The sequence below is a fragment of the Manis pentadactyla genome, chromosome 8 (assembly GCF_030020395.1).
Source record: "Manis pentadactyla isolate mManPen7 chromosome 8, mManPen7.hap1, whole genome shotgun sequence".
Lineage (NCBI taxonomy): Eukaryota > Metazoa > Chordata > Mammalia > Pholidota > Manidae > Manis > Manis pentadactyla.
The window spans coordinates 93,441,320-93,585,498 of record NC_080026.1 but is presented as its reverse complement, the minus strand read 5'-3'; the positions used below and the strand labels follow the sequence as shown (position 1 = coordinate 93,585,498).

The following is a 144,179-nucleotide window of genomic DNA, read 5'->3' as shown; positions in this document are numbered from 1 at the left end:
ATTTAGCCCATCCCCATTTCTCCAAGATTAGGAAAGATGGCTCATTTCTCTTGTGCTGTGTGACCTTGGGCAAGTCAGTAACCTCCTCTGGGCTTCTGTTTCCACTAGTTGAGCAAAAGGGTCAGAAAGTTATTGAAGGCTCTGGAACTCAGCCTATGACCTTGCTCAGCCAGAAGAACCCTCTTCTGGGAATACCATTGTCCTATTATAATCATGCCCAAAGAGTAGAGCAAGGTAAGTTGGGCCTGTGGAAGGAGAGGGGAAACCAGGCTATGACCTGGAGGGCTGGGGGAAGTGGAGGAGTCAGCCTGTTCCCCACCTTCCAGCCCAAACCTGCTACTAATGAGGCCTGTCTTTGGAGTAATTAGCCATAATCACAGCACAGAGCATTAGGCGGATATGGCCTTGGTGAGGCAGCAGCTCCCAGGATGCAGGAGCCAACAGCTTTGAACACTGCATTAAGGCGAGGATGCGTCCTAATGTCACTTAATTACCCCAGACGGCCTTAGATGTAATCGAGCCTAGATGGGCTGGCGGGAGTGGGTGCAGACATCCAAAGGGGGCTGATGCATTTATAATGATGCCACTTTGTGAGACAAATCTGGCCTCGGTGGGCTGAAGATGAGGAGGACAAAGTGGGGGTGGGAGAGAAGGCTGTGGTAGCGTCCAGACAAGGGCCCTCTCATGCACCAAACTCTCCATCCTGGCCCTAGATTAGCTGGATGTCTCCATGTATCTGCCTGATGCAGAAGGAAATTGGGAGGAGGGGAGGGGTCTTTACTTCCCATCCTTCATCTAAGAAGCTATAGGGGTCAAGGTTTTCCTCTTTGTTCTTCCATTTCATTTCCTGACAGTGGTGAACGGTGGATGAAGGAGGAAGCACTGGCAGGGGGCTGAAGACAGAGCCCTGGAAGGGCATCACTGGCCATCCAGGTAGAGTCGGAGGCGGGCTGGTGCCCTTGAGAATGCTGTAGGCAAGTTTGGAGGAAGCCCCTGGGGTGAGAGAAAGAGCTCTGAGATATAAATCTGGACAGTGAGTTTCAGCACAGACTCTCAAGATAGTATTCCTGCCAGTGACAGCTCCCCTCCAGAGGCCAGGGACCAGTGATGCAGGGACCTGTGTCCTCATAAATCTCTTGAAGTCAGCAACTACGTCTGCCTTACTCACCTTCGTATTCTCAGCCCCTAGCATAGTGCTTGGCCATGTAGGCACTCAAAAAATATTTACTGACATGAATAAGTGAATGAATGCCACTAACCCACTTGCCCCCTTGGGCTAGTCATTTCTCCTGCCAGACATCAGTGTCCTCATCTAAGACATGGAGCTGATTCCCAGCTCGCCTCCCAAGGCTGTGGTGGCACCTGTCAGGTGAGCTAATGGCCACAAGAGCACTTTGAATGGTCAGCACCCCCTAACAGAGGTAAAGGGGGCAACCACACCCGGGGCCTGCCCTCTCCCCAGCCTCCTCAGCCAGATCCCACAGAATCACCCCAGGCCAGAATGACCACCTCCACCAGTGGGAAGTGAAGATCTCAGCAGCCAGGACTGGGGTGAAACTTCTCTGCACTTAGAGAGGCCAAGGACTCACTCGCCCTTTTCTCCCTCAGTCCCCCTCTCCCTTTTGGGCCTGACTTGCTCCCCACACTCCAGCAAGGCCTCTGGCATTGCTAGAAGTACTTCCAATAATATCAGGAACAGCTGCCATGGAAGAGAAAGGTCTTGGAAATTTCCCTTGAATAATAATGGAGGTGGGGGTATCAACTATGTGACATGGTGATGGAACACCACTCAGTGGGGGCCTCCTGCAGAGGCTAGTTCAAATTGACAAGTAAAATAGGCTACTATAAAAGGCATTTGGGCTGCCGGTTCCCAGAGAATATCAGATAGAGACAAGAGAAGCTTGGAAGATGGCCCACACTCATGGGGCACGAGCTAAGGCCCAGAGGTTGGGAAAAGTAAGCAGATGGCTTGGGCTGCAAAGCGAGCACGTAGAGAAGGGACAGACAGATCATCACAGCCTCAGATGTTAGGCAAGAAGGTGGGACTGTACCATCCCCCTACTACCACAAACAAGGACAGTGATACGGTCATGCGTTCTGAGGTCTCTCTTTCTCTTATCCCTCTCCTGGACCCCCCAGGGGCCTTTTCAGGAATCTCTGCCCCTAGCTGGTTGTGTGGCCTTGGTGAATTCGCTACCCTTCTCGGGGCTTGTATCCCTCCATTCGGATAATGAGTAGGCTGAATTATATTGCTGCTATATCCCTTCTAACTTTGGCATTCATCAGCTTCTCAGACAAAGGGGGCAATGGGAGGCACTGGCTTTCTCCGGGGTCCCATTCCTGCACCCCAGAGCCTTCATGCCCCATCCCTGGAGACTAGCAGTCACTGTGACCCACAGTGATATTGAGGGACATGCTGTTCTCTACCCTGCCCAATGGGCCATGTGCCAACACCTGCCTTCTCTCCACGAGCCATCTGTCACTGTCTCAGCGTGTCGGTAGGAAGACAGCTTCATTAGCTCCCCCTGAGCCATCCGTCCCCTGGTGCAAAAATGAATGAAGCCCTCCCAACCCCATCAGCCTGGGAGGGCCCAGAGCTCTAAGGCAATTCCTAAAGGGCCATCCTGCCATCTCTTCTCCCTTACACTTCTCCCACCTGAGGACATAGGTCTTCTCCACAAGGCATTCTCAGGATGTATCCTGAGAGTTCCCTCGCCACCTGTCGCTGTGCCTGGAGTCCTATCATTAGAGGGGCCACTGGGGTGCTTCCCCCCCACAACTGTATTACTATGCAACACCTCTGGCATAAGGAGGGAGAGCATGGGACTGGGGCCAAGAGTCCAAGGTGGCTGTCTCTGCTATGTGACCCAGGACAACTGGCTTCCTCTTCTTGAGCCTCAGCTGTGCCAACTTTAAATGAAGGAGTTGATGTAGAATCCAGATCATCTCCAAGCCCTTTGATCTCTGACACCATGAGATTCCATGGGGGAGCTCTGGGGTCCGAGAGGATGCCAGTGTCCCTGGGGGAAAGGAAGTGATCTGTAACCCACTCCCTCTGTAGGAACTGATCCCACCAAGCACATAGCCCAGGTCTGTGAGATATAATCACATCAGTTCATGAACACGGCTCTTGCCCTCTAAACTACTTCTTGAAAAATGGCACCCATTTTGGAAGTTCCAACCCTTCCAAGCAGTGGGCAGAGTTGAAGCCAAGCCCTGCCTCAGTGTCTGGGCTGCCAGACCAGGAAGTAGAGCAGTTTCTTCCCAAGGATGCTGCTAGACCTCCAGGAAATGATTCTGCCTAAGCTGCTAAGATGGGGAAGGGATTCCTAATGCCCACCTCTGGGCCATCTTGAGTTCCCCATGGGTTTAATGGAGAAGACAGTCACTCTTTTCCCACTTGCTTTTTCACCCCAACAGATGGAAGTCCCTTGGTTTTCAGAGGGCAGAGGAAGAGGCAATTCACCCGTATTGAAACAGGGTATGAGTAAATTCCACCATCCCCAGGAATAAAATCACACTGGCCCCTTCAAGATTGAGCTAGAGAGAGAGAACCTCTCTGTGCAGCAGGCTAGGTTCTAGTAGGGTAGGAGGATGGGATGCTCCCTGAGAGGCACCCCAAACTGAAGCTGAGGCAGTCATGACAACTGTACCATGAGGGTGTTGGATCAGCTCCCAAAGGCTATGAGCTAGTAGGGAGATGGTGGCTTGTGTACATGATCTGGCATCTCCTGACCACTCCAAAGGGAAATAAGGCGGGCCCCGTGTCTATATGAGTGTGACCTTGCCCACTGATTCCTACACAGAGTGGGATCCCAGAAGAATTCCATCTCAGAGAGGGGGCCACAAACCTCTGCTAACCTCCCCCTTGGAGAAAGTCGTCTTTCGCTGACTATCTTGAAAGAGTAACAATGGTTTTATTAAACAGCTTGATGGGTCAAAATACCCCAAGTTCTCACCCATGCCCCATACATTGTCACAAGAAATTCTGGTGAGCCAATGATCGCTAACTCAGAGAATGACCCCTGCCCTGCAGAACCGCGTAAGACATAGGCCCGCTCTCAAGATTCTGGCTCAGGGAGCTGGAATTATATGAGTGTAAGTCCACTGTTGCTCAATGAGGGGCCAGATGGTCAGTTCTCTGAGAGATTAGGAATTTAGAGAGCCAGAGGAGTCAGACAGTGGGGTTAGCAAAGCTTCAGGGGCAAAAACAGAGTGTGTCTGGGACTGGAGAGAAGGTTCTTCTGGCTGGAATCAGGATAATGTGAGGAAGTGGAGACAGATCAGAGAGGGCCTTCAGGGCCTGCTTAAGGAATTCAGAACCTGATCCTATAAGCAGAGGGAATCTATTAAAGACTTCCATGGCAAAAAGGGCTGGAACTTGGAGGGCCCTAACAGAGCATATAGTCTCATCCTTCATGTTACAGCTGGGAGGCCTGAGACCCAAGAGGTGTCAAAGAACATGCGTAGAGGCATCCAGGGTCTTTAGGACCAGGGCAGGGCATAGTAAATTTCAGCTGCTCTTCATTCCATGCTGGAAGCAATTGTGTTAAATGCCAAGGAAGAGAAAGTTGCCACGCCAGCCCTGGGATCTCTGACCCCTCTGGGGCCAGTAGATGCTTTCAGCAATACACAGATTGTGGTCAGCTCCCAGGCATGCAGCGCCCCCCTTGGAGCAGGGGGGTTGTGTCGCAGGGAGACCGGGGCGTAGTGACTTTCAGGACAACACAGAATATGGACAGTTTTCACTCCACTCCAGTTTCCCAGTAGGTTTGCAGTTGCTTTCAGAACCACAGAAACCACGAACAGCTCCTGGACAAACCGTGTCCCAGCTAGCAGGCTCCAGGGAGGGGGTGAGGGAGCAGCGAGGAAAGGGGCTGGTCTGTTGACTTCTATTATCAGGGGGTCCAGATGTAAAATGAATGCCTATGATATTTATCCCTGTCATTGCTAATAATAAATGGCCTGATTTGTCAAGCGGGGATAGATTCAAAGATGTCAATTAGGAAGAGAAAAAAGCTGAGCTGTACTGTATTTATCTGCTTGCAGATGCATGGTGGAGGGAAAGACTTCAGAGCAGGGGGCCTCCGTGCCCCTGCTCCCACCTTCCTTCCACCTGCCCTCCCCTGCCTCACCTCCTTCTTCTCCCTCTCTCTCTTGCCCCTCATGTTTGTCCCCATATCTTACTACACATGTGTCTCTCTTTCCTTTTTTTCCTCTTCTCTCTTCTCTCTTTCTCCACTCAGTTCTTACCCCTCCCTCTCCTAGCCCACTGGATGATCCGTCTCGCACTCTCACTCCTTAGCTGGCCAGCACCTTCTCTCTGCGTCCCCCACTACACTCCTGAATCTCCTCTCCCAGCTCCCCACCCCCCACCCCCCACCCCCGCCTAAACCTCTGACCACTATGACTCTTACTTCCCCAAACTGGCCCCCTTTGTGATTTTAGTTCACGAAGCATATTCTGGATTCAGAACTTTAAGCGGCTGTAAGCCACTGAAGGAAACCTTTAAAAAAAAAACCCACAAATCTGAAGGCTTTTACTTAAACTACAAACTGAGCCAATCTTTTAGAGGTTTTTGCTTTGAAAAATAAAACAAAATAAGATTCTAGAAAATAGTTTGACTGGGTCCCCAAATAGATTAAATAGATTAAAATTGAAAGTAGCACTTGAACCTAAGCAGAAACTTCTCAATACTGCCTTTCCCGGCCCTTAACCAATCATGTCTGAGACCTGGGGTCCCAGTTCAGGACTTTCTTGGGTGGCTGAGAGGTTCTAAACAGCCCCAAGAATCTTCCTTCTATATCCTAAATTTCTCCTATCAAGAAGCCACAAATAAATGCCCGCAGGGCAAAAACCAGCCCTACAAGGTCAGCTATACTCTAAGTGAGGTAGAGGAAGGATGTGGGGATTTGTTCATGTTGAACAACACTAAGATAGCTCTGTAAGGGTGGTAGTGCACCAGCCAGGTGTTCTCCACTTGCTGGCATTGTGGAAATTGCTCGTACCTCTAGAGAATGCACCCATCCAGACATCCCAAGCTGGAGTATGTGCTCTTTACTGTCCGCCCCACTAGGGCCATGACTTTCCCTCTCTGAGCAACAGTGAAAATGGTTCTCTGGAAATGGGTCCAGAGCCGTGGCATCAGTGGAGACCTCTCTCCCTAGGCCTTCAGCCCTAGCCCCACAACCTCCCACTGTGATTTCACACTGCAGAATACCAAGATTGACCACTGAGATGGGGCTGGGGCTGGGTTTACTCTGGCTGGGGTCAGGGGCTAGGGTGGGTTAGTCTATGGTAGGGATAAGAGGAAGTCATGTGGCCTCCAGCAGACCACTGGTGTTGCCAGACTGACCAAAGCCAGCTCCTGGGCCTCACCAACTCGGTGTGGACAGGAGGCCTCTCAGCCACATCCTGAGATGTCCCTGTTTCCACAAGGAAATGAGGAAACCTAGCACAAGTGGTTATAACACTTCTCAGGTGACCCACTCCACATCCTGGTTTAATAAGTGCCTCTGCCTTCTGCTCACCTGCAGGAGCCAGCTGAGAGCATCCCCCACTGGTGTCCATGGACAAGAACTTCAGGCCACCCTTCTAGGGACCAGGGATCTTGGGTATCTTTCTTCTTCCCAGGCTGCCAGTCCCAGAGGCCCAGCTGAGCCATCCTTGGCATTTCATGATGACACCCATGGCTTCTCCAGTGGCCGTGACTACTTTAAACACTCTGGAAGAGCTCTGGGGTCAGGAGTCAAGTCACCGGGCTCCAGTCCCAGCTCTCTGCCACTGGTCAAGTCTTTGGATGGTGATTTGTAGGTTTCAGAGAAGTTCCATATTCATGATCCCTTTTATCCTCATGATCTTATTTGACACTCAAGCAGCTAAAAGAGACAGAAATGATGTGGTTTTGTCCGCACATTCCAGATAAGGAATCTGACATTCATTCTGGAGCCTGAATTAGAATCCAGACTCCTTGGCCAGTGTTCCTGCCTCTGCTCCACATCTTCAAAGTCTGTTTCAGGGACAGTCTGAGGATGATAAAATAATGACAAGGTAATGTCTGTAGCTGATCTTTGAGTTCTTGGGGAGACAGGTGTCATGGACAAAGAAGTGATTGTCACAGTCAGTACCTATGTGAACAGATATACAGTCACTTGCTCAATTTGAGCTCACACAGTCCAGAAATGCTATAGTAGTCTGTTCTTTAACTCCCAAGAACACAGCATGCTGTTGAAAATTGCTCTGAGTTGGTAAGTTGTTTTCTGCAAGCCTGTAACTTGCCCTTCTCTTCTTTATGTATATTAGAATAATACTAAGGATAATAAACACTTATTGGGCACATAATGTATTCCAAGCACTGGGCAAAATACATCCCATGCATTATTTTGCTTATTGATTACAATAATCCTATAGTATAGGCACTTTAATCTTCCTTCCTTGGAGAAGACTGAAGTTCAAGAGTATTAAGGCAGTTGCCCAAATTCACAGCTTATAAGCGGCAATAAGCACTTGAACTCAGATCTGTATTTTTCCAAAGTAGGAGTTTAGGACCAAGTTTTTCCCTTCCTCCTGTCTTGAGATCCAGCCTCCAGGCTAAGGCCCTGGCCAAGGTGGACCTGGAGGTGGTTTTTCCATTAGCAACCAACCCCCAGGGTCTGTTCAACCAGGTGGTTGATGGCTGAGGCTTAGTGGAAACTGACTGTCCCCTCTTGTGGGGAGCTCTCTCTGCTCTGCACCGTACAGACGCCCTTGGTGCTCCACAGCCCCTCACCCCTACCACTTCAGAGCACTGGCTCATCTGCCAGCTGCCATCATCTGCATGTCTTTGCCGGAAGGATCCTCTCTGACAGCTGTGGTCCTCTTTGCTAACTGTGCAGGGAAGACCAGTAATGGCAGGGAATTAACGCCTTCTGGGAGCAGCCTTCAACAGACAACTGTTGGGAGTTGGTAGGTAAACACCGCAGGCCCGCCCATTCCTGAGCGGCCTGACTGTGGAGTGTGTTCTGTCCCAGCTCTCAGAGCTCCCCAGCAGAGCTGGGCCCCACTTACCCGCTGTAGTACCTGGCTCGATAATGGCTCTCCCGCCTTTCTTTCTCTACTAGTGTTCCTGCACTTAAATACGTGTCTCGGGATCGGCTTCTGGAGGAATCCAAACTAACCCCCTTCCTGTCCATTCTCACTAGAATCCTCAGTACCCAGAGAAGGAAAGTGGTGGGGTGATCTGATCAGGGTGGAGGTGCCAGCTTCCTGCTCAAATCCCCCAGTGGCTCCTCAGTGCCCTCCAGATGTCCCTGTGTGCTCTGGACCCTGCCCACCTCACTTGTGGGTGCCACCCTCCCACTAGGCTTCAACCATAGTAGTTGCACACTTTCAGGACTCGGCCCAAACTCCCCCTACCTGGCAGGCCCACCTCACAGCCCCACCACTCTACCCAGTGAACATCTACTCATGTTTCAAGACTTTGCTAAAGGGTTACTTCCTCTAGAGGAGTCATCCATGACCACACCCTCAGGAAAGTGATCCCGTCATCCAGGGAGCCCCCAGCACCCCTGAACCTGCCTCTATCCCAGCCCCCATGACCATCACAGGACTTACCTGCCTGTGGGCCACCTCTCTCCCAAATGCTGAGCTCCTCAAGGGCAGGGCCAGTCTCACTCCTCTTTAGTTATCAGGCCAGTCCCCTAGTAAACATATGTTGAATGAGTAACAGTGTGTCTGTGAGAAGAGAAGAGAAAGGGCAGGGAGAAGCCCTTGGGCATGGTGCCCGGCCCTCACAGTGCAGGCTGAGTGTGGTTCCATGATGGTCTCAGAACCTGTCCCTGTCGTATTCCATAGCCCAGCCCCTGGGCCCAGTGAGTCACATGGGGTGCTGTTCCCCTCCCCCCTCAGCTTTGGCTGTTTTGGTTGGTCCAAACTAACATCTAAACGTGGGTACCCTCTGTATCCACCCATCCCAGGTGGTCAATGGAGATGGTCGGCTATTCTGGAAAGAGCACCAACCTAGATTTAAGCCCACCTGGGATTTTAAGTAAGTTACTTAGCCTCTGTTTTCCCATCTGAACCTGTTTTCCCAACTATGATAAGGAGAGAATACAAGTATCTCCTTCCAGAGGTGCTATAAGCATTCAAGATAATAACCACGAAAGGGCCCGGTGCATCTCCTGGAATGTGGGAGCAGCTCTCTGTAAGGAGATGTAGAACTCATGGGCATCAGAAGGGACTTCAGCCAATTTTAGCTCAGTCATTCCAATTCACAGATGCGCCAGCTAAAGCCCAGAGAGTGGTCATCCTCTCAAGGTCACAGGGCCTATCAAGGACAGATCTGGGGTCTGAGCTCCTTGGCTGTGCTCCTTCCATTGCTATCAACTGGCTTCCTTGCTGCCATTGTTTAGCTAAAATAGTTAAAATCTTCTTTTCCCATCTGTCCTCATGGGGGGTCGTTGTGCAGTTTTTTGAAGATTCCCCAACTGCAGCAAGCCTTCTCCACACCAGGATGCCCCAGCTGCACAGACACCCCCACCTTCATCAGGAAAGATCTACCCACTTTCCAGCTGTGGACCCCTGGGGCTGCAAGGCTGAGGGAGCTGAGAGGGCTGGGGGGTTTCTTTCCCACTGCTTCCTCCCAAGACTTCAAGGTCTTTCCACAGGAAGACCAGACCTGGAGACTGGCGGGGGAACAGGATGACCCCTTATTCACTCTGCAAATGTCTGCTGGCCTCCTACGATGCCCCAGGCTCTGTGTTAAGCTTTGGGGATCCAGAGCTAACCTGATCACTACCTGTGCCCCAAGATGCTTAGGGTTGGATAAGGAGAGCAAGTAAACAAAGAAGGACTTCCTTATAGGAGAGCAGTGGGGGCGTGACTCCCTCCAGGGCCCACAGTCTGCTCATCATCTTGGTGTGAGTCTCATCTCCACCAACAAACCTGAACACCACAGCTCCCCCCAGAGAATGTCCGCCACAGGATCGACTTGCAAAGGGGCGTCCACTCATGGAGAAGCAAGTAGGGAACAGTCCTCTCTCCTCCCTCCTGTCCCCTACAGCCCCAGCTCCTGCCCCTTCCCCCATCCATGTCCTATTAATAACTTGTGATTCCGTTAGCTTTTGCTGTCACCAGCTCCGACAACTCAGAAGCCCCCGAGAGCTGTCTGCAAAGACACATAAATGAGAACTCTTAATTAACACCTTCCTTAACTAAATAAATTAATTTTATGTGGTCATGATGTCAGCAATGTGACTTGCTGATGACTGAGGTGGCTTGGACTGACTTGGCAAGGGCTGCAGGGCAGAGGTGTCGCTTGTTAACCTCAGCTGGATGTCAGTGGGTAGAAGGGCCTTGGGCGTGAGTGCCGGGGGAAGGTATCCCAGACGGGACACCCAGGACCCAGTGGCACTCAGGCCACTGTGCACCAAGCAGGAAGTCAGAAAACTCCCCAGCTTCGTCTTTTTGTCTCTACTCCCTGGGTGGCCTTGGGTGAGCTTCTTAGCCTTTCTGGGCCTCTGTTTTCCTCATCTATAAAAGGGCTTCAACTCCTGTCGTGCCTATCTCTGAGGACTATGGAGGAGATGTAAAGACGCTGATAGGAAGGGGTTTTATGGGCTATACACAGTGCTGTGCACATGTGAGAAGTGATGACACTCCCCTTCAGTTGCTGGGGAGTCTGGGCTAGCTGGGGGCACATCTCCTGCCCTTTCCCCCAGGCACATACATGGGGAGCAATGGCCCTGAGGCAGCCCTGAGGCTCCCTGGGCCCCTGGGGGACAAGGAGGACATCTCCAAGACCAACGCCCTCAGAAAGCCTCCGGTATTCATGCACTCGGCTGCACTGGTGCTTAGCACAGGTGAGGCCAGGAGAGCAGAGCTGCTCCCTATACCTCCCATCAGAGAGAAAGTCTGCCCTGGCCCCAGCCTGACCCTGCCTCGACCTGAGGGGACCTCTGATCCAGCCCTGGGTTGAAGTCCTGAAGTCAGTCTCTGGCTCTGACCTCAAGCCTGACCCTGTCTGAGTCCCAGCTCTGCCCTGACCAAGCTCTTTACTAGGGACCCAGCATGAGCCCCCAGATACTGCTGGAGCAGCCCCACTCCAACCCCTATCCAAACCCCCCAGAACAGCCTGCTCAGGCCCCCCTCAGTCCCATGCCAGGCCCTGACAGCCTCCTCCGCAGCCCCCGCAGGACTCTGCTGTGCTCTACTCCATGCCAGCCCTGCCCTGGGGGAGGCAGAGAGGCCCCAGTACCCCTGGCTTCACACAGCAGGCACCTTGCACAGAAGACAGCACCCTCCTGCCCACTCTATTACCCCAACACTTACATGTCATTAGTCATTCTCCCTCATTTGACACCATTCCCAGGCATCAGAGCACAGAGACATTGAGAATTCACCAAGAGCCACACAGCACAGCTGTTGCTAAGCAAGGACTGAGAGGATCGCCTACCCCCACAGGCTGGCAAAGCGAGGACACACCTTGAAAGGAGCAGGTGGGGGCAAGCTGACCTCAGGGAACCGCTCCATCCACTGTAATGGGCACGGGGGGCACGGGAGGCCCCAGCATCTCTCTGTCTATCTGTGATGCTAGGGAAGATATCTTTGTTGGTGGCTATGGGAACACAGAATATTGCATCAGCAATCATGTCCATATGGGGAGAGGACGGACAATGATGTCATCGTGTCTCCAAGGACAGGGGCTGACCCACAGTGACCCCACCCAGAGCCCACATCTCTCCAGCCATGAAGGAGCAAATGAGGCCAGGAGAGCAGAGCTGTTCCCAGCGGGTCCCTCCAGAGAGAGAATCTGCCCTGGCCCCAGCCTGACCCTGCCCCAACCTGAGGGGGCCCAGCCGTGGGTTGAGGTCCTGAAGGCAGTCTCAGGCTCTGACTGAAGGAGCAACGAGCAGAAGCTGGGGTGGAGCTGCAGAACCGCCACCAGTCCCTTCCAGGGGCTGGGGCTCTGACCCGAGGCAGGCTGTCAGAGAGGCTGAGGCTAGAAGCCCAGGGCTGGGTCAGCCTGGCTCACACGTCAGCTGATGTAGAACCTTACTCTCTTGGCTATGCTAAGATCCCCATCTTAGTCCAGTTGTGATGAGCAGCCATGTGACACTGGACAAGTCATCTAACCTCGTGCACTTCAGTGTCCCCATCTAAGAAAAGGGGCTAATAGTGCCCTTCTCACAAGGTTTAGTGACATTAGAGACTCATCGTGCATGGCTCAGGGCTGGGGACATAGTGGCGCCTGGCCATTGCGAGTTCCCCCATCTTTCCACCCACCTCTGCCACAAAGCCAGCCCCAAAGCCCCAGAGATCCAGCCCCCAGGGTAGTGCCCTGGGGGTGCCTGACGTCCTATGCCCGAAACCCCTTCACAGCTTCTCTTCACGCAGTCCTTGACCTCGGCTCATATGCGTCAAGGCACAGGGTGCCCACCCTACCCAAGGCAGTCATTGTGAGACAGCTGTCCGAGGGAGCTTCCTGCTGACTTGGAATGCCTCCCTGGGACATCCACATGTCCCAGATAGCCTGTCACAACTCCACCTGCGGCCACAACCAGGGTCCCAGCCTGAGTCCAGCCTTCTCGAGCTTTCAGTCAGGGCGCCTTGGGGAAAGTGAGCTGAGGACCAAGTCTCCAGGCCGTCCCGCCCTTCCCGCCGCCCTGATTGCTTCCTGCTCTCCCCAGCCTGCCTGATGCCCTGAGGCCACCAATGCCTCCATTCACATGGAACTGGAAACTTAGGGCTCTGATGAGTGTTCCTTCTCCTGTGCCTTCATATTTTTGAAGCTGCGACTGGTGACCTAATTCATCCAAATAAATGACTTCGTAAGGGTGGCATTAGAGGCCTCTCAGTAGGAGAGAGATTTAAGGATAAGATTCTTAATGCCCTCCAATTACACCCTGTGGACTTCCAAGCCTCCCTTCAGGGTAAGATCTTTCCTACACAGAGCCCTGGGCACGCGTTGGAACTTGAGGCCCGCTCTTCAGCAGGAGGGCTTAGCCAAAGCAGCTGGTATAGCTGCAGCTTTAAGAGAAACTCCTCCACCAGGAGAAGGGAGGAGGGAGGGGATTGATTTGGGGATCCTCCTGGAGACTGGGATCAGAAATCAATCTGGCAATTAACAGGCAAGGTGTGAAGTGGCTACTGGATTTCAGGCTCCCGGACACCCCCCAGGTTCAGCTCCTTTCCTAGAGGAGAGGCTCTGCTGCCTCTGTGGCACCTGTGCCCCTGCTCCTGGGGTCCTGGTGACAGCTCCCAAGGAGTCAGGTGGCTGTACCCGTGTGGGGCCCCAGGTGGCAGGGCTAGGTGAAGGAGCAGGAGGGCTCCCTCCAGGCCTGCAGCATAGCAACTGGGGCCGCCTGGGCTCCTGGCCATCACCCCAGGCAGATAAAAGGCAGCTTTGAAGGGCCCCAGCACCTCCACCTCCGCATCCCAGGTAAGGAGGAGGATGTAGCAGGGGCTTCCAGGGACTCGGAATTTCCTGACAGCCAGCACAGTGGAGCAAAGAGACTGTCCTTTATTCTCCGCCTGCCCTGCTGACCATTGAGGTTGTCGGCAAATAGGATGATTTAGCTCAGCATTCCCCTAACCAACCCTCACTCCAGCCTTCCAACACCTGGAGAAGAGAGTGGCTCATGGGGATTGCCTAAGGGGAAGAAAATGGGGCTTCAGAGAAGCGGGGTTGTCCCAGGAGAGCCATGGCACTGCCTTGAGAAAGCTCAGGATAAAGGGGGCTCTGTTTTTCTTTTCTGCCCCTTCCCTGTGCTGTGTGACTGTGGATGGATCCCCTCTCCTCTCTGGGCCTCTAGGCCCAATCTACACCACGAAGGTGAGAATAGAGGACCTGATTGGGTAGGTAGGGCAAGGTGGGGAACTCAAGGCCTAGACCATCATGCTATTTAGAGTTTTCCAAAGTGGGTAGCAGGCTTTGCCAAATTCAGAATCCCAGATGCCCCAGGAGAAGCAGGCTGGTTGCTAGGACAGGGCCCTATGTAGCCAGGTCCCCAGGAAGGGGTAAGGACTCATTTGAGGCCTCACACCCCAATTTCCAGGCTCCAGCTTTTCCCTGTCCCTCCTGGGCCTGAGCTGGGGTGGAAGCCCGTTCCTGGAGGGGCTCAGCTCAACACTGAGCTGATGCCCACAAGCGCCCAGGGCTACAGCAGGGACGGGCTGGGCAGCCTGCTGGAGCCACCAGAGCAGGGTAGTTGGGCCCGTAGAGCACTCTGCCTGCAGGGGCTTCACTGGCCGCTCCTCGGGGCTGAAGCACGGGCTGCAGAGCAGTCCCCAGCCACAAGCAAGAGCACCAGAGCTCGGAGGTTCAGGTGCAGGCCCCACCCTCTCTCCTGAGCTCAGATAGACCCCCTGAGCCACCCTGCAGCACAAGGTCTGAGGAAGACCTGGCTGGAAGCCCCACCTGCTGATTGTCCCTGTCAGCTCCCCTGCTGGCCCCTGCCCCTAGAGCTCAGCCACCAACTGGCGGAGGCCAATGGCAGGAGCTCTGGGAGGAGGCAGGAAGAGTGCTGTTTTCTTCTTCAGAGACCCAGTACCTCAGGTCTGAGCCAGAGCATCTGATTCCTCCCTCCCTCCTCCCTGTCTCCTCCTCCTCCTCTCCCTCCACCCTCACACCCAGTGAAGGAGAGAGTGATTCTAACATAGCTAACTGTGCCCTTTGCCAGATGGCACATGGGTGGTAGTATAGAGTAGATCCATCTACCCATCCATCCATCCACCCACCCAGATACCTCTCCGCCCACTTCCCCACACATCCATCCATTCATCTATCCATCCATCCCTCTACCCTTCCACCCATCCATCCATCAACCCCCTCCATCCAACCATCCATTCATCCATCCATCCACCACCCATCCATTCATCCATCCATTCAGCCTGCCCCGCCCATGGTGTCAGATCAGGGGCCAGGCAGACCAGAAAGGAATCCAACAGAGCCTCTGCCACCAGGAAGCCCAGGCCAACTGCCCTCAAGTAGAGCACATTGGGCAAGGCCCCAAGGCACTCAGGCACCAGCATCTACTCTTCCCAAAGAGACAAGGGTGAAGGCAATCAGTCCCCCAGGGGGTGACTTGGGCAGCCCCTATACCTACCATTCAAGGAGCTGCAGTGTGGCTGAGAAGAAGGATCCTTGGAGGTCATCTGGAACAAGGCCCCCACTGGGCAGGAGAAAGCAGCATGCCAGGTGAAGAGGACCGTGTGAACAGAGGCCAGAGGTGGGATAAGCATGGCCAAGTACAGTGTGAGGGCAGGGTGGGGGCAGCATGGCCCTGCTAAAGGGCTGGAGTCTGGGGAGACTTCCAAGTGTGGGCAGGACAAGGTCTCCCCATTACTGTCAACGGCATTCCATCACCAGCTCCTCTCTGCCCTGAATGGCGTGCAGGGGTCACCCCAGACCCACTGATCTGCATCTCTTCCTTGCTCTCCAGGAGGCCCGCCTCTCTGCCCAATTGGCTGCCAGTTGATAGATGCTTTTGCAATCCCCATTACATCTCCATTGCCCAAATTTCTTTTCCTCATTTTTCTTGTTAAAAGACAGCTTTTAAAAATGAGTCCCTGAGCTCAGCCCTTTCCAGCCTCGTTAATTTCGTGCCCCACCTCATTTGTTCAGGGGACCTACTTTCCCCTCACCCGCTGCCGCCTTCCTCCCAGCAGCTATATTGGGATCCCTGCTTGTCCTCGGTAACCTTGTGTGCTGCTCAGAGTTCCGCGGGTGTTCTTCTCTGCCAAGGAGCTCTGGACTCGAAGAACCACAGAGGTCATCTGCTCACATCCAACCCTCCTGGTGCCCCAAACTGGAATCCCTTTTCCAGCATCGCTGCCCAAAGTTGTGGGTCCCAGTTGCATTCCTCCAAGGCCAGGCGACCTACTGTCCACGAGACACAGCCTGTGGCACTGCAGGGCAGCTAACTGGGCCCAAGTCCTGAGCCCAGGGAACTGACCTGAGACTCCCTTGCGTAGTTCCCTGTGTGTGTTTTGAGTTGGTTGTTTCCCAGACAGGACCATCAGCCCTCAAGAGCAGGGACCGTGTCATGCACTTATTGGGTGTCCACTGGAACACATGTACTTTGGATACCTTGGATGTGGGAGATATACGACAAAATGCCATCCTGTGCATGCATTACTGCCTGCAACAGGACTCTCGTACCTGTCCCTGTGCCTCTACTGGGGTTGGGTGATGACCCAGAATCTTCTTCCTCATTTGAGCTGAAAAGTGCCTCTCCTCCCGCCGCATCTCAGAAACTAGCTCTGCCTGTAGCAGTCACCCAGAGCAAGCGGAATTCCTCTTCCCTGGGACAGCCCTTCAGGCATCTGAGAGCAGCCAACGTGTTTCCCTCCTAGCCCAACCCCAGGATCCCTTCAGTCACCCTGCCCCTGCCTGATTTTTGTGGCCCAGGTGCCTCCCACTCCTCTCCAGGAGACACACTGCAGTTACTGATGTCCGTCCAAGGGTGAAGTCCCCTGGCCTATCGTCTAAGCAGAGCGGGACAGATGTTGCTGTTAACGCAGCGTGAGCTTGCACTAAGGCTTCAGCAGCAGCTGCTCACACTGTTGGCTCGTGCGCTGCCCCTCCAGCCTTCCCCAGGAGAGCCCAGCGCTGAGCAGTCCTACCCACTGTCCATCTCAGGCAGACAACACATGCAGGTCAGGACAGTTGCATCCATGAACCCCCAAAGAGTCCGTGTCCCTGCCAGGAAGCTTTGTGCAATGTCCCCATGCCACACAGGGTATCTGCTAAGCCATGTCCCCTTTGAGCTACAATGATCTCTTCCAAACCCTCCAGATGGCCCCAGTTGGACTGTGACTGAACACGAGGCCCTCCGTAGGTGGTCTGAGGCAGGTCATGCAGCCTGGCTCTGCCCAGTAGGGTGGTAGACCATCACACAGGATTATTCGGTATTTGTATTTGAGGATATGATCAAAACCAGAGCAAGAATCTGGAGCAAGGTGGGTGAACGGGCCAGAGAAGGAGAAGAGGAGGAAGACAGAGAGGCCACTGAGGGGAGGCAGCACAGAGCTGCTGAGCCCCGGCTCCGCCTGACTTTCCTCCCAGTGAACCCACTATGGCCCCTGGATGAACGTCTGGCTCTCATGAGTGAAATGTTCTGGCACCCCAGGCAGATGGAAGTCCTTCCTCTACAGGCTCCCACAAACCTTGTCATGTCACAGTCTGTAAGAAAGGACCCTCAGGGCTCCTCAGCTTCTCATGGGGGTTTCCTCCCTCTGCTGACCCAAGACCTCTGAGCAGTCACGTGACCCTCTGCAGGGAAAGAGCTGGCCGATGGGCAACCCGGAGCACCACACAGGCACTGGGGCACCCACACAGGCACTCTCACAGGAAAACCTCCTCCCCCATCAGGATTCCATGCTCTGGTCCCAAATTCAGGTGCCCTGCCCCCAGCCCACACCCAAGTATAGGTGTCCCACCAGCTAAGGCCCTGTCACAGCTGGGCTGAAGCTGAAGATTTCTCAGGGGTGTTTTGCAGAAAAAGGCTGAGAACTGTGGCCTGGACAGGCTCCCATGTCGACAAAGGAGGAAACCAAGGCTCAGAGAGGATGGCTGAGGCCAGGGGTGCAGAAGGCTGGGCAGGCAGGCACCAACTCCTGACAGACGTGCACTGTTTCTGGTGCATCTCACAGCCTCTCTGGGGAGATCTGGTTTCCTTCTTGTTTCTGCATGACCTTGGGCCAGTCACCTCCACTCTCCCCCCTTGTTTCCTCCCGCATTAAACAGGCCTGCAGCTCAGTGTCAGGGATGTAGCTGGGAGTGCCCAGCCGCTGCCCAGAAGCAGGGTGTGCAGGGGGAACAGGGCTCCCGGCAGCCAGACAGGCCTCAGTCAGAGGAGAGAGAGCCTGGGGCCTGGGCACAGGCCTTCGCACCTACAAGGCATGGGTGCCCAGCTGACCTGCCCCCCTTGCCTCCCGTTCCCCAAGGCTCCCTCCCTCCCCCGTCCCCCACCCCCTGTGCTCCAGGACAAGCCTCCCTAGCAATTTCTCATCCTGTCGTATCACTCTCTTTGCTGCTGCACCTTCCCTCAGAAGGCAGTTCTGGGGTAGGGGTGTGTGTATGTGTGTACACGAGTGTGTCTGGAGGTGTGGTGTGGCTATGTGAGGGTGGGTGTGTGTGTATGCATACTCAGGTGTGGAAGCCACGAGGGAATCATTGCTCAGGGCATGTGTGACAAAGAGCGAAGCTGGGGGTCCATCTCCTTGGTAAATTGATCAAGAACCGGTCCTGTGACCCGGTTTCCAGTTTAAGAATCAGCCCCTGCATTTGCCTGGGGTGTCAGAGCTAAAGGTCCTGCCATCTGAGCCACACAGCCCATGGCAGGAAGTGAGGACTTACTGCCAGGTGAGGACATGAAGGCTCAGAGGAGGTGGTGCTTTGCCCAAGGTCAGTGGTGAGGTCAGCACAGGCCTGAATTTCCCGGCTCCTGGGCTGATGCTGTCCCTTCCCTGGATCATCAGCTACTAGCCCTCCACCAGCTCAGCTGGGTGACAGGCAGACCTGGGGCTGTAGCCCAGCTATGGTGAATTTGGAACCCCAGGCCAGCACCACCGAGGGCTGATGGCCTGACGTCTGACAGGGTGGCTCTGTGCCTCTTAAGGGGCCCCAGGGACTTCCTGTCTGCCTGCCCCCTTGCTGTAAAGAGCAGCCTTGAGCAGGAGAGGCTCCCACCCCACTGGTCAGCCCTCTCCACCTCCTCCTTGCTGACTGTGGGGAAGCTGAGGCAGGAAGAAGCAGACCCAGGGGGCGACAGAGAGAACCCGGGGTTGGGGCTGGGAGCCAGAGACAGCCTGACAGACAGCTGGGACAGGAAACTAGTGGAGGGGAGGCTCTGGCTCCCTGCCACAACCACCGCCCTCCCTCCCACCCCTCCATCCCTCCCCCTTTCACAGCAGGCAGAGGCTAGAAGTCTAGAAGTTGGCCTTGGGCCAGGGAGGAGAAATGTCCCATGACAGAGGGAGGTAGATAACCATGGGCTAACCTCTCCAGCCTCCCATCCACCCATCCACCCATGGGAAGCAAGTAAGAAAGGCCTCTGGCTGGCCTGGCCTACCATCACGGAGAATTCCGGGCTCAAGGGCTTCTGGGTCTGCCCCTCCCAGCTAGGCAGGCTACGCGGCTAGGGAGCAGGGAAGTCCAGAGCATTTGGGCCAGCCTTGGAGTTCATTGTGAAGACCAGAGCCACACTAGCGTGGGAGGGTGCATTACCACAAGACACTCTTTATCAGGGTGACCATCTTGTCCCAGTTTTCCCAAGACTTCCCTGGTTTAGCACTGAAAGTCCCATATCCCTGGAAGCCCCTGAATCCCAGGCAAACCAGGCCGTAGGTCATCCTACTCTAGTCAACAAGGGCACATCCTTCAGTAGCTCCCATGTATGGTGGCATCAAGCTGGAACTAAAAAGAGTAGGGACTTAGGAGCCATTGGCTTAACTTTCTTGCTCCTCAGCTCATTCTCACCAGCCTCTGCTCGAATGCCTCTAGTTCCCAGGAGCTCACCACCACATTAGGCAGTTTGTTTGTTATGGAGCATCTACTAAGTGCTAGAATGTTCTTCCCCCAGGCTTACAGCTGCCTTCCTGTGACTGCTTCTCTTCCTCCCCTCCCCTGCCCCCCACCCCGTCTTCATCTCACTCCCAAGAACACCCAGAAGACATGTGCCTACTCCTTCTAGGTCACTGCCCTTTAAACACTTGAAGACTGTGCTCACACACCCTGGGGCATTTTGGGCAGTGATTTCTAGGCCCTCCACTTTGTCCAGCCTTGGTGGGCTGACGCTGAGCAGAAAGGACACAAGGGCCAGCATCACAGCCTTACTCCTCCCTGCTTTCCTCACACACACACCCCCGACCCGCACCCTCGCAGGCTCCCGGTTACAGCCTCTCCATCTGCGAGTCCCATCGGGCCCCAGCTGCCCCCCCCTGGCAGTCTCACACATTAAGTGAGTGCCTGCTATGTGCCAGCCCTGTCTGGCCAGGCATGACACAGAACCAGATAAATGCCATTCTGACCTCATGGGGCTGCCTATCTCCTGCACATAGAACACCTCATCACAAACTTGGGGTTCAGGAGATGATGGGAGCTCTTGGGGGGCCATGAGGCTCTCGCAGGGGTGGGCACCTGAGCCATCTCCAGACTCAGTAGCACCCTGAACCAGGTGAAGTGGGAGAGAGTGCTCCAGAGTAGGGAGAGGAGGAGGGACTTGGCAACAGGGCAGGTGGGGAGGTGAGCAAGTGGGGAGGGCACCCTGAGTCTAACAGGACCCTTTGGGGAGCAGCAGGACCTGGTCTGTGGAGAAATGCTTGTTCTGGCCATTGTATGGAAAACAGACAACATTGGGAGACAGGAATGAAGGCAGAGACAGAGGGGGCCACCACTGTCATCCTGACAGTGATCATGGTGGCAGGAGGGATAGAAAGAGGTAGAGCTCTTAGATCATCTCAGAGGTAAACCTATCTAGGAATGGCAGTGATTAACCATGGGGAAAGAGGAAAAACACAGGTGAGACCCTGGCCCCTGGTGCTGTGCCACACACTCTCAGCTGACATCACTTCATGCTAAGGGTACTTCTGTTTCTTCCACAATGTGCCTAGGAGGCTGAACAAGCCTCCCTGCCCCACTGTACCTGGGCAGCAGGTGACTCAGGGAGCCAGGTGTGACAGGGTGGCCTGGGGCTTACCCATGGTCCCAGCAAGCAGCGTTTCAGGCAAGGGGGTGGGACTCTAAACAGCACCACAGCCTCCTGACCGCAACAGCCGCTGAGCCACGGCCTCTGGAGATCCTCAGTAGTTCCCAGCCCTGGGCTGCTGTTCCCATCAGGGTCGCAGCAGATGCCTCACCCAGACCCCTGGATCTTCTGAACCAGATCCCTGAAGGCCGGGCAGGGCAGGGGTTTTGTTCATGACTCCAGTTTGTTCTGCTCAGTGGGGTGGGGAGCCACTACTCTAGGCCAACACCCTTGCACTAGGGACCCAAAAACTGAGGCGTGTAAAGGGAAAGTCATTTGCCCAGGGTCACACTGCTTCTCTGCAGCAAACCCAGGACACAGACTGAGGTTTCCAGCCCACCCCCACAATGCCCTTGGAGGCTCCAGGCACAGGTGGGGTGGGCATACAGCCCTTGGGAGGGGCAGAGGCTGTCCTGCCCCAAGGCTTCGCTTGCCAGTCAGTCACGCTCCTGCCTCTGTCCGAGACAGAGGCGGCCCCCCTCCTCCGCCCCACATCCCCGGTCTCCTCCATGCCATAAACCTGTCTTGTAAAAACCGATGAAAGGCCTGGCTGTCAGCCACAAAAGCCTTCTTGGGCTTTCTCTCCGGTCGCATGTGGATCCTGGAGAAAGCAGGAGGGGGGCAAGATGCTGGTATTCAGCTGCTCTGTAAATCTATCGAAGATACTTTTTATCACTTCCCGACATTCCTCTGTAAAAGCGTTTACAAATTATAAAATTCATTCGATGTCAGAGCCCTGGCTAATGGCCTGGGTAAGTCTAGCAGGAAAGGATGGGGGCCCTCCCACCTCTGCTCCTGTCTGGCTATGCAACCTGTGGCAACTGAGTCACAGTGTGTCCAGCTCTGCCCACCTCCCATCTGTAAAATGGGGATACAAGTGGATGTGAGGATTAATGAGATGTACATGCCCAGCTCGAGCCTGGCACAGAGCAGGCTATTAGTAGTGGTGGCAATAGCCAAAGGTTAGGAAAGGGCAATGGGTACAGAGTCCAAGGCCTGGGGGTCCCAGCCCCCAACTTGCAGCTCCCTGCCAGGCAGGCTGTCTGGTATTCCAGGGGATCCTCTGGGTAAGGATGCTTTGGAAACACCGCTCATGCACATAACAGGTTATCATCTTCCTTCTCCTCCACAACCTCCTCCCCTTCTTCCTCCTTTTCTCACACAACAGACTTTAAATCCTCTCCTCATGTAGAATCCATGAACTTTCCACATCAACACTATTCCAGCCCCTACAAGTTCAAGCCCTCCATTAACAGATTGGGGGAGGTTTCCTGGGTTAAGGATTCGGAGGCTGCTTCCAACTGATGAGTGATGTCTGCCCTTGGTTTGGAGAGCATCAGGTAGCCCCAGGTATGGGGCTGCAAGCCCCTTATCCTGCAGATGAAGAAGCTGGTACTCAGGAAGGGGAAGGCTTTGGACTAGGGAGTTAGGAAAGGAGAGCCTGACATTTCCCAGGCAACCACGTGGGCTGTATGCCAGCCATCATGTCCATACACCATCTCACCGGACCCTCCCAACAGCCCCAACCACTGGACTCTGAGGTTAGAACAACTGTCTGTCAGTTACAGCTGGCAGTGCCATGACCTCTGGGAGCCATCACAATAGATCCCAGGGTCTCAAAGAGCAAAGAACGACCAAAGACCAGATCCTTGGCGAGAGGGAGCTGCAGGCACAGGATGCAGATGGAATGGTGGGGCAGGTGGCCACAGGGCCCTCACAGAAAGGGGATGAGTCATTTCGGGCTGGAAGTTCCCTCATCCAGGAGCTTATTAGTCACTTGAGAGGTGAAACAGAGGAAATCATTAGTAGCACTAGAAATGCCAATCATCCTCCCACTTGAGCAGAGCGGGGACCTCTTCGGGGAGCCTTCCTGTCCATGACACTGCTCAAGCCTCTGGGAGGCCCTGGAGAGGCCTGCAGTGGCAACTCAGCCTGCCCCTTTCACAAGGGAGGAGAGGGAGGCTCGGGAGGCAGCCTGACTGCCAGTCATACAGCTCACAACCCTGACTCCCGGCCTCGCACACGGTGCCACAGGCCTCTTCCCTCTGGGCTGGAAAAGCTGGGGCCAGGAACTGTTGGGGACATCTTGTGTGCTTCTTAGTTTATCTTTTGGAAATAGAGAGTTATTTTTTTTCTCCTCCTCCTCGTTACCTTTTATCTTGCAAAAGCATTCTATCAGGTTCTTTACACATACCGTCTCCCTTAGCCCTTGCAAAAGTCACAGGAAGAGGGAGCTCTCATTAACCCCATTGTACAGATGAGAAAACTGAGGCTCAGGGCAGTTGAGGTTTCAATGCCAGGACTGTGACTCAAAAACTGTGCTCTTTCAGCGGTAAACTGGCTGCCTTCAGTTGTCCTGCACCCTGGATCAAATCGAGGAAGCTTCTGCCAAGGCCAGGTTTGGGCACAGAAACACCCACGAGGCAGAAAAAGCCATCATGCTGTCTCCCCATCTGAAGATGGGGGTCATATAAAAGCATCTCTCCCCCATTCGGTGAGTGAAGTGGGGTCATTGATGCGAAACCAAGCCTGACACAAAGAAGCCACTTTGTTATTTTGTTTTCCTTGCTCTTCTGCTTCTGCTGCATTGAGTTTCAGCCCAGCTCGTCCATTCCTGCTATGGGCCCAGCACACAGTAGGCCGACCATAAAGATTTTGATGAATCCATGATTGAATAAATAAATAAATGAAGCTCTGTGGACTCTCTGTTTCTTCAACTATAAAATGGGTCAGTAGCAACTATGCCACAAAGTTGCTGTAAGGTTCAGATGCAACGTACAAACAACTCTTCCCCCAGACGGCATGCGGAGTGCTTGATAAGCTGGAGCTATTATTTTAAGGAAAGACCTTTACCCACTCAGAAATCACAAGCTAATTGCCTCTCAATGATCAGCCTTCACCCTCAACCCCTGCATGAACCACAGGTCAGCCCACAACCCCAGAAATTCAGTCACTGTCTAATAGAATCCAGGGGCTTTGTGTGTGTGTGCATACACACACACACACACACACACACATACACTCTCTCTCATACACACTTCTGGGAGCAGATGTTATAGAAATTCAGAATGTCCTGGATTTGAAAAATTCTGCATGTATTTCTGAATTTTGTTTGAGCAATAGAAATATAAATGTCCACTAGCCTGGCCAGTGCATGGTGTAAAGGAGGTCACAGTGGTGTCAGCTGCCCTGCAAAACTGCAGCTGCTGTCCCACCTCAGGAAGATCTGGGACACCAGGAAGGACAGTGGGCTCTGCTATGTGCTCATTCGCAGGCCACTCCTATGGCCTTGTGAGAAAGGACAGGGGGTTGTGGGGAGAGACAAGGGGTGACCAACCTTATCCCAGGTTAATCCCATTCTAGGTTTGGGCACAGAATCCCATTCCAGGGCCAGCCCCGAGGGTCCTCTGCATCACAGATACTCTCTGTGTTCTGGGAGAGGTGGGCTGGGTGCCCCTTCCCTCCCCAGGTCTGGGCCATGCTAGATCACCAGGGACCTGAATCTTTCCCTCTTGGGAGCTCCATGTCTCCACAGTCCCTTCATTGTGGCCCACCACCCTTCTCTCAGTTCTTTTCCTTTGGCAAACATTGGTGAAGAGTCTGCTCTGTGGCAGGCAGGGGTGCTCAGCCATGCCAACAGCTACAGTCCTGCCCTGTAGGACCAACAGCCCCAAAGAGGAGCCTGCCCCCCAGGTCACTACACAAATCAACTCCTGTGTGCTCAGGGCCTTGGAGGAGGGCACAGTGCTAGGAGGGCATGGGACAGGGGCCTGGCCTCCCCAAGGCCGTGGGTGCAAGCTGAGACAGGTACACGAGTCCAGGGTGGGAGGAGGCAGCGGACAGCCTGTGCAGAGGCCAGGAAGTGGAAGGGAACAAGGCACGTTCAGAAAAGGCAGGGAAGTCATGTGCTGTGGTGCAGTCAGCTGCAGGCCCCGGCTGGGGTCCAGTCATCCCCGGTTCCAGGTGCCTGGAGATTCTCATCCTGTCTCTGACCTTCCACAGCCATGCAGGAGTTTCTTCACAGACACGCACCCCTTGCATATTAACTCAGGCAACCCCGTGCCTGGGGCCACCTCCAACCTCACCCTCCAGCAGGTACCAGGCAATTCTGAGTCCCAGGGGAGACTCACCAAAGACCTCCCTGTGCGACTTCTCCAGCTTCATCTCCTGTCTGCCCCCATTTTCACACAGCAGCCACGATCAGAAGCCAGTGCCGATGACTCAAGGCAACATGGCACAAAGACAGCGACATCCCCAGTCATGGACATTTGTGGTGTGGCAAGCAACTTAATGAACTTGGCAGTGGTCAGGGGCTAGGTTGGGAGGAGTCTTTCAAGAGCTGAGCCTCAGTACCTCATATTTTACTTCAAAAAGAAATGAGATAGGCACCTGGTGCCTGGGGTTTCGGATCTATTCCAGCTCCTTCTGGAGCCAGAGCAAGGTGGGTTGTCCTCCAGGCCCAAGCTCTCTGCAGCCCATCCCGAGTCCCCATTGCTGCTTCCTCCAGGCAGACCGTCCCTTCTCTCTCCACATTCCTACTTGACCTTGTCCCCAACAGAGGCTGGACCTCAGGCCTCATTAATCCTCAAGGGCCTGGGGACCTGGACCGAGACTGCCCTGCCCACTAGGAAGCCAGTCCAGGGGAGAGTCACAGTAAACCAATCCCGACGGGCTCAAAGGCCATTTCCTCTAGTAAGCAATCCCTCCTCTCATTGGAAAAGAAAGCCTTGCTTCTCTGGTTTGAGAGACTCAGACAGGAGGGTCAGGGATGGAAGGACGGGGACAAAAGGAAGAAGAGATGGAGGCCGAGAGAGAAGTAATGTGGTGCCATGGGTCACTGCTTGTCTGTGTCCCTAAAAGGCATCTCGTCTGCCTTGCTGTGCCCAGCACCCTGAGCAGAGTGACCCAGAACTGGGGCCAGTGCACACTTGTTAGATGAAGAGACCAGGGAAGGAGAACAATCACAAAGCAGAGAAGGAAGAATGAGAGAACAAGGCAAGGAGCCGGGCACCAGGCCTAGAGAGGACCTCGGCGAGTCTCTCTCCCTTTGTATTTGTGCTCAGGCATTGGCCCCCCACCCAGGCTAGCCCAGCACCCACAGCTCTAGCCAGACCTCCACCCAGCCAGAAGCCATGCCAGGGGTGGCGCCCTGGGCGGCTCTACCCGACCCATGGGCTGAGCAAGCAAAGCATCCACATGGGCATGCATGACTTATGGCTTTAATCTCCCTGATAGAAGGCCTTTAAAGATTATTTCAGGGATGAAAAAAATATAATCCTGGGTAATGAATCACAGCCTTAAGAAGCTGATAAGCAGCAGGGAGACTGGCGGGGCCTGAGTTTCTGATTTAATTAAAGTCTTCAGATATTCCCCGAAACAAAATCCATTGTAGCCATCAAGGTGATAAAAAGACTGCAGGTTACTTTAAACTAACTCACCTGCCTCGTGCCTCTTCTTCCCAGTGAAGAGGACGGATGAGGCATGTGTTCAGGACCCAGGGATGCATCACTGCAGCTGGCATAGTCTGAGGCCTGCCGGGGACCCCTGGGGTACAGAAGGTACCTCACAGAGCCGGAGGCTGGAGCAGATCAGAGCCTGGAAGACACAGGGTAACAAGCTCAGATAGGCAGTAGGACACTATGTGACCTTGGGTCACTCACTGCCCCTCTCGGGGAATCAGTTTCCACATCTAGCACCTGGGGATTGAGAGATGAGGTCAGCTGATATCTGGGGGGCATCCCTGATCTGGCCTTTGGGGTCCAAAGCCCTCTGTTCCCTGAGGAGGTGAGGACAGAGAGTGTGGTATCCCCATGTGTGGAGGCCCTCTTATCCAAACCCTGCCCACAGCGCCAGCCTCCCCTAGCCCTTGTCTCCCCCTTCCCCTCTCCTGCCCTTCCCAGTCCTACTCATGTACAAGACTACCTGGTAAAAGCACAACTGCTAACACTCTTGGGGACACTAAGCCACCCTGGCCCTCTGGACACCCTGGTTCAGTCAGGAGGCAAGTGGAATGTATGTGTCCAGCCAGAATGTGTCATGAAGAGCAGAGCCCACAGAGCAGGCAGGAACTATGGATTCCATCTGGCTCTGTCACCAGGTTCTGCCAAATTTCCAGAGAGAAGTCTGGTGGGCTAGATCTGCAAGGACAGAAATAAAGCCCATGAGAATGTGAGGATAGTAGTCGGTGGTCTCTGTGTTCTCAGAGCCTAACCAGTCCTCAGGGAGTGAATCAGACAGGTGGGCGATAAATACATGGATGGATGGATGGATGGATGGATGGATGGGTGGATGGACGGACAGATGGATGGGCGGATGGACGGACAGACAGACAGATGGTTGGACGGATGGGTGGGTGGATGGATGGATGGATGGATGGATGGATGGATGGATGGATGGATGGGTGGATGGACGGACAGATGGATGGGCGGATGGACGGACAGACAGACAGATGGATGGATGGATAGATGGGTGGATGGATGGATGGATAGATGGGTGGATGGATGGATGGATAGATGGATGGGTGGGTGGATGGGTGGATGGATGGATAAATGGATGGACAGACAGATGAACAAGCATCCAGGGGATGTGACTATGAGCTGAAGCTTGGCTTGACCCACCCTATACCAGCTCTCTCTCTGACAGCCTCAGCCTTGGCAGCCTGGGCCAGCACCCTATGCTCAGAGCAGATGTGTGAGTGACTAGATGTGTTTCCCATGAGGGCCACAGACACAGGATCAAAGTTTCCAGATAAATTTGAATTTTGGATTAATGACAAAAAACACTTTAGCATGATTATGTCTCAAATACTGTATTTATATGCTACATACAGCAGCCCTACACAGAATGTGCCCGGTACCACAGGCCTGGCACAAAGCTGCCCCAGAGAGGCCCCACATGGATAGTGTGGATGGTTTCTCATTCATGGCCTCCCCACTGAGCCCCGAGGTCCCTGAAGCTCCTGGCTGGACTGGAGCTGGCGCATGGGTAGGGGGAGAAGATTCCACTAAGAAACTGCAGTCTGGGATGGGGCAGCCTGGAGCCTCATCCCCTTCACCTAAAGGTCCTGGCCCAGTCTGGGGCTATTCGTGGGGCTGCTGGGGGCTTGCTGCCACCTTGTGTCCAGAGTCAGAATGGCAGGCTATGGTGCTCAGAGAAGAGGGGGCTGGTAAATAAATACCCCCATGAAATGGCCTCCTTGTACAAGGTTAGGATTGTTACCCGCTTAATAGAAAAGAGAACTAAAGCCTAAGTTCACCCAAAACCTAAATGAATGTCCAGAGCCTCCCATGAGAGCAGCCCCCTCTCCTATTCACAACCACTAAGAGGGCCCCCACGACCTGCCCTGTCATGTCCATCTCCTGCTCACCAACCTTGAGTGGCTCCCTATTGACAATGGAATAAAGTAACCCCCGTCTGTGCTGACGTTCAGTGCCCTCTCCCACATAGCCCAGGTTCACTTCCCAGACTTTTTCTCTGCCTTCTAAACCCTCCCGTGTTTCACCTCCTGGAACCTTCCCCAGCCCTCCTCTCCCTCCTTCTCATCAGGCCCCTCGAGGTCCCAGGCTGCTGTGCCTCCTCCCCTTCATCTACCCAGCCATGAACTCCTAAAGCCATCAGGCCCTAGGGAGCCAGCCTTGAACATCTTTGTCTACACACATGCCCTCAATAAGCTCATCTAATTTCATACCTTTAAATTCCATCTATCCACCAACAACTCCAAAATGTGTCCATTGGGTCTGCGTCTCTCTCCTGAACTCCAGACTCACGCTGTCCGCTGTCCACCATACACCACCATTTGGAGCTGAACAGGCAGCTCACATTGAAAAGGTCAGAGCTGAGACAGCAGGCTCCCTCCAGAACCTGCTCCCACTAAGCCTTTCCCAGCTCAGTGACATCTCCATCACTCTAGTTGTTCAGGCCAAAAGTCTTTCTCCTACACCTCACATCCAATGCACCAGCAAAACCCATTGGCGCCACCTTCCATGTCAGCCTAGAATCTGACCACTTCTCACCAGCTCCACTGCTACCCCAGCCCAAGGAGGACCAGCCACTCAGGTTCATCATGCAAGGGCTATGCAGCCAAGGGCAGTGGAGGCTCCTGGGCCCCTTCGCCTCACCGGGACCACTACACCTCCTGGCTGGCCTCCCTGCTCCCACTCTTGTCATTCCTACAGTCTCATCTCACAATTCATTTGTTCATTCATTCATTCACTTGACAGGTCAGGTCCCCACTATCATGGAGATTCCATAGGGTGGGGTGAAAGGGGCAGAGACTAAATAGCCAGGGAGACCCGCTCACCATTTCCCTGGAATCAGGATGGCTGCACAAAAGCAGAAGCAGAAGGAGTCACAGAAACAAAGAGCAGGTGCAACAGTCGTGGTCTGAGGTGCAGAAAATGTTTCCCTGCAGCAGAGGTATTAAATCTGCGCTCTCAAAAGGGGTATGTGTTATCTGGTTGGAGAGGAGGTGAGGGGTGGGAGAGGTGGAGGGTCCTTCAGGACACTGGATTCCTCATACAGGATTTCCCACCCGATCTTGATTTTGACCAAACAGGGGAAATGAGGGGTGGGTGAGACACCAGAAACAGAAACACTAGTCAGGCTAGCAACTTTGGTTGAAAAATCCAGAAGCCCGCTCATAAACCCAAGGCTCAGAGAGCCTGCATCCCCCGAGTATCAGTTGCCACCCATGCTGAGCACTACATAATGTAGAGACCCTTGTGCCTGCCCAGCAGCCCAGATAACACAGGAGAAGGGCCCTTGCTATGGCCTTGAGGGTAGTGCTGGCCTTCCCTGGGCAAGGGGGATGAAGGCCCTCAGCTGTCCTCCTGGCTGGGAGTGCTCCCAGGCCCCCATCCAGGGCAGGGATCTGGGATTGCCACAGGAGCCCCAAGGAAGTGAGGGAAGTGAGGGCCTGGAGGTGCCCCAGGAGGGCGCAGGCTGACCCTCAGGTCCATGCGGGGAGTCAGGGAAGTCTTCCTGGAGGAGGGAATGGGGAAGGAGTCTTGCACACAGAGGGAGTGAAGCTTGACTGGGTTCAGGGACAGTGGGTTGCAAGAGGACAGGGGCCATATCTGCCAAGGGTCATACAGTACCCACCCTCTGGAGGAGCTCAGGAACTAGGTATTGAAGGACAGGGTGAGTCAGTTTTGACTGTCTGGGTGTGGCCAGCACTTTGAGGTCAGCAGTGGCCTCAGTGGGGATGGGGCAGTGATGCCCTTGTCACTGCATCCATGTGGCATGGCATGGTGACACCCACGGGGAGGGAACGCTCTTCCCAGGAGGCCCAGCAGATCCCCCCAACTGGGCCCTTGGTCTGGGCAGAGGGGAGGTTACCGGAGCCAAGAGCCATGGGGAATACTGCAGCTCTTGCCTCAGGGCCCCCTGGGGAGGCAGCAGACAGTGGGCCAAAGGCAGAGGGCAGGCATCTGGACTGAGGATTCTGGGGGGCATAGAGTCTAGGGAGCACTGGTGCCAGAGCTAGGGGCACCTGGGATTCCATCTCAGGTCTTCACCTCTCAGAGCCTCAGTGGACTCTTCTGCCAACTGGGCCAATGATCCTCCTTCCCCCAAATCCATGGGTAGGTGGGATGACGTTGGTGACACAAAGCTGTACACAAATGCCAGGCCTCCTAAAGAGGGGTTCCCATTGAAGCTGGGGGAGAAGCCAAGACTTATATGAGTTCCCCACCTTCTTGCTGCAAGAAGAATCAGAAAGGACAGAGCACTCCTATTGTTTGGCCTCTTCTCCAGAACCCACAGTGACCCCTTGTCCCTTACCCACCCAACCCAGTCCTGCTTGACCCAGGCAAGAGCTAGTGTGTCTTCCTCCTGCTCCTCCTAAGTCCAGGAGGTGACTGGCTCTAGGCCCCCGGAGGACATCCGAGGTTCTTGCTCCTGAAGGAACTCCAGGTTCTTGGGTAGCTTCTGGATGTTCTCATTTATCAGAAGGAAGACTGGGCGCTTCTTTTCCACCCCTGAAGCACTAAGAGGGTTTGGGATCTTGGCTCTGCCCCTTGTCATTGTCTCCAGGGAAGGAACAGGAATCTACCCCCCATCTTGCAGATTAGCCTGGGACAGGTGCCAAGGGCAGCCCAGAGCCTACAGGCTGTCTCAGAACATGCACATTAACTCAGGCTAGCCTACAACTAACAGATTAGCCCAGTATCACATGTTAGAACAGAACACACACACATTAGCCAGGTGATATCCTAGACTACTTGGGCTAATTTGAAACACCTGTTAGCCCAGGTGAGGCCAGAACTCAGAGGTCAGTTCAGAACACACAAGTTAGGCCAGGTAGTGCATTACACATGATTTACTTAGCATACCCAGGATAGAGTAAAACAAAGAATGATCCAAAACAATGATTTTTCAAAAATTTGTAAAGCAGTAGAACCCTCCTTCAAATGAAATCTCACTCAGAACTCAATGTATGAAGCAGATAAAGTGGGGGTGCCATGGTTGGAGGGAGGAGGGGTCCAGGCAGCAAAGTGCTGGTAAATTGCAACACTCAGCCTCCAGGGAAAAGCTCTGCCTCTGAGCACTTGCCAATTTCCGTGGTGTAAATACTCTCACCAGGGCTGATTTCAGGCTCCTGGCCTCCGGTCACTGAGCTCAGAGCTGGGAAGGGATGCACACGGTTGACCCCATGAGCCTGCAGAGCCGGCACCAGCACCCAGAGCTGTCCGCTTGGCCCCCTTGGCTCTCCAGGGGGCAACCCAGCCCTCTGAGGATCTCAGTGCTGGGGAGCCTGGGTCAAGACACAGAGGTCTGCCCAAGCCTGGGATTTTACCAAGCAGCTTCAGGCTTCTGAAACCCGAGGGGAACCCAGAAAAAATGCTTCCCAAGCCCTGGCAAGTGTGAGGTAAGTGGGAAGAGAAGTCGGTGCGGAGATCTGGCCCAAGAGTTTCCAGTGAGACTTGGACCAAGTCCCTTCTGCTCCCTGGGTCTCAGTCTCCCCAGCTGTACAATGAGATACCTGAGGGCTCTGACCTCTAAGGGACCCCACTCTGGCCTATGGAAGTCTCTGAGCTCGCCTTTGTCACATCCCACCTCTGCCCCCTCCCCAGGCCTGACATGCCACCACTGGCAGAGTCCCAGCACTGAGTCACTCTCCCTCAATCCCTTGCACACCTGACCCCAGCCACCTGGCATCCAAGGGAGCGTGCAGAGCGAGTCACATGGGGCGTGTGTCCTCCTTTGTCAGAGAAGCTCCTATGCATGGCACAGGCAGGAGCCCTGCACAGAGTCCACCCGATCTAGGCACCTAGAGACAATAGGAGGGTGGCTCCTCGTACCCAGCCAAGAGCATTGGAGGAGCCCGGTTTATGCTTTCATATTTTTTTTATTTAAAAAAATTAAATTATGAAACATTATGAACATTCAGAAAATGACATTTAGCCACCAGCTGGATTTAGTGATACTCATATTCAGCCAGGTTACCCCACGGAGACCTGCCCCTCATCCTCGGAGCATGCTCAGTGCTGCCCTCTCAGGGCACCTTCCATTTTCATACCGCACTGCAGTGGGTGGGTGAGTCTGACACCTCCCCTCACAAGCAGGGGCTCCAGGAAGGCGAGAGTGGCTTCCCTGAGCGTCTGCATTGTGCCCCTGTCACACATGCATCTGACAGCATTCACTCTTATAGCCCCCTGGTAAGACATAGGTGAAGATTTGGTCTCCCTATTTCACAGAAGAGGAAACTGAGGGCAGAGGGTGAAGGATTTCTCTGAGCACACCTACCATACTGACGGCAGGTCAGCACTAGACACAGTCCAGGCCCTAGAACGAATGTTCTCTTCCCCATCAGCCCCTCGGCACCCTCTCCTCTACCCCTCCCCTCAGGGCCTCCAGGAGGGGCTGTTAATAACCATGCCGTGTCAATAGGTGTGAAAGGCCACTGTCCCAGGCAAGCCGGCCCATGCCTCAACCCTACCTTCCAAAACCCACCACAAGAGTTGACTGTGCCCCTCATTTGCTGATTGCATCCAGTGGCCTGCTACTATGATAGAAAACACAGAAAATCAACCATGGAGCAGGCAGCGAAGGCTAACTTTCTAGAGAAGGTGGAGTTTGATATAGGTCTTGAAACGCAAGCCCTGGTGAGGTGGAGGGGAGAGATTCCACCTGGCTGAGGGCATCCCATATCCAAAGGCTCAGTGGTGGGAAACCTCACTGCCCATTTAGGCAAAGCAAGGGGTTCTGAGAGGGTGAGAAAGTGGGTGGTGAAGACAGAAAAGCACATTGCCTATACACATTATCCACAGGTGCATTAAATCTAGAATATGTAAAAGAAAAAACAGGGAGAAAGACAAAAATTTCCAAATCAAGAAGAAAAAAAAGACAACCCAATAAAAGAGCATTGGCCAAAGACCTGAACAGGCAGTGAACAAAGGACGCTATCCAGCTATCCCCTAAGCAAGTGAAAAGTTCCCAACTCATCAACCATTAGGGAAACGTAAATTAAAACCACAAGATACCATTACACTCCCACAAAAATGGCTCATATTTTAAAGGGATGAAAACTCCCAGTGTTGACAAGAATGCAGAGCTACCAGAACCCTCACCCATAGCTGGTGGGAGTGTTAATTGGCTCGGCCATGTGGGAAATTGTTGGCAGTACTGCCTGAAACTAAACACATGCCTGTGTTGTGATCTACTAATTCCACTCACAGGTATTTACACAAAAGAAATGAAAACCGACAACTGCCAAAGGACATGTACAAAATGGTCAATGCAGATTTATTCATAATAGCCAAAAACTGAGAACAACCCCAATGCCATCTACTGCAGAGTAGAGAAGTGAGTGATGGTACACTGGTTTAAGGAAATACTACACAGCAATGGAAAAGAACAGATTGTGGGACACGCTGCTGTGGATGAATCACACAGACATGATGGTGACTGAAGGACGGCAGGCAGAAATGAGTACTGCTGTATGGTTCCACTTAAAGGAAGTGCAAGGGTAGATGAAATTAACTTCGGGGATTCATGTCTGAATAGCAGTTACCCCTGGGGAGATTATTGACTGGAAAGGGTCACAGGGGAACCTCCAGTGCTGTTGGAACTGTTCTGTATCTTGATCAATGAGGCATGTACACAGGTGTATATGCATGCAAAAATCCATCAAGCTACACACTTAAGATCTGAGCACTTTATACTAAGAAATACTCCAATAAAATGGATTTTTAAATCCATCCAGATGAAGATAGAGCATGGAATGGAGAGGGTTAGGGAGGGGCAGGACAAGCACTGGGAGGCTTTTGCAACCCCAGGTGAAAGAGAAGGAGCAGGCCAGCTGGACACGGTGCCAGTCAGCCAGGGGAAGGTGTCAGCAGTGTGGGCAGGAAAGGAGCCTTCTGGAGAGGAGGCCCTTGAGCAGGCAGAGGTGAGGTGTCCTTGGGGCACTGAAGCGTTTTGCCATGCCAAGGTGTCATGGAGAACAGACCCCCCTGTTCCCCCATCCCAGAGGGGGTGAGTGCCCTGGCCCCAGTGGGGTTCCATAAGAAGTCAGCCACATTTGTTGAGCCCTTCTGACATCTGTGGAAGGCCCTGTGCCGAGAGCTGCACAGGTGCTCTCTCGTCGAGCTCAGAAAGGAGGCCTTATTCTTCCTACTTTACAGATGTCCAAACAGGCTGAGTGGTGGGGCCAGGAGCCCAATCTGTTGATCCACCCTGTTAATGATCACGACACACCAGAGGAGAATGACCGTTTGACAGGGATACAGCACAGGTGTCACCAAGCAGGCAGAGGCAAGCTGGGAGAACAGGGCTTGGAATCCGTCCCTTCTCAGGGCTGCACAGCCAGGTTTGGGAGCACAGCGGTGGGATGACAGCGGCAGTGACCCCAGACCTGGGCATGAAGCGGAGGGAGCCTTGGGAGGTACAGGCACTGTGGGAAGCCCTCCCACCCCACAAGGGCTCTGAGATGAGCACCCCTGTGCTCATTCCACAGGTGAGGGGCTGGAGGCTCAGAGCAGCCAGCCAGGGAATGGTAAAGGCCCAGGCACACAGTGTCCGGCCCAGCCCAGCACACCGGAGCCTACACCTCCCCCTGGGGCCTGGGCACTGGAGGGCTTGGCACCGCCCAGGGGATGGGGCAGAGATGAGAGACCCAGAAGATGAGAGAGGGAGGAAAGTGAAACAGATGGAAAGGAACTGGGAGAAGCAATAGAGAAGCAGGGCAGGCGGGGGCCAGGGGGCAGGGGGGCAGGTCTGGCCAAGGCAGGAGGAGGGAGGCGGAGCAGGTGTCCCCCAGCACCTGTGCGCCCACAAGGTGGATGCCGTTGACCCAGGCTTATGGAGCAGATCCCTGCCCCCGCCTGCCCTTCTGTGCCTGCTCGGTGCCCACCTTGGTCCAGGTGGTTAGGGGTGTAAACTGGGGGACAGTTAGCAGAAGGCCAGGCCGGGCTCCCCCAGAGAACCCTCCTCCCCAACTGTGTGGCCTTGGACCTCAGCGTTCTCATCTGGGCAATGGGCCTGCCGGCTCTGCCCGGCTCTGGTCCCCTGTGCCCAGCCCTCCTGCAAAGGCGCCCTTCTGCAGCACTCCATCCCCCTTGCCCAGCCTCCTGCTCCCTATGGGAAGTAGGGCCGACTTGCTACCCACCAACCTGGTCTCCTGTCTTCCTCGCCAAAGAACAGGGCCAAAGACTGCTTGTGGCATCTGTCCTCCCCATTCCCAAAGGCAGACCTTTATTTCAAGCTCTGGGGAGGAGGGAAGTGCCTTGTTCCTGACTGGAAGGGCTGATATGGCAGTGAGGTGAGGAAGATGCCAAGAGAGGCTCATCACTCATCAGTGTCCTTGTCATCCCTCCTAGAACTGGCTGGGCTCAGACCTACCTTTGCTACCTAAGAGCTGTGTGACCTGAAACAGGACATTCAACCTTTCTGTTGCTCATCCACAGGGTAGGGATGATGTTGCCCACTTTGCAGAGCTGGAGTGAGGACTGGCTGACCCGAGGTATGAGAGTCCCTTGGTCCAGTGCCCAGCACCCATGGCACAGAACATATCCCTGGCACGAGAGAAAAGATGGCCATGGGGCTAGAAGGGACCTCAGACAGAGCCGACTCCAGCCTCGCTAACAGCCAGAAAGACGAGACCCGGAGAAGGCAATGGGAGGCAGGCCACGCAGCCTTGGCGCGAGGACAGCAGGTATCCCAAGTCTCTGCCTCCCAGTGCCACCTTGTCTGGGAGCCTGCAGGTCACCTAAAGTCCCTCCTGCCTCTTCTACAGATGCAGCAAATGCCTGCTCCATGAGGGCATATGGAGATGCCAGGCAAGAGAGGGCACAGGAGAGCCTGCCACAGGCCTGGAACTGGGGCTTTGTTTTTGAGGATGAAACGACAGTGTTTCCGAGGCACCAAGTAGAGCCCTGCAGGAGGAGGTGTGGCTGAGGTGGGATCCAGGCTGTTGGAGGCAGGGCTCCCTCTGCCCACTGTCCAGTAAGGCCCCTTTCCCTGGAAGAGTCTCCAGGCCTGATTAAGCTGTCACTGCTACTTGCAATGGCACTTCTGACAGAGTCCAAGAGGGATAAAGGTCACAGGAACCCCAGGTCCCTGGAACAGGCTGCCTCCTGATGTCAGCAGCCTCCTTGGGTTTTTTATGCCAGCCAGTCGCCCTCTGGATGCCCAGCCCCTGCCCAATTTCACATCAAGGAGGGGAGCACTGTTTACAGCCACTGATTAATTAAATCAATAAACCACCAATGCAAATCTGGCTAAGAGCCAGGTCTTCCCAGTGTTCCATGCTGAGGGGGGAACTGAATTAACAGCTGTGGCAGGAGAACAAGGAGGGGAGAAGGAGAGGCAGAGAAAAAACAGGAAGAATAGAAAGGCCAACCTGGGAGGGGTTTCAGAAGTAGGTTAAATGTGCCGGCCCCAGACCCTCTCTCTGGACCATATCATGACCCATATCTGCAGCACCCCCTAGCAGTTCCTGCATCAGGCTCTCCTTCCCACTTTCTGCCAACATGGCTTCAGCAAAAGTCTACCGTCAGTCATTTACACCATAGTGAGAATTCGAAGTTGGATGAGACTGCAGAAATGCCCTGACCCCACTTCATTTTGGGATGAAACAGCTGAGGCTCAGAGAGCTACATGCCCCAGAGCATCAGTGGCCAAGCTAAAGACTTCTGAGCACCAGGCCTGTACCATGATCTGTACCTACCCAATTTCTGAGAAACACTCCTCAGAAATACAGCAACCTCTAGTCCACAGCAAAGACCTTCCCAGTGCTCACTCCCTCTAGGACTTTGAGGGAATGCTTCCCCACTTTGGGCCACCTCAGCCCTCCTCTGCAAATGGCTCTCATACCCTTATGACCCAGGTTTCCAGTTCTAGGGAAAGTGACAGCATATTACTCACTGCCCCCACCCCCACCTCCCCCAGTGACTAGAATTTGTGGAGTCTTCACGTGTGCCTAGCACCATGACCGACACAGAGGAAGCAGGGGCAGGGTACCTGCCATCAGGAGGCTGTCTCCCCTCCTGATGGGAAAGAAATGGAAGAGGCATAGCATCAACACGAGTGTTAAGATAAATGGCCATGTGGCCCAGATGCCTCAGCAAAGAAAGCAAACACAAGTCCCTGAGTGCCCCATTGCCTGAGCCTGGCAGACATCACTGAGCCTGAAGTTCTCCAGCTGAGCCTGGACACGGCCTCGCCATCCTTCTGACATGGTGCTCCAGCAGCCCCGGCCTGATCACAGAGCCAGCAAGCAAAGTGGGGCTCACCTGCCCCCAGGGGCCTAAGTGCTGTAGCTGGGCCAGCTGCAGGAGGCTTCCTAAGGGCAGAAGTCTTGAATGAAGGGCTTGAAAGAAGAATCTGGATAGCTGAAGGGAATGGAGATGGTGTTCCAAGTGGCAGGAGCAGTGTAAGTAGGGATCTAGAGAAGAAAACCCACACAGCATATTCAAGCACAGTGGGATCAGCTTCCAGAGGGCAGAGGTGCTCGAAGAGTAGAGGCAGGCAGAGTGGAAGGTGGGGTGGGCTGCCCCCAGTCAGGCCAATTCCACCCCTCTCCCTAAGCTGGTGGATGGGACCTGAAGTCCCCCACTGCCTTCTGTACCTACTCCCCAGCCTAGGGAGGCCTGGAGGGGCCTGGGGTGAGCAAGGTGGCGCTGGCTATGGCTGTCAAACTTCTGGATGACAAAGATTACAACCTCACTAAAATCACATGAAGGAGATAGTTTAGCATCCCAGGCACCTGCCCTGCACCTCAGCTCCGTGGGTGATTCACACCTGAGTCCGGCCCAGGCCACATCACATGGAGGGGTGTCCTCCATCACAGTATGCCAGGGCCCAAGTGCAGGACCGGCAACTCCGACAGGGCCCTTGGCCAGGGCTTCTAGAGCTCCAGGATGCAGGGGGCACCCAGGTCAAAGAGAGATGTACAGTCCAATCCTTTTCCTTCTCTTGGGGCCCCTCCCTGCAGGACAACACTCCACTCACACTTTCCTTTACAACCCATCTTAGCTTTCTCCTCTAACAGGAAGCCCACCAGGATTTATCCCCAAGACCCAACCAACCGTGCAGAGTAGCAGGAGACCTGTTCCAACTCAACGTTAACACTGAGGGACTCAGGCAAACCATCCTTCTACCCAGGCCTCAGTTTCTCCATCTTTGAGCGTGGGAGTTGGGCAAGGGAGCCTATGGGCCTCCAGCAATTAGAATTCTCATTTTTTCCAGCTGGAAGAGTCTAGTTACCCTGCTGGTTTGGGCCACTCGGTCATCTGGACCCCCTCCACCTTGTCCCGCTGTACTCAGAGCCCAGCCCAGATGCTGACAGGCAACCTGAGGAATGTCAAAGGCCCATCATCTAGGGCTGCTATCTCTGGAGGAGCCATCAAGGACCAAATGGCCCAAACCCTGCCTCTCCCAGATGGGCAGTGGGGGCCCAGAGAGGTCAGTGGCTTGCCCAAGGCAACACAGCAAGCCACCCATAGCCAGGACTCCCCTAGCGGCAGTGTTGCTTGGAGATGTGGCTCATGGGCACAAAGGCTGTACTTATTGTTCCATCCCTGGCACTCACAGTGAGTCCCTGCAGCAAGGGCACTGGGGGCAGACCCCTGGACCCAGACTGGGAGGGGGTGAACACAGAAGAAATGGTCCCTACCTGCCAAGGACCTCCAGTCAAGACAAGGGGGAGCCATTCTGGTGGGGAATTGGAGCCAGACAGCACACCCTCCCAGCTACGGCTCTCCCCCCAGCTCCCCACTGCCTGTCACTCCACCATAACTAATGTATCACTTGAAGGCAAAAACTTCCCTCTTTAGGGGAAGTTACAAAGTAACATCCTAGCATCTCAGTATAAATGAATTTGTCAGAAGTCTGGGGCAAAAGGGGCCTGAGATCAAGTAAGTCACCCAAAGAGAAACCTGCCTGCTTCCTCTCAGGGTGCAGGGGAAAGTCCCTAGAATTTTCTCCCCCAGGCACCCCTGTGGCCTCACAGGCCGGCGTACAGCTTACCTTAGCACACACACACACACACATCAGGTGGCCAGGGCCAGAGTAGGCCCTCAGCCTAACAAAGCCTTCTCAGCACCACGGTAGGCTTTCTCGGGGTGGGGAGCTGCCCGACTGGTGGCATCCAAGCCACAGCAGTGGAATGACCCCACCCCAGAGTGAAACAGACGTCTGCTGCCCCCTGGCCCCCCCACACTCCTCCTCCTCCTCACCCTGGAGGCTTGCCCACATGAATGTCTCTCCCCTCTGCACCTCAGTCCTGCCACCAGGGCTCCAGCATTCAGAGGTGTTCCCTGAATGGCCAGAGGACACGGGCCCCAGCAGGCACGGCCCCTCTCAGAGGCTGCTAGTGTCACGTGTCACGAAGCTCAGGACCCCCGAGCCCCCATCCATCAGGACACCGCCCGCTCCACAGCGGCCAGCCCCCGGCTGCAGCCGCCCTCATCAGCACTTCCGGGGTCATGAGGAGACACGACCTCAACCAGGAAAATAAAAGGCCCCAAATGCCCCCACTCAAAAGGAAGTCTGCCCACGTGGAGGGTGCCCACTGGGGAAGGCCACCTTAGCCCTGGTGGAGGCTCACTCGGTCAGGCCACAGGGCACATGGCTGCATCTCTCTCTCTCCATCTCCTGACCTTGCACATGCTCTCTGCTCGCTACCCACCTCTGGACACTCTGAATTTCTCCCCGCCTATTTGTCTTTGTTTCATCGTCTACCGGTCTCTCCCGCCGGGTCTTTCTGCATCTCTGCCACCTCCCTGTCAGTCTCCATCTCTCTTTGTCTCTCTCTCTTTTCTCCCCCATCCTCCACCACCTCCCACCCCTCTCTCCCCGGCCTCCCAGCCCTGCAAAGCTTCACACTCAGAAGCGAGTGCTGAATGGGTGTTTCTGAACACAGTTGTGAGCTGACAAAAACCATCACTCTCCCCAGCGGAGCCCACCCAGGCAGCCTTCTCCTGCTATTTCCCCACATTTTAACATTTCCTGGGTGCTTAGCGCTGAGCCAGAGCCTGCGGCAGGGAGAGGAAGGTGGGGGCAGCCTGGACAGTCAGGGAGAGCCACGCTCTCCATATGTTATCTGCACTTTCCATACGTTATCCTGGTCATCCTCAAACATTCAGTGGGTTTTAATTTCCTCATTTTACCCTCAAGGGCACTGAGGCATGGAGAATGAAGGGACCACCCCAGCTAAGCTACAGTTCAAACCCAGGTCTGCTCAACTCCAAGGCCTATGGGTCTGGTTAACTCCACTTCACCGAGCCCAGGAAGGTGGGCTGGTGGTGCAGCCAGTATTTGAATGTCCAGCCCTCAACACACACATGGAGGAATTTGAGTCAGGAGGTGCTCACGAAGGGGTAAACGACCAGAGGCCACTGTCACAGGCCATACTATGCCAGGCACCAAACAAGAAGTCAGATCTTGGTGCTAAGAGAGGTCAGGTGGGAGGCTTGCTGGGCTGGGGTCAGGGAAGCCTTCCCAGAGATGGCTGTGCTGCCAGCACAAGGAGAGGGCCTGCTAGACCCTCCAGGGGGGCGGGTGTGAATAAAGCTCTGAGGTAGGCTTCTGAGAAGCAGGGACAGTCAGCAAAACCAGCGGGGCCAGGTGGGGCAGGTGCCAACAGTGTCAGATGGAGCAGTCTGGGACCATAGGCTGGGTCCCACTGACCTCCCCCTGCAGAGCTCATGAGCCCTGGAGCCAGAGTTCCTTGATTTGGTTTGAGACCCCAGAGACTCACCAGGTGAGAAGAGCCCAGAACAGCCCATCACAAAGCCATGGTCCTGGCCTAGCCTGCCTCAGACCCACAGTGTGCCTTCAGGCAAGTTGCTTAGCCTCTCTTGGTCTCTCTGTAACTTTAAGTGCTAGAGGCAAATAGTCTCCAAAGGCCCTCCTGCCCTCACATCCTGCATCCCTCAAAGGATAGGATCCTCTGGCATGTACATGATCCAGGTAAACCCAGGAGGAGCTTCGGCCGGCAGGGCATCCAGGCAGGGGCCCAGACAAGCACACACTTGCCAACAGAGAGGCTGAGGGCTGCATAAGGCTGAGTCAGGCCCAGAGCTGGTTATGGGTTCTCCAAGAACTGCCTCTAGGAACCTCCCAAGTGCTGAACTTGGAGGTGCTGCTAAGGGTGGCTCCCCCGTGCCAAGGAGCATCTCCCACCAGGCATATCTGCCAGTGCTCTTGGATCTTGGCAGCCAGGGCTGGAACAGGCTGGCCTCAGAGCAGGGCTCCCGCCTCTCAGTCCTGCCGTGTGCCTCAGGCACATGCTCCCACAGATCCCTGCAGGAGCCCTGGCCTATCAGGTGCCTAGAAACTCATCGCTGTGGACCCCAGGTGGGCTCTCATCTCCCCAAATCACTGCCAGCTGTGGCTTCTTGTGGTGCACCTACAGGCCTCCTACCTGGGGTAAGGGGCAGGGCAGGCACTGAACCACCCTAGTTGGGTCCAGCTGCTCCTCTGAGGGCTTGGGAATCTTCTCCTTCCATTACAGGGTTGTTTTCCTCCCTGCCCACCTCTTCCTTGGGTAGGCTGTCCCTGAGGTGGCCAGGCTGCCCTGGCAGCTCCAAGTAGACATCCCACCCATCCTACCAAAAGGAATGTTTCCCTTCCTCACCCAGCAAAACCCCAGGATGGGTGCCCACTGGCCAGGCCTGGTTATAATAGGCACATCTCTGAAGCCAGGAGGCAGATTTGCCCCACAAGAACAATAGGGACCAAGATGAGGTGGGTGGGTGGGGAGGGGGTCCACGGAAATCCACGGGTTGGTAGCCAAAGAAGATGGAAGGGGCTGGGTAGTCACCTACAGCTGCCTGCTGCCCCAGCAGTTAATGGAAGGGACAGACTGACCCCTCAAGGCTTGCCTAGCAAGGTGGGAGGTGGGCCAGAAAAGTTCAAAATCTCAGACACCAAAGAGAGATGAGGTTTCCAGCAGGGAGAGGCCACTGTGTCAGCTGCCAACATTAAGTGTCCACCCAATCGGCCACCAGTGGCCAAGTGTGACTGTGCAGGATGGGGCATTCCCCATGAACCCCACCCCTACCACCAAGGGGAAGCCATCCGGACAGGGGCTGCGGGGGGCTCTCAGGAGGAGGCAGCAGCGAGAGCCTGGGAGAGAGAGAAGGACAAGGATAGAGAGCCAGGAGGCCGAGGGAGGAGTGCCAGCAGGACGGGGGTGGGGGGTGGGGGGAGTCTGCGAGGAGCCAGTCAGGATGGGCAGCGTGGGGGTGGGGGGTGCCTAGGGACAGAAACAGGACAAAGGGAAAGAGAGGAGAAACCTCCGGGCTCTCTTCCTCTTCCCCTCCCCCAGTGCCCGAAGTTAGAAGTAGGTCCCGGTAAAAAGGAGACAGAATGAGAGCAGTCGTCTGAAGAGACAGGAGGCACAGGAGCTGGGGATGGGGACGGGCCCCACTGGCCTCAGCACAGGTGGGGAAGGGCGGTGGCAGGGGCGGCTGCATCTCCCCCTGCCCGGCCAGGGCGGCCTGAGTGGGCCATCCCTCACCGGGGCTGGCCTGGAGGAAGGCTGCAGGATCATCTCCCACCCACACAGGGCTTCCCTGAGCCCCGGGTCTGGACCAGGGGTCCAGGCAGGGCGGGAATTACAGCCCCACTCGCAGATGAGGGGCCTGGGCTCAGAGACTCATATGACAGGCCTGCTGACTCCCGGCACCACAGAGGACTTGGCGCAGAGCTGAAAATTAAAGATGCGGGGGCACACTGAGAGCCCTCACTGTGCCAGCACCAGCATCAAGGAGGGCAGAGAGGAAAGGGTGGGTAGGCAAGTCAAAGGTGATCTAGCCACATAGCTCATGATGCTTCACCATCTTCCTGCACTGGCAGCTCTGGTGGGGAAACTGAGGCCCAGCAAGGGCCTCCTGTCTGCCCAGGTGCTCACCACAGCAGCAGAAGCAGGCTCTGAGAACCCAGAGATCCTTCTGTTCTCAGCCCAGCCCCACCCCTAACTGGCTGTGTGGCTGGGCTTGAACCCCCTTCCCAGAACTTCGGCCTCTCATCACCCAGTGCCCTGCCTGCCTACCTCCTGGGCGCACCCGTGGAGGAACTAATTAGTGGCCAGTTTGCAGAGGCATAGCACATAAACACAGAGGGTTATTAGCCCTCAGAGCCAGAGAGGAAGACCATCTAGGAGCTGCCATACTGACAGGACTGGTTTCCCTGCCCAACTTTAAGGCGTCATTACTTTTGTTAGCAGACAGTGTGATTATTGGATGTTGTTAATAATCCCTTAGGTTTCCAGATGACCTTTCTTCCAAGGATCTTAAAGCTCTTCTAGACTTAGCTTCCCCTGTTGCCAGGAGGTCAATACCATAGCATGGAAAAACATTTATCTTCATGCTTTTAAGAGACACAGAGAGGTAGACCACTTGCTTAGGGCCACACAGCAAATCATTGACAGAGCTGGAATCAATATTCAGTCTTCTGGTGCCCAGGAAGAACCCATCTTCTATGTCATCACTGATTCTCTCAGCCTTTTTCTGGCCATCTCAGGACAGGCCACTTGTTACACTTGTCTAATATTTTCTTTCAGATTTGACCCCACTTGGTCAAGAAAAGACTAGTGGATTGTTACCATCATGCAGGTGAGCACACGGGCTCAGAGACGTGAAGGGGCTTACTCAAGATCACACAGCAATGGGCAGGGAGAAGCCCCAGTCCAGGTCTCCAGACTCCCCATCCCCATGCCCACTTCTACTGCTGCAGGGAGGAATCTAGCAGCCACCCCATACCCACCAAAGCTGGGCAGGGGAGGCCCCGGGAGGAGCAATGAGGTGTGGGGGGCCCCAATACCTAATGGAGGGAGGGCAGAAGACACTGTTCTCTTAGTCCCTCCTGCAGGGGCAGGCTGGGGCTGAGCTGGGGGCAGCCGAGGGCACTGCCCTTCATGGCCCACAGGTGGTTTTGAAGGAGGGAAGTGAGGCAGAACGGGGTGGCCCAGCGTGAGAGGAGATCTTCAGCGGCAGGCAGGTGGCTGACGGGCAGATGGCTCCCTGTGCCTCCAGTTCCACAGCTGCCAGGCAAGCACGGGGCGGGGCAAGCTGAGCCTTCAGGTTCCCTCTGGTTCTCTGCGAGCCCACAGTCTGCCAGCAGAGGCCGGCCCACCAGAGCCCCTCCAGGATCTTTAGGTGGGTTGGGGGACAGGAGCAAGCCCTGCCCAGCCCCTCACATGTCCGGATGCCCACTCACTGCAGAGGTGAGAACCCAGCTGGTAAGACAGGAAACCTGGGCCTGGGCCCACCATGCCACACTGGCGGTGACTGGGCAAGTCCCTCACTATCTGGTCGTCCATCTCCTCATCTATAGAATACGGGACCACCCAAATGTCCCTCTGGCCCTGGGGTGGCCACAGCTGAGGCTCCTGTGGGAGCAGCCCTCTCAGTTTGGGCAGGCGTGGGTGTGCAGGGGTCTGGTTCAGACATCCATAAACATCGATTGCCTGGCCTCCTGGGGCCACCAGGCTTCAGAGACACCCATTCGGATGTGGTTGTCTTCCTTCAAAACCACTGGTCTTGGAGCTCCAACCCAGGGTGCCCAGCGTGCCCAGACCGTGGGAGGCTCAGATGGGGCAGGCTGGTTCCTCCTGGGCCCCAGCGCAGGACAGCACTGGCAGCCCCAGCCCCTGCTGATGAAACCAATGGGCTCATCCGGATGCAGGGAGGTAGAAGGTGGGCAGCACTGGGACTAGGGGGATCTGTTAAAGGGCAGGGGCTGGCGGGAGGCTGATTCATTACCAAGGTAGGTTAGGCCTGGGAACCACCTTGGGGAGGATGATCCCAGGAGGACACAGGGCTGCAGCCTTAGGAGGCAGCTTCACAGGATATCTCAGTGGGTGGGGCCCCATCCCTCTCTACCCTTCTGACTTTGGCGCGGGAAGGAACAGATTCCGTGTCAGCCCAAAGGTCCAGAAGCAGTGGGGGAACAACGCTAGCCTCATGCCCCCCATCATCAGGCACAGCACTTCAGAGCCTGCCAGGGAGTCTCCAGAGAGGATGCCCCTGGAGCCATGAGACAGTATTACCACTTCATTTTACAGCTGAAGGAACCAAGACCCAAAAAATGGCCCCAGACTCACACCACACCTCCCGAGCTGGCCTGAGTTTGATCACGGACTCCCGACTCCGGGCTCAGAAGGCTGCCACCACACCTGGCTCCTGACGTGTCATTTGCGCAGGCAGGAGGTCTGTGAGCTCGCTGCTCCCCACGGCCGCCCCTGCCCCTGGCTGCTGGCCCTGGGAAGGGGAAGGCTCCACCAGGACATCAGTGCCCAAGAGAGCTGGCCAGCCTTCTGTCTCCCACCCTGATAACAGACAGGGGGTCCTACCAGGTGTGAGGAGGGCGGTAAAGGATGGGGGAGCATGTTCTTCTCCTAAGGACATATTACAAGGTCAACCAACAGTGACTGTGTCGGCCCCCAAGGCCCCGGGGTGACTAAGCCCAGTCTGAGTTAGATTCGGAGAGATGCCCACAGTGGTGGCTCCTGCCGGGAGCTGGCACCCACCTGGCTTGTTCCCCCATTCATAAGGAGAATGGGGAGGGACAGTCCACTTGGGTCCTTGCCGGACTCTGCCTTGCACTGGGAAGAAGGGCTGGAGCTTGCTTGCATAGCTGGGGCTGGAGTTGGGGACCAGGAGAGGAAAGGTAGAAAAGGGGGCAGTTGGTCGGAATCCTTGGTGTGTTGCCTGTACAACTTAGTAAGGGGGACCCCATGCCCACCACTGCTGCCTCCACTCCCTGTGGGCACCCATGGGAACTGGGGGAGCAGCAGCTCCCTCTCCCACTCCTTAGATCCTAGACACCCCTCTACTCCCCCAGTACCCCTGTACCTGAGCAGGCCTCCCCATTCTGTGGCCTGCGGGCTGCAGGGAAGCGGGGCTGATGGTGGTGAGGGGACAGGGCCTTGGGAAAGCCCCCACTCTGCAACTTCATAGCTATGTCCCTCTGAGCAACTCGATCTCTGAGCCAGAGTCTCCTCACCTGTAAATGGGGAAATAACAAGATCTCCTTCACAGGGCTTTGTGAGGATTAATTAAGACCATGTGTGTAGCGTCTGCACTTGGTAAGCTCGCCACAGCTCCCACCTTTACAGCTTTGCCTTAGCCAAGTTCAAATCCTCACTGCTTTTCTCTCAATCTCTCATAAAATTCTCCTGGCTGACGCTGCGACTCCAGCCTGGTGCCAACTCCCTTTTCTCCTCTGTGCCCTGCCAGAGTGCCCTTCCTGAAATGTTAATCTGATCTTGGCCATTCCTGAGCTAAAAAATAGTAGTCCTGGATAGTGATGAAATTAAAGAGTGATGTTAACTTTGCTCAGGTTTGATCATGGAATTATATATTTTTTAAGAGTCCCTTACTTTGAGTGATACACACTGGAAATTTGTATATGAAATGATATGTAATTTGTTTCAAAACAATCCCGGGGTGGGAGGAGAGGCTTGGGGAGGAGTGGATGGTGTCGTTCACCATTGAACTGGGTAGGTGGTGGGTCTGTGAGAATCAATATACTAGCTCCCTGCTTTTGTGTGTGTTTGAAATTTTCTCTAGTGAAAGTTTCTATAGCGTGGAGGGGGAATGGAGGAAAACATGGCAGAATGTAATCATTACTGGTAGGCACATGAGCGTTCATTATACTACATACTTTGGTATATACGGTTGACAGGTGATCCTTGAACAATGTACGGGTTAGAGGCACTGACCTGCTGGACAACTGAAAATACACATATAATTTTGACTCCCCAAAACTTAACTAATAGCCTACTGTTGACTGGAAGCCTTACTGATAACGTAGTTGATTAACACATATTTTGTGCTATATGTATTATATACCATATTCTTAACAATAAAGTAACCTAGAGAAAGGAAAATGTTTTGTCAAATTGTTGCAAATCTCCAAAAAATTGTCCAATATTAAAAAAAAACTATTGAAAAAAATCCAGATGTAAGTGGGTCCATGCAGTTCAAACCCATGTTGCTCAAAGGTCAACTCTATTTGAAAGTTTCATAATGAAATTTTTTTGTGTTTTTTTTGGTGTTTTTAAAGGAAACTGTCTGGTCTTCCCTGTTGCCCCAGGATGGGGCTCCTTGACACAGCTCCAGTGTTCTCCGTGAGCTGTGCCCACAGCCTGACCTACTTCTCAGCATCCCAGCACCCCTGCCCCTTGTACCTGATGCCCCAGGATCCAGGACTGCAGTCAGCAACCCCTCATCTGTGTCACACCTCAGTGTACCGTGCTTTGTTCTCTCAGGGTGGCACAGATGGCACTGTCAGTTTAGCTCAAGTACTGCCTCCTCCAGGAAGCTGGTCCTACTTCTCCTCATCTTAGTGCACCTAGAGCCCAGTGCAAAGCCTGGAGCTCAGCAAAGGTCCACTGAGCATTGAAGGAAGGACTTGATTAGGCTGCCTAAAATCCCAAAGAATGGGTATCATTTCCTGAGGTAGCCCTGCCCCCTCTTGGTGAAAAAAAGCATTGCAGAGATGGCTGGAAACAAAACCGGATCCCCACTCACGCACACCCTGGCTCATGCCACCCAGCAGCTCTGGGGGCACCTCCATGGGCTTAGGAAGGGGGCCAGAGGAGGCCAGTTTCAGGGTTTCACCAGGCAGGGGCCTGACCCTGTCCCTGCCCACCAGCTCCAAGGCCAGGTGCCTTGGAGGGGAGCTACTGAAAGCGTCCCTGAGGAGCATCCTTGGTTGCCAAAGGAAAGGGGCCCTTCTTTGGAGAACCTCAGAGAATGCCAGTTGCTGGAATGGAAGCCTCAGCAACGGCATGGAGGCCCAGGACCCAGCAGCAGCTCCCTCTGAAGCAAACATAAGCCCAATGTCCCAGGAGAAGAAGCTGGACCCTTGGCTGGTGCAGAATGGAAGCCTCCCTTGGGGGCAGTGCAACTCCCCATGGTTCATGAACTGCCTAAGGAGATGGAGTAGAGGAGGAGCCCCAGAGTATATACTGCACTTCCAGTCACTGGGGGCGGATCTCTACCACACTCAAATTTAATTTAGAATATTTTAAGTGACACTGCTTGCATCCTGGGGGTATGAAGCATTTATACCTGCAACTATGATCTCAATATCTCCTTCCTCTCCTTTCTGCCACTTGAAAGAGTGCTTGGCATGTAGAAATCAAACAAGAACAAATAAGGAAGGAAAGGAAGAAGGGAGGTAAGGGACCTTGCCCTTGATTATCATGCAGTTAGGGAGACAGTGCCTGAAAACAGACACAACCACCTGAATTGTGAACTCGTAGAGGCTTAGAATTGGAAGGTATCTAGGGGCCATGTAGTGGAAAGCTCTGCCCCACAGAGCAGCCCCTATGGCTGCCCCAGAGGGTTGGTGCATTCAACTGTCGCCAACCAGAGCTCTGTCCTTGAGGGAGGCCCATCCAGTGTGGGATGGGCATGACTGGTTCAAAGTTCTTCTAAGCCACAGAAAAATATTAGAACTAAAGAGAGAGTTCATTACTGTGACTGGAGATAACATCAACATTCACACCTCTCCCATATACCCAGCAATAGTCAATTAGAAATGTAATAGGAAAAATATCCCATGCACAATGGCCAACCCAGACTATAAAATACCTAAGAATAAACTTAATGAGGATGTATGTCCAAGTCCTATATGAGGAACACAGTAAAACTTTACTGAAGGACATAAAGAAGGCCTGAATAAATGGAGTGGTATATCATGCTTCAGGACGGCAATCTCCATAATATGAAGATGTCAATTCTTCCCAAATTAAATCTATAAATCCAATGCATTTCCAATCAGAATCCTGAAGGGATTTTTATAGAACTTGACAAGCTGATTCTAAAGCTCATCTGAAAGAGTAAACAAGTAAGAATAGCCAAGAACATTTTGAAAAAGAAGAAAATTAGATGAGACTTGACCTAGCAGATATCAAAACACATAATAAAGCTAGAGTAATTGCAACAGGTGGACGGATCAAAGGAACAGAGCAGAGGATCCAGAAACCACACTAGGGGATTATGGGAATTTGGCATAATCCAAAGTAGCATTCAGTGGGGAAAAGATGGACTAGTCAAGGTATTCTAAATAGTGAGGCAGGGCAGAGACATGGGACAAGCATCATGATTAACTTTTCCTGCCTATGATGAAAAATGCTGAAATATAAAAAATGGAGAGGGACCCCATCTTAAGGCTAAGATTCCATTTTAAAAAGCAAAGAGTTGAGGGATCACAGGAAGATGGTGGCATGAGTAGTTCAGAGGAAATCACCTCCCCAAAACATATATATTTATGAAAATACAATAAATACAACTATTCCTAAAAGAGACACCAGTGGATGCAGTACAACAGCCAGGATACATCTACATCTGTGAGAACTCAACATCACATAAAAGGGGTAAGATACAAGCTGCAGCCAGGCGCGACCAGAACGCTCCCCCACCCCAAAACCCGGCAGGAAGAAAGGAGTCAGAACAGGGAGGGAGTGAAAGCCCAGCACTGCTAAACAACCAGCTATAGAAATTCGCACCTGGAGTCCAGACACAAGGTGCCCGTGGTGCTGGATATTAGAGAAACGGAAAAGCAAAACCTGTGGGCAGGTCCCCGCAACTGGCGCCCCTGAGACAAAAAGAAAAGCAAGCGCTTTCTGCAAGTCTTAAAGAGACAGGGACCCCATAGCTGGACGAAGTTGTCCCGGCAGCTGGGAATACCGGAGAAACTTAGGTGCCCTAAACCCCTGGGGAGGCAGTGCAGCTCTGAAGCCCCTCATGGCAATAAGCAGCCTGCCGATCATTCCTCCAACTGTCGCGGACCCCGACATACCGTCCCAGTAGCAGGAGAGTGGCAGCCCGCGCTGGGGACGGCAGCACCAGAAGGGACCGAGAGCAGATCCGTGTGCCACAGGAGAGGCTTGTGCTAGCCCACAGTTGTGCGACCGAACAGCCCGGGTGTGGCTCGCACACACCAGTGGCAGTGAAGCCAGAGGAGCCCGGTAGAAGCCTGCGTGGAAGAGCCCCGCGCGCACCTGCAGCAGAGCCAGAGGGAGCAGGCACGCTCCCAGCAGCTGACCGGAATCCCAGCCCAATGCACAGCCACCTGGGCCAGACCCAAAGACCACTGCTGCCACACAGCTGCACAGCAGGGTTGCCGCTAGCATGGAGGAGTGCACCTGGCATGTCTGCCACTCCCTGCAGGGCTCTGTGCTGCTCTGACGGACACCCCGCTACTCTGATGGACACCCTGCCCACAGCAGCTTAGGGGACTAACCCAGTGGCTGATCCAGGAGTGCGGGTAACCGTCACAGGCAGCAGAGAAGGGCAAGGCATCCAGCAAGCAGGAAAGGACTTTCTTCTCGCAGCTGACACACCCGCAACCTGTCTACAGCCACTGCTACCACTACGAAAAGGCAAAAAAATCTGGTCCAGTCCAAGATAGTTACACCTGAGAAAGGATCTTCAGAGGCAGACCTAACCAGTCTCCCTGAAAAAGAATTCAAAATAAAAATCATAAACATGCTGACAGAGCTGCAGAGAAATATGCAAGAGCTAAGGAATGAAGTCCAGAGGGAGATTACAGACATCCGGAGGGAGATTACAGACATCTGGAAGGAGATTACAGAACTGAAAAAAATTCTGGAAGGATTTATAAGCAGAATGGATAAGATGCAAGAGGCCATTGATGGAATAGAAACCAGAGAACAGGAACGCATAGAAGCTGATGCAGAGAGAGATAAAAGGATCTCCAGGAATGAAACAATATTAAGAGAACTGTGTGACCAATCCAAAAGGAACAATACCCACATTATAGGGGTACCAGAGGAAGAAGAGAGAGAAAAAGGGATAAAAAATAATCTTTGAAGAAATAATTGCTGAGAACTTCCCCAAACTGGGGGAGGAAATAGTTGCTCAGACTACGGAGGCACACAGAACTCCCAAGAGATGGGATCCAAAGAGGACAACACCAAGACACATAATAATTAAAATGGCAAAGATCAAGGACAAGGACAGAGTATTAAAGGCAGCCAGAGAGAGAAAAAAGGTCACCTAAAAAGGAAAACCCATCAGGCTATCATCAGACTTCTCAACAGAAACATTACAGGCCAGAAGAGAATGGCATGATATATTTAATGCAATGAAACAGAAGGGCCTTGAACCAAGGATACTGTATCCAGCATGATTATCATTTAAATATGAAGGAGGGATTAAACAAATCCCAGACAAGCAAAAGTTGAGGGAATTTGCTTCCCACAAACCACCTCTAGAGGGTATTTTAGAGTGACTGTTCTAGATGGGAGCACTCCTAAAAAGAGCACAGAACAAAACACCCAACATATGAAGAATGGAGGAGGAGGAAAAAGAAGGGAAAGAAATAAACATCAGACTGTGTTTATAATAGCTCAATAAGCGAGTTAAGTTAGACAGTAAGGTAGTAAAGAAGCTAACCTTGAACCTTTGGTAACCACAAATCTAAAGCCTGCAATGGCAATAAGTACATATCTTTCAATAATCACCCTAAATGTAAATGGACTGAATGCACCAATCAAAAGACACAGAGTAATAGAATGGATAAAAAAGCAAGACCCATCTATATGCTGCTTACAAGAGACGCATCTCAAAGCCAAAGACATGCACAGATTAAAAGTCAAGGGATGGAGAAAGATATTTCATGCAAACAACAGAGAGAAAAAAGCAGGTGTCGCAATACTAGTATCAGACAAAATAGACTTCAAAATGAAGAAAGTAACAAGAGATAAAGAAGGACATTACATAATGATAAAGGGCTCAGTCCAACAAGAGGATATAACCATTATAAACATATATGCACCCAATACAGGAGCACAAATATATGTGAAACAAATACTAACAGAATTAAAGGAGGAAATAGAATGCAATGCATTCATTTTGGGAGACTTTAACACACCACTCACTCCAAAGGACAGATCCACCAGACAGAAAATAAGTAAGGACACAGAGGCCCTGAACAACATGCTAGAACAGATGGACCTAATAGACATCTATAGAACTCTAAATCCAAAAGCAACAGGATACACATTCTTCTCAAGTGCACATGGAACATTCTCCAGAATAGACCACATACTAGGCCACAAAAAGAACCTCAGTAAATTCCAAAAGATTGAAATCCTACCAACCAACTTTTCAGACCACAAAGGTATAAAACTAGAAATAAATTGTACAAAGAAAGCAAAAAGGCTCACAAACAAATGGAGGCTTAACAACATGCTCCTAAATAATCAATGGATCAGTGACCAAATTAAAATGGAGATCCAGCAATATATGGAAACAAATGACAACAACAACACAAAGCCCCAACTACTGTGGGACACAGCGAAAGCAGTCTTAAGAGGAAAGTATATAGCAATCCAGGCATATTTAAAGAAGGAAGAACAATCCCAAATGAATAGTCTAATGTCACAATTATCGAAATTGGAAAAAGAAGAACAAATGAGCCCTAAAGTCAGAGGAGGGACATAATAAAGATCAGAGAATAAATAAATAAAATTGAGAAGAATAAAACAATAGCAAAAATCAATGAAACCAAGAGCTGGTTCTTCAAGAGAATAAACAAAATAGATAAGCCTCTAGCCAGACTTATTAAGAGAAAAAGAGAATCAATACACATCAACAGAATCAGAAACGAGAAAGGAAAAATCACAACAGACCCCACAGAAATACAAAGAATTATTAGAGAATACTATGAAAACCTATATACTAACAAGCTGGAAAACCTAGGAGAAATGGACAACTTCCTAGAAAAATACAACCTTCCAAGACTAACCCAGAAAGAAACAGAAAATCTAAACAGACCAATTACCAACAACAAAATTGAAGCAGTAATCAAAAAACTACCCAAGAACAAAACCCCCGGGCCAGAAGGATTTACCTCGGAATCTTATCAGACATACAGGGAAGACATAACACCTATTCTCCTTAAAGTTTTCCAAAAAAGAGAAGAGAAGGGAATACTCCCAAACTCATTCTATGAAGCCAACATCACCCTAATACCAAAACCAGGCAAAGACCCCACCAAAAAAGAAAACTACAGACCAATATTCCTGATGAACGTAGATGCAAAAATACTCAACAAAATATTAGCAAACCAAATTCAAAAATACATCAAGAGGATCATACACCATGACCAAGTGGGTTTCATCCCAGGGATGCAAGGATGGTACAACATTCGAAAATCCATCAACATCATCCACCACATCAACAAAAAGAAGGACAAAAACCACATGATCATCTCCATAGATGCTGAAAAAGCATTCAACAAAATTCAACATCCATTCACGATAAACACTCTCAACAAAATGGGTATAGAGGGCAAGTACCTCAACATAATAAAGGCCATATATGATAAACCCACAGCCAACATCATACTGAGGAGTGAAAAGCTAAAAGCTTTTCCTCTGAAATTGGGCACAAGACAGGGATGCCCACTCTCCCCACTGTTATTCAACGTGGTACTGGAGGTCCTGGCCACGGCAATCAGACAAAACAAAGAAATACAAGGAATCCAGATTGGTAAAGAAGAAGTCAAACTGTCACTATTTGCAGATGACATGATACTGTACATAAAAAACCCTAAAGACTCCACTGCAAAACTACTAGAACTAATATCGGAATTCAGCAAAGTTGCAGGATACAAAATTAACACACAGAAATCTGTAGCTTTCCTATACACTAACAATGAACCAATAGAAAGAGAAATCAGGAAAACAATTCCATTCACAATAGCATCAAAAAGAATAAAATACCTAGGAATAAACCTAACCAAGGAAGTGAAAGACCTATACCCTGAAAACTACAAGACACTCTTAAGAGAAATTAAAGAGGACACTAACAAATGGAAACTCATCCCATGATCCTGGCTAGGAAGAATTAATACAGTCAAAATGGCCATCCTGCCCAAAGCAATATACAGATTCTATGCAATCCCTATCAAATTACCAACAGCATTCTTCAATGAAGTGGAACAAATAGTTCAAAAATTTATATGGAACCATCAAAGACCCCGAATAGCCAAAGCAATCCTGAAAAGGAAGAATAAAGTCGTGGGGGGGATCTCACTCCCCAACTTCAAGTTCTACTACAAAGCCACAGCAATCAAGACAATTTGGTACTGGCACAAGAACAGAGCCACAGACCAATGGAACAGACTAGAGAATCCAGACATTAACCCAGACATATATGGCCAATTAATATATGATAAAGGAGCCATGGACATACAATGGCGAAATGACAGTCTCTTCAACAGATGGTGCTGGCAAAACTGGACAGCTACATGTAAGAGAATGAAACTGGATCACTGTCTAACCCCATAAACAAAAGTAAACTCCAAATGGATCAAAGACCTGAATGTAAGTCATGAAACCATAAAACTCTTAGAAAAAAACATAGGCAAAAATCTCATGGACATAAACATGAGTGACTTCTTCATGAACATCTCTCCCTGGGCAAGGGAAACAAAGGCAAAAATGAACAAGTGGGACTATATCAAGCTGAAAAGCTTCTGTACAGCAAAGGACACCATCAATAGAACAAAAAGGTATCCTACAGTATGGGAAAACATATTCATAAATGACAGATCCGATAAAGGATTGACATCCAAAATATATAAAGAGCTCACATGCCTCAACAAACAAAAAGCAAATAATCCAATTAGAAAATGGGCAGAGGAGCTGAATAGACAGTTCTCTAAAGAAGAAATTCAGATGGACAACAGGCACATGAAAAGATGCTCCACATTGCTAATCATCAGAGAAATGCAAATTAAAACCACAATGAGATATCACCTCACACCAGTAAGGATCGCCATCATCAAAAAGATAAACAACAACAAATGTTGGCGAGATTGTGGAGAAAGGGGAACCTTCCTACACTGCTGGTGGGAATGTAAACTAGTTCAACCATTGTGGAAAGCAGTATGGAAGTTCCTCAGAATGCTCAAAATAGAAATACCATTTGACCCAGGAATTCCACTTCTAGGAATTTACCCTAAGAATGCAGCACTCCAGTTTGAAAAAGACAGATGCACCCCTATGTTTATCGCTGCACTGTTTACAATAGCCAAGATATGGAAGCAACCTAAATGTCCATCAGTAGATGAATGGATAAAGAAGATGTGGTACATATACACAATGGAATATTATGCAGCCATAAGAAAAAAACAGATCCTACCATTCGCAACAACATGGATGGAGCTAGAGGGTATTATGCTCAGTGAAATAAGCCAAGCGGAGAAGGACAAGTACCAAATGATTTCACTCAAATGTGGAGTATAAGAACAAAGGAAAACTGAAGGAACAAAACAGCAGCAGAATCACAGAACCCAAGAATGGACTAACAGTTACCAAAGGGAAAGGGACTGGGGAGGATGGGTGGGAAGGGAGGGATAAGGGCAGGGAAAAAGAAAGGGGGCATTACGATTAGCATGTATAGTGTGGGAGGGGCACGGGGAGGGCTGTGCAACACAGAGAAGACAAGTAGTGATTTTACAGCATCTTACTACACGGATGGACAGTGACTGTGAAGGGGGGAGCCTAGTAAACATAATGTTCTTTCTGTAATTGTAGATTAATGATACCAAAATAAATAAATAAATAAAAGCAAAGAGTTGAGAAGTAAGATTCCTAACATATTCTCTGGAAATCAGACAATGACCCAATAGCCTATTTTAAGGCAGGACAGGCAGTCTTAACTGATTTGTCACCACTACTTGAGGGTAACCACTATCTTGGAGAAAAACAGAATAAATAAATCCCTTGTGTTGGGTTTATTTAGCAGAATTAGCTGAAGGACTGATAATAAAGGAAAGGAGATACGGTGTCTCTCACCAGAGATAAGCACTCTGAGACCACAAGTCAAACGTATGCCCAACAACCTTCCCTCTGCCCTTTGCCCCATTCTTGAAAGCCTTAAGACAGAATCCCCAAATTTTCAGTGCACCTCTTCTCTGAGGATACCATTTTCCTTTCTTTAAGTGCGTACTTTCCCACTGCTCAGATTATTGCTATTTGTCTCTTTGCTATTTCATTTTAGTTCCAAGTCTTCACTCTGTCGCCACTTGACTCCTGGTAAGTAGGAAGGGGCTGCTAAGAGCTCAGATTTGGGCCTGCATGTTTCCGTCGCCTGGGCCACCTGGACGGAACTGCCACTGTGAAATCTGCTCTTAGTAGCCTGCCTCAAAATCTCCTTTCTTTAGGATGTTCTCAGAACATAATCTCACTCCATCCTTTCTCTGCAGCTCCCCCAAACCCTGGTGTGGTAGGGGCTGGTCCCCATGCTGTGCAGATCCAAGCGGACACAGGATGCCAGGTGACCCTGGCTTCAGGAGCTGGCAAGGGAAAAGGTGGAGAACTTGCCCTCTTTCCCTCTGCGCTTGTCTGTTCTCCGCTGCCTGCACGGCAGCTGCCATTCCCTGCTGCTCTTGCTTTAATGAGTTCCTTCCTTACCTACACTTGTCTGACCTGTTTGAGATTTCTTTCTCCCAGAGTCAAGAACCCTCCCCGCCCAGGTTGAGGTTTCTCCTCTTGCTTCATCTAGTGCGCAGGGAGAGACCTCCCCAGACGCTGCTGCCTGGCAACAATAGTATGGATGATTGTCCACTTGGAAAATAAAATGTTAAGTGTTATTATTATTATAGCTCACATGCTACTTAAAACTAAATTCCAGAGATTAATGACCTGAACACTTTTTACCAACTGTTAAATTAGTATAAGACAATAGAGACAAATATTGGTTAATCTTTGGGTGAGGAAATCCTAATAAGCAAGACATGAAATCCAGAAATCATAAAGGAAAAGAAGGCAGATTTGACTCTCTAAAAAATTGAACATTTCTAAACTAAAAAGCACATGACAGAGAAAATATTTTCATCCTATATTATAAAAGAGAGGCTATTATCCTACAAATTAAGAAAAAGAAGACAGCAAGCAGGTTAGAGGGGGAGGGAGGAAAGCCAAGGACGTAAGTGTTAAGAGTGGGGTACCACTGAGGGCAACAGGGCTTGATCCCACTGGGCCCCACGAGAGATTGTGTAGGTCACACCAGAATTGCTCTACTGAAGGGCAGCAAGCAGATGTTTACCCATGAAGCCTGGCCCACTGGTTGAGAGTGGGGCATTGACCCCCTCACTTGCATCTGCCTAGAGTGGAGCAGAAAGTAGAGAAAGGCATTGGTGGGAAGAGAAGCTGTGTGTAGGCGACATTCAACGTGGAGTTGACAGGACACAGGTGCAATGTCAGGCACTTGACATGGAATATCTCATTTAGCTGTTACAAAAACCCTATAAAGCAACTATTATTGTCACCCCCAGATGAGGAAACTGAGGCTCCAAAAGGATATGTAACTTGCTCAAGATCCCATAAATAATTAGGCAAATGGAGGAGGAGCCAGACCCTGGTTCCTGCGGCTGCCTCTGCACAGTGGCCCTGGGTGGATACAGCGTGGGGTGGGAAGGTGGATTTTACCTTTCTCTTTAGGCCCAGCCATATTACCTCTGCTGTTTTTGTTGTCTTTTTGCTTGTTTGTTTTTCATGTTCTTTCTATAATCAAAAGAAAAAGTGTGTTTTTTCCCCTAACTTTTTTTTTTTTTTTTTTGTAGATAATTATTTTTTATTGAAGGGTAGTTGACACACAGTATTACATTACATTAGTTTCAGGTGTACAACACAGTGATTCAACATTTATATACATGATAATTCTAGGTACCAGCTATCACCATACCAAGTTGTTACCATATTTTGACTATATTCCTTATGTTATACATTACATCCTGGTTACTTATTTATTTTACAATTGGAAGTGTGTACTTTTTTGTTGTTGTTGTTGTGAGGGCATCTCTCATATTTATTGATCAAATGGTTGTTAACAACAATAAAATTCTGTATGGGGGAGTCAAAGCTCAATGCACAATCATTAATCCACCCCAAGCCTAATTTCCGTCAGTCTCCAATCTTCTGAAGCATAACGAACAAGTTCGTACATGGAGAACAAATTCTTACATAGTGAATAAGTTACATGGTGAGCAGTACAAGGGCAGTCATCACAGAAACTTTTGGTTTTGCTCATGCATTATGAACTATAAACAGTCAGTTCAAATATGAATACTCATTTGATTTCTATACTTGATTTACATGTGGATACCACATTTCTCTCTTTATTATTATTCTTTTTAATAAAATGCTGAAGTGGTAGGTAGATGCAAGATAAAGGTAGAAAACATAGTTTAGTGCTGTAAGAGGGCAAATGTAGATGATCAGGTGTGTGCCTGTAGACTATGTGTTAATCCAAGCTAGACCAGGGCAATAAAACATCCACGTATGCAGAAGATTTCTCTCAGAACAGGGGGGGTGAGGTTCTAAGCCTCACCTCTGTTGATCCCCAATTTCTCACCTGATGGCCCCCCTGCGACTGTGCCTGCCTTATGTTGTTCCTCCCTTGAGGAATCTTACCCGTCTCTGGCTAACCAGTCATCTTCCGGGGCCATACAGGGAAATGTAAAGTTGGTAAGTGAGAGAGAAGCCTTATTGTTTGAAAAGGTTAGCTTTTTACTTCTTTGCATATTTATGCCCTGTGGCTTCTATGCCCAGCATTTGTCTTGAGGTATCTTTACCACTTGGAAGAATTATGATACTCGGTAAATTTGATATGAGGCACGAATTCTATTTAAGGGTTGTAATTAGGAAGGAAGAAGAAAAGCTATAGAAGTAGCAGGCGGGCATAAATATGCAAAGAAGTAAAAAGCTAACCTTTTCAAACAATAAGGCTTCTCTCTCACTTACCAACTTCACATTTCCCTGTATGGCCCCGGAAGATGACTGGTTAGCCAGAGACGGGTAAGATTCCTCAAGGGAGGAACAACCTAAGACAGGCACAGTCGCAGGGGGGCCATCTGGTGAGAAAATGGGGAGCAGCAGAGGTGAGACTTAGAATCTCCCCCCTCATGTTCTGAGAGAAATCTTCTGCATACGTGGATGTTTATTGCCCTCGTCTAGCTAGGATTAACACATAGTCTACAGGCACACACCTGATCATCTACATTTGCTCTCTTACAACACTAAACTCTGTTTTCTACCTTTATCTCGTATCTACCTACCACTTCAGCATTTTATTAAAAATAATAATAATAGAGAAATGTGGTATCCACATATAAATAAAGTTTAAAAATCAAATGAATATTCATATTTGAACTGACTGTGTATAGTTCATAATGCATGAACAAAACAGAAAGCTTCTGTGATGACTGCCCTTGCACTGTTCACCATGTAACTTATTCACTATGTAAGAATTTGTTCTCCATGTAAGAATTTGTTCGTTATGCATCAGAAGATTGGAGACTGACGAAAATTAGGCTTGGGGTGGATTAATGATTGTGCATTGAGTATTGACCCCCCTATACAGAAATTTATTGTGGTTAACAACTATTTGATCAATAAATATGAGAGATGCCCTCACAAAATATATATATATATATATATATATATATATATATATATATATATAAACACACTTCCAATTGTAAAATAAATAAGTAACCAGGATGTAATGTATAGCATAAGGAATATAGTCAAAATATGGTAACAACTTGGTATGGTGATAGCTGGTACCTAGAATTATCATGTATATAAATGTTGAATCACTGTGTTGTACACCTGAAACTAATGTAATGTAATACTGTTGTCAACTACCCTTCAATAAAAAATAAAAATAAAAAAGCTAAAAATTTTCCCAAAAAAAAAGAAGTAGCAGGCGGAAGAAAACATGGGAAGATTGATTATTTCTTTGACATATCTTCTTATAGAGTAACTTCAGCATGTAAAGATTTTAAACTACTAATTAAATTGCACACACACATTAACATAATAGGAGTATAGTTACATAACCAAAGCATACCTGTAATTACCAGCCATCTCCAGTGAAACCAAGAAAACCAGTTAGGCACCTTAGGCATTCCCCTGACTTTTTAGATCTGGAAAAAATTAGTACTACATCAATGTTAGAGTTTCAGACTTGTCATTGTTAGCCAGTACTTCTTGAATGCAGTTCCTATGTTGCTCAGCAGCCATCTCCATTACCAAAAAAAAAAAACAAAACAGTACACAACATGCATTTGGGAAACATTTGTTGAGAGGGAATTAAGTACAGGGCAGAGTGCAAGAGACCATAGGGAATTCAAGAGCCATTTTCCATCCTTCAGGAGGGGAAAGAAAGGAAACGTGCTTAGGAAAGAGACCAAATAAAGGTGAAATCAGGAACTGCATTTACTATGGGAAAAAAGAAGCCTCAGCCCCAGGACCTTCACTTGAATGGGACCCATCCAGGAACCCATACTGTTACCTGTTTTTGCAGAATTTGCAAAAGAAAGATATTTAAATGCAATAGACTAAGCCCTTGTCTTGTGTCATCAGGCATGTAATATTCCTAAGCAGACATTTTCATTAATGCCTACTCAAAAAAGACACCCTCTTCCCTGTTAGGAATATTCTCAGTAAGTAACATATGCAATTATAAGTACACTATCATTTTTTCCTTTTTGTATTACACAGATAGAATTTACCAGAATGTCATTGTTTGTCCAGTCCAACCAGCAAGCACATAGATGTGTGAGATCAGATTATGCACCTGACCTGTCAACAAAATAGTCAGTCTTTCTTCTAGCATGGCTATCAACATTTATCTTGCTATTCTCTCTTTACAAAATACTAATGGAAAACTACCATCAAATGAAGAAGCAATGAAACTGTAGGGAAAGCTATGGGAAATAAAACTATTATAGGTGTGTGTCAGGCACCTAATTAAACTATATTATTTTTCTGAACTTTGTGCTGTTTACAGTAGTTCTTTTAAATTTGTAATCTGTTGTGACTTCTTTTCTCCTTCTAAACAAATAATAGAGATTCACATTTGTACTTAAACTTGTTTTGTTTTCTAATTTGTGTTCTTTTTCTTAAAGAGGACCTCCAAAATTATATAACCACCAGGCTTATACAAAATTCTGGATCTACTTCTGCCATTGGAAGACATAACTATTAGTCACTTTAATGGAGGGGTGAAATTCTGGGCATTGAATGGGATGATCAGGAGATGGCCCAAACAAATCCAGATACTATGAACTTCTAAGAGGTGACTAGGGGGCCTCAGAAGTTCCCCCAGGCCAGACCACACCACTGGAGACTCACATATTCCCGACCTCCAGTCCCAGGCTACGTAGCCTAAAGGACAACCTCTCTTTCCACTGGACCAGCACCCAACTTCTCTGGGTGCTTCGTCATGGGGTAGTGGATCCTATGCATTCCTTCATGTAGTTCCTCAAATACTTGCAGCATTGCTTCCCAGGCACATGGGACAAGGGACTTCCCCACTCCCTTTGAAGCTAGGCATAGCCATGTGAGCTAAAATTTAAGATCCAGTGCTAATCCACCACATTCCCATCCCACCTTTGCAGTGACTGTAGAAACATTTAAGACATGAAACCTCCATCAGCCTGGGTCCCTGTGCAACTACAATGAATACAAAGCTGCACTGGACAAAGAGAAAAAGAAACTGTTGTTGAACTGAGCCACTGAGATTTAGGGGTTGTTGTTACTGCAGCAAAACCTAGTCCATTCTGACAAACAGCAGCATCGCACAGAGGAACCGAGTCTGCTTCAGTCCAACATGGGGCCTCCAGACTTCACGTTAGGTCAGCTGCTCATATTCTACCTCCACATTCCAACATGGCTCATGAATCAAAGCATATCCCACTTGGGCAAAAGAGGGCTTACAGGGGAACTGAAATGTCCTACAGGGAGATGACAAGGCATTTTCACTTTGACCAGAGCCATTGCCATACTTAAAACTTGCCCTTTTAATCCTCCCACACCCAACATACAATGATAGGGAAAGGATAACTATAACAGACACTCCTGTTCAAAAGGGGAGAAGGGGAAGGAGGCACGTGGCAGTTTGGGGCCACAGCAATTCTGAAACCCAGCAGGGCACATACTGATAGCTCCTGGTCACAGCCCCATCCTGCCCCAGGAATGAGCCTTTATCTCTTGGCCTAAAACAGAGCTCTTGTCTCTGAAATCTGGCTTATTTTTTCTTTTTGATAAGAAACTCTCATGTTTGAAGTGAGGTAGGTTTTTCAGCCTGATTCCCACTCCTACATAGTAGGATGTCCAGTAGACTCTGTTCATTCTGAACTATCTCTGTCTTTTTCCGTCCAAGTTGGTAGTGTTATTACCAGTACAATTCTTTAACATTTTGGTGAGGTTCCTATAGCTCTTCTTGAGGTTCATTCTACTACACAAAAATTGCAGCCACAGATATCTTCAAGAGAGGCCCCTCTCTACCTTGGCAGAGGGCCGGGATGCTGCAGAATGATGCCCTTAAGATGTTTAACAGCGCTCTTGTCTGGCGAAGTTGGTCTAAGAGTCACGTCCTGAGATTCACGCAGCCCTACTGTTACCCGGGAGTATCTATGAGAAGCAGCCTTAAATCTTCCTAAGGTCATAACAGAGTTTCAGAGTTTCTCCCTTGAGTTGATCTTTACCATGAAGCCATTTCTTACCTTGAGAGCCTTTTGCTAATTGAAAAGAGTGTCTTGAGTCCCCTCTGTTTCCTCTAAATTCTGCTCAGAAACTGAAGAGCTCATTTTGATCTCATTCTCTCCCTCCTCAGTGTTATCATGGCAGCTAGAAACTTAGCCCAACCCATCAGGCACCCCTTCTCCCTTTCAGGTTACTGAAGACGCAGTATTCCTATTTGTTCTGGAGTCCCTATTTTTCCAATAACAATTTCTCCACTGTCTTTGAAAAAAAAACACACTTTTATTGAAATATAGTATATGTGAAAAATCAGTATAACTGGAGCCATTTTAAAATGGAGTTGGAATGTGTAGTGAAACTGCCTTACCTCCCTCATTTGAACTAAATGTATTTGAGAAGTCAGCAGGAGAACAGACACCCTGATCACAGGCCTGGCAATTATGGGCTTCCTGGAAAAAAAGATCCACAGTTAATCACTGCTGACCCAGGGTAGTAAGCTTGTTAACGCCTATAGAAAAACCTCTTTTTTTTCTTTTCTTCTACTCATGTCATTGGCCCCTTCGTTTTCCTCTTAAAACCTTTTTGCTTTCACCCTACAAGGGGAACACTGTGTGGGTCTTCACCTGAATCTGTGTTCCCTGAATTACAATTCTTTAATCCCAAATAAATGCTCATTTGCCCCTCACTGTGGCTCTTATTTTCAGATTGACACATACATACAAAAGGGGGCATAATTCATAGATGTGCAGCTTGAAGAATTTTGACAAACTGACATATTCCCACTACACAGGTCAAGACAGAACATCAGCAGAAGCTCACTCACAGCCTTTTTGTCACTAACTTCCCAGTGGCAATGACTGTCCTGAGATTTCACACCCTACATTAGTTTTTTTCAAATTCAAGTTTATTGAGGTATAATTTACATATTCATCCTTTTTGGCAAAGGTATCCAGTCATTTGACCACACAACCAAAATATAAAATATTTTGATGACCCCAAAAATTTTCCTCTGTAGTCAACTCTCTCCCCTCCAACCCTTTGCAATCGCTCACCTTTTCCTCCCTATAGCTGTGTGTTTTTCAGGATGTTATATAAACAGAATAATATGGTCTATAGCCTTTTGAGCTATGTCACATTTGGGTTTCATCCTTGTTCAACAGGTCAGCAGTTCCTTTTATATACCACTGGCTAGTATTCCAATACATGCAGGGACCACATTTGTTAATCCATTCATCTGATGATGGACTTTTGAATTACTTCCAAATGCAGCTGCCACACACATGTACATATAGGTTTTTGTGTGGCTGTTTTCCTTCCTCTTGGGTAGGATTGCTGATTCATAAGGTAGTGTATGTTTAACTTCATGAAAAACTGTTTTCCCAAGTGGTTGAACCATTCTGTACTTCCCCCAGCAATATATGAGAGTTCCAGCAGCCCCACATCCTGACAGACAGAATTAGGTGCGTGTCTTTTCCTGGCATTTGAAGAGGTGTGTCATTGTGGCCCTAACTGGCATTTTCCTAAGCATTCCACAAAAGGGGTGTCTCTCCACACACTCCCATACTCTTGTCCACAGCCCAGCACTGGGTTCCTGGTGGGGGAGGAGGTGGGCTCTCTGTTGCCCTGGGTGCAGGAGCTTTCTCCATGTTCCTGCTCACCCCCATGGGGCCACCAGTCTGTCTTACATCTGCCGTGGGTCTTGTTGGGGAGTTTTCGGCTCACCCACAGAGGTAACCAACTTCTAATGGTATTCATATAGGATCCTGAGCCCAGACAGTTTCCTGCACCTCCCCAGGGATGGGAAGTCACATCTGGGGCCCTGGGAACGGCAGGCCTTATCAGACCTCTCCTAGTTACTTAAGGCTTTTGCATCTTTGAGACAAGGGTCTGGAGAGGAGGGCGGGGTTTTGTACATTCCCCAGCAGCAGCCAATCCTCCTGAGCCCTGCAAGGCCGAGGGGGTCTCCCTTATCTCTCCCTCCTGCACTCTTTCTCCTGAGCACCCAGTGGAGGCCCAGAAATAAAAGGCTTTAATGTGTGTAAACTCTTCCCCTGTCTGGGGTCCCCAGCTATAAGGGACTGACATGTCAGTACACACCTGGCTTCCAGCAATTTGTTAAAATTTTAGCTGATTTCTTCTTCTCCATTTTTATGGAAGTTATGTATCTCTCCTCCCTCCTCTAGTGCCAGCACAGGCGAGCGCATCTGTGTGTCCTGTCTCTCCTTGGAGGGGACCTGCCTCCCTTGGAATTCAGGTTACTTGGTTACCCTGTGCCCTCACTCCCTGGCAAACTGAAGGGAAGTGATGATTCTGGAGTATATCCAGGCTTTTCTCATTGCTAGTATGGGAGCAACCCTCTTTGCAGCTTTCTACATTCTGGGCAGAGTGAAATCCTCCTTACTGTCTTTGAAACCTTTCTTCCACCTTCACACCCCCACTCCCAGGCTGGGAGTTCTTAACACTCCACTTCTAGGTACCAGTTCTGTTCAGAAATCTACTCGGCTGTATCTATTACTGCATGACAAACCACCTCAAAACTTGGTGGCTTAAAATAAAAATGGACTACTATTTCTCACAATTCCATGGGTTGACTGGTCTCTACTGAGCAATGTTCTTGCTTGGGGTCTTGAATGTGATTGTAGTGGGCTACCTGCTAGGCCTGAAGTCATCTGAAGGTCTTCATGGCGGATGATTAGCAGAACTACTGAGAGTCGAGGTTCAATGGAGGGCCATCTTTGGAGACTAGCTACATCCTGCCCAACACTACACATAAAAGGGAACTATTCATATTTAGGTATTAAATTTATCTAACTATAAAGTTATCAGAGGAAATGGGGAGGGGGAGGAGGGGACTTATCAAGTAAATCTTCAATGGACAAAATTATAAGGCAGAGGAAAAAAGATACATCTATTACACCAAAATATAAAATTTCAACCAACAAAAGACATCACAGAAGAAGTTAGTATACAGATGGCTGGATGGGAGGAGATACTTGCAATATGTAAAACTGATGAGTAATTAGTGTCTAGATACAAACTGCAAATCAAGTTAAAAAAAAAAGAACACTGTAAATTCTAAAAAATAGGCAAAGGCTATTAAAAGGCTATGTACAAGCAATAAGCCCCAAATGTTAACAAGCATGTGAAGAGGTACTCAGAACCGTTAGTAATCAGAAAAATAAGTGAATGAGTAAAACACTGAGCTATTCTTTCATACATCTTGGTAAAAAATCTAAAGCTAGATAATGCCCATTTGAGTATGTTTGTGTGAGGACTGTAGGGAAATAGAGGCCCCCACACACTGCAGGTGACATGAGGACTGGCACAGCTATTCTTGGTAGCATCTGGAATTATTTTGGGATATATACTCATGAGGGAATTGCTGGATTTATAGAATATGCATATATTAAAGTTGCCTAAGAAATTACTAAAGGCCAGGAGCTATTGAGTTGGAAGAGATGCTTACTGTAGCATCATTCTTTGTTGTTTCACTGTCTGTATGTATGTGTGTGTGTGTTACACACTCATGTATGTGGCAATGGCAGTGGTGATGGTGGTAGTGGCAAGGAGTTGGAAACAACCTGAGTGCCCACCACTGACAGAATGACAAACCACGGTGGATTCTCACCACAGAATACTAAGCAGCAGCTAGAAGCTGCAGATTAAATATACATATAGCAACATGGGTGAATGTAAATTTCCCACTAACTATTCCATTTTGAAAGAAATAGGATGAGATATGTTAGACAGTACCATTTACAAAAATTAAAAATCCACATAGATGAGACAACACATGCTGCAAGAACACCAACAAAAAATATATGTTAATAAATTAGAAAGGTTACTTTTGGGAGCAGAGGAATACAAATGGAGGGTAGGGATGGAGGATAATAGAAAAAAAATGTTTTTTAATGTTATCTGACTCCCAAGACTTACAAAACTATCATAATCAAGATGTGTGGCATTAACATCAAGATGGACAAATACATCAGTGAGACAGAATAGAGTCCACACTGTAGGTCAATTATAAATAAACCCACACATATACAGTTAATTTTTTTCCAAAGGTACAAAAGCAATTCAGTGGAGAAAAGAACAACTGAATATCCATATGCAAAAATATGGATCCATAACTCAAAGTATATGAAAGCTTAACTCAAAATGAGTCATAGACCTAAATGTAAAACCAAAAACCACTAACACATAGGAGAAAACTAACACATAGATGAAAACACATAGCAGAAAAAGCTTTGTGATATTGGGTTAGGCAAAGATTTCTTACTTACAACACCAAAACACCAATCCGCAAAAGAAACATTTAATAAATTGGATTTCATTCAAATTTAAAATATTTGTTCCTTGAAAGACACTGTGAGAATGCAAAGAAAATATTTGCAAGTCATATATCTGAAAAAGCGCTTATACCCAGAATAAAGAACTCTCAGAACCCAGTAAGAAAACAGTTCAATTTTTTTTAAATAGGAAATTTAATCAGGCAGGTCACCAGATTTACCAATTATAAATGAGCACATGAAAGGTGTTCAGTATCAATAGTCACTAAGAAAACTCAATGAGATACTACTATGATGAAAAACTCGTCAGAACAAGTATGGGTATGCCTGGCAGGGTATACGAGAACTGGAACTCACACGCTGCTCGTGGGGATGTACACCACTTGGGGAAGCAATTTGGCAGTTTCCTAACCAGTTATAAACACTTGCCTAGCCATTTCGCTACCAGGTATTTACCCAAGAAAAATGAAAGCATATATCCAAGATTTGTATGGGAAAGTTCATAGCAGCTTTATTTGTAACAGCCAAACACTGTTAACGACCCAAATGTCCATCAACAAGTAGTAGATAAACAACAAATTGTGGCCTATCCATACAATGTAATACTACAAAATAAATTTAACTTAGGCATAAAAAGGAAGAAACTATTAATATATGCAATGCATGGATGAACCTCAAAGTAATTATGTTGATTGATAGGCCAGACACAGAGTATACACTGTATGATTTCCATTTACAAAAAAAATTTAGAAAATGCAATCTAACGTATAGTGACCAGAATAGAACCAATGGTTGTCTAGGAGAGAGGAGGGAACTTTTAGGGGTGATAAGATATGTTCATGATCTTGACCATGGTGATGGCTGCACGGAAGCATACACACGTCAAAAACGCATCAAAACTATACATTTTAAATACGTGGTTTACTGTAGGTCAGTAACTCAACAAGGTATTTTTTAAAAAGAAAAATGTAATCTAGCACCCAGGGTCCCACAACTGGTTAAACGGCAGAGCATGATGAAAATGCAGACCTTTGGAGCCCGCTGACTTTTAACTCCTGAGATCCCTGTAACAACGGCACGGAGGAAGGTGCTGGAAGGGAGCGACGGCCGAGCGCGTCCCTTGAGGCCAGGGTTAATGATTAAAGGGGTCCGCCCCTCCCCTTCGCACTCCCCGCCCGGGGGCGGCCCGAGCGCGGCCCCGCCCGACAGCTGCCCTGTCGCCGCGCCCGCCCTCCCAGCCGCCACCTGCTGCTCGGCCGAGTCGGCGCCCCGCCGGACATGGTGAGCGGGGGTCGCGCACCGCCGCGAGCGGGGCAGCCCGGTTAGGAACGGGCGCGCGGGCGGGGCAGAGAAGAGGACGGGGCCCGCCGGGGTTCCCGCCCTGGCCGCTCGCTCGGCCGGGCGGCGGGGAGGGTCCTTTGCAAACCAGCCCCGGGCGCCGGGCTCGGAGAGTCGGCATCTCCGTCCGGCTCCCACCCCCGGGTGATGCCCCAGGGGAAGCCGAGGCCGGGAGAGGGATGACGGCAAGTCCCGGTGGCAGCGAGGCCCTATTCAGGCCTGCCCCTAGCTCCTAGGTCGGGGGGCCCTCGGCGCCTCAACTCTGCGGGCGGGGCTTGGTGACCTCCCTGCGCACGGCCGTGGGACGTGGGCTGAGGTGGGGGAAGCACAGCCTGGTGAGCCCGCAGATACTGTCCCCCTTTGTTGCATGGTTCTGTTCTGTATTGACGGGAGGGCGACTGGAGACATAATTGGGTTTCCCTCCGTGTGCCTGTTTACCTTCCCCGCTTGCATCTCTGGCACGGGTTCTGGCTAAGCCCTCTGTGCTGCCCTCGGCCTCAGAGCCAGCTCCTGGTGCCTCCTTTGAGGCCTGTGCCCAGCAGTGGGGACGTGATTGCTCAGGATCATCCCTCCTCCAGGCTGAGCTTTCCCCCCTTCCTCCCGCCCCCGGAGGTTCTCAGGCCCTGTCCTCAGCTGTCCATCATCTAGGGAGATGAAGGTGAGCCCGTGGGGGGCAGCGAGGAGAGGGGCATCTAGCCCCGGAAGAAAGGCTTTATTAAAAACAGCCCGTTTCTGGCCCTAAAGCATTAGGAGCAGCTGGGATTGTGGTGACATCTGGGAGAGTATTTTGAAGGCTATAGCTTGGAGGGAGGGGAGGTGGTGAGGCTGATAGGTGAATGAGGCCCCAGAGATGCAAGGCGTGGGTAATCAGTAACCCCTCTGCACACTTGCCCAGAGACCAAGGCTGAGTCCAGGCCTGACCTGTGATTTACTAAGCAAACACTGCCCCTCCCCCTCCCTGAGCCCAGATCTCTGGGGGGGTTGTCAGTTCAGCCCCTGCTGTGAAATTTGGGGGTTCCGGAAGACTCTGAAGAGAAAGGAGGGCCTCCTAGGAGCTCACTAGTACCCACCCACTCCTTTCAGAGCTAAAGAACTCAACAGTGGGTTCTGATGCCTTGGCTGACATCTGGTCATCCATTTGCCTGGAATACATGGATAGCTTATCAGCCATTGAGAAAGGCCAGCTCTAGAACAGACAGGGTTGGGTACATGATGCAGACCTCTGCTGCCATCTCTAGCCTTCCGGAACCCAGGAGAGGAGGCAGACCAAGCTGGATTAAGTCCAAAGAGAACACTCATTTTCAAGGAGAGAGTGCCACAGTGCTTTCCCAGTTCACCCCAAACCCGTAAGGCCTGTCCCAGGAAGGCTCCTTAAAAAGGTGGATGACATTCCCTTAATAACAGCGGAATTTACTCAAGTGTCTCATTGGCTCCTCTTGCTGATCTATGAAGTTCTTGTTCCCTTTTACCCTTGAGGCCAAGGCAGATGACTGCTACAGGGCCACCTGGCTGGTGAATGGCAGAAGTGGGGCTTGAACAAGTCCTGCAAAAACTCCAGTCTGCAACTGTCTCGTTACCAGCTACATTAACCCCCCTCACATTCTCTTCCTAGGCCCCACTGATTCCCTTTTAATGTAGCACGCCACGGTTTCTGTCCTCGGGTAGCTTCCAGTACCCTAAATTCTGGGGTCTTTTAAGCTCCTAGACCTGGCTCCTCCTAGAGGATGGAACTGACCTTTGCCTCCTGTTCTGACAATTCTACTCATAGCCTGAAGTGTGCCAGTTTGGACTGCCTTGAGAGCACTTGCACAATAGGGAAATAGGACGGGGCACTGGGTTTGCCAGTTGCCTCCCCTTTTGGGATTGAGCTCTATGGCTTGGGCTTCCCAAGCTGTCAGAAAAGAAAAAAAGATGGAAATTAGAGACCTAGGCTTGGCCGCCGGGAGCCAAATGCTACATGGGAGCATGATGGAGTACCCACTGGGAGGTAATGCCAGTCATCAACTACAGTTTTATCACCGGGAACCTGCTTTAAGTGCTAGTTCCTTTGCCCAGCCCCAGGGATGCTGACGCACACAGCCACTTTGAGAACAGATGCCTGTCTTCATTTCCCCGCTGGGCCTGTTTCCTCTTCAATACACATGACAAGTAATGGTAAGGGTGTGGGAGTGAGCTAGATAAGGTCCTTAATATAAAAAGGAAGGTTAGACAGCTTGGGGTGCTCTTTGCCTAAAAGGCTATATGGGTGACACACAGCAGCCAGGCTTGATTTTGCTTACTCCCTCATTAACAGAGACCAAGTTTGTTTTCCCAGGGGTGCCCTCTGCAAGGCTTTGAGTGCAGGGGTGGGGGAGGAGTGTTTCTCAGTCCCAGTGACTTGCATTATACCTCAGGATTTTCTGTGGTCTGAGTGGAACCTGAAATCTAAAAACCTGTCGGTGCAGAAGCTAAGGCCCCATCTCCAAGGCAGATACCTCTCCATCAACTGTTTTGGACCAGCTCCCCTTGTGTCACCAGAGCAGCCAGTGCAGACTGGCTAAATTACCCCCACAGACCTGGGGCCCTCTCTTTTGTCTTGTAAAAAGAAAGGCCCTTGGGACTTTGTTTTTTTCCTCTCCTAGGCTGGCAAAGCACACAGGCTGAGCGCAGAAGAAAGGGACCAGCTGCTGCCAAACCTGAGGGCTGTGGGGTGGAATGAGCTGGAAGGCCGAGATGCCATCTTCAAGCAGTTTCATTTCAAAGACTTCAACAGGGTTCGGCGTGAGGGTGGAACAGTTTTCTGAGACGGGGGCTGATGGGGTCACACTCCAGAAATTCTCTCCCTTGACGTCCTGTTAGCCAAGACTCTCAGGCACTACACTAATCCTGCTTACTGGGGAAGTGTCACCCTTGGGGAGTGGACAGTGGGGAGAAGGGTCTTGGGCTCTCCGTACCTGAACTTATAGGAACAATCCTTAGAGGGGAGAGTTCAAGTTGGAAACAAATGTACATCTGAAGACAGCTTAGTAGATAATCAAGAGATTGGCCAAGACTAAAAACCTCTGGTTTCCACCTTCTTAGTGATTCAGTAACAAGACTCTTCCTACTGCAGAAAGCCCACTTCGAACTCTACCCCCAGAACCAGTGGCAGGACGGTGGTGGGATGATTCAAGCTAGGGAGGTCTCCTTGTTTCAAGGAGCTAGTCCACCCTCCTGTATATAGACCTTGCACTGCCATAAGGAGGTGTCCAGTAGTCCTCTCAGAATACTAACCCGGGTCTCACTTCACTAAACAGGCTTTTGGCTTCATGACAAGAGTGGCCCTGCAGGCTGAGAAACTGGACCACCATCCTGAATGGTTCAACGTGTACAACAAGGTGAGTGATGTGTGCTCATGGGGCTCAGTTCCAAGAACTCCATGTCATTCTGAAGGGTCATTCCAGGGACTTCCCCGTGGGCCCTCCTCACCCAGAGGCTGACTGTCCACTCCTCCTTTTGGGCTTTCTGAGAATGAACATTAATACCTCCGGAAAAATTTCAGTCTCACTACAAATTAAAGAAATGCAAATTAAAACACTCAAGGTTAAAGTAAACATTGACAAGACATTAAGGAAGCAAAAACCAAGGGAGGCAAGGCTGTGGGACTCGAGTGTATTCACTGTTAACAGTTCTAAATGGCTAAACCTTTCTGGAGATAGGAAGGAAGAATGGAAAAATAAGAAATCTGAACTAATACCCTTGCACAACAAACAGATGATTGTATGCTGAATGAATTCCATCAAGTGCCTACCGTGTGCCAAGAGCTATGCTGGACTCCAAAAAACATGATGGTTTTAAGAGATGACCTGTAAAGGGTTAGCATGGAGGAGATGGAGTAGGTTTTTGGTCTCATCTTTAGCTTTTAGGTTGCTCTTGGTATTTGGGTGTTTCATTTTTATTCTATAGTTGAAGTCACATTATTTGTGGAGATGTAATAGAAGACAGTTGTGCACTACTGTGGGAAGATTTGCCAGAAAGACAGCCCCCAGGGAATGTAGTGACTGGCTGCTATTCTGGAGCTCTTAATGGGGCTGAGCCCAGTGGCCAGTGACTCTCCCCTGCTCTTAGGTGAGGTCTGTGGAATCAGCTGGTCCTGAATCTCTGGTTTTGTTTCAGGTCCACATCACCCTGAGCACCCATGAGTGTGCAGGCCTTTCAGAACGGGACATAAACCTGGCCAGCTTCATCGAACAAGTGGCAGTGTCCATGACATAGGCACTACCCTTTGGCTTCAAATTCCTCAGGGGAAGGGGAACCAGAGAGGGAACAAGGGAGACTGAAACGTTGCTACAGTCAAAACTGACATTGCTGCCTCTGTTGGGGCTGAGTCCTTGCTATGGAAAGAGGAGATGCCAGCACCACTGCCGACATCACGTTGTTTTTCCCCACCCCACTCTCTCCACCCTTGGGGCACTGTTACATGTACACTAATTCGAATAAACTCTTTCTTTATAACTTCCCAGCAACAGTAATGTTTCCTTTCCAGGCTTTGTTTTGCTCTCTTTCTAATTAATTTCCCAAGAAACTGTGATAGAAGTTGTGTCTAGGATAGCCAGTCTTATCTGAGAAACTAGGGCCCTAAAGTCAACTCCATCCTATGTAACAAACACGTGTGCTTTTATGACTCAAATAAAACTATTATTTCACTTGGCCTCAGGCTCTAGAATCTTCTTCCCACAGGTCAGTCCCCATTGAGGTCAGCAGACACTTAAAGCACTTAACTCAGTTCAAGGCACCGTTCAAGGCACTCGGGAAAAGGGCACCAAACTACCCTGCCTTCGAGTTCACGATCATCTGGGGGAATTAGCAGGTAACAGTTAACTATTACTCGGCAGAATGGATTAAGTTCACAGTAGATGCAAGGATTAGATATGAGCTGGGGGAATACTAAGTGATTAACAAGGGTGGATGGAGACTCCATCTGAGTTACGCCTCCAAGACCTGAAAAGGATTCTGGAGGCAGAGTGGCTGAGCGAGCATGATGAGCGAAGACAAAAGTGTGCAAGGCACCTGCATCACATGCACAGGGTGAGTGTACCTTCTTCCTGGTGTACAACACCTGACGGGGGGATTTCTAGTCCTGACAGTTTCTGCAGTTTCTTAGAAACTTAGCTACTAAGTCTCAAGGCTTGCCTACTTTACTCTGTAGGGGAGATGGCAAAAGCCACAGCTTAGGAGGTGACAAGCTGTGTACCATCTGAGCAGATGATAAGCTGATTCACACAGATCAGTCCCCCACCTCAGGAACTCACTAGGACAGAACATTCCCCCGATGAACCATGACTGGGAGAAGGGGGCATCAAGAGCTGTCTTAGCCTCTCGCAGTGTGCTTGCCACAGGAGTCCAGGCATATCATTTCACATATGCTATTATGCAAAAGTCTAGGAGGTCCATCTCCTATTGAGGTCTCACCTATGACCCCCTAACCTGAAGCTGCCTGGGTACTAAGCTGACTTGCAAAGGCCAGAGTTACTTGGAGCAGGCATCTAGCAAAGTCACAATTCTGGATGAGCTGGTCCTGCAACAAGGGCCAGAAAGCAAAGGCAAAGGCTGGTGGTTGAGAAATAAGCTTATGGTTGTTAAGAGGGACTGATGGGGCCCCTTCCCAGCCTATATATATCTATGCCAGGAAGGATTATCAATACCTATGTTAACAGCAAGTTCTCAGCAAAGCTTAATATCAAAACCAACAAGGTTCAGACTGGTCTGCCATCTGCTCCAAGTTTTTCTAAGTGCATTATGACCTGGTGACTGCGGATTAGGGGACAGAAGCCACCAGACATGGAGGTATGGATTATGTATTACACCACCTTCCTGGCTCTGCTTACACTCATGGATCAAGGGCTGGAAATGCCAACTTAGAGGGCACTACAGCTGCATGAAGCACCTTCATGTGGGACAAAGACACAATACTTTTCATAAATAATTATGTTTATTCTAAAATTCATGCAAATAATTGAAACTACAGGGGAGGCTGTTAAGGAGAGATAATGACAAAGCAGCACAAGGAGTAAGGCAGTAAAGATCCAACTCAGTTAAAGGCACCCGACAGCTGACTCTGCTTACCCAGGCTATAGCTGGTGGCTCGCCGTCATGACATCTGTCACTACTGGGTCCAGCTAAGAGTGGCTAGTTACTACCAAGAACCAGCAGAGAAGGCAAGGGGGCCCACAGCTGTAAGGAGCAGGTATAAGCACGCAGCCATTTCTTGGATGGGCCAGGCCTCCTAACCAAACACATCCTGGTCCCACTGTCTCGAGGGTTTACCCCAAAGCAAGTAGGTGCTCAGGCAACCAAGTCATTTGGCAGAAAACCAGAGCAAGGACGGCATTCCTCAGCCTGATTCTGGCCAAGTCCAAATAGGCTGAAAGAATAAAAAGCTGGGTTTACCTGAATGACAGACAGCCTTGAGAACCTGAATAACCCTGCGGAAAGACATCTCACTTCTTATTCATGATGGAGCAAAACACCCAGTGGTTACATATGCAAAGACAATCTGAGGGGGTCTATAAGCTCCCAAACCAAATGCAGAGCTCAGTTAGGCAGAGTCACAGTGCCCAGTGGGATGGAGCAGACCCCAGATAGCTCAATCCATCATTAAGGTATAAGCAGAAATTTATGATAAAGATGACAGAAAACTTAAGGCAGGACACCCTGGCCCTGGGGAGCTAAAGACTTACGACAGGTATGACCACCACTCCTGCAGGAGCTACCTATGAAGGTGCTCATAACTGAGTGCGGCTGCTGCTCACCTGCAGCTGCCTAGTGGCCCTAAGTATTATTAGTGGTCACACAGCCATTTAACCGCAAGGGGGCGATCTCTCGCCAGGAGCCAGTTCAAGATGCCACCACAATCTGGGATCTCCTGTGGGTGCCTAAAAATTAACAAATGAATGCAACCATCCACAGTGAGTAATCTGGGACATTTAATTTCTTAATTGCCTTTTAAGAGATTATTGCTGCAATTTGGAAGGGAGCACTGAGATAGGAACAGAAAGGTTAAAGACAGAAAAGATTTTAAAAGAGTCAAGTACCATTTTCCAAGTGTAAAACTTGGTAAGAGTAAAAGCTGGCAAAACTCACATGCTACTTCAAATGCAGAAGACAGCTTAGTTTTTGCAGAAGTCAATGGGACATCTGCCAGCAACCTGACATCAAGACATTCTACCCAACTCTGCCAGACTAGGTGTTACTATGTGCAGATACATACTGAATGGAAACCCCACAAGTGTTAGGTCAAACTAAAGTAAAGCTCATGATCATAAATTAAAAGTGGCTACAGTAGGTCCCTTTGAAAAACACCATCACCTCCAGGCAGCAATGTCGTCAGAGCACAGAAGGTGGTCCTGGGAGACTGGAAGCAATGGCGCACTCTGTAGAACACGCTGCTTCTCCATTTTAGCAGCTGACAAACCAGAGCGGTGCCTGCTGGGTGGTTCTGAGCCCCTAGACTTCCTCCAATATAAAGAATGCACTGGAGATCCAAGAGATAATTCCTAACAGCTCCGCCCACAGCTCCTCTCTCAGGAGGTGCCCACCACTTCAGCAACTGGAGGGAATGTGACTCCCACATCCGAAGGATCTCAGCCTCTCTGTCTAACACACATGCACACACAGCCCATGCCAGCCCTGCAATGACACGGCCAGCTAGTGAGTTACTATGTAGGAGTATGCACCAAAGAACACGTCAGACAAACATGGTAAGGAGCTTGGGGGACGTCTGGTCATCTTGGCTCTCCAAGCCAGCATTCCCAGTAAGGGAGGCCAAAGGATACCAGCCTGAAGAGGCTGAATATTCAGGAGTCCCTGAGAAGGGTAATGGAACAAAGGAAAGTTTCTCCTGACTTATCCTAAGTACTCCCCTACCCAAATAAAAACCTCAAAAACTGATCCCTTCCCCTTGGGGCTTGGATCAGGAATAGCCCTCTAATGCTCAGTGCTGAGGAAAAAGGCACACAGTATGTCTTCATTTGAACAGGACAGTGCCTCAACCCAGATAAGCGTCCCCTGCAGGAGAGAAGAGGGCAGGAAGTGGGCACAGGGTTTGGTCCCTGCACCACCCTGAGCAACTAGTCTTATGAAGGAATCCCAGGCCCTAGACCATAACTGACACTTGCCATCATGTTTTCCTATTCCAAAATGTTTACCTCATTCTAGTCAAGGCTGAGAAGCATCCAGCACCTGAGGCTAAACTGCCATAGTACCTCTGGGAGCTGAATAAAGGAGGAAGAGGCAGGAAGAACACAAAATGGGGAGAAATGTTCCTTGCCTTGGAGGCTATCACAGGCTCTTCGCACCCACCATGGGTAATCACGGCAACCTGTAAAGGTACTTTGAGCTGTTCTTCAGGCAGACATGTTCTCCTACATGACAGCCTGCAGCGGCAGGGCAGGGGAGGACCACCACCAACTTTGGTGACATGTACTTGAATTTAGGTGCTCATCTTCCTCTGATACTTCGAAAAGTATAGAAAAGGGTCTGATTTCTGATTACCACCAGCCCAAGAGAAGGTTCAGGTGTGCTCTGAATACTGCCAATTCAAAGAGGCAGCACCAGGACCAGAGAGTTCTAGATTCTCTAGGAAATCATGTTCTCTTCCTAATTCCTGGAAGCAAGAACAAAGAAGTGCAAGCATTTCTAATTTCAAACAAGAATCTCCAGGCATAGTGGCAACCAAGTATCAATGGGGACTGCAAGTACAGAAGAGGACCGATGGACCACTCCACACCTGCCTTAGCTGACTGGGCAGGTATGCCGACCATGCCAATCCTGCATAATAGGAACAATGGCCTGGTCAATCTGTCCTGGTAAAACAAAATGAACTGCAACAAAAGTGACTCTGAGACAAGTAACCTACTCAAAGAGGAGGGCTGAACAAGCCTCCCACTCAGAGCACACCTACCACCCACCTAGGGAAACATGTTAACCAAATGCTTCCTACCTGACCAGCCAATCTGCCGGAGATAACAAACACCCTTTTCACCTCATAAACTGTACCCTAGCTTCCCAGAGGTATTAGGACAGGTCAGAGCTACCACATAGTGATTACGGGAAGTTAAAGGTAGAGAGGTTAGAGAAGGAAACCGTTAAAACAATTCCTAAGGCAACATTAAGAACAAGGGCAAAACAATTACGTAATGGAATCCTCCAGGGTCTTCATATTAAAAATCACAAAAGGATGATAAAAAGAGGAACAGGAATCCTGAGGATCAAGCTGTCTTGTGGTCTGTCTCATTGTGCTCTAGGGAGTAAGACCAGATGTTAAATAAAACTGTGCGTGGCTTGTTCCACACCCTGAGAGCCTTCTGAAAGCCAGAAGACCCTTGGGGCCAGAAAGGGTCTGGGCTTAGCGGGGTTTTGGAGAACCATTCATCTGGCTGCTCTGAGCTACAGTGTCCGTGATGTAAAGGCTGTCCAAGAAGACTGAGGACAATTCTGCCACCAGGTTCCTGTCAACTGTTGTCTGGGCCATGCCGTAGACCGCACCCTGCAAATCCAGTCAAAGAATCGTTATTAGTGACGAGGGGTAGAGGACAAGAATAAAGCTGTGGCTATCATCTTCCCCTCCCCTATGTGCCCTCTCCTCCTCACTCCACTCCCACCCCAGGCACCATTCTATCAGAAAGACACCTGGCTCAGTACATTGCCCACAGGACTTTCCAGTCTGCCTTTCTGCCCAAAGGCACTATCCTATGGCATTTTCTTAGAAAATTTCACAGAAAACATGCTTATTGCCTTTCCTGTGTCAAAATTCTCTTCCCAAATGTATATTATCACCACCTGCCATTGTATATAGTACTTTCAAATTTACAAGGTGCTTTAAATATAGTCTCTCTCTCATTTGAGATTTAAAAACCCTGGGAATGGATGAGGCAGAAACCATCAGCTCCAATTAATAAGGAAAGGGGTTTGCAAAAAAGGGACAGAGGCAAGAACGGACTCAAGAACATCTGATTCTTCCAAAACTCCCCCCCAACACCTAAACTTCCTCAGGAAGAAAAAACCCCATGAATTCCTACCATTCCTGTGGTCTTGGCTTTAGGATTCTTCATGATTTGAGTGACAGATTCCCGGACATCCTTTAGGAACTGTATGGCTACTCGCTTCTGAGTGTGCACTAACGTGATGCAGAAATGAATACTATGGGAGAAGAGAGAGACAAAGAGAGGTGAACCTTAGAAAAAGAAAAAATAAGTGTTCTACAACAAAGCAGCCCCAAATACAGGAATTTACTGGCTGCTTCTTCACATCACCTGCACCAGGGGCAGCCATCCAAGTTGTTCCCAGTCCTGGGAAATCAGAGCTCTCAAATACATGGTTGTCAAGCACGGACTGAAATGGGGGTTTCATGGCCTCAGCATGATCAAGTACCATCCAGACAGAATGAACACGGCTGGCTCTTCTGTCCCACCCCTGCCCTCAAAAACTGGCAACTGCTATGCCTTCAACCACGTGACCCCACAATGGGATGCTTTTTATCTTAGATGATAAACCATCATGGGAATAAAGCCAAATGGCTGGGGTCTCAAAGGACTTCAGGTCAAAGAAGAAACTCCCCACTGACCCTCACCCACCCCCAGAGGGAGAGTGGGCACAAAGGGCTTGTGAAAAGTAGAGAAAATGGGGATGGACGGAACCGGCAATGGCGCCAACATGTGAAAGGGTCAGGGCACATGGAGGACACTGAAGAGGCCTATTCTGTTGGTGTGGAGAGTTTATTTAAAAGTATCATGGATGATTAGATTAGATAAGCATATGAAAAAGACAGGAGCAGGGCTGAATGATTATTAGAGACCCTCTGGCAGGCTCTGAGCTAAGTATTACTGAGTATTAAAAGTCAGTGTAAGATGGCTGTGCCCAGGATGGATCAGAGTCTACAGCCGAGAAAGAGAATGCGGGAAAAGGGTCTCAGGACTGACCACTGGGCTCAAGATGCTGCCACCTAATTTTGCCAGCTTTAAAGTTAATGGTCTTGTTCCTGATATTGAATAACTCCAGGTAGCAAGACAGAAATCCCATAGATGCTACAGCTGCCACTGAAGTGCTGGGCTCTAGAAGTCAGTCTCTGTACTTCAGGTCACCCTGCTACTCAAGTTTTTCAAAAGTCATGGAGCAAAGGAAGGGAAAGAGGCTTCTTCAAGCTTACCTGGGTGGGAACTGCAACTGGTTCAAGCTCCACCCCTTAGCAGTCATCAGGTTAAAAAGTCGGTAGATGTCAAAATCACGGGAGCCCAGAGCAATGACTGACAATTGCGGATTCCCAAAAACAAAGATACCTTTGATATTTTCCAGTCTTAAATCAAACAAAAAGTAAACAGAAAGGAAATTCAGCCACATATGTTCCTCTGGCCATCATCTCTAACCATGTAACAACTCCCTCATAACACAATATATAACCATTTGGGGCGTTAATTTTTTCCTCTTTTCAAGCAAGGTGGCTAGGCTGAGATCAGTGGTTCCTAAACATTACAAATATTCAAAAGCCCAAACCCCATCAGTGAATCACTGGCTCCTAACCTGTCTGCCCAACTCCTAAATTATGAATGCTCCAAGGAGCATCTGAGACATAAAAGATGTATTTTTTAAAAATTATGGAAAAACAATCCCTCCACCTCTACAGTTTAAAAGGTCATATATGTGATCCCTCAAGTAGGAAATGGTACAGCAGTTCTCAACAGACAGGTATATCAGAACCATATGCAGACTTTTTCAAATGAGACAGGCCTACTGGCTGCTTTCACTCACCCTCATAATTCTGAGAAAACCTCCCCAATCCCAGTGACACACACAGAGACACAGGCAGGTAATATGTGCACAGGTATGTCAGACAAAGCATGTGGCCCAGTTCTAACATTAGTTTAACCCCGATTTCATCATACCCCCTTTACCCCACACCTTCTGCCCTCATCTGCTATTCTTTTCTTACTCCAGTGATTCTCCACATGTGATTCCTACACCAGCAGTATCAGTATCCTCTGGGAACTTCCTAGAAAAGCAAATCCTCAGACCGTCATTCTCATTCTTCTCAATCAGAAGTCTAGGAATAGGGCCCTGCAGTCTACATTTTAACAAGCACTCCAGGAGATGAGGATACATGTTTAAGTTTGAGAACCACTGGCTTAACCATTAAACTATACTTGGCATTTGAAAAGCTGCCAGTTGGTAAGACATCCTTGGAGACAAGATGGCCTACAGGTAAGCCCTAACTGAATCTCCAAGTCACAGCAGAGCAAGGAAGCTTATCCTCCCAACCCACACTCCTAAACTGCCATCCTAAACCATTGGTCACTCAGGGGATGGCAAAAGGGCTGGGATAGGGGTGCTTGGCCACGCAGATGCCTTGAACCTACTAGCAGACAAAGCAAGAGACAAGGCAGAATCCCAATCTTCCACACATACTCTGACTTGAGGATGCGAGTAGTTTTGATGATCTGTTTGGTAGCTTCAACATAGCCGCTCTCACCGAAGTGCATCAAGGCAGCCCAACAGGCTGCACTAATGCCACCAGGCCGGGAGCCCGCGATGGTTGGGGAAGCATAGATGCCACCCTGCCAATCTGTACCAACGAAGAACTGATAGCTCCTGTACTTCTTGTCACTGTACAACACCACTGAAGAGCCTTTGGGGGCGTAGCCATACTGCGGGCAGGGAAGAAGCAGACAGGTGAGTGTGCAGTTCTGTACGGTAGACGTAACACTGAACTCTCATCATGCAAACTTGTCCTTCATGTATGTTTCTCTCTGTTCCCCACTCACATTAAGAATTCAAACTTCAAAGGCTAAAGAGTAGAAGGAACTTAAGGGATGGAGTATAAATTCTCTGTTTTAGGGATGAGGAATCCAGGGCCCAGGAAGAACAATGTCTTATCCAGTTACTGAGTTTATGTCCTCTTTCTCACCCAGCATGTGGTTTGCCTTATTTAAAATATTACTCCAAGGCAGTATAACAGTATGGAAGCAAAGATAAATTTCCACCAGAAAGCAGCAAAATGATGGAATTCAAGTCACTTGGAGCAACTAAAATAACGACCTGACTCCCTCCCTGTGTCTTTTGCTCCATGTTACACTTCCTTTTTAAGAATATCATGGTGTTCAGAATCTGGAGGCTTGCGTGACACAGCCTTAAAATAAACTTTGTACTTGGTTTCCATAAAGAAAGTGTGCTCTCTTAATTAACTCTCCCTAAAGCTTACTAATTCCACTCTCTGAACCACACAAGGATAGAAAGAAAAAGGGCACAGGAGCTGTCTGGCTCCCAAGGTTAATCAAATCAGATCCTGACTGAAGATTTGTTGATCATTTTGAGTTTGGAAAACAGATCTTTATTAAACTTTAGTTTAAAACAAGCTGTGAAAGTGAAATCAAAGCAAGGCACACATTCCTGAGGTTGCTACGCCTTCCACATCTGGATATATAAAAGAGTTCCTAACTGACCTAGACTCTGTCTTAGTCCATATGGATGGCAGGCATAGACATTTCAAACATTACAAACCAAACATTACTGAGCACGTAAGTTCTTCCCTTTTTCCAAAGCGTTCTTCCATCAACATACTCCTGTCATTTAGTTGCAGGAGCCCCAGTAGCATGAGGGCTGCTACATCCTCTTAGGAATCCCAGTATCAACCTCACCTTCACCCTCAACCCCAAACAATCTCAAGCCTTCAGGGAACTTTTTTGTAAGGGCCACTACACTACATGTTCAAGTTACACAGTCAGTGGCTTCAGAAATTCTCTTAGCCATAGGACACAAAGATAACAGGTTCCTTTTCATTACCGCTTGTCACTTCTATCACCATACCCTGTCACCTCAATCAGCTGCTCTGGTGAACCAGATACAATTTTATATTTGGGGGGAAAGCCAATGCCTTAGTCAATTTATTTTGTTGAAAACAGTCAAAATAATCAACTGTCTACTCTGATTACCATTTGTTCTCTTCCCTGGCTCACCTTATGGGTATCTGCTGAAATGCTGGTCACACCTTTCACCCGGAAATCGAATGGCTGCTCCAGTGGGTATCCTGCTTTCTCCATGAAGGTGATGAGGAAGCCCCCCAGACAAGCATCTACATGCAGAGGCACTTTATATTTGACAGCCAGCTAGTTTCCAAAAACAAAGACCATAAGAGAATTTTATTTATAACCCTGTAACAAAAATTTGGAAAACATGGGTGGAAAGGTAGACTATAACCATGAGGACATAATGTACATGTGTTTGATGTTTTAAAAAACTAGCTATTTTTGACATTCCTAAAAAACTCATCTTTCTAATGTATTTAGCCTTTAAAATAATTCATCTGGAATGTGCTATCTATTTTATATTCAAAGATGCAGGGCTCAAACTCAGTGCAGAATCAATCAACAAATGAGTACAGTCTGACTCAGGCTGCCTCTGTAGGGGGTGAAAAGGCCCTGCAGGAGGACTGCAGGGTGGGGAAGGATGAAGGGGGTGCTACGGGCAGCACACTGAAAACCACCCTCCAGTATGCATGCCCCTAAATGCAGATAATCTCCTGATCTGAACTGACACGTCCCTACTCTTTCAGAATATCCAATTTAAACAAAGCCTTTTTCCTCCTATTACCCAGCCCCCGTAGCAGAAGCTAGCATCTTTCAGAGGCTCCAAACAGCCATGGGGCTTACGTAGGGCAGATGAGAGCTGATCAGCACTGCTGAGCTCAAATCTAAACTCAGAAGTGTTTTTCTTGCCAAGTACTGCATGAGCAGATACTATTTTAAAATCTAAATTTGACTGCCTAGTAGCCCATTTCTCTCACATACCTTGGCCACTTCAGGGACGGGATCTATCACACCATGAGGAAACTGTGGGGTAGAACAGACAAGCATGGCGGTGTTCCTGGAGATGGCTCTTCTCATTGCCTAGGGGTTTAAAGTTCAAAGGAAACGAGGAGCTGTGTCACAATTACTCTTTTCTTTTGCTGCCAAGAACAATCTAGGCAACTAACTGAGAGTTTTAGTTTCACTGGTGCCCCTCCTTCACCGTTACAACCTGAGAAAACTGCCTCCCCAGCATGGTGGCAGAATACAAATGAGGTCAGATGGGTACATTTAGGGAGAGTCTGAGAGCATAATAAACAAACAGCAACATCACTGTAGGGATAAAAAGGATATTGGGCTAAGAGGCAAAAAGCCAAATGGGAGTCCTAGCCCCACCTACTAGCAGTTAAAACCTTGAGTAAACTGCTTAACTTCCCCCAGTCTGTTTCCTCATCTGTGAACTGCAATAGTATGAACAGCTTGTGTGGCCTCCCTGGGCCGTCATAAGGCTCAAATGTGACGCCAACAGCGCTGTGAAAACTAGAGAGCTCTTCTACACAGGACATAAAAGAAATTACCAAAGGAGCATTATTCAGACTTAAAAAAGAAATTCTGCCATTTGTGACAACATGGATGAACCTCGATAGCATTATGCTAAATTAAATAAGCCAGGAACAGAAAGACAAATAGTGCTTGATCTCACTTATATGTGGAGTCTTAAAACAGTCAAATTCATAGAAGCAAAGAGTAGAACAGTGGCTGTCAGGGACTGGAAAATGAGGGAAATGGGGAAATGTTAGTCAAGGGGTACCAAGCTTCAGTTAAACAAGATGACTAAATTCTGGAGATCTAATGTATGGCCATGTGACTACACTGCACAGTACTGCACTGTAATCCTAAAATTTGCTTAGAGATCTAAAGGGTAGTCTTAAGTATTTAAGCAAGGGGAAAAAAAGAAAATGGTAACTATGTGAGGTGATGGATATGTTAAATAGCTTGATTGTGGTGATTATTTTTTCATAATATATACACATATCAAAACATCAAGCTGTAAATCTCAACTATATACTATTTATAATTTGTCGATTAATTTGTCAGTTAAAACTTCAATAAAGATGGGAAGGGGAAAAGATAATGCTAGTGTTAATAAATTGGACAGTTTGCTCCTGAAAAAAAAAATTACTATTACAATACCAATTTAGGCCAATCAAATCCACACTGAGAGTCTTGGGGCAAGTTCACCCACATTCATTTTACAGAGGAGAAAGTGGTGTTGCTGCAGCAAAATCCACATCTTTAAAGTTTCAATCAGGGACAAAATCATCTTCCTTTTGCACCTCATGAATTTCTGAAAACACTCAAGCTGCAAACGCTCACCACTGCCCCAGGGCAGCTGGTGCAACTCTGGGGACTATGGTGAAAGGCAGTTAGAGCCCATGTGCCTGTGACACTGGAAAAAGCTAGTCAATCAGGTGCGCTCCCTGCTTCTCACAGCCCAAGGCAGACAGTGGCCCTTCAGAGGAACTCACCCGAACATCCACCTCCATCATTTTGTTCAGCGGAACCCGTACAATCCTCATCCCAAAATAATGGGCTGCTTTATCAAACGCAGCATGGGCACTTTGGGGGGCCACACTGAGTGACAGGGGAGAAGAGAATAATGAAATTCAGAGTAAATCAGGGTTCAAGAGAGGGCACAATTCGCAGGATCTAAGTCACCAGTAGCAAACTTCTGATTATTTTCGCTCAAATTTTAAAGTGTTTATTTAGATTGTTTAACTTTTTTTAAGCACAAACAAAAAAGAGGTAAACAGGTTTTCTATAGAAATGTTTTCACTACTATTTAGGAAATCATTTCGGCAACAGAAGAAGAAATTGGAAGTAATCTCACTCTGAGAGATTCAAAGCATAAATTAGAGCTGATAGGTAATAAAATGAACGATAGGGAATTTGGATCAGATTGACAGAAGTACTGCCTTCTACTGGTTGGCTATCCAAAGACAGGCATCTCAATGGGGAGCAAGCTTTCTGTAACACATGTTGAAACAGAAAACACAGGACTGCTTCACAGGCAAGTTAAAGCGGCCATCAAGCACCAAATCAGTGGTCCCCTCCATCTCTGAAAGATCACGATCCTATGAGAAACTAAAATGCTCATTTTTCCTACATACTTCAAAGCAGCATTTCAAATAGAATCGAAAAGGAAACTGAGTCACTGTTAAGTATGTGCTTCTAGACTTCTCTCAGTTATTCCACTCTTATAAATTAACCTGCTCCCTTTAAGGGAGAAACATCTCTTACTCAGTAAGTACCAAGCACTGAAGATTTATGTATGAAGAAAGATGGCAGCCTGGTTTATACTCTTAGGCTAAGTATGAATCATACCATGAGATCATGTGCAATAAAACCCTTAATCACTGACACTTGTGGGAAAAGCATTAATCTAAAAGATGCAGTATAAACACACTGTACGAGGAGAGAGTCTAGAAGAAAAAATGCAACCAAATGTCAAAATTATGTCCATGGGGTAGCAATATGAGTACATCTCAACAAGCTGTAAAAAATTTTTCCTCCCAGAAAATAGCCCTCAGGCTTAAATTTTCTTAGGGAGGGAGCACCTGACATTGCCTGTTATATTTAAATAATTTTCACTTACTAAGATAAGTAGAGAGCTTTCCTTAGGCTCCAGATAATTAATAGTAAATATCAGAGAATTCAAAGATGTAGTCCTGTAACTCTGTCGCTGTTAGAGAAAGTCTCATTCTTACTTACAGCATATACCATGCATAAATTTGGGGAGGGGGGTGGGAAATGGAAAACCTTTAAAATTAACTGGCTGATCCACTTAGGATTTCACCAAATAAGAAAGAGATAAGGATTAAGAGCACAGGATAGGAGGAAAGAGGGCTAGAATTGCCCAAGGAAAAAAACAGCAGAAAATACACTGGCCAGCCTGTTTTATACATCAGTACTCCTAACAGACAAATCTGAAAGGGAAAAAAAAGAGCCACACATACATACATTTCTGGAGTTTTGATCCCATTCTCAAAAGCCAGGTCCCGATAAGCTTTGCAGGCCATGAGTATGCTTTCTGTTCCCCCAGAGGTCACCTATAATAAAAAGAGATGCCATTTGTGGAGGGAAGTTAAGAATAGCTATCAGCATGCACCTCTTACCTTTGTCTTGACAGTGTCTGATGCAGAAACAGGTAAGGTCTTGGATGCATGCTGCAGAACAAACATTGCTACATCTTCCAGAAGGAAAACCTGGCTTCATTGGTTAAGTGCAATTCTGGGTCAGAAGAGTAAACACTACTAAATAAGAATGAGCAGAAGGTCCACACTGTATGGACAAATGCACAACTGCCCAGATACTACCTGTATACAATCTGTTGTTCTTTTATTTGTCCTGTTGAAGATAGGATAGGGCATTTTACACCATTCAAAAGCATGAGGATTATTGACTTGCATTTAAATTTTCAATGCCCACTGAGGAATGTGTAATTATGAAGTTACAATTCTAGTAAACTATTCAATACATTAGAAGACTAAGAAGAGACATTCAGACATTCCAAGGTGAACTTGTAATCTTGACAAATTTGAAAGACAAAAGCAGAAGCCTCTACTTAGAAGTGTGCTATCTTATTTATCTGAAATTGAAACAAAAATTCTGATGTCTTTAAATGTAGCAAAATATTGTCCTGAAGCTAGGCCAAATCCCTGTGATAGAGGCGAATTATTTTACCAGTGTTCAAACAAAAATACTCAAGAGGTCATTTTGTTCACCCTATTTTCCTCACTGGACTACAAACCCATGAAGGTGGGGACCAATCTATTCATGACAATATTTCTAGCACCTAGTTGAGTAGAAGATACCTAAGAGACCCTCAATTACACATCTTAATGCCTAATTTGACTCTTAGCAAACCACGATCATGGGCATGTCATACCCATCAGGCTATGTTTTGGTGTATCTAAAAATAGATCATTTCACAAACAGAAATAAAGAAAAGCCACACCACTGAGCCAGACAGATATTTTCCTAGATAAATCATCTCTGAAGATTCATACAATCTTAGTTTTTTTCATTTTACAGATGAGGAAACAGCCCCTGTGAGACTACAGTAGACACCAATGTAATCCACTAGCATCTGTTGCTAAGTAAAATTTTCTCTGTTTTTGTATTTAGTGTAGCTTAATATGAGATGGAATGGCAGAGGGTGATTTACTCAAATCTCCTAAAATAATATCCACATATAGGACAAAAATATTATTGGACACAAAATTCCAGTGGGCAGGAGTTGTATGGAAGATCAGTGGAGAAAACTTAGTTATTTGACTCAGGAAGTCTGTATGAAACATGTGATCATCACACACAAAGTAATGCACTGAACTTGGGCACAGGACCCTTGTTTATAGGTCTTTGCATTTCCAGGATGGAGAAGACAAAATGCTTACAGTTGACGCCAGCTCTGCAAATCAGCAGAACATCCTGTGGTCTAGCACAAAACCTCAGAATGTCACATGAAGAGCCAAACAATTGTGAACAAAGTTGGGGAAAACCAGCAAAGTCCAAGTTTCTAGCACGCCAATCGCTTACTGAAGACTGGTAATGACCTAAGCAAAAATATTCCTAAACCCATAGTCACCCACTTCACAAGTCCTATTTTAGTTCAATAACTAATCAAATCAACATCATTCGTAGGTAAATGCCAGTGTACTTTGGACTGTAATGCAGGAACACCTAAATTCTACTTGAATTTTTATTTCTGATCCCCCAATTCTGTGTTTAAATATGCTCCTATCCTCCCATTTCCCTTAGCTCTCTGTGCCCAAAGAAAAATGGAAATCTGGCTGTAAATTAAGGAGAGAGGCCTCACTGACTTCTCATGTTAGTCAACTTCTTCCAACACTTAAAAAACTCTCACTAATATATGATATGCATAACAGAAAAGAAAAGTTTAAAACATGACCTATTTGGAAATTTTTCTTTGAGATGTTGTTTTGGACCCAGTGGCATTTGCACAAGCAAAGACTGCTTTTTGTGGCAACCTAATTTCTTTTAGTATATGAAGTCACCTCTCATCCATTCTAACTGAGGCAAATGAAGTTAATAAAAGGAGAGGCAGTTTAAAATGGAAGAACAGAGAATGAGAAAAGCTTAAGACCTTAGTTGGGAACAGGCTGAAGACTGCCCAGTCATCTGGGCTTTTATTCTTGCATCTCACCTCTGACCTCTCATCACTACAAGCAGCTCACCAAGAGAAAGACAGAGAGAAAGAGAAACTCAAATAACCTCAGAGGTAATTAGTTCTCTTACAAAAATCTAAGTATTAAAAGAGACTGGAGATCTTAGACTATTCTTCTCCTGATCCCTGACATAACCACTAAGAAAAAGATCATAATGGGAAAGGTATGGTTTAACTGTAGCAATGAAAAAAAAATTCCTAGGATTGGATTTCTGGACTAAAATGGAAGACTGAAACTACGTCACAGATTTTTTTCTTCCCTAATACTTAACAAGAATAAGGAAAAAAAGTAGAAAAATCCTGCAATAACAGCCACCAAACAAGGAGAGAGATAATCTAATGCAACAAACTTCAAATACAAGTTTCCTGTAGATGTTCTAAAACTCTAGGTGTTCCTACTTTTACACTCAAAAACAAGTTTCTAAAGCACAGCAGAAAGCAAAACACAGTTCGTAATCTTTCCTCCAAGCCCTGAAAATTGACTGGATAAGTCAGCAAAACACTGAGAATTCCCATTAGTACCCCCAAATCTTTAGAAAAGCAACTGGAGGGGGTTTTCTTCTCTTCAGATCAGTGAGTGGTAGACGTGGCAGCTAGTGAGGTAAAAACAAAATGGGGAAGGAAAATATCAGGACTGACTCTTTAAAGTGAAGACTTCAGGGATACCAGATGGGTTAAAGAAATAAATAATCAAAGCCCAAAGGGTATTATCCTCTTCTAACTAGGCAGAGTGAACCCTAGTAGGTAACTTTTAACAAAATCTCAGAAGAAACCTAGATAGTCTAATATAAGTGAAACAAAGCTTTAGCTGAGCCCTGCCCTCAACCAAGTAATTTCAGATAAGCAATCATCCATCAGCATCAGAACATACAGAATGTGTAGAGTCACCAAAGCATGAGCCAAAATGAAAAGAAAATGGCATGGTAACTACTCAAACACAAAAAGGAGAAAAGTAGCATACAAAATAAAGCCCACCTCAGAAGGTAACAACCTAAGGAAGAGAAGGAAATTCCCTGGAATTGTTTCTTACTACAGTACAGTATCAGTAAGAGCATGAATTCAAGAAAATGAGTGGAAAGAATGGACACTGCAACAAGAAAATGAGAGAGCAGACCCAACAGGGTACCAACAGCACCGACACAGAACTAATAAATACACTGGACAGCAGCAAACAATAAAAAGTGCTGAGAACAAAAATACTGATTCAGAGGAAAGGTTCAAGGCAAGTTTAGTGAATCCAGATGAAAAGGACAGAGATTGAATGGTCAATGCCACTCCACACTCAAAGAATTATGTCCATCTGGCAGGTCATAGACAAAACAAAAGGCGTGCAGAGAAGAGTAACGGATGGCTGGAAATCTGTAAAAACATATTCTCTAAGGACCAGTCTAGTATCCTAGGAAAACTGGGAAAAAGAAGATCCAGAGAGAAAGGCTTTCAAATACATAAAAGTCTCTCAAATGGGAGAAAAAAAAACAATTATGAAACTTGTATTTCCAGCAATATAGATTATATACCTTGGGCAACCCTCCTACCTGAGGCAACTAAAAAGGCTGATAAAACATCAAATAATAATTTTTATATCCAACCTTGAGCTAACATAAAGGAATATACTGAATCCTGAAACAAAGCAAAATCAAAAATCCTACAAGGTGAGTGAGTGCCAAAGCGGGCTTTGAGAATTGCTGCCAACCCCAAGAGATCTCAAATTCCCACTCTGATGAATGAATACAAGATAAATTTAGGGCCATCCAAGGTGAGAGATCTAATAGGAGATGGCTGAAAAAGTCAGGCCAACACCCACACTCTTAGGGGTACAAAAAATAAACCCCACTTGTACAGAAGGGAACAGCAAGAAAAACTGCTCTTCACAGCCCTGATGCTCAGATAAAGAAAAATAAGGATCTCTCAAGAATGTATAACAAGACAGCTTTTATGTGAGTTTATGATCTGAATTCACACTATCTCTGTAGTACAAAACTACAAGCTAAGAATTGGACTTAAAGTGATTCCAATGCGCAGCACTTCCCAGCAACTCCTTGGCAATTGGCAGAGGCAATTACAAATCTTCTCTGGAAGAACTTAATGTCAACCTAGGCCTCAAAGTTAAGATTCTCAGTAAAATAAATGACTCACAGTAAAAAACAAAAACAAAACATGAGGACACATGACAACACGAGTGCAATTACTGAAACAAGCAGATAAGGCTCATGAATAATGGAATTATCAGACACAGAATATAAAATGATTATGTGCAATATATCTAAATAAACAAAACACAAGACAATGAAAGGGACTGTAAAGAACAAACGAACAGATAAAAAAAAAAAACCAGACCATTCTCAAGAATGAAAAATACAGTAAATGAAACTTAAAAACCCAATGGAAGAACTAAGAGTAGATTAGACATAATCAAAGGCAGAATAAATAAAAGCCCTGCTCCAACAATTATCAACTAACAGCCCATCTTTCTTCTATCTCAACTGGCCCACCCATTGTTGTTACAGAATATCAGCTGTTCTCTAACAGTTATACTTTACAGATTACCTATTTTTTCAGGCTGCTTTTAAACACAAATTAGATGTGTGTTAGCCTTTTCACTTTATCTTTCATGTCTCTTAACCTCTCTTTTGTATCTTCTATTTGTCTCTCTGGATTTGATTCTGGTTAATTTTTTATCTGTCTTGTTCCATAAATTTGACTTAGGAACCATATAAATATTTTACATAGTTATAAATGAACCAAGGCTCCTTGGACCAATAGCTGGTTCTGGGTCTACAGCAGAAAATGTGCAAGATGAACCTAGAATATTTAATCAGATAAAAATATTTTGTCAAAAAAAAAGGAAGGAGAGGATTGGCTTAAAGATGGCAGCATGAGAGGTGAGACAGAAACCTCCTCCCAAAACCACATGTAATATGAAAATAGAGCAAATACAACTAATCCTGAAAGACCAACAGGAAAAAAGGCTCCAACAGACTGCCTACCCCTGGGGAAAAGAGAAGACCTCACAGAAAAAGGTAAAGTACCAAAGCCGTGATCCAGAGGGACCCAAGCCCTTCCCCCACTACAGCTCACAGGCAAGAGGAAGAGAAACAGAGCCAGGAAGGGGTGGAGGCCTAGGGCTGCTGAGCCATCCACCCCAGAAGATCTGCTCTGGGCGCACAAACCTACATTACATGTTTCTCTGGAGATTAGTGATGTTGGGAAACTAACACAAGTGGAATACTTGGAAAGACTCAGATTCCAACTGCTTGTGGAGAATAGGTACCCACAACCGGCACTCTGGGGCAAAAGAAACACAAGCATTCTGAAAGAGTTCCCAAGATCAAAGGGGCTGCTAATGGGGCAAGGATTGCACAGAGCTTGCTGATCAGGAGAAAGGACAGGTGGACAAAATTGTCCCAGTGCACTCAGCCCAGAAGGTTGGGAACTTGCAGGAGCTTGAGGCGCTCCATTCCCCTGACTGGCAACCCAGCTCCAAGGCCTCCCACTGTGAAACTCAGCCTGCCGCTCCTTCCTCCCAGCTGGCACTGGCTCGCAACCCTGCTGCCGCCGCCATTGCACCAGGCCAGCCAGAGGGTGGCCCCAGCTATGACAGCTACAAGGGCATAGCACAGAGGCTCCTCCCTGCACACTCGGACCACTGGCCCTGGCGGTAGAGGCATGCACTGCATCCAGGAAGCAGAAAAGAGTTCTTTCCTCCCAGCATATACCAGTACCACTTGCCTGCAACCCCAGCGATCACTCCAGGAGGGCTGAGGGCAGCTCCACAGAGTAGTTTCTGTGCACTAAAAGGCGCCGCCTACAGCAAGTTATTGTTACATATATGAAACGTCAAATGAACCTGGTACAAACCAAAATCCTACAAGTACCAGAAAGTTAAACTGAATTCATCAATCTTCCTGAAAAAGATTTCCAAGTAAAATGTATAAACATACTCACAGAGCTACAGAAAAATATTCAACATCTCAGGGAGGAATTCAAGGGAGAGAAATTTTGAAAAATACAGTATCTGAAATGAAACATAAAATGGAGGGATTTAAAGGCAGATTAGATGAAGTAGAGGAGACGGTTAAAGAAACAGAAATTAGAGAACAGGAATACAAAGAAGCTGAGGCACAGAGAAAAAAGGACCTCTAGGAATGAAAGAATATTAAGAAAACTGTGTGACCAATCCAAAAGAAACAATATTCTCATTATAGGAGTACCAGAAGAAGAAGAAGAGAGAAAAAGTGGTAGAAAGTGTCCTTGATGAGGTAACTGCTGAAAACTGCCCCAGTCTGAGGAAGGAGATAATCTCTCAGGCCATGGAGCTACACAGATCTCCCAACACAAGGGACCCAAGGAAGATACCACCAACACATATAACAATTAAAATAGCAAAGATGAACAATAAGGACAGAATATTAAAAGCAGTCAGAGAGAGAAAAAAAGAACAGACAAAGGAAAACCCATAAGGCTATCATCAGACTTCTCAACAGAAACCTTACAGGCCAGAAGGGAGTGGCATGATGTATTTAATGCAATGAAGCAGAAGGGCCTTGAGCCAAGAATACTCTAGCAGGCAACATTATCATTTAAATTTGAAGCAGAGATTAAACAATTTCCAGATAAGCAAAAGTTGAGAGAATTTACCTCCCACAAACCGTCTCTACAGTGTATTTTGGAGGAAGAGCTATAGATGGAAGTGTTCCTAAGGTTTAACAGCTGTCACCAGAGGTAATAAAACCACAGTGAAGAAAGTACACCAATTGATTATTAAGCAAATGCAAAATTAAATCAACTACCGCAAAACTCAGTCAAGGGATACACAAGAACACACAATATGATACCTAATATGTAAAGAATGGAGGAGGATGAAAAAGAAGGAAAAGAAAAAAAAAGAACCTTTAGATTGTGTATGTAATAGCATACTAAGCAAGTTAAGTTAGACTTAGTAAAGAAACTACCCTTAAAACATTTGGTAACCACAAATCTAAAGCCTGCAATGGCAATAAGTACATATCTATCAATAATCACCCTAAATGTAAATGGTCTAAATGCACCAATCAAAAGACAGAGAGTCACTGAATGGAAAAAAACAAGACCTGTCTATATGCTGCCTATAAGAGACTCACTTCACACCCAAAGACATACACAGATTAAAAGTGAAGGGATGGAAAAAGATATTTCATGCAATAGGGGGAAAAAAGCAGGAGTTGCAGTACTTGTATCAGACAAAACAGACTTCAAAACAAAGAAAATAACAAGAGACAAAGATGGACATTACATAATGATAAAGAGGTGAGTCCAATAACAGAATAAAACCATTATAAATATCTATGCACCCAACATAGGAGCACCTACATATGTGAACCAAATACTAATGGAATTAAAACGGGAAATAGAATGCAATGCATTCTAGGAGACTTCAACACACCACTCACTCCAAAGGACAGATCAACCAGACAGAAAATAAGTAAGGAGACAGAGGCACTGAACAACACATTAGAACAGATGGCTCTAATAGACATGTACAGAACACTCCACCCAAACGCAGTAGGACACATATTCTTCTCAAGTGCACATGGAACATTTTCAAGAATAGATCATATACTAGGCCACAAAATAGCCTCAGTAAGTTCAGAAGGATTGAAATTGTATGAACCAGTTTCTCAAACGACAAGTTACAAAACTAGAAACAAATTACGCAAACAAAACAAAAAAGCCCACAAACACATGAAGGCTTAACAACATGCTCCTAAATAATCAATGGATCAATGACCAAATAAAAACAGAGATCAAGCAATATATGGAGACAAATGAAAACAATAACTCAACACCACAAAAAAATCTGTGGGATGCAGCAAAGGCTGTGCTTAGAAGGAAAGTATATTGCAATACAGGCTTACCTCAGGAAAGAAGAACAATCCCATATGAACAGTCTAAACTCACAATTAATGAAACTAGATAAAGGAGAACCAATGAGGCCCAAAGTCAGGAGGAGGAGGGACATAATAAAGATTAGAGCAGAAATAAATAAAGTCAAGAAATGAAATGAGAAAAGAAATGAGAAAGGAAAAATCACACGGACACCACAGAAATACAAAGAATTATTACACAATACTATGAAAAATTATATGCTAACAAATTGGATAACCTAGAAGAGATGGATGACTTTCTAGAAAAATACAACCTTCCAAGACTGACCCAGGAAGAAATGGAAAATCTGAACACAACAATTACAAGCAATGAAATTGAATCGGTAATCAAAAAACTACCCAAGAGCACAATTCCTGGACCAGATGGCTTCACCACTGAATTTTATCAAACATTTAGTGAAGACCTAACACATACCCTCCTTGGTTTTCCAAAGAGTAGAAGAGGAGGGAATACTCCCAAACTCATTCTAGGAGGCCAACATCACTCTAATACCAAAACCAGGCAAAAACACCACAAAAAAAGAAAATTACAGACCAATATCCCTGATGAACATAGATGCAAAAATACTCAATAAAATATTAGCAAACCGAATTGAAAATTACATCAAAAAGATCACCCATCATGATCAAGTGGGATTCATCACAGGGATGCAAGGATGGTACATTCGAAAATCCATCAACATCATCAACCACATCAACAAAAAGAAAGACAAAAACCACATGATCATCTCCATAGATGCTGAAAAAGCATTTGACAAAATTCAACATCCATTCATGATAAAAACTCTAAACAAAATGGGTACAGAGGGCAAGTACCTCAACATAATAAAGGCCATTTGTGACAAACTCACAGCCAACATTATACTTAACAGCAAGAAGCTGAAAGCTTTTCCTTTAAGATAGGGACAAGACAAGGATGGCCCACTCTCCCCACTGGTATTCAACATAGTTCTGGAGGTCCTAGTCACAGCAATCAGACAACACAAAGAAATAAAAGGCATCCAGATTGGCAAGGAAGAAGTCAAACTGTCCCTGTTTGCAGATGACATGATAATGTACATAAAAAACCCTAAAGAATCCACTCCAAAACTACTAGATCTAATATCTGAATTCAGCAAAGTTGTGAGGTACAAAATTAATACACAGAAATCTGTTGCATTCCTATACACTAACGATGAACTAGCAGAAAGAGAAATCAGGAAAACAATTCCATTCACAATTGCATCAAAAAGAATAAAATACCTAGGAATAAACCTAACTAAAGAAGTGAAAGACCTATACCCTGAAAACTACAAGACACTCTTAAGAGAAATTAAAGAACACAGCAATAAATGGAAATTCATCCCATGCTCTTGGCAACAAAGAATTAATATTGTCAAAATGGCCATCCTGACTAAAAAATCTACAGATTCAATGCAATTCCTATCAAAATACCTACAGCATTCTTCAATGAACTAGAGCAAATAGTTCTAAAATTCATATGGAACCACAAAAGACCCCGAATAGCCAAAGCAATCCTGAGAAGGAAGAATAAAGCTGGGGGAATTACGCTCCCTGACTTCAAGCACTACTACAAAGCCACAGTAATCAAGACAATTTGGTACTGGCACAAGAACAGACCCATAGACTAGTGGAACAGAATAGAGAGCCCAGATATAAACCCAAGCATATATGGTCAATTAATATATGATAAAGGAGCCATGGATATACAATGGGGAAATGACAGCCTCTTCAACAGCTGGTGTTGGCAAAACTGGACAGCTGCATGTAAGAGAATGAAACTGGATTATTGTCTAATCCCATACACCAAAGTAAACTCAAAATGGATCAATGACTTGAATGTAAGTCACGAAACCATAAAACTCTTAGAAAAAAAACATAGGCAAAAATCTCTTGGACATAAACACGAGCAACTTCTTTATGAACTTATCTCCCCAGGCAAGGGAAGCAAAAGCAAAAACGAACAAGTCGAACTATATCAAATTAAAAAGCTTCTGTACAGCAAAGGAGACCATCAGTAGAACAAAAAGACATCCTATAGCATGGGAGAATATATTCATAAATGACATATCTGATAAGAGGTTGACATCCAAATTATATAAAGAACTCACACACTTCAACAAACAAAAAGCAAATAAGCCAATTAAAAAATGGGCAGAGGAGCTGAACAGACACTTCTCCAAAGAAGAAATTCAGATGGCCAACAGGCACATGAAAAGATGCTCCACATCGCTAATCATCAGAGAAATGCAAATTAAAACCACAATGAGATATCACCTCACACCAGTAAGGATCGCCACCATCCAAAAGATAAACAACAACAAATGTTGGTGAGGATGTGGAGAAAGGGGAACCCTCCTACACTCCTGGTGGGAATATAAACCAGTTCAACAATTGTGGAAAGCAGTATGGAGGTTCCTCAAAGAAACTCAAATAAATGGAAATACATCCCATGCTCACAGATAGGAAGAATTAACATTGTCAAAATGGACATCCTCCCTCAAGCAATCTACAGATACAATGTAATTTCTATTAAAATACCAATGGCATTCCTCAACGAAGTAGAACAGTTCTAAAATTTATATGGAACCACAAAAGACCCTGAATAGCCAAAGCAATCCTGAGAAGGAAGAATAAAGCTGGTGGGATTATGCTCCCCGACTTCAAGCTCTACTACAAAGCCATAGTAATGAAGACAATTTAGTAATGGCACAAGAACAGACCCATAGGCCAATGGAACAGAAGAGAGAATCCAAATATTCACCTAAGCATATATGGTCAATTAATATATGCTAAAGGAGCCATGGATATACAATGGGGAAATGACAACCTCTTCAACAACTGGTGTTGGCAAAACTAGACAGCTCCATGTAAGAGAATGAAACTGGATTATTGTCTAACTCCATACACAAAAGTAAACTCGAAATGGATCAAAGACCTGAATGTAAATCATGAAACCATAAAACTCTTAGAAGAAAACGTAGGCAAAAATCTCTTGAATATCAACATGAGCAATTTTTTCCTGAACACAGCTCCTCGGGCAAGGGAAACAAAACCAAAAATGAACAAATGGGATTACAGCAAACTAAAAAGCTTCTGTACAGTAAAGAACACCATCAGTCGAACAAAAAGGCATCCTACAGTATGGGAGAATATATTTGTAAACAACATATCCAACAAGGGGTTAACATCCAAAATATATAAAGAACTCACATGCCTCAACACCCAAAGAGCAAATGACCTGATTAAAAAATGGGCAAAGGATATGAAGAAACACTTCTCCAAAGAAGAAATTCAGATGGCCAACAGGCACATGAAAAGATGCTCCACATCACTAATTATCAGGGAAATGCAAATTAAAACCACAGTGAGATATCACCTCACACCAGTTAGAATGGCCAACATCAAAAAGACTAAGAACAACAAATGCTGGCCAAGACGCAAAAAAAGGGGAACCCTCCTACACTTCTGGTGGGAATGTAAATTAGTTCAACCACTGTGGAAAGCAATATGGAGGTTCTTCAAAAAACTAAAAATAGAAATACCATTTGATCCAGTATTCCACTTCTAGGAACTCACCAAAAGAAAACAAGATCTCAGATTCAAAAAGACATATGCACCCCTATGTTTATTGCAGCACTATTTACAATAGCCAAGATATGGAAGCAACCTAAGAGTCCATCAGTAGATGAATGGATAAAGAAGATGTGGTACATATACACAATGGAGTATTATTATTCAGCCATAAGAAGAAAACAAATCCTACCATTTGCAACAACATGGATGGAGCTAGAGGGTATTATGCTCGGTGAAATAAGCCACGCAGAGAAAGACAAGTACCAAAAGGAACAAAACAGCAGACTCACAGACTCCAGAAGAGACTAACGGTTACCAAAGCGGAGGGGTGGGGAGTATGGGTGGGGAGGGAGGGAGAAGGGGATTGAGGGTTGTTATGATTGGCACACATGGTGTGGGGCAGGTCACAGTGAAGACAGGGTAGCACAGAGAAGGCAAGGAGTGACTCTGTGGCATCTTACTACACTGATGGACAGTGACTACAATGGGGTGTTGGGGGGACTTGATAATATGTGTGAATGTAGTAACCACAATGTTTTTCATATGAAACCTTTATACGAGTGTATATCAATGATACCTTGATTTAAAAAAAAAGGAAAGAAAGAAGCTTTCAAAGACTACTTGAGTCATACAAAAGGACCCAAGAGCCTAAAACAAGAGGCTCCCAGTGGGGTAATTTGAGCAACAATATGAATTACAACTACATTGGATTGAAGCACATATAGTATTCACCCTAATGTCTAAGCACAATGTATCCAACTTACTGTCAATAGACATTTGAATTATGTCCAGTTTTTAGGTATCATGAACAATGCTATGAATATACATCTATCCTGATATATACATGTACTCGTTTTTCTAGGATATATCCTGAGTAGTGGAATTTCAGAATCTTAGACACATACATCTTCAACTTTACTGGGTAAAGCCAAACTGCTTTGTGTTTAATCTATGGTCTCTTAATAGTTCATAGTCTAATGGCACAGAACACATATATATTCTAAGTATACTGTCATCTCCCCTCTGTCACTCATTCATCTAAATACTGTCAAGGGAACCCATTGCTAGGTTGTGATTGGTTGTTTTTAATAGTTCTGGAATTTTGAGGTGGGGGATGGGGCCGGAGGGATGAATGCCAGGAATATCAGTTTTGTTAGCTACTAAACATCTGAACATGCTGATTTTTCATGGTGCCAACATAAAAGCAAGACAACACTGCTTCCTGGATAAAAAGTCACTAGAAAATGTCCTTGTCTTTGGAAGGGCCCTTCAATAATTAAGTTTGTAGACTTCATAATGATTATAAAAGTATCTGATAGGACTAGCACTTCTTGGTTATCATTACAGCATACTGGGTTAAATTTAACTAACCTATATAAGCTGAGATTCAGTTTTTTCTAGAGAAGACAGTATCAGTTTGTAGTAACAAATCTAAACAAATGTTTATCAACCACAGTTTAGGAACACTAATAAACATCTACTGGAAACAACAGATGAAACAAGCAATCCTCACGTATATCTTTAAATATAATGATCCCCTCTTCCTTCATTCCTAAACCAACAAAATGAGATTCTATTTATAGCAAAATAATAAAGTAAATGTTCAGCTCAATTAAATGAGACTGGATTTATAGCAAAACAGTAAAGTGAATATACAACTTAAATAAAATGAGAAGTATATTAAAAAAACTACAAGATGGTTCAACAAAACTGTAAGTGGGTGAGTAGGTGGGTGGATGAAAGAGGGACAGAGAGAAAGGAGCAGAGTAGACATGGCAAAATATATTTAGTGAAGCTAGGGTGCTCTTTAAACTATCCAGCAACAATTTAAGTTTCAAACTTCTCAAAAGATATTTGAAGAGAAAAATATCTAGAAAAATGTACGCCAAAATACTGGTATGCTATGGATTACAAAATTACAAGAGGTATTTTTAAATCACTGTTAATTTCGATCTTTGTAAAATAATCACTTATAATAAAATTTTTAAATAAAATTTTCTATTTCAAGCTAAAAAGAAAAGATTATTGGATGCCACTTGCATACACTTACACATCCACAGGAATCTGGTCCTCCATTGAACAGGGAACAAGCTATCCTCACAATTTCTGCCTCTATCTTCCGTAGCCCTGGAAAGACATCTGGATGTAGTGGATTACTCCATGCAAAATCTCCATAAGCCTGCAAAGAAATGCCATCAGATATGAAGTAAGATATTACACTGTGTAGAACAAAGAATCATGTACTAAACAAAAGTTTCTAGGTATTAGACACAAAACCAGAAACTAGAAAATTTAAGGAAATATTCCCCAACCTAAAGATCAAAATATTCTGGAGACAGATAGGAAAATAATTTAATTTTTCAGTGTAGGAAAAGAATTACAAATCTCATTAAAAGCAAAGACTAAAACACCAAGCAGACCCAGTTTGAAATCTTAGCTCTGCCTAACACTTCTGGCTGTGTAACCTTAGATCAAATAACCTCTGTGAGGTTCCGTTTGCTCATACGCTAAGGGGATAATTAGGGTTCTGGCAGTAACTAAATAACAACACACTCAAAGCTCTTAGTAGACCTGGCACAAAACAGCTATGGTATTGCCAAATGAATGTATATGATGGCAAGGGGCCTTGAAGAGGGAATAACAAATATCCTGAGTGGTCTGCAAGTGTCTGCTGAGTGGAACCTTGAGAGATGAATGGAATTCATCATTTAGAATCAATGCAATGAAGCAGGCAAAGGAAAACATGGTAAGAGCAAGGTGTTCTCAGTAAACAGAAAAGGCAGGAGTTAGCATTTACATGGGCAAGTAACAGGAGTGGCTGAAAAAAATAGGAGAGCTGGCTCATGAAGGGCACTGGATTTTCTGCTACATAAGCAGCTTGGGTTTTATCCTGTAGATAATGGAAAGACACTGAAAGATTTTTAAGCACAGATGTTAAGATCAGATCATTAGGTCAAGATACAGCTGAGCAAAACCTATAGCATTTAGTAAAGAATGAGCAGTTTAATAATTATAACAAACACAGAGACCTTAGAAATTATCAGGCCAAGGCCAATTTTATACAGCAAAATGGGCTTTAAAAAATAAATCTGATTAGAAACGAAAGAAGCAAAAGGCAAAGGCAATTCTAAAATCAACCAAAAATGAGAGTTATTTCAATGATGAGACTACTGCTCATTCTCAGGTCATCTGATTTGATACTCAGAAAGTATAGAAGTCTGTGACCAAGTTTCCATCCCTTGTCTCTTTTCATCAAACAATATGTCTTGTCATTAATAATCTCAAATGATACCTTCCTAGTGATCAGCCTCTACACAGGGCATCTATAAAGCCTGGAAGCATAGGGAATACTTCACTTTTTTCAGATAGAAGATGTCTTTGAATATACTAAACATATTCGCTTAGGTTAGAATAAAGAGACTTTCTAATCTTATTTAACATAGTTTTATTTTAACAATAAACTTTCCTTAGGTAATTTTTTTTAATTACAAATTGAGCAGAAAAACGAGGTCAAACTGGCACAGACTGCACACACTCCCTTTAAGTATTGGGCATTTACCTTCACAAGGAGTTTGGTGAGCTCTTCATCCCCACTGTACACTACTCCAGAGGCTTTCCCTTTTTGCCATAAGACATCTGCAGAGAAAGTTGGGTCAGTAAGCACTAGAAAGACAGTCAAGTTCCATTAAATAGGTAGGAAGAAACCCCTCTGGGTACAAAAAGAAAAAAAATTTTTTGAGTAGAAACCCAAAGGCATTCTTATATTAAATGAAGAAAATAAAGAGCTATTCACAGCAAATCAAAGATGAAAGACCATTAATTACTATCAATTAACAGTATAAAAAAGGTATTAACAAATCTAGACACAGTAATACATGAGACCAATAATAATGTTGTCATCATCCCCAATTGCCTTCAAACCAACAGGAAAATGTTCCTTTAGCTATACTCATCTTCTGTTCTCTTTATGGCTTAGCTTGACCTTTTTCTGCACTGGCTTATTTCTTCTCTCCCTTCCTACTGAGTCAAAGGAAGCGTGGGAACTGTTATGAGCAGAGTTGGCAGAAAAGATCAAAACAAAAGTGTAAAATTTCCACACAGCATCATTGGCTTTGGAGCCAGGGAACTGAGCCCCTGACTAGTCAAACCGTGATGAGGTGTGAAACCTCAGCATCCTGGTCTCACAGGCCCCTCCTTCAGATGGGCAAAGAAACTTACATAGAAATAGCCACCTGCTTCCAGCAGAGTATGCTGTAGCTCTCTGGATCAGGAATACAGTCAACACTGGGATAATGCTCAGAGGAAAGGTTCCCGACCAGAATCTAAGGTTTGACTTTCCATATCCCATCTGAAGTGCTTCCCCAGTGACGTTCTACATCACAGCAACATGTGGCTGCTGCTACAGAGTATGGGCAATGGGAGCGACTTAAAAATGGAAGGGGAGGTAATACAGCAGCAGCAAGCAGCAGACACATTCATGAAAATCTTTAACATATACATCTCACAGTACTAATCCCAACTTTATATCATCTGTAAATCTTGGGTTGTACCTAATTTTATACTATCCAACGTCAAAAACTCAACACCGGTCAATTAGAAATTTTAAATGTATTTGTTGAAATGTAGTGTGGTATCATGGATTGGATACCAGAACAGAAAAAGGGGCATTAGTGGAAAAACTGGTGAAACAGAATTAAATAAGTGGTTTAGTTAATAGTATTGCACCAATGTTAATTTTTTAGTTATGACAAATGTACCATGGTTATTTCATATGTTATATTGGAAAGTTGGATAAGGGGCATAAGAGAAATCTCTGCATTATCTTTGCAAATTTCCTGTAAATCTAAACTTATGCCAAACGAAAAAGTCTGTTTTTAAAAAGTATTTGTAATATGATCTTAATCTGTAACAAATACACGTTTGAGTTAATAATAGTTAACATTTATTAAGCACTTACTATATACCATATATGATCTCATTTAATCTCTACACTCATCCTTCCAGGTAAATACTATTATTATTATCCCCATTTTGTAAAGACAGAAACTGAGGCATACAAAGTTGAATAACTTATCCAAAGTCACACTTTAAGTGGCCAAACCAGGATGTGAATCCAGGCTGATTCCACAAGCTGTACTCGTCCACCTGCTGTATTTACCCTTCTCATTTAGGTGCTCATGCATGTGTGTGTGTTCATTACACAAAAGTACTATTAACATTGCGATATATACTTTTTCTGTGTTTATCTTTTGATGATATAATTATAGTGACTTTTTATTTTTTTTCATCGAAACTTTAAGCAGTTTCCACAATTTCTATAATGAATCTAGATTTCATTTTATTGCATATGTTCTGTTTTCAAACAACAAATGTATCTGTTTCATTCAGGCTTACAAACCAAACAACCAAGGTCTACTGTCTCTGAGATTTGTTTGCTTTATAGAAGGATGAATCCATAAATACAATTTTTAAAATATGAAATTTAGCCTTTGAAATAGGGAGTGGCCCTCCTGAACCTGTAAGTGCCAAAGATGAACTATTCTTAACCTATGCCAGCCATGCTGCAGAAGTAGACAGCATGTTTTTGCCAAAGATCATACCCATAGAGCTGTATTCCTTGAGTTTCTCCAGAACTTCAGATGAGCTCAGACCTTGAGAGGGCAAGGCTTTCACATACTCTTTGTCCACTTTCAGGAATGACATGTTCTTGCAAATATCCTCCTTGGTCTTGTTCACCTTAGCTTGGATCTTCAAAGGAAAGAAAATAAAGTTAATGAGGAATAGAAGAATAGAGTCCAGGGAATAAAGAACCAGCTATGGTATCGAGTGAACTGCTCCAGGCTGGGCACTGTACAAGAACTGCAGAGCACAGATGATATTTTCTTCTTAAAGAGAGAAGGTGACATTTTGACTGTGCAGCTATTTTCTGGCATGTGCAATCATCTCTTAGAAGTCTGAAAAGTCAACTTTGACCTTCCCTCTGAAGGTCAAAATACACTCCTTTTCCCCATACCGATTTATCTGCCATGTCGACATCAGGCAATTGTTAGTGTCAGCACCTAAGGGCAATATTTAGACCTTGTTCCTACTCTGGCAGCACCCAGAGTATGGGTGCTAAAGAAACAAAGGTAAATGAATAGTAGCCAGGAAACGGGTGAAGCCGCAGTAAAAGGGATTCTGGTGCTTGTGCAAGAAAATGAGCTCCTTCAACAGACATGCACAGAGCACACCAGGGATCTGGAGGCCCTACACAACTCCTCACATGCAGGCACAAGACATCCTGGCAAGTGCCAGGAACATTGCATTCTATCTCCTCAGGAGGGGTACGGCTTGTATTATTTGACTGTTAAGTGCTAAGAAGAGCTAAGGTCCTTTCTGTTACATAATTTATCAACTACACTCATTTCTTTTCCATCCCCATACCAACAACTTCTGAGATATTTTCTTTCATTCACTCACTTATTCAGTAAATATTATTGAACTACTACTGTGGGCCAGGGATACACAGTGAACAAAATAAACTGAGGCAATACACAGTGAAAAAAACTTCGGTTCTCATAAAGCTTATTTTTTAGCAGCAGAGACAGAAATTACATGTCAGGTAATGAAAAGTACTGGGGGAAAAAAAACAAGCAAACAGAGCAGAGGAAGGAAGAATGGCAAGGGCTGCTATTGTGGTAAGAGGCTCTTGGGTAGCAGGTTTGGGGAAGAATGGCTACATGTCACTGTGTGTGTTACAGTGATGCTTTCAGCGATGTTTCTGTTAAAAATCTGATGCCCAAGATTTCACTTCAAACATTTAGATCTTCTCATCTCTAGCTGTAGATGATTAGAATACAGATATTCTTAGCTGTGGCCCTCAATGAAAGCACAGGGAAAGCCACTCCTTTAAAACATGTCTACAACAGCCTCACGGACAGGCAATGGCAGGTAGCAGAGTGCACACTCTTGGGCAGTGCCAGGGCATGTGATGGACCCGAAGATTATTTCAAATCTAAGTAAAGAATTACGCTGCGCTCCATGGCAACTGTGTAACAGGGACTGAAAACTAAGCTTCCGTGCATAGACCATGCTGTTGTAATAAAATAAAACAGACAAAAAATGGTAATGAGAGGTACAGTAGAGCACTGCAAGTACTGCCCCACCCCCAATTCTTGCCTCAGGCTATCACATTTTAATTTCTTCACAGCATTTATTTCAAAATGAAATTCTTATGTATTTATTTGTTTTCCATCTTTCCTACTAAAATAAAAGTTCCACAATGGGCTTAGTCTTGTTCACCACTGTATCTCTGGCACCCAGACTAGTACCTGACAGTCAGAAGGTGCCCAATAAACATGTGTTGAAGAAGTGAATATAAATGAATGAATGAGAGAGGGATATATACACACTCATTCAAAACAATTAACTTTTGTCTCTGAGCCTCAAAATCTTCTAAAAAATGAAAGTTGTTTATAGAGTTTCTAAGTAACTTCCAATTCTGTTATTTTATGAATTTAAGAATGGATTCTGGAACCCTAGCATTTATTTGTCTCCAAATTTGCAACTGAAGGAGGAAAGTGTGTATAAGGGCAGGAAAACTACAGGGAATGATAAGAGGAAATGCTATTAGCCTTTATGATCCAGCCCATCCTTCATATCTTCCCTCTCCCCTACCCCTTACTCTGTAAGTACTAAAGGTGATTTAATTTTAGGTCTTAATATGACTTGTGGTCCAATAAAAGCCTATCTACTCCACCCCTCTTCTCCATCCCAGTTATTACTTCCATTTCCTCTCAGGAAATGAACCTGAAAGCACATAGTTCTGGGCAAGTTACCACCGTGGGCTGAATGAATTTTTGTCAATGATGAAAGATAATGACATCTTTTCTGGTTTGGCCAGGGGAAGGCAAAGGGAATTGGAAGCCAAGAGTAAAAGAAAGCTTGAAGGAAAGTTAAGGGGCAGGGCAGGGTACTGAAGGAGATGAGGACTCATTTGCTTGCCTTGGAGCTTGCAATAGGCCTGCCCTGCTTATCTTCATCCATGATAAAGAACCCAGGGCAAATGTACAGAGGTGACTATCTTATCTCCTCAGTGTGGGTGAGGGTACAGAGGATAAAGTGAAGGGAACATACTATACCACAGATAGGTACAAAAAGCAAGAGAGTAGCTCAGTCTCTTTAAGTTTCTAAACATGGGATGAGCAAACTACAGCCCAAACCCGGTCTGTCTGTTTTTATAAAGAAAAGTTTCACTGGAACAGAGCCAGGCTCATTCCTTTACCCATCGCTGCTCTCCTGTCTACAAGGGCAGAGTGTTGAGGAGTTGAGAGAGACACAGTACGACCTGCAAAGCCTAAAATGTTTCATATTTAGCCCTTTACAGAGGAGCTTGCCAATCCTGATCTAAACCATGTATACATCCACCCCCAATAAATGCTCCAAAGCATCATGCCATTCTTACCAGTTTTCTAATTTCGATTTTTCCTTAACTGACGTCTCCTTTCTCCTTTGGTCAAATATGTCAGAGAAAGGGGGTAAGTCAGGGTCTCAAACTTGGCACTTCTGGTATTTTGAGCCAGGTAATTCTTCGTTGTGGGGGCTGCTGTGTGTGCTGTAGGATATCGAGCAGCATCCCTGGTCCCTACCCAGTAATGCCAGGAGCTCTCCTCCAGTTGTGACAAGTGTCTCCAAACAGTGTGAAATGTTCCTTGGAGGTGGGGGTCAAAAATCACCCCTCTCCCTTGAGATTATGTACTAGGTTCAATAAACACAGAGAGGCATGACCATGAGAGGTGTTAAGGGAGGACGATCTCCACAGATTCCACTTACCTTGCGACCAATAACAGGCATCTTCCTGATGAGCTTAAAACATCTCTTTTTAAACCTTGACCATAAACCTAAAAGAAATAAGTCATTCTATTATCCAAATAAATTTCCAGGGGCACAACCTGCTAGTCATAATGTATGAACTATTCAATATATCCTCTGCAATCTCACTTGTCTTCAGATCACAAAGGTAGAATTTGTTTCCTTCTTAACACCCACAGACAGAGTTAAAAAGTTTCTCTCTCCTCTATCCCCCAAACCTTCTTCTACCCCCAAGTAAATATTCCTATTAGTTTCTATAATACCCTTTTGGAATTTTTTTATGCATATACAAGCAATAAAAACATTCTTATTTGTCCCCCCTTTTACACAAAAGTTGGCACACTCCAGCACTATACTAGGCCTTTTTTTTTAGTTAGGAATATTCTCTTAAAGATCGGTGATTCCTCATTCCTTTTCATAACTGTAGAGTATTCCATTCATTATATGGATGTACCATAACTTATTTAACCTGCCTGTTTCTGATGGACCCTTGGGTTGTTTCTCATATTTGCTATGCAAACCATGCTAAAATAAATACCTTGTAACATGTACTGCATACTTGAGAATATACCTAGGGAAAGCTCCCACAAACAGAAGTGCTGGGTCAAATGACAAACATATCCTGAGTTCTTTACCTTCCCAAGGTTTCTAATGCCCAACATTTCTCTTTCCTCCCCCAAAACAAATGACCAACCCATGCTTCTTTTCAGGATCTATGCTCCTGTCTCTCATGCAACACACATCCTAGCAACATTTTCTGGACCTAAAAAGCCTTCAATATTGTGGACACCGATCAGACTCCATTCTGTCATGCAGTACATAAGACAAGTAGGAAATTCTGATCCTGTCAACTGCAGTAATTATAAATTAATGGCATCTAAATATACCATTATACCTTTTAATGAATTCACATTCAATATATCCCAACTGACTCTGACAAGATTTTGAGGTTGGCACAGAAGGCACTACATTCTATCCAAAGGCAACTAAGGATCAAAGCATTAATAATTTGCTCAAGGCTAATGACAGAGCAGGGATTTTACAGAAATCCTTAACTTTTCTAGTCCTAGACTCCCAGGACTGTTTCAAATGCACAATAGGAATTTTCAGTTATCTCAAATGGGTCTATAAGTAATACAGACCTAGCTTTTATGTGAGGCACAAACTATGAACATTTACTGCAATCCCAGATCGGAGCATTCCAGCTTCCCTGGCCAGAGGAGAGCTCTCCCTCAATAACCACAGCATGTGTCTGTGCCTCCTTTTGGTATTTATTATCTGCCGCCTTGCTAGTTGCTTTTGCTTAGGTTGCATCTCGGCTTTCTACCTACCCTATAGCGCCTAGCAGTGTAATCAACACTCTGCAATGGTCTGGGACCAAACCAGGTTACTAAAACACACACTGAGGAACTAAAACCAGGTTACTAAGAAGACAAAGGGATTGAGACCACTTGTTTGAAGTTACTTTTTGTTTTAATTTTGGGTATTTCCTTTCAGTCCTAGGCTGTATGTATTATAACATGTAGCTGAGATCTTATTGTATATCCAATATTGTACCCCCTTTTCACTTATTTTCTACATTATTAAAAATTCTTCCTAAATACATTTTCAAATGTTACCATAATAGTCCATCAAATGAGTACAACTTAGTTTTGGATATTTAAGCTGCTTGTTATTTGATTATTTCTAACATGTTCAAGTTGTAAAGATTCAGAACCACTTCCTTAATAGATGGAGTAATCAATTAATGAGGTAGAAAGAAGTCTAAAAATCAGCAAATTGAATCCAGTGTCCAAAAGTACAGTAATGTGACTAGATGGAAGAGGAAAAAAAGGCTAATTTTGTGAAAATTGTGAGATAAAATAGTACAGGGTAAAAAGAATACAATACAGGATAGATATAGAGAAAATAAAAATGAAAAGATCATGTGGTCATGACCTAAAAAGATTATCTCAAGTAAAAGCCCCAAGAGGTATAGAAAAAAAGTAATTCAGTGTTTTAAGGTAATAAAACAGAAAATGCCAGTGTAAGAAGAATGCACAGTTCTTTACAAATTCCTTTCACACAAATAATGCCTCTTGATCCTCCTACTACCGTATGACTAAGTGAGGTGGGTATTATTATCCATTTTATTATTAGGAAACAAGCTAGAAAGCTTAAGGGTGCTGCCCAAGGCGCTGAGGCTAGAAACTGGGAGAGTTTATCCTCTCCTCCCACAACACAATACTGATTTCTGTTGATGAACTATGGACAACACTACAGCTAAAGTCAACATCAAGTAGTAGCGGTACAAGCTGGTCCTTACAGGGCAGAGCAGAGTTAAGGAAGTGAGAACACCTCAGAGCGCTGCTCGCCCCTGCCCACCCTCCTGTCACTTTCAGTTCCTCCCCTTCCCCTTCCCACATTCACCGTGTGTTCCATAATTACCCTCTCCCTCTCAGAAGGGTGTGCAGAGTTTGAAGATCAGCAAAAAAATGTATCACTAGTCTGAAGTGTGGCAATATACTAAAAATAACCAAATTGTTCAGTGATACATAGAATACTTCTACATGAACAAGGAGCTGAAAAATGGTAATTCTATCAAAATTATCTCCAATCTCTGGAGGGAAGACACTTTTATCTGCCTGAAAGTCAAACTGGAAGTTACAAAACAAAAAGTGTTTGTGCATACATACGTGTTAAGCTATATGAAACTGTCTGTCTTGAACAATTTTTGACCTACAGAGACTGTATTTTGTATGGCTCAACCTGATTCATATATAGAAAGAGCTATCAATATGTAAATAGTGGTTATCTCTAGATAGCAAGATTTGATTTTGTTCTTATGGTTTACCTATATTGTTTAATTTTCTACAATGAACAAGTACTACTTTTGTGGTAAAAAAGAATTTATTAAAAATTAACTGAAATGGCTTGCAGTTTAGCTCACAAATATGTAGGTGGCACAATCCATTAACACAGTACTATTATTAATTGTCTCATGGGATGCTCAGAGGCCAGGGTACTCTTTTTTGAACACTAAAGGCAGGAAAGTAAGTACCAGGATCGCAGACACTGCTTCTGCTGCCAACTATGAAAAATGCACAGGGGCACTGGGAATGGCAGGACAGAAAATAGAAGTAAATACCTAAAACTAATACCAATCACAGTGAAAGAATTCTAAATCTCTAGATCTCTGACCTTAGTCTGGTTTTACATATGCACCATCTTAAAAGGGAAAGTACATAAAAGGGTGGCTGGCAGGACCTGGGGGGAGGGGCGAATGGGGAGTTACTGTTTAATGGGTACAGAGTTTCAATTCAGGATGAGAAGTTATAGAGATAGATAGTAGTGACGGTTGCACAACAATGTGACACATAAAATGTGTACATTTTATGACAATAAAAAAGAAAGAAAATACATTTATTACTATTCCTTAGAGTCCCCTGGAATAGGTCACTTCACTTGGACGGACAGGATGGTGGGCACCACTGAATCAGATGCTTCCTGGGAAAGGAGTAAGCCTGAGCAGAAAGACAAGAGATTGCATCCATTTCCAAACCATAGACCAGATACAGAAGAAGGGTTAGTTGGTCTAATTTGTCATAGTTTATGAGAAAAATCTTGCAAAGACTAGGAGCAGAAACTGAGGACTGGGTTTTTTAAGCTGGAGTGAACTAAAATTTAGACAGGGCCATCATACCTCATTTCCACTTCAATTAAATGAGATGTTTACTATGCCATAACTTTGCAATGTTATTAGAACAGCTCAATGGCTACCTGCATAGTAAAGAGATTTTTAAACAGAAATCTGGCTTCTAAATTGACTTTTCTGAGGCAAGAGGAAGAAAAGCAGAAAAAGCACAGCTTAAGAACTCCTTCAAATGATGTTTTTAAGGAAGCAAACAGGAATTTAAACAAATGGGAAATGGCAAGCAATTCTTTCAATGTTACTGGTTTCTTATCCCAAGGAAGCTAATTCAGATTCCCTGCTAAGGGCGGGGAAGGGGTTCAGGGGAGCATTACAGAACACCCACCACCACTCCTATCATTTACTTACCAAGCACAGCCTATGGGGGAAAATAATTCACAAGGAGGTAACATGGTTGGTCAGGTTTTGGTTGGGGAGGGCAGGTGGGCAGGACCTTAGGAAGGATGGAGAATTTACAAGCTGATCACTAACAGATCTCCCATCTTCTGCACTCCCTCCAAGTGGCCTCTTCTTTCCCACGTCAATATGGCTCCCTGAGTCCCTGTCCAGGAAGCTCAAAGTGTACTCTCCCCTGATATTAGAAGTTCAGCTCCAAGAGGACAGGGACCCTGTATTACTTACAGAACTATACCAAGCGCCCAGCGCAATGCCTGGTACACAGCAGACATGCAAATGGTAGCTGCATGAGTGCTGTTGCAATTTCACATCAGCTTTATTAAAAGGATGGCCTACTGAGAGCTATGAATTCCTTTGGGGAATGTCAGGTGACAGAATTATGTTCTAGGCAAGAAATTGAAACTGAAGAAGGTTTAAGCCATGCTCTGAGATATCCGTGGATCCTTTCAATGACTAATTTCTCTGGAGTTTTTACATAAGCTGCATATCCAGAAAAATCAACAAAAGCAGAAATAGTTACGTAAGAGTCCTATTATAACTTTACCAGTCAAAAGATAATGTCCCTACTTTCCATTTAAACAGATTTAAAAAATCATCCCAATCAAACCAAATGGCAAAAAATAATTATAATCCATCAGCCATGAGTCCCAAAGCTAAAGAAACTATACCTTTGTAGAGGGGACAGTATACTTACTCTCTGACTGGAAGACAAACTCATATACCCAGAGTATCAACAGGGTCCACACAACACTCCATGCAATTAGCTGCCAGGGTTCATACTTCGTGCAATGCCCATTTACATAATTCTTGGCCTTTGTGGAATATACTTCCAAAATCTCCAAGTAGGGCTCAAAGGCCTTCTAGAAATACAAGAGAAAAAAGAAACATTACATTCAGAGAAAGAAAGGAAGTCTGTTCTTAATTTGATCATCAACTCTTATTTTTCAAGGGCAAAGCCCTTCATGATCTGGCCCTACTCCGGCAATAATCTTATCATCCTCTGAAGTCCTCAAACCATCTGTTCCAGTCACTCCAGTGTACACAGCCCCTTATGAATCATGTGGACTTCGACACCACTTTTGATCTTCTGCCTATTCTGTAAAATAAAAGGTTAATAAGCTAGACCGTCATTTCAGCTCTAAAAGGTTCTATATAACTATAGTACTCATTGTCCCACTCTTTCTACTCAAACTAATCCTCTCAAAATGAATTTCTCTCCTTCTCTACTTTATTTGAATCATTCCCATCCTCTAATCCAGGGGCCAGAGATAATTTCTGTTAAAGCCCAGAGAGTAAATATTTCAGACATTACAAGCCAAATGGTCTATATTATAACTATTCAACTCTGCTGTTGTAGCACAAACACAGTCATAGGTAGTGGGTAAACAAATGAGTGTGGCTGTGCGACAACAAAACTTAATTACAGATGCTAAAATCTGAATTTCATATAATTTCACGTCTCACAAAATATTCTTCTTATAAAAATAATTTTTAAAATGTAAAGTATCATTCTTAGCTTAGGGTTGTACATAACCAGGTAGCAGACCAGATTTGGGCCATAGGCCATATCTCTGCTCTAAAGCCCTATACGACTAAAAAACTCTGATAGCCAGGGACCATATCTTACCATTATATGTATCCCTCATAATACCTGGCACAAACAAGACAAAATCCTCTCAGCTGAAAATTAATCAGAATATCGCACTCATGACAATTCATCTCTCCCATTAAATTGTCTTCAAGTGTTCATTTATGCCTCTACACAGAGCTTATCACCATATGACCTCCAGTCTCTACTCATCTGTTTCTTATCTTCCTGACTGCATGTAGGACCTTGAAGACGGACTATTTACAAGCCCCCATAGTGCCTCAAATACAGCAAGTTCATCTGAGAGTTTGTTAATCATTCACTTACCCAACATTTATTAAGCATTTCCAGTGTTTACAGCTTTAAGCTGGGGGAAGCATTAAGGTAATGTCATTTACTGAGCTTACACTCTAATGGGACAGTTATGTGTGTTTGCATACACATGCAGACATACACAGCACACACATATGCAAACAAGTAATTAAAACTCTTCAGGGTAAACACTACAAAAAGGACTAAGTGAAGTGTGCAGAGAGGTCGCTAAGGAAGGCCTACCTAACTTCTACCTGAGGGGAGTTAGGGAAGACAAGGTTAAAAGGGAAAAGGATGATCAAAGAAAATTCTCTCCACAGAAAAGTTAAAAGGAAAAAAAAAAAAAGCCGTACCAGGAAGAGAGAATAGTAACTGCAAATGCGTAAATAAAGCCTGGGAATGGCAAAAAGGTCTGTGTAGTAAGAGCACAGGCTAGGTGAGGGCAGGGCCGTATCTTTCTTACCCAGTGCTAAATCCCCAACATACAGCAGACCGCCTGGCACACTATTTGCAGTGAATACAAACTTACTGTCTGACAGTGACTAAGTAAATTAGTGAACACATCCATCAGAGAACTGAGGCTGGGAAAAGCACACTAGATCCAGATTAAAAACGATCTTAAAAAAAAAATGCACAGTGGAAGTGTAAACTGATAGGCACTTTTTGTAAAGTGATCTGTCAGTATCTATTAACATTTTAAATGTATATCCATTGTTGGCCCAGAAACCCCACTTTTTGGTACCTACATACTTATAGATGTGCACAGTGAGGCATGTTCAAGGACATTCATTTCAGTATTTTTTGTAGCAGCAAAATACAAATAACATAAATGTCCATTCAGAGAGGAATGGTGAAATAAACGATAATACACACATTTTACATATGCACATTAAAACAAAGATAGATCTAAATGATCTACATGAAAAACTTTCCAGAACATAATGTTAAGTAACAAAAAACAAAAGGCAAAATGCAGAACAATAACAATTAAACAAAAGGCATGGGTTGTTAATCAGAAAAGTAAAAAATGTTTAAGCTAACTTGGGAGATGAATAAAAGGAAGACAGAGATTAGAGACAAAAATTTTAGTTAAGAGGATTACAAAAATTGTCCAGGGAAAAAATACACTGGGTTTGACCCTAAATAGCCTGATGTTAGGATGGAAAAGAGTATGGCTCTGAAGAATATTTTTGGAGGTAAAACAAAGAAGGTTTGACAACTCATTTAATATACGGAGTAGGAAGAGTGCAGATAATTCCCAATCTTTAAGTTCACGTTTGAGAGCCCAGCTAAGCGGTGTCAGCATTAACCATGGTAGACTAGAAGAAGGGAAGCTGAGGGAAGTCAAGGAGATTTCAAGAAAAAATAGGTTTGAGTTTTGTTCCTGTTGGATATCTACATGCAAAGTTCTAGTTGGAACATGCATGCTGAGGAGGACAGGTGCTCAACAAATGTTTGTTGAAAACACACCCTTAACAATCAGGCTGCAGTATAAGGTAATTAACATTAGGCAAGTATTGGGTACCCTAGAGGGCTGCCCATGGAAACACTGCTTATCCACAACCCCTCATAGTTTCTGGTGGCCATTCTCCAGAGCCCACTGTTGCTATCAACAACCTCAATCCTGCATAGCAGCTGGCAGTGCCAGTGCCTGTGAAGACCTGGGAAAAACTAGGAGTCTATCATCATCAAAAGTATGTCGTGATTTCCATCACTATAAACAATCTAGTGTTAAAGCTGTGATCAAACCACATGGCTGAACAGGATGATAGAAGAAAAATCATTCAGATCGGCTTTTCCTTTGGTGATACAAATTTACCCAGAAAACAGAGAATACCTATGAGTGTAGATATTATCAACTCTTCATAGCACTGAACAAAAAAATAAAATGTAATTACTATGGAGAGAGCAAAGAATCAGCAAATGCAAACTACTTCAAGTTTTTAAAAGCCTATTAAGATACGAAGGCATTCCTTGCTAAAATTTATAAAATTACACTCAGCAAGAATATATGTTCTTGCTAATTGCTGTGAGAAGATAATGGGACTCCTTGAATTCAAAGTCCTTGAATGTATCTCCTTAAGAGGAGACATTTCTGTATTCTCATACTGCAAAGACAGAATGATAGTGTACTTGGACAGGTCCTAGCAAGCTTTTTGCGTAGGCAACTAATTGGTCACAGAAACTATCTCCTGGCCTCATTCCAAGGTCCTTCTAGGTTACTACAAACAACCTAGGCTCAGTCCCCAATGAAGAAGCACCTCACAATGCTGTCAGCTCACTGTATTATAGGGCTCAGTGGGGGAGTATATGCTATCTCCTTGGAAAAAAGGATGAGGCAGCTCCTTGGGGCCTTTCAACCAGCACAAACCCCAGGCTTGGTCCTGATGCAATACTCCAGGCCCTTGGGAAGCATACAATCTAAGTGCTAAAGAGAACTTTAGACATCAAGCCCACATTTCCACTTTAAAAACACAGGCCCCAAAGTGAAACCATGTGCCTAAGCTCATCTAAACAGGTTTGTGCCAGAGCAGAGACTAGGAACCCAAGACTCCAGAATCAGTTCTCAGTACTATTTAAATTCTTCATTCTAAGTGTTCATGGGCTGAGGATCACTGAACACATTACAATCCAGTGCCATCCCTAGAGTTTTCTTTCACAATTTATATTCTTGGCAAAATATATCTTGGTTATACGGTACAGTTCATGACAAACTAAAATCGTATAGTAGGTCATGACCACAGACAAACACATCTAGATAGAGATTGCACAAGAACTTAATATAATTATAATTACTATTTCCCACCATGTCTTTTTGCTTACATAAATACTTCTTATCTATATACACCTGCAAGTATATTTATAATATTTAGGTTTCTGTTTATTTCAACTTAATCTATATACAGTATCTTTGGAAATACAAGAACTATGAATGATTACTATGAAGGCCACTAGCTTACTGTATAACTCCAAGCAAATTATTTCACCAATGTGTGCCTCCATTTCTTTATCTAAAAGAAGGGACATAAAATAACAGTCACAAAATAAATAAATTGTATCTGAGTATATGCCTGTCTGTGGGTGAGTGTGAATGTTTATCTCCAACCCTTATTCAACAGAACAGTACTTTTGGTAAAATTTCCACAAATAAAGCATTCCTTCCATCACAGTTTGACCAAATTGGAAATGTATTCCTCTAGAAAAAAAATAAAATGAAACAGAATACTTTGCCCAAAGAATGCATATAAAATGATAGTAAAGAATACCATAAATCTTTTAAAAGTGAAGGAAAAAAACTTTAGTAGTATTAAGATTCAAAATATTAACTACTATAAGAAGCTATTGTCAAGTAACAATAAGTAAACTTAACCAGCCTTTCTCTTCTTACTCATTGCGTTTCCTATCTAATAATTTAGGTTTTAGTTGATGCCTAAAAGACATCAAAATAATAATAATCTTAATCGTTCTTAGACATAAGGCAGCTATTAGAATTCATGGGAGTTTAGTAGCTACTATTCCTGATCATACTGAATGCTCTCAGCCCCAAATCACTTTAGGAAGCAAGACCCCTTTGTGAATGTAACATGGTGGTGGAGGTCTACAAATCTTGTAAATTTGGGGCACATTACTTTTCAGACCAATTAGTTTCAAACTTTTCCAGTCCCACAAAAATGTACTTCACAATACAATCTAGTAAACACACTAACAGGAAGATGTAAAACCACAATAAAGGTTTCCAGAGTAATCCAAGGTAAAACCTAACACCGTATTACTTGTGATACATTTTCTTTCTTTCCTATGCCTGACCCAGTAAACAGATGCTGCGTCCCCTCTAAATGCATCATAACCTTCAGGCTGAAAACCAGTCCCTCAGACTGATTTTCTCCTTGTTTCCTTAAATTTAGCATGCGGTTGTGTAATGCAGTGACAAGTGTTAATATTGAGGCTATTTTCCTCTTGGCACAATCTAGGTACTTTTTACACTTAGGATTTATTCTCTTAACACTTCTGTGAGGCCAGGATTATGATGTGATGAGTAACTAAGTCCAGGATATTCAGAATTCTTCAGTCCCAAGTTACTTTCCATTGCCCACAGCTATCCCCAATGACATTAAACTCTCAGTCCCTAAATCACTCCAAGAGAACAAGATTCTGAAAGCAAACTTCTCATAGTGGAACTATCCGCACACCCACTCCCTCCAAAAATACTTCTTTGAGAATTAGTACTGCTTGAGCAGCTTCCAACTAGGTGGTGATACTTTTTCCCAACTAAGTTTCATAACTTCCCATTGATACCAGAAAAAATATTCTAAAAATCAGTAGTATTACAAAAGAAAAGCCATCCGTCAGACATTTTCAGACTCACCATGGATGTTGGGAGATAACAATCTTTCCTCCATTATTTAACAGGGGCTAACCATCTGTATTTGTTTTATTCCAGAGCAAAGGCATCTCCACTCAGGCAGCCCCTACAACTGTCTACCACACCATCCTTAAGAAGAGAGCTGCCCCGCAATGCGGCCACTGCTACAGACATGCCTACTGCTGGTTTCAGGGTTTCCATCATTCGCCAATTACTTTCTGAGTGCCTACTCCATGTATGCATAGCACTGTTTTACAGGGCTCAGAGTTCACTATTTGTTTCACTTTCAACTTTCTCTTTCCTCTAAAACTCAAAAGATTTGGTGACTACCTGATTACAGAGGGAACAAAATTCATTGAGAAGGCCAGTTCAAAATTTAAACTGACACAATTTAAAATTTAAACATCTTCCATGTTATTTTATTTGTACTTTATAACTTCATGAGGTCCTTAGGTTAAGAATGAATGGTTTCACTTAATAGGTAGGGAAAACAGGAAGGTTAAGTGACTTGCTTTATGGCAAACCAAGTAGTAAGTAGCAGAGTCAGGACTAAAACCTGGGGCTTCACACTCAGAGTTGTATTCCAAGACGCCTGGAACCATATCTCTAAGAACCTCAAAACAGCATACAATCTGCCCATAACTGAGGAGTAAGACCTAAAAAGGTACCAAAGAAAACCAAGTGCTGTAAAGCCAAGCAGAGACCAACCAGTACTCCAGGGTGCGTTCTCCTTCCTGCTCCTCTCACGTTATAGAATATCAGACTGAAGATCAAAGAAAAACATTTCTGCTATCAGACTGAGCTACTCTACTAATAATTTCAGAAATGCCACAGAAACAGATCCCCAGCCAAAGAGAATATAGCAATGTTGCTCAGTTGATCATTCCACAGCACAAAGTCAACTAAGGTAGCATGATCAAAACTAAAGTGCGCATGAACTGGTTTCTTTCAGCCCCAGTAACAACTTGTACCTCCCCAACTGTTACCTGTCTGAATGTGTACTGCTGGCCACAATACAGACCTGGGTTCCCACTATAAGTCTCACTAACTAGAGGAGAAATTCGAAACAATAATGCCTAATAAGACTACTACTGTGTCGTAAAATCAGGATTCTGGGAAAGCTACTTTATTACAAAAGGTTCATCTTCATATCAAAACAGTGTCAGCTCTCCATTTCTAATATGCCAAATATCCAGTATGCCTCAATTGAGTTATTATTCAAGGGTCAATCAGGGCCAAACTTCATTAGCCAATTGCATTGTGAGTTAATCTGTCCTAGAGGCAAAGCGTTCAACCCTGGTGAGGGAAAATCAAAAACTGTTTTAATATCTGAACCTTGTATGGTGCCAGGTGCTGATATAAGAATACAAATTAAAAGGGAAAACATAATTTTTATATCTCCTACATCACCTAAACTAGCATCTTCAGCAGGGTAGGAACTCAATATTTATTTAACTAAAGTGAAATAATTACAATACTGCTTATATTTATGTTTGTTTTGTAAGATTCTAGGAAAATCCAGCCACCCCTCTCCCACGTCTCTCCCAGCAGCAGTGGCTTGAACGTGCAGAAAGGCTGGTCATTTGTAAATGGATTCTGCATACACTGGCACCCTGCTGATGAGCTCACAAGATACATCATATCACAGACCATCAGAGCTGTAAGGGAGCTTAAAGATCAGTTCATGACCACTCTCTGTCCTTCAAAGGTGAAGATACTGAAGCCCAAAGGTCATACGGCTTAGAAATGGCAGAACCAGGACTCAAACCTTCTGGCCTAAAATGCATTATTTTTTCCACTACATCTTTCACTGTCCAATTTCCAAAGCCAAACTATCAGTGGCACAAACCATCAGAAGACTAACAGGTACAAAGCAGACAATTCTCACAATCACATCATCTAGTTTTCTCCAAAGCCAAATTAAGAGCCCACAGCTTCACTACTCTCCCAACTAAGAAAGGCGACATTGCCAAATCATCTAACACTGTCCTTCAAGAGCAGAATGCTTCTGGGGTGTGGCCTGCTAGTCAATGGCTTTCTCAAATTGCAAATCTCATTCTTCTCTCAGATAGAGACTTACACACACTACTTATCTGCTTCCAAAAGAAACACTGAAAGAAATTAGTTTGCAAAGTACTTTAGGAGAGCTGTCTTCAAAATCATAAAATGCTGCTGTTTGAAAGAACTAAAGGGCCACCTCATTCAAGTCATCTCAGCAACGAAAAAATTGAGGCTCAAAGACTAAACTAAAATGTACCTTCCCTGAGATCAAAGTAGAGGCAGAGATCCCAATACTCTCTCCTAAATTAAACCAGTGGAGTATATCAAAATTACCCAAGGAGCTTTCTACAAAGTATCCCACCCAAAGATTCAGTAAATATAGAGTAGAGCCCAGAAACACCTATTTTGGAAAACCTCCCCAGGTGATTCTGAGAGATATCACTGGTTAAGAACCCTTTCTATATATTATAATGTGCCCTTTCTTCTCCATCCATTTCTTTCATAATAGAATTCTCAATAATTGATTTAACATATTAAATGAGGCTCAATCCCCAAACTTAGTGGCTCTCCATCTCTTAGGGTAAGACGACATCCACTAAACATTCCTGTAAGTGTTAACATCAGGGTCCAATCCTCAAGACCAACTCATTGCTCCTGGCTAGTATTTACTCAATAGAAAGATACTAAGGAAAATGCAGTGCTGTGGAGAAAAAGGAATTTGTTTTTCTCCTCCTTCCATTTTCTTCACCTCTAATGCAATTGCACTATTCAAAAGTTATTCCAGAGGGCGGAGCCAAGATGGCAGCATGAGTAGAGCAGCGGAGATCTCCTCCCAAAACCACATATATCTATGAAAATATAACAAAGACAACTCTTCCTTGAATAAAGACCAGAGGACACAGGACAACATCCAGACCACATCCACACCTGCGAGAACCCAGCACCTTGCAAAGGGGTTAAGATACAAGCCCCAGCCCGGCGGGACCCGAGCGCCCCTCCCCCTAGCTCCCAGCAGAAGGAGAGGAGTCAAAGCGGAAGGGAGAGGGAGCCCAGGACTGCTGAACACCCAGCCCCAGCCATCCGGACCAGAGTGCAGACACAGTGCATGCGCGGGGCCCTGGATACTAGGGAAACAGGGCAGCAAGAACAGTGAGCGGGTACCGGAGGCCAGCGCTGGAGGACAAAAGAAAACCGAGCGGCCATCTTTTTGTTGTTGTTGTTGTTGTTTTGTTGTGGCGAGTGCTTTTTGGAAGTCTTAAAGGGACAGGGACCCCAATACTAGGGAAACAGGGCAACAAGGCTGGTGAGCGGGTATCGGAGGCCAGCGCCGGAGAACAAAAAAAAAGCGAGTGGCCACTTTTGTTGTTGTTGTTGTTGTTTTATTTTGGCGAGCGCTTTTTGGAAGTCTTAAAGGGATAGGGACCCCAATACTAGGGAAACAGGGCAGCAAGACCGGTGAGCAGGTGCCTGAGGCTGGCGCCGAAGAATAAAGAAATATGAGTGGCCATTTTTTTTTGTTTTGTTTTGTTTCTTTGTTTGTTTGTTTTGTGGTCATTGTTTTGTTTTGGTGGGTGCTTTTTAGAAGTCTTAAAGGGGCAGGGCAGGACACTTAGTCCATAGGTAGGGAATCCGGGGATCTCTGGGCACTCAAATCCCCAGCGCTGCAGGGAGCACGGAGGCCCCTTACTGAGATAAATAGCCTCCCGGTCGCTCCCCCCCCAACAAAACTCCACCACTTTGGAGCAGCAGCCCAAGCCAGGCCACGCCCACAGCAACAGCGGAGATAAACTCCATAGCAGCCGGGCAGGAAGCAGAAGCCCTGTCTGCACGCAGCTACCCAGCACAAGCCACTAGAGGTCGCTACTCTCCCAGGAGAGGAAGGCCACAAACCAACAAGAAGGTAAGTTCTTCCAGCCGTCACTCCTCCCAGCTCTACAAACTATTCCTATCACCATGAAAAGACAAAATTATAGGCAAACCAAGATCACAGAGACACCAGAGAAGGAGACAGACCTAACCAGTCTTCCTGACAAAGAATTCAAAATAAAAATCATAAACATGCTGACAGAGATGCAGAGAAATACGCAAGAAAAATGGGATGAAGTCCGGAGGGAGATCACAGATGCCAGAAAGGAGATTACAGAAATGAAACAAACTCTGGAAGGATTTATAAGCAGAATGGATAAGATGCAAGAGGCCATTGATGGAACTGAAACCAGAGAACAGGAACACATAGAAGCTGACATAGAGAGAGATAAAAGGATCTCCAGGAATGAAACAATGTTAAGAGAACTGTGTGACCAATACAAAAGGAACAATATCCATATTATAGGGGTACCAGAAGAAGAAGAGAGAGGAAAAGGGGTGGAAAGTACCTTGGAAGAAATAATTGCTGAAAACTTCCCCAAACTGGGGGAAGAAATAATCGAACAGACCACGGAAATACACAGAACCCCCAACAGAAAGGATCCAAGGAGGACAACACCAAGACACATAACAATTAAAATGGCAAAGATCAAGGACAAGGAGAGTTTTAAAGGCAGCTAGAGAGAAAAAGGTCACCTATAAAGGAAAACCCATCAGGCTAACATCAGACTTCTCAACAGAAACCCTACAGGCCAGAAGAGAATGGCATGATATATTTAATACAATGAAACAGAAGGGCCTTGAACCAAGAGTACTGTATCCAGCACGACTATCATTTAAATATGATGGCGGGATTAAACAATTCCCAGACAAGCAAAAGCTGAGGGAATTTGCTTCCCACAAACCACCTCTACAGAACATCTTACAGGGACTGCTCTAGATGGGAGCACTCCTAGAAGGAGCACAGCACAAAACACCCAACATATGAAGAATCGAGGAGGAGGAACAAGAAGGGAGAGAAGAAAAGAATCTCCAGACAGTGTATATAACAGCTCAATAAGCGAGCTAAGTTAGGCAGTAAGATACTAAAGAGGCTAACCTTGAACCTTTGGTAACCACGAATTTAAAGCCTGCAATGGCAATAAGTACATATCTTTCAATAGTCACCCTAAATGTTAATGGGTTGAATGCACCAATCAAAAGACACAGAGTAACAGAATGGATAAAAAAGCAAGACCCATCTATATGCTGCATACAAGAAACTCACCTCAAACCCAAAGACATGTACAGACTAAAAGTCAAGGGATGGAAAAACATATTTCAGGCAAACAACAGCAAGAAGAAAGCAGAGGTTGCAGTACTAATATCAGACAAAATAGACTTCAAAACTAAGAAAGTAACAAGAGATAAAGAAGGACACTACATAATGATAAAGGGCTCAGTCCAACAAGAGGATATAACCATTCTAAATATATATGCACACAACATAGGAGCACCAGCATATGTGAAAAAAATACTAACAGAACTAAAGGGGGAAACAGAATGCAATGCATTCATTTTAGGAGACTTCAACACACCACTCACCCCAAAGGATAGATCCACCAGGCAGAAAATAAGTAAGGACACGGAAGCACTGAACAACACAGTAGAGCAGATGGACCTAATAGACATCTATAGAACTCTACATCCAAAACCAACAGGATATACATTCTTCTCAAGTGCACATGGAACATTCTCCAGAACAGACCACATATTAGCCCACAAAAAAAGCCTCAGCAAAATCCAAAATATTGAAATTCTACCAACCAATTTTTCAGACCACAAAGGTATAAAAGTAGAAATAAATTCTACAAAGAAAACAAAAAGGCTCACAAACACATGGAGGCTTAACAACATGCTCCTAAATAATCAATGGATCAATGAACAAATTAAAATAGAGATCAAGGAATATACAGAAACAAATGACAGCAACAACACAAAGCCCCAACTTCTGTGGGACACAGCAAAAGCAGTCTTAAGAGGAAAGTATATAGCGATCCAGGCACACTTGAAGAAGGAAGAACAATCCCAAACGAATAGTCTAACATCACAATTATCGAAATTGGAAAAAGAAGAACAAATGAGGCCTAAAGTCAGCAGAAGGAGGACATAATAAAGATCAGAGAAGAAATAAACAAAATTGAGAAGAATAAAACAATAGAAAAAAAATCAATGAAACCAAGAGCTAGTTCTTTGAGAAAATAAACAAAATAGATAAGCCTCTAGCCAAACTTATTAAGAGAAAAAGAGAATCAACACAAATCAACAGAATCAGAAATGAGAATGGAAAAATCACGACAGACTCCACAGAAACACAAAGAATTATTAAAGACTACTATGAAAACCTATATGTCAACAAGCTGGAAAACCTAGAAGAAAGGGACAACTTCCTAGAAAAATACAACCTTCCAAGACTGACCAAGAAGAAACACAAAAGTTAAACAAACCAATTATGAGCAAAGAAATTGAAATGGCAATCAAAAACCTACCCAAGAACAAAACACCCGGGCCGGACGGATTTACCTCGGAATTTTATCAGACACACAGAGAACACATAATACCCATTCTCCTTAAAGTTTTCCAAAAAATAGAAGAGGAGGGAATACTCCCAAACTCATTCTATGAAGCCAACATCACCCTAATACCAAAACCAGGCAAAGACCCCACCAAAAAAGAAAATTACAGACCAATATCCCTGATGAATGTAGATGCAAAAACACTTAATAAAATATTAGCAAACCGAATTCAAAAGTATATCAAAGGATCATACACCATGACCAAGTGGGTTTCATCCCAGGGATGCAAGGATGGTACAACATTCGAAAATCCATCAACATAATCCACCACATCAACAAAAAGAAAGACAAAAACCACATGATCATCTCCATAGATGCTGAAAAAGCATTTGACAAAATTCAACATCCATTCATGATAAAAACTCTCAGCAAAATGGGAATAGAGGGCAAGTACCTCAACATAATAAAGGCCATATACGATAAACCCACAGCCAACATTATACTGAACAGCGAGAGGCTGGAAAGCTTTTCCTCTGAGATCGGGAACTAGACAGGGACGCCCACTCTCCCCACTGCTATTTAACATAGTACTGGAGGTCCTAGCCATGACAATTACACAAAACAAAGAAATACAAGGAATCCAGATTGGTAAAGAAGAAGTTAAACTGTCACTATTTGCAGATGACATGATACTGTACATAAAAAACCCTAAAGACTCCACCCCAAAACTACTAGAACTGATATCGGTATACAGCAAAGTTGCATGATACAAAATTAACACACAGAACTCTGCAGCTTTCCTATACACTAACAATGAACCAATAGAAAGAGAAATCAGGAAAACAATTCCATTCACAATTGCATCAAAAAGAATAAAATACCTAGGAATAAACCTAACCAAGGAAGTGAAAGACCTATACCCTGAAAACCACAAGACACACTTAAGAGAAATTAAAGAGGACACTAACAAATGGAAACTCATCCCATGCTCGTGGCTAGGAAGAATTAATATCGTCAAAATGGCCATCCTGCCCAAAGCAATATACAGATTTGATGCAGTCCCTATCAAATTACCAGCAACATTCTTCAATGAACTGGAACAAATAATTCAAAAATTCATATGGAAACACCAAAGATCCCGAATAGCCAAAGCAATCCTGAGAAAGAAGAATAAAGTAGGGGGGATCTCACTCCCCAACTTCAAGCTCTACTATAAAGCCATAGTAATCAAGACAATTTGGTACTGGCACAAGAACAGAGCCACAGACCAGTGGAACAGACTAGAGACTCCAGACATTAACCCAAACATATATGGCCAATTAATATTTGATAAAGGAGCCATGGACATACAATGGCGAAATGACAGTCTCTTCAACAGATGGTGCTGGCAAAACTGGACAGCTACATGTAGGAGAATGAAACTGGACCATTGTCTAACCCCATATACAAAAGTAAATTCAAAATGGATCAAAGACCTGAATGTAAGTCATGAAACCATTAAATTCATGGAAAAAAACATAGGCAAAAACCTCTTAGACATAAACATGAGTGACCTCTTCTTGAACATATCTCCCCGGGCAAAGAAAACAACAGCAAAAATGAACAAGTGGGACTATATTAAGCTGAAAAGCTTCTGTACAGCAAAAGACACCATCAATAGAACAAAAAGGAACCCTACAGTATGGGAGAAGATATTTGAAAATGACAGATCCAATAAAGGCTTGACGTCCAAAATATATAAAGAGCTCACACGCCTCAACAAACAAAAATCAAATAATCCAATTAAAAAATGGGCAGAGGAACTGAACAGACAGTTCTCCAAAAAAGAAATACAGATGGCCAACAGACACATGAAAAGATGCTCCACATCACTAATTAGCAGAGAAATGCAAATTAAAACTACAATGAGGTATCACCTCACACCAGTAAGGATGGCTGCCATCCAAAAGACAAACAACAACAGATGTTGGCGATGCTGTGGAGAAAGGGGAAGCCTCCTACACTGCTGGTGGGAATGTAAATTAGTTCAACCATTGTGGAAAGCAGTATGGAGGTTCATCAAAATGCTCAAAAGACTTACCATTTGACCCAGGAATTCCACTCCTAGGAATTTACCCTAAGAACGCAGCAATCAAGTTTGAGAAAGACAGATGCACCCCTATGTTTATCGCAGCACTATTTACAATAGCCAAGAATTGGAAGTAATCTATCTATATGTCCATCGGTAGATGAATGGATAAAGAAGATGTGGTACATATACACAATGGAATACTACTCAGCCATAAGAAGAGGGCAAATCCTACCATTTGCAGCAACATGGATGGAGCTAGAGAGTATTATGCTCAGCGAAATAAGCCAAGCGGAGAAAGAGAAATACCAAATGATTTCACTCATCTGTGGAGTATAAGAACAAAGGAAAAACTGAAGGAACAAAACAGCAGCGGAATCACAGAACCCAAGAATGGACTAACAGGTACCAAAGGGAAAGGGACTGGGGAGGATGGGTGGGTAGGGAGGGATAAGGGGGGAAAGAAGAAGGGGAGGTATTAAGATTAGCATGCATGGAGGGGGTGGGAGAAAGGGGAGGGCTGTACAGCACAGAGAAGACTAGTAGAGATTCTACAACATTTTGCTATGCTGATGGACAGTGATTGTAAAGGGGTTTATAGGGGGGACCTGGTATAAGAGAGAGCCTAGTAAACATAATATTCTTCATGTAAGTGTAGATTAAAGATAACAAAAAAAAAAGAAAGAAAGAAAAGGGAGATTACTCCCTGATAGGATAAAACTAACTGTAAATCAATGATTAATGCATGCTTTAAATATCCTTAATTTTGATCACCTAAAGGGTGTCAGACGATCGGCTATGGAGGTACACTTTTCTGATAATATTCCTTTCTCTTAAAAAAAAAAAGCAGTTCCTGGGTGGTGACCTCCAATGAGTTCTACACAATGGTATAAAGGGCAGATCAAAGTGTGGGTAAAGGGTCTGTTTGTGTTTATATGGAGGATCAAAGCCTAATTTGCCTACCCAGAAAATGAACTAAGATACGATATGAAGAAGAACTTCCAACATCAGCACTCTGGAAGAGTCATACCAGAAGATGATCATCAAAAAAACCTCAACAAAGATCCAGGCGATGCTGCAGTTGTAGCTGCATTCATCCCACCAGTTCCTGGACTTGCCATTGGAATGAAGAAGGAGATATCTAAGCTGGCCTGTGCATACAGTAAAACAACAAATTTGACTGGATCTATACTGTTGGAACTCAACCAAGAATTAGGAGAAGTGCAAGTTGTAGCGCTCCAAAATCTTACAACTACAGACTATCCACTGTTAAAAGAACATACAGGATGTGAACAGTTCCCAGGAACAGGTTGTTTTAATTTGTCTGATTTCTCTCAGACTGTTCAAGTACAGTTGGACAATATCCATCATATCATAGACAAATTTTCACAAATGCCTAGGGTGCCTAACTGGTTTTCTTGGCTTCACTGGAGATGGCTGGTAATTACAGATCTGCTTTGGTTATGTAACTGTATTCCTATTATGTTAATGTGTGTGTGCAATTTAATTAGTAGTTTAAAACCTATACATGCTTAAGCTACTCTTCAAGAAGATATGTCAAAGAAATAATCAATCTTCCCATGTTTTCTTCCATCTGCTACCTCTATAGCTTTTCTTCTTCCTTCCTAATTACAAACCTTAAATAGAATTTATGCCTCATATCGAATTTACCGAGTATCATAATTCCCCCAAGTGGTAAAGATACCTCAAGACAAATGCTGGGCATAGAAGCCACAGGGCATAAATCTGCAAAGAAGTAAAAAGCTAACCTTTTCAAACAATATGGCTTCTCTCTCACTTACCAACTTTACATTTCCCTGTATGGCCCCGGAAGATGACTAGTTTGCCAGAGACGGGTAAGATTCCTCAAGGAAGGAACAACCTAAGACAGGCACAGTCGCAGGGGGGCCATCAGGTGAGAAATTGGGGAACAACAGAGGTGAGGCTTGGAACACCACCACCCCTGTTTTGAGAGAAATCTTCTGCATACGTGGATGTTTTATTGCCCTTGTCTAGCTTGGATTAACACATAGTCTACAGGCACACACCTGATCATCTACATTTGCTCTCTTACAACACTAAACTATGTTTTCTACCTTTATCTTGCATTCTACCTACCACTTCAGCATTTTATTAAAAATAATAATAATAATAATAATAATAATAAAGGGAGAAATGTGGGATCCACATATAAATCAAGTATAAAAATCAAACGAATATTCGTATTTGACCTGATTGTTTATAGTTCATAATGTGTGATCAAAACCGAAAATTTCTGTGATGACTGCCCTTGTACTGTTCACCATGTAAGAACTTATTCACTATGTAAGAATTTGTTCACCATGTAAGAACTTGTTCGTTATGCTTCAGAAGATTGGAGACTGACGAGAATTAGGCTTGGGGTGGATTAATGATTGTGCATTGAGCATTGACTCCCCTATACAGAATTTTATTGTTGTTAACAACCATTTGATCAATAAATATGAGAGATGCCCTCTCAAAAAAAAAAAAAAAAGTTATTCCAGAAGAGCCAGAAATACAAGCTTTAAAGCAGGAATGGGCTGTTAAGGAAAAGTAAAACCTGTTTTACCCAGTTCACTCACTACCTTAAAATCTTAAGATCAAATAGTACCCTAAAGACTAAAATTCAGGTTAAGAAAAAAGTTTAAAACAAAAGAGATCTACAGAGTTAATGTTATTCTTTCTCTACTTTTGCCTTAAAAACACACACAAAAAAAAACAAAACTAAGTGAATCTGATTCTCTTTCATAACACATTCTGCAGAACTTCAAAGTACAAAGTAAACAGGTAAGAAAACACCGTTGTCTTCAGGGTCTCAAAAGGCACATAAGTCGATCAGCAAAAACAGATCACAAGCCCAAAGGGAAAACTCCCTGGGGTCATTAAAGTAAGAATTGAGCAACAAAACCAAACAGCCCTTCCGGCCGACTGTGATGCAGAAATGTTTGAAGAGACTGAATCATCATTTCTTCGGTGGTAAAAAGTGAACCATGTAACTTCCCCCAAAATCCACTATGTGGGTCAAGAGATTCAGTACCTGAGGAGTTCATCTCAGGAAGTTTAATGGTCCACATTTTCCCTTCCAGCCATGCCTCAAAAGGCAAATACACATGCTCAGTTCTATTTCACAAGTACAAAATCGAATTGCTCTACACTGAGCACTAGAGGATTTAAGCAAAGCACCTATCACCACTGAGATACAATATTGGCCTCAGAAAGGAGACAGACATGCAGTGTTCTCAAGCATTAGGAGCCCGCTCATGGAAAATCAAAGCTTCTGAGCTCATGAAAGCTGATAGCCCTAAACACTGCCAAATGGCTGTTTAAATTTTTCGTTATGTTTACTTGTGGTCAGGACAAGGCAGATGCTGATTCTGTCAACTAACGATTCTGAGCACCTCTCTTCTAAAATACATCAAGAAAGGCACTTTAGGGATCTTAAACTAGTAGAGAAGACTGTAAGTTATATAAGCAGAGGAATAAGCTGAGGGATGTCAGTGTAAGAGCAATTATGGGTTTTGTTGGTAAATACATTCTCAGCTTAAGGCAATTATGTAAGTTGTGAGGGGAAAGTACTATGCAAAAGTGCTATGAACACGTAATGCAGCCAAATTTGCTGTGAACTATCTTACAGTAAGTGGCTAAATGACTGTGCATATGCACAGAAGTTACCTTTCAGAGTACAAAAGAAATTATCCTCTGAAGACCAGAAATGAGAATTTGTTGCATAATAAGCAAGGTCTAGTGGAAATAATCCCATATTCTTCACACATAAAAGAAGTCTTGTGGGAGTCTCTGAGCCTGCCACATTTGGAGAAGTCATCTGGGCTTCTCCCTTCCAATACTTATTTCACTAGTAGGATTATCTACCTTTGTCACTGAGTGAAGACACTTGGACTCCCAAATTATAACTACTTACTGAAACCCCCTCTCTTCAATACTTAGGCTGCTACTAGAGATGAGAAACACCTAAATAAATTGCAAAGTCTACTTCTCTGGAGCTTTGCAGCATGTAATCCTATTCAAAAGAATAAAACAAGAGACCTATCCTTGGCTCTCTGACTGACCCTCAGCTGATATAAACTCCCTTGGGAGGTCTGTCTGCCTTCAAAATCTAATCAGAAAAGGAGTTACTTTTTTAAAACTGAAGTAAGACTAAATCTGAAAAAAAAAACGGAAGTGTTTCAGACTTTCCGGTAACCTGTTGAAAGCATAGGAGAAAATGTGTGCTTCCAATGGAAAATTATGCACTGTCTAGGATATTCCCCTGGGTTATCTGATTCTGATTATATGGAAGCTATTACAGCTCTAGAATCTGTAGGTAACTGATAGCAATCCAAACTAATCTTAATCTATAAACATGCAAAATCTGCTATGTCCACAAAGATTCAAATGACTTCCCTCTCCACTACTGGAAAAAACCTGGTTTTGACTTCTTTTGCATATTCATTTTAATAATTCCTAATCTAAAATGTGTCTGTTCTTTGGACGTCTCCTCTGAACTGGTTATAACATCTGCCTGGTTTCCCCATCATAGGTAAAATAAAATCTTTAATGTGTGTGCATTTTATATTTGTGCAACTGTCATGATTTTATCTTTTTTTTTGAAAATTACCTTTCAACAAAAACTAAATCTTCTCAGTCCCTAAACTCCCCCACCAAAAAATGCTTGGTAAAATCTTGCAAATAATTACAGAAGGGTCAGGACATTCTCAAGGCCTGTCATTGAAGTTCATAGTCCCCAGGTTAAAATCCCTTCTATAAAATGAATCATAGAAGTAATCTTAAAATGACAAACTATCCTGTTATATGTAAAGTAAACCCAAGTCCCCTATGTTCCCTGTAGGTGAGAACAAAACAGAAACACTAATGGATATATACATTACTTAAAATTCTCCAGGAAAAGTCGTATGACTACAGTAAAAAGGGATAGAATTCTGATGCATTATACAACATGGATGAACCTTGCAAACATGACGCTAAGTGAAAAAAGGCCACACAGTCTATGATTCCATTATATGAATAGTTCTGAGTAAGGAAACCTACAGAAAAGTAGTCTGGTGGTTGCTTGGGCTAGGGGACCTGCAGGACATAAGGAAGTAACTGCTAATGAGTATGGGATTTCTTCTGAAAATGTTCTAAAGTTGATTGTGGTGATGGCTGCACAACTCCGTGAATATACAGAAAACCACAGAACTGTATACTTTGAAGGAAAGAAAAGCATTTTGAACAAGTCACCACTTTTTGTTTACCAAATGTTAAGACCAACCACCTAAGATTCTCTGGATTCACAGGCTTTCTTTAAAGAACAGAAAAAAAAAAAAAAAGATCATCCTGAATAATGTTTCCATATGGGCCAAAGAAAGCCAAAACTTTGCAGTTCCAGAAAAAGAAAGTAAAGCTTTGGACTCCAGATGAAAGCAATCCTAAGTATCTAAAAATAACTTAGAAATCTATAGAACACTTATGTATAAACAAGACAAAAGGGTCGTTATTGTCTAAAACTATTTTTTAAGCATCTAAAAAGAGAATTACTAGCTGCAAAACTGATGAAACTTTTTAAAAACACTTTTCCTTTGGCAATTCATGACCACGTACTCCAGGCACTACCCAGGACATCTGAAAAGGACACCACCTCGGAGTACTGTCCTGAACTGACACCTCATCACTACTCCTATGGACCCTTTTTATGAGTCATGTAATAAGCGTGCTACAAGCAATTGCGGTGTTCTAGAAAGTCTGGACTGATCATTAAAAGGCTTCTACTATAAATTTAGCTCTCACTTGGCAGCGTGTGACCTCTGGCACATTGCTGAACCTCTATGCAAATGGATTTTGCTCATCTGCCATTGTTATAACGCAACAAAAAGTTCCCAAGAAGACAGCACCACTCACTTACAGGATTGTTGTGCATATTAAATGAAGCAAGGTAATAAGAAAATGACTGCAGATAAGAAACACTTACTAAATGTTTGATAAATCTGAATCTTCTGATGATAAACATTTTCCTTTCCTTGTCAGTCAGCAGCATGGAAACTGCTGTCTTAGGTGCATCAGTAACCTTTGTAAGGTCCCAGGCAGAGTCACAAAGGGAGAGCTTTAAGATTCCCATGCCTACGTTGTGTTTCTTACAGATGATAGTAATAAAATACACGTTAATAAGTAAGCTGCTTCTCAGTTCTGTAAGTCAAATGTTAAGTCAACTCTTAGCCTAGCCTTCAATAATCTAATTCAATCAGAAGGTTGCACATGCCCTCTTACCTACCTGCAACACAGGATTAAATCAGTTATTTATTTTTACAGATCATAAACCTGATTTCAGTCAGCAAGATAGATCACTGTTGACTGCGATAGCCATGACTCTTGGGAAAGCATCTGAAATAATAAGTTTCATATAAAAAAGGGCTGGGTAATATAATCCTAGGCTTTCTTCAACACTGGCTGCAACAGACCTCACAAGGAAGAGGTCTAGTACCATGGAATTCTTGTCCTAGTATTCCTTCTTATTAGAGTTTGAAAACAGAATTTTCTGCTATATGACTCAATTGTCTCCAAGACTCAGCACCATTAAGACTGGAACTCAAGACAAGATTAATGTACTCTTTTTTACACCCATCTGCCAAAATGCATTTCAAAGGAGTGAAATTAAATGCCTTCAGAAAAAGCCTCTAGAAAAGGTCTCCCCAGTACCGAGCACAACGCAGATTCCAAAAAATTCCTGAGGATTGATTTTAGCCTGCTACACATGGTGTTTTACAGATCTAAACTCTGTCCTTAACACTGCACTTTTAATGCTCAAAGAACCAACAATGCTATTTCCATCAAACATGTATCAATAGTTTCACTACATAAAGAAGGTGGTGGGCTTTTATTCTCTGGGGAAATGACAGAAAAGGAAAGGCATTTTACATTTTAAAAGTGCATAACTACTTCAGGAAAGAGTTCTCAACGCTCTTTCCAATGTCTAGTGTACAGTTAACAGAAATGTAAGATTTGTTGCCCAAAGCTAATTCCCTAAGTCATATATTGAGAAAATCCTAATTGGCACAACCACTTTAGAAACCCATTTGGCAGTATACTTATGACCCAGCAAGTCTGTTTATGTTCACCAAAAGACATGCCCTAGAATGGAGCAATGTGTTCCTAATAGCCAAAAACTAGAAACATACATGGCTCATCAACTATAAAACGAATAAACTGGTCTTTTATACATTGTAAAGCTACAAGGCAGTAATTATTAAAACTATTGCTATGTAAGAGCACAGCTGAATCTCACAAGCTGTTGAGCAAAGAAAGACATCCACAACTGAAAAGGTACTGTATGTTTCCATTTACAGCAAGTTCAAAAATCAGCAAAACTAATCTACAGCGAAAATAACCTTTGGTGAGTAGCAACTGGGAAGGATATGAGGAGATTGCTGGGATGCTGGCATTTTTCAGATCTTTATCTGGGCCGTGAGTATAGTATATATATATATATATACATATATATATATATGGAAATATTTATTGACCTATACAATTAAGATTTATGTCTTTTGCTGTACAAGTTACACCTCAAAAAAGAAACTCTTCTGTTTTTAAATCCAAAAGTGATTTATTCACTTCATGGAGTAAGTGTGCCAAAAGAATGGGATAGGAGGACTGCTCTGCATCACTGGTGGTGACTGCCCAAGGTTGGGATGGCCGTGCCAATTTCTTAAAATAAGATAACAATGTTTGCTGCACCAATAGACTCTTTCTTTAACAAATAATTTCTCTGTTGCATGTGATGCTGTTTGATGATATTTTACTCAGAACTTTTTCAAAATTGGAATTCCGTCCTTGCAAACCCTGCTGCTGCCTTATCAACAAAGTTTATGTAATATTCTCAATCCTTTGTTGTCACTTCAAAACTTCACAGCATCTTCACTAGGAGTAAATTCCATCTCAGTAAATGACTTGCTTTGTTTATCCACTACATTTGCACATCCATAAGAAGCAACCCCTCACCCACAAGCCTTATCATGAGATTGCTCCGATTCAGTCGCATCTTCAGGCCTCACTTCTAATTGCAGTTCTCGTGCTATTTCTACCACAACTGCAGTTACTTCCCCACTGAAGTCTTGAACCCCTCAAAGTCACCCATGAGGGCTGAAATCAACTTTTTCCAAATGCCTATCCTCTTCCCATGAATCATGTATTTTTGTCAATGATATTCAGAATGGTGAACCCTCTTCAGAAGCATGTGGAAACGACTTCTTTCCTTAAACCCCAAGAATCAAACTTCTCTTAGCTTCGTATGTCTCTTCTGCAATTTCCTCACCTCTCTCAGCTTTTGTAGAGAGTTATTAGGGCCTTGCTCTGGATTAGGCTCTTATTTATTTAAAGGGATGTTATGGCTGATTTGATCTTCTATCCAGACCACTCAAACTTTCTCCATATTACCAATAAGGCTGTTTCTGCTTTCTTATCATCTGTGTATTCACTGGAGTAGCACTTTTAATTTCCTTCAGGAACTTGTCCTTCGCATTCACAGCATGGCTAACTGTCTGGCACAAGAGGCCCAGCTTCTGGCCTGTCTCGACTTTGGACCTGCCTTCCTCACTAAGTTGAATCATGTGTAGCTTTTGATTTAAACTGAGAGATGCACAACTCTTCCTTTCATGTGAACATTCAGAAGCCATTGCAGGGTTGTTATTTGGCCCAATTTCAATGCTGTTCTGTCTCCAGGAATAGGAAGACCCGTGGAGACGGAAAGAGTTGGCAGAATGGCTGGTCAGTGTAGCAGTCAGCACACACATAACATTGCTGTCTTATTGAGTATGGTTTGCGGCACCCCAAACCACTACAATCACAGATCACCATAACAAATGTACTTAATAGTGAAAAGGTTTGAAATATTGCAAGAATTACTGAAATGTGAGACAGAGACAAGAAGCGAGCAAACGCTGCTGGAAAAATGGCGCCAGTAGACTTGCTCAACTCAGGGTTGCCACAAATCTTCAGTTTCTAAAAACACAGTATCTGAAAAGTGCAATAAAGTGAAGCACAATACACAAGGTATCCCTGTAAATCCATTAATATCAAGTTAAAAAACAAATAAAACTAAATTTAGGGATGCATATTAGGTGGTAACACAATTTTTTTTTTTGAACAGCAAGGGCATAATTATTCTAAAAATCAGGATCATAGTTATTCCTAGAAAGGAGGGAAGGAGATGTAATTTGGTGGGGCACACAGAGTTGGGGTAAATGTTCTGTTTCTTAGGGTAGTAAAGATATGATTATTTTCTCTTAATATTCTTTGAAATGTAGGTATGTGCTTTATACATCCTTCTGTATGTATAGTAAATTTCACATGAACACATTTTTAATTAAAGAGGAAAACAAGGCCTTCTTGTTCCCTTTCCTCTCCTGGCTAAATGAAACATGAACCTGGTAGCTCAAGCTCAAAGAAGCTATCCTGGACCAAGAGGGGATGCACTTTGTGTAGTAGAACCTTGTCAAAGACCTAGGAATGGCCGTATCAGCCAGGATCTACTCTAGATTTCTCCTACTTTTTTTTTTTTTTTTATTGAAGGGTAGTTGACAACAGTATTGCATTACATTAGTTTCAGGTGTACAACACAGTGATTCAACATTTATATACATGATAATTCTAGGTACCAGGTATCACCATACCAAGTTGTTACAATATTTTGACTATATTCCTTATGCTATACATTACATCCCGGTTACTTATTTATTTTACAATTGGAAGTGTGTTTATATATATACATATATTTTGTGAGGGCATCTCTCATATTTATTGATCAAATAGTTGTTAACCACAATAAATTTCTGTATAGGGGGGTCAATACTCAATGCACAATCATTAATCCACCCCAAGCCTAATTTTCGTCAGTCTCCAATCTTCTGATGCATAACGAACAAATTCTTACATGGAGAACAAATTCTTACATAGTGAATAAGTTACATGGTGAACAGTGCAAGGGCAGTCATCACAGAAGCTTTCAGTTTTGTTCATGCATTATGAACTATACACAGTCAGTTCAAATATGAATATTCATTTGATTTTTAAACTTGATTTCTATGTGGATACCACATTTCTCTATTATTATTTTTTTTAATAAAATGCTGAAGTGGTAGGTAGATACGAGATAAAGGTAGAAAACAGAGTTTAGTGTTGTAAGAGAGCAAATGTAGATGATCAGGTGTGTGCCTGTAGACTATGTGTTAATCCGAGCTAGACGAGGGCAATAAACATCCATGTATGCAGAAGATTTCTCTCAGAACATGAGGGGGGAGGTTCTAAGCCTCACCTCTGCTGCTCCCCATTTTCTCACCAGATGGCCCCCTGCGACTGTGCCTGTCTTAGGTTGTTCCTCCCTTGAGGAATCTTACCCGTCTCTGGCTAACCAGTCATCTTCCGGGGCCATACAGGGAAATGTTAAGTTGGTAAGTGAGAGACAAGCCTTATGGTTTGAAAAGGTTAGCTTTTTACTTCTTTGCATATTTATGCCCTGTGGCTTCTATGCCCAGCATTTGTCTTGAGGTGTCTTTACCACTTGGAAGAATTATGATACTCGGTAAATTCGACATGTGGCACGAGTTCTATTTAAAGGTTGTGATTAGGTAGGAAGAAGAAAAGCTATAGAAGTAGCAGGCAGAAGAAAACCTGGGAAGATTGATTATTTCTTTGACATATCTTCTTGTAGAGTAACTTCAGCATGGATAGGTTTTAAACTACTAATTAAATTGTGCACACACATTAACATAATAGGAATATAGTTACCTAACCAAAGCATACCTGTAATTACCAGCCATCTCCAGTGAAACCAAGAAAACCAGTTAGGCACCTTAGGCATTTGTGAAGACTTATCTATGATATGGTGGATATTGTCCGACTGAACTTAAACAGTCTGAGAGAATTCAGATAAACTAGAACAACCCATTCCTGGGGACTGTTCATATCCCATATGTTCTTTTAACGATAAATAGTCTGTGGTTGTAAGATTTTGGAGTGCTACAATTTGCACTTCTCCTAATTCTTGGTTGAGTTCCAACAGTATAGATCCAGTCCAATTTTTGTTTTACTGTATGCACAGGCCAGCTTAGATATCTCCTTCATCATTCCCATGGCAAGTCCAGGAACTGGTGGGATGAGTGCATCTACACCTGTAGCAGTGCGTGGATCTTTGTTGGGGTTTTTTGATGATCATCTTCTGGCATGAGTCTTCCCGAGAGTGCTGATGTTGGAAGTTCTTTTTCACATCATATCTTAGTTCATTTTTGGGGTAGCCAAATTAGGCTTTGATCCTCTGTATAAACACAAACAGACCCTTTGCCTACACTTTTATATGCCCTTTTATATCATTGTGTTGAAGATTTCTCCTACTTTAGAGAAGTCTATTTCTGCCTTTCAAAAATCTCTATTACTTTAGATTTTCCTGTTATATACAGCCAAACCTAATCCTGATACATTCAGTGATTTGGATAAGTGAAAAGCTTACTAACAATTAAAGCTGTCCAACAATGGAAAGAACTCCCTGTGAAAGTATCCTGCACCCACTCCTGGCAGGGCACTGCGGAAGGGATTCCTGCACAGCAAAGGCAGCTGGACTGTAGATTTCTAAACACCCATCGGGCAATTGAGATTCTGAGTCTACCACTGGAACAAAGCAGCTCAGGGCTTGCCAAACCCCTGGCAACACTTTGCCTCTGAAATCTCTCCTTCTGTTATCAGCGAGAGCATCCCTTTTCTATAACATTCCATGTCCTATCTGTTCTTCAAGACTCTGCTCAAACACTTATGTTCTCACTGGTGCATTTCAAAACCAACTCTACCTTGACTTCTGCATGCTGGGTGTCTTCCCTTTCTCCTCCAGGCCTCCTCCCAACCTTCTCCAACCCTGCTATGTGCCTCACAGGGTTGCCCTCTATGAATTGAATCACTTGGGCTCCCTTATCCCCTGGTTTCTAGTTGGGTTTGACCAATGAGAGGCTCTAGTAGGAGGGAGTGGGAAAAGAATGAGTTTGAGGTATTTATTCCCCTTGATTCCCTTCCTGCTAGGCCACTGGTTGGCAGTGGCTTTGTTCTTACATTCTTACCTCCTTCAGCTAAGTTCTCTCAAGGTCCAGAAACTACTCCCTCTCTTGCCCCTTCATGCCTAAGAATGATAAGGGCCCTTAGCTCTCAGGTGTTCCACCAGCCTCTGTTGGGCATCTTCACCCTGCTCTGTTGTGTAATAATCCCTGCATCTCCTCAATCACACTGTTGGAGTGTGCCAGGAGATAACTGATACAGCCAACATGCTACTTTTAGCCTGCACTATTCTATCTTTCCAAATGGCTCCTACCTCCCCATAGCATGGCTTCTCTCTCAGTAATTGCATTCTGTATGTTTCCATAAATGGACTGATTCACTACAAATTAATTCCCTGTGGAAAATTCTTAACCCCAGGCTGATTCCCAATTCTGCTACCAATGTGTACAAACTGTAAGTAATATTAGATTGGGCAAAGTCCAATTAAAAAGGTAATGTTACTAAATATTCCTGACACAGTGACTACAAAGCCAAGACCAATACTAAGATTTGGGGTTTATCTATTTATAATTTCCCTTTCCTTTAATTAAAAATTGCAGAAATTATCGTACTTGTCATTATAGTTTTGTTTTATTTATAAGATTGGAACGATGTCAAATACAATGCTCACCCTACTATGGTCACTCAAAATGTCAACAAAATTTTAAAGACCCCACTGGTCCTAACGAATTTTCCCTTTTTTCTAGATAATCCTACAAATAAGACACCAGATTCAAACAAAAATGAGCTTTTAGTGTCCATCTTTCAGTTAATTGCTTAAATCCCATTTGAGACTCAGAAGGAAACATCCCTGAAAAAGATTCAAGGGTCAGAGTCAAAGCTGTTAAGATCTGGAAAGATACGAATTTTTGAACCTGAAAAAACTGAGACAGGCTTACTATTTCCAAATCAAGAAAAGAGTGCTATCTACAGACAGAAACAGCGCAAGGAAAGCATTTCATAAGAATTACACTTAAGAAAAAGTAAATCTTGCTGAAGAAAATGCTAAACTCTCCAATATATATTATTAATCTAAAGCAGCAGGGCTGGATCCATGGGCAACATAACCCCAAGTAACACTATAACAGACCAATCACACCCTAAGAAAAGACTCAACCCCCACCCATACGAATGCAAGATCCCATGTTAACTGATCCCATGATCTACGTAAGGAACCCTAGACCAGGGTTTCTCAACTTGGGCACTGCTGACCTTTTCCTTCAGATAATTCTTAGCTGTTGGGGACTGTGAGCTTAATAGGCCATTTACTTGCATCCCTGACCTCTAGCACTCCTCAAGTATATGACAACCAAAAATGTCTGTCTCCAGTCACTGGCAAATTTCCCTGGGACTAAATCACCCAGGTTGAGAACCTCGGCCCTAGATAAACAATTTTCACTCACACCCCACCAAGCACTACCATGGCATATATGGTGACCCTAACCTACCACTTCTATGGAGAAAGAGCAAAACCACCTAAGGAGGAGACCTGGTTTTAAAGTACATTTTTCTTAAAAGCTACAAGAATTTGGCAACTTGCAAAGTCATACCACCCGCTAGGACTCGGAAGGAGAATATGGATGAAAAGAATGGTTGCTCAAGTGGCCAAAGATTGCTAAAATATTTTGACTCAAATTCCCTCTGAAAGCATCACAATTCTCACAAGAATACACACTCACTCATTTTATCCGGAAGCACAACTGTGAAGTATTACAGTACATGACATGTCACACATGAGCAAGCAGAAAGGTAGGTAAACCACCCTAATCAGTCAGATGAGGGCAAAAGTACGGGCAGGAAAGCACTGAGGGCTGATAGTCCAAGCTCCTCGGCCTGGAATACAAGGTTTGTCATATGCGGACTCCTGATCATTTTCAAGTTTTATTACCAGAGCATACTGCCCTCACAAGTGGTTTTCAACCCTATCAGACCCACTGCCCTCTTTCCATAACAAATATCTTATAATGCCCCTTTATTATTCTGAAATTAAAGAGTTCTAACATTATACCCAGTCACAACTTTTTAAATTTCAATACCCTAACAGCAATGTAAGGGAAAATAAGACTTGTATAATAAAGCATGTATTTTCAGATAAGACTACAGCAGAAAACAAAAATACCCCCCACCCACAACAGCCACACACTTCCAAAGTGCCCAGAGAAGGAGGAGCTTACCTACCCTTTCTGCTCTACACAAACCCTCTCCTATCAGTCACAAAGTTCAGCAAACTCTGTCCCTTATACTGAATATGGTCCAGAGGCATCGCAAAGTAGGTAAGAAGGGATCTCAAGTCAGACCAACTGTGTTTAAATGTGGCTCCCCCACTTGACTGATGAAGCACCCTTTCCAACTCTACGTTTTCACCTATAAAAGAAGGATGCCAGCATATTTTTCAAAGAGTTTTGCACCTAACATGTAATACATGTTCAATAAATGTTGGCTCTCAGGCTTGTATTATTATTCTTGAATCCACCTTGTACTGTGTCCTAGCTTATGCCCTTATTATTCCCTCAGCAGAAAAGATGGAGGACTGGATATCCACTTAACAGAGACATTCTAAAAAGGATCTGTGGGAAACACAGATAAGAAATGGCATCATATGACTTCTAAGATTCCATGATATGCTGCCCTGCATCATAAGTTATTTTTTAATTGGGGTCCTCTGTTTCCAGCTAGAGGGCCAAGAACATGTCTCAGACATCACACAAATTAGCTAGGGAACTAGATGCCCCAACTGAAAACCCAGCCTTGATCACTGGTTCTTTACCGTTTAGCCTCAAATAGCACAGTACAGTCAAGGAAGGAGTGACAACTCTCCCAGAGAAAGCACCTCTAGCAACATGTACAGCGTGTCACACTGATGATTCTTGAAGCTCCATCATTATCCCTGTGAATTAATTCCTTACACTAACAAGCAAAGAAACACCCCTAAATATTCTAGATTATCAAATGAGGAAGTGAAAGGTAGTGGTGACAGCTAGAAAAATACCTCAAAACAAAACTGACTCCGAAGTTAGCATTTGAATAAAAGTACTCCTGCTAAAACCATAGGCCCAAGAAGTAATAAGCACATCTCCAGGCATCTAAGTGTATCCTAGTTACATGGAGGCATCTTAATTTACCATACACATACTGATCTACAAGAGGAAAAGCAGAAATTGCCAATTGTTACAAATCATTCTTAACTAACCCTCCAAGGATCTAACAATAGTTACCTCTGAACAGAGGAATTATTGCAGGTTGCTTCCTTTTGCTTACAGTTTCCAACTTTTCTAATGCTCATGTAATAAGAATTTAAAATTAATTAAGTCTATTTATTATCTACTGATAACCACGAAGTTTGAGGCAAGAAAACTATTTTAGGCAAACTCTTCATCAGGAACTATGGATAAATCTATTATTTATCTATGTCTCTAAAATCATCCGCTCCCTCACTCCAACCAGAACTAATCAAAACATAGTTTCCCTTTTTATCCCTCCAGCAGATCTTAAAGGTTCTGCCACTATAGGAATTAAACACCAGTATAAAAAAAAAACCCTCACTCGTAGTTTTTGCCAATTTCCCAGTGGCAGATTTGGTTAGTGAGATAAAGAAAGGGAAAGGAATTGTTTTACAATCGGTGTTTTTGCACAGAGACCTCACACTCAAACTAGCTCATAAAAAACTAAACGTACTTTTTCTGAAAAGCCATGGGCTCCCCACAATTCTCACACTAAAAGGCCTCTATAGACTCATAAATGTCCCAAGAATAAAACGTCATTTTATAAACCCTCATTTGGCAATGTGTTCTCCCTGCTCCGTGAAACAAAAGCAAAAAGGGTATCAAGAGGAAAAAAAACAGCCTCTACCAAAGCAGGCAAACACCCAGCAAGAAAACTTAAATTCCAACTAATTCAACAATCATCTGTTAAGCACTCAGAATATACAGAGGCCCATGACAGGTGTTTATTCCTCTTCTAGACAAGTAAGACGGTAAGATCTGCCTTCGAAGGAATCATAACTCTTAGTCTGAGAGACACACACTTAAAAATTAATATACAGCAGACCCAGACACAGTTTAAGATTTAAAAGTGCTCTGGTAGTATGGGAAGGGAGAGATTAAAATCAACTGCAAATTTCGAAGAACATTTTTCATATGTACGAAATAAATATATTTATATGTTTAACTCAGCCATTTATCCCATCATAATCACTAAATCCAAAAGAAACGGTAGCAGAAATGCTCAGCTATCAAAAGCAAGCATCAATGGTGAAAACTACACACTCAGAACCTTCGGACTAAAAATAAAACTTAAGGGCCAAGTGCCTTACATCAGGGAGAAGTTTGGGAGACTCACCAACGTCAGAAGATCCGTACCGCGCATCTTCCTCTCCCAGCCGTCCTTTCAGTGCCTCCCTCTGCAAAAAGGAACCGGGTTTGTTTACTTTTAGGCTTTACGCCGTCGCGTTCGCCCACCTACATCCACCACAGAAATCAAGAAATGGTTCTCTTTCCTTTGAGGGCTCAGATTTCACTCCGAGCTACCACACTCCACCCCCATCACCCAAACCAGCCAATCAGAATTCTGCGGGCCCTACGCATCCGCTCCACATCCGAACAAACGAATCCAGACCAAGCTTCCCACAAAGCTATCCAGCCGAAGTCGACACTAAGGAACACGCCCAGCCCGCCCCCGACCGGGGCCTGGATCCCCGAAGCCCAGCCCATTCGAGCGGACGCGGCGGGCAGAAAATGGGGCGCTGAAGGCATTCCATCCCGGGTCCTGCCTCCGCTGCACTCCCCTTAGGACCAGGCTGGCCCGGCTCTCGACTTCTTCCCTCCCTCCCAGGGCCTCTTCCTCTCTTCTGAAGGATCAGCGATCCTGCCGGCCCCAAGTCCACTCCCCCGCCATGCGAGTGCAGTTTCAGATTCCGCTCCCTCTCGGCCCTGGCGTCCTGCCCCGCCCACTCGCGGCCCTTCCGCTCCCTCACCTGGGGTGGCCGATGCCCCACTCTCAGCCCGCACCCGAGCCCGCCCCGCATCCGCTAGCCCCTCAGGCCCTCCCGGCCCTTCTTCCTCTCCCCAACCCAAAGCCTGCCGACCCACGCCCTACTCTCCTTCCTCCCCCACCTCCTCAGCCAGGAACCAGCTTCCTCACTCCTTCCCTCGGACACACACCGCGCGACCTGCAGACGGCAGAAATCAGGTTCCCCCCCGCAGCCACCGCGGCCGAGATTGGAGGCCTGGCCGCCGGCGGCCCCGCCCCTCCCCGCCCGGAAATAGCTCCCGCGGCGCGGGGCCGACTCCCCGCCTCCACTTGCGCGGCCCCGCCGCCAGGCGCGCACACGCCCCGACCCGCGCGCGAGACCCGCCTCCCCTCCGGGCCCACAGCGCGTGCGCGGCCTTAAGACTGTAGTACTCTCTGACCCCAGTGGGTCATCGTCTTCTCCTTCAGGCTTTCTTTTTAAATACCAACTTAACCGGGCACATTGGTCACTTTGAGCCCCTGGGTGAGCCTGTAGCTCTGTACACTCATCCAAAACAACGACTCAAGATGGATCCCTAGAGAAACCTTTGTGATTTTAATGGGTGACTAAGAGATTTGCCCCTTGTGTCTTTCCTGGAGACTTACATCGAAGTCAGTGATGCTTGAACAAAAGCGACATGAAAACTTATGGGAGTACCATCCCCATCTAACCCCTGCCCCCTACAAAATTGGAGAACAGAGACCACTGGTGTTGGGCAAAAATGCTACTACCCATTTGACTTGATTTTCCTGAGTGCTGTTGGGAATCGTCTAACATTCAAGTGAAAATGTTCATCAGCACCACAAAAATCACCCTTCATTTCCAAATGAGAAAACTAAGTCTCAGATATGATCTTTATGTCTTGCCTATGTTGTCATTGAGACAGGGACCATGGATGTAATCAGAGTAGAGTGAGAGCCTCTGGAGGGGGCAGGGCGGGATATCTGTAGTCAGAGCAATGTAACTACATGCAAGGAAAATCCCCCCTGCTAAAACTCTATGTTGAACATTGAGCTCTAGAATCATTCTTCAGTGAAATCAGTTAGTGTTCCCCAGATAAAGAAGAGTAGCACATGTTTTATTATGCTAATCATTTGTAACCATGTGTAAGATTCACTTTAGCATGCTAAAAGGCCCAGGCCTATGTGCTGTCTTTCCTCCTTCAGATCTGACAAGGTGATTTTGCAAACTGAGCAACTAACGTAGCATGCAGACCCAGCTATAGACGGCATGGTTAAAGGCAGGAAGAATTCCATCTTAAAGATGACTGCATTTTAACACCCAGGAAGTTCAAGAGGCAGGATTCTTTAGCAAGTAGACAATACCTCAGCCCCCCTTGGGGGCTGGGCAGGCAGCCTTTTGATATGCTCCCAGACCAAGGCGTTGATGTCCCAGAGAGAAATCAAGGCAAGAAATTCCTTACAATTAAGTTAATTTTTAACATTCAGCGACCACTTAACAAGTCCCCATCCCTAAGTTTTTTCATGCCCTCGAAAAATCCTCAACTGCCTA

At 45.5% G+C, this 144,179-nt stretch overlaps 2 protein-coding genes across 3 annotated transcripts; one reads left to right on the top strand and one right to left on the bottom strand.

Moving 5' to 3' along the window:
• The first annotated feature begins 68,068 nt into the window (after positions 1 to 68,068).
• PCBD1 (pterin-4 alpha-carbinolamine dehydratase 1) lies at positions 68,069 to 72,819 on the top strand. 2 transcript variants are annotated; one of them, XM_036928465.2, is made up of 4 exons: positions 68,148 to 68,285; positions 70,964 to 71,095; positions 71,618 to 71,698; positions 72,477 to 72,819. In XM_036928465.2, the coding sequence occupies exons 1-4, from the start codon at positions 68,283 to 68,285 to the stop codon at positions 72,573 to 72,575; spliced, it is 315 nt and encodes a 104-aa protein (XP_036784360.1). In that variant the 5' UTR covers positions 68,148 to 68,282; the 3' UTR covers positions 72,576 to 72,819. The 2 variants fall into 2 exon arrangements, with proteins under 2 accessions (XP_036784361.1, XP_036784360.1); XM_036928466.2 differs by lacking the exon at positions 70,964 to 71,095 and having other exon boundaries at positions 68,069 to 68,285.
• Positions 72,820 to 74,273: 1,454 nt separating this feature from the next.
• SGPL1 (sphingosine-1-phosphate lyase 1) lies at positions 74,274 to 142,897 on the bottom strand. The gene is made up of 15 exons (XM_036928461.2): positions 142,771 to 142,897; positions 141,998 to 142,058; positions 111,514 to 111,679; positions 106,694 to 106,761; positions 103,483 to 103,630; positions 101,442 to 101,518; positions 99,933 to 100,061; positions 86,156 to 86,244; positions 84,664 to 84,769; positions 83,138 to 83,236; positions 82,307 to 82,456; positions 80,760 to 80,998; positions 79,507 to 79,653; positions 78,380 to 78,500; positions 74,274 to 77,847 (listed from the first exon to the last, which is right to left on the bottom strand). Exons 2-15 carry the CDS (start codon positions 142,022 to 142,024, stop codon positions 77,707 to 77,709), a joined length of 1,707 nt encoding a protein of 568 aa, XP_036784356.1. The 5' UTR covers positions 142,025 to 142,058; positions 142,771 to 142,897; the 3' UTR covers positions 74,274 to 77,706.
• Between the last annotated feature and the right edge of the window lie 1,282 nt (positions 142,898 to 144,179).

Excerpts from the sequence above, each read along its gene's own strand:
- SGPL1 (XM_036928461.2), bottom strand. The coding sequence starts at position 142,024 with ATGCGCGGTACGGATCTTCTGACGTTG. Across the intron at positions 83,237-84,663 it reads TGATGGAGGTGGATGTTCGG|GCAATGAGAAGAGCCATCTC; the intron begins GTGAGTTCCTCT and ends TTAAACCCCTAG. Across the intron at positions 78,501-79,506 it reads CAGTTGCAGTTCCCACCCAG|TATTCATTTCTGCATCACGT; the intron begins GTAAGCTTGAAG and ends CTTCTCCCATAG.
- PCBD1 (XM_036928465.2), top strand. Across the intron at positions 71,096-71,617 it reads ATTTCAAAGACTTCAACAGG|GCTTTTGGCTTCATGACAAG; the intron begins GTTCGGCGTGAG and ends TTCACTAAACAG. Across the intron at positions 71,699-72,476 it reads GGTTCAACGTGTACAACAAG|GTCCACATCACCCTGAGCAC; the intron begins GTGAGTGATGTG and ends GTTTTGTTTCAG.